General features: G+C 45.0%; 6 protein-coding genes, 1 long non-coding RNA gene and 1 other non-coding gene across 20 annotated transcripts; 4 read left to right on the top strand and 4 right to left on the bottom strand.

Moving 5' to 3' along the window:
- The first annotated feature begins 569 nt into the window (after window positions 1-569).
- Window positions 570-30,443, top strand: LOC111858771 (olfactomedin-like protein 2A). Its single transcript, XM_023840847.2, has 8 exons — window positions 570-851; window positions 18,683-18,946; window positions 20,975-21,082; window positions 21,554-21,736; window positions 22,067-22,325; window positions 26,452-26,718; window positions 26,850-27,035; window positions 27,818-30,443. Exons 1-8 carry the CDS (start codon window positions 783-785, stop codon window positions 28,420-28,422), a joined length of 1,941 nt encoding a protein of 646 aa, XP_023696615.1. The 5' UTR covers window positions 570-782; the 3' UTR covers window positions 28,423-30,443.
- A 30,498-nt stretch (window positions 30,444-60,941) lies between these two features.
- On the top strand, window positions 60,942-61,106 carry LOC111858778 (U1 spliceosomal RNA). Its single transcript, XR_002841676.1, has one exon. It is a non-coding gene; the product is annotated as a U1 spliceosomal RNA (small nuclear RNA).
- A 6,088-nt stretch (window positions 61,107-67,194) lies between these two features.
- On the top strand, window positions 67,195-72,968 carry LOC111858685 (uncharacterized). Of its 2 annotated transcripts, XR_011985653.1 has the most exons (4): window positions 67,195-67,362; window positions 68,138-68,261; window positions 68,986-69,222; window positions 71,285-72,968. It is a non-coding gene; the product is annotated as an uncharacterized lncRNA (long non-coding RNA). The 2 variants fall into 2 exon arrangements; XR_002841652.2 differs by lacking the exon at window positions 71,285-72,968 and having other exon boundaries at window positions 68,986-70,198.
- A 6,921-nt stretch (window positions 72,969-79,889) lies between these two features.
- On the bottom strand, window positions 79,890-84,705 carry rpl35 (ribosomal protein L35). The gene is made up of 4 exons (XM_023840622.2): window positions 84,588-84,705; window positions 83,651-83,787; window positions 81,137-81,218; window positions 79,890-80,085 (listed from the first exon to the last, which is right to left on the bottom strand). The coding sequence occupies exons 1-4, from the start codon at window positions 84,588-84,590 to the stop codon at window positions 79,936-79,938; spliced, it is 372 nt and encodes a 123-aa protein (XP_023696390.1). The 5' UTR covers window positions 84,591-84,705; the 3' UTR covers window positions 79,890-79,935.
- Window positions 84,706-85,918: 1,213 nt separating this feature from the next.
- LOC111858700 (actin-related protein 2/3 complex subunit 5-like protein) lies at window positions 85,919-98,485 on the top strand. 3 transcript variants are annotated; one of them, XR_011985652.1, is made up of 6 exons: window positions 85,919-86,075; window positions 86,167-86,368; window positions 87,521-87,592; window positions 87,816-87,992; window positions 96,205-96,293; window positions 97,344-98,485. XR_011985652.1 is itself a non-coding variant. In XM_072707258.1 (5 exons), the coding sequence occupies exons 2-5, from the start codon at window positions 86,228-86,230 to the stop codon at window positions 96,235-96,237; spliced, it is 423 nt and encodes a 140-aa protein (XP_072563359.1). In that variant the 5' UTR covers window positions 85,919-86,075; window positions 86,167-86,227; the 3' UTR covers window positions 96,238-98,485. The 3 variants fall into 3 exon arrangements, 2 of the variants coding, with proteins under 2 accessions (XP_072563359.1, XP_072563357.1); XM_072707258.1 differs by having other exon boundaries at window positions 96,205-98,485; XM_072707256.1 differs by lacking the exons at window positions 96,205-96,293; window positions 97,344-98,485 and adding an exon at window positions 88,996-89,588.
- Window positions 89,765-110,496, bottom strand: golga1 (golgin A1). Of its 6 annotated transcripts, none has more exons than XM_072707204.1 (24): window positions 110,299-110,496; window positions 108,469-108,780; window positions 106,571-106,661; window positions 105,931-106,005; window positions 104,982-105,079; window positions 104,720-104,752; window positions 104,158-104,364; window positions 103,272-103,441; window positions 102,700-102,811; window positions 102,503-102,589; window positions 101,658-101,783; window positions 101,494-101,589; window positions 101,316-101,411; window positions 99,425-99,520; window positions 98,910-99,041; window positions 98,167-98,262; window positions 97,943-98,032; window positions 97,375-97,477; window positions 96,868-96,995; window positions 96,375-96,533; window positions 95,814-95,873; window positions 95,054-95,305; window positions 94,254-94,340; window positions 89,765-92,120 (listed from the first exon to the last, which is right to left on the bottom strand). In XM_072707204.1, the coding sequence occupies exons 2-24, from the start codon at window positions 108,595-108,597 to the stop codon at window positions 92,040-92,042; spliced, it is 2,604 nt and encodes an 867-aa protein (XP_072563305.1). In that variant the 5' UTR covers window positions 108,598-108,780; window positions 110,299-110,496; the 3' UTR covers window positions 89,765-92,039. The 6 variants fall into 6 exon arrangements, with proteins under 6 accessions (XP_072563305.1, XP_072563322.1, XP_072563325.1 ...); XM_072707221.1 differs by having other exon boundaries at window positions 104,170-104,364; XM_072707224.1 differs by having other exon boundaries at window positions 104,158-104,286.
- A 654-nt stretch (window positions 110,497-111,150) lies between these two features.
- Window positions 111,151-133,450, bottom strand: LOC111858658 (protein SCAI). Of its 4 annotated transcripts, none has more exons than XM_023840596.2 (18): window positions 133,180-133,450; window positions 132,793-132,847; window positions 126,831-126,970; window positions 122,738-122,833; window positions 122,034-122,120; window positions 121,814-121,912; window positions 121,623-121,719; window positions 121,325-121,423; window positions 119,813-119,965; window positions 119,585-119,686; window positions 118,979-119,080; window positions 118,175-118,253; window positions 117,296-117,395; window positions 116,923-117,004; window positions 116,185-116,257; window positions 114,686-114,859; window positions 114,205-114,305; window positions 111,151-113,852 (listed from the first exon to the last, which is right to left on the bottom strand). In XM_023840596.2, the coding sequence occupies exons 3-18, from the start codon at window positions 126,935-126,937 to the stop codon at window positions 113,706-113,708; spliced, it is 1,698 nt and encodes a 565-aa protein (XP_023696364.1). In that variant the 5' UTR covers window positions 126,938-126,970; window positions 132,793-132,847; window positions 133,180-133,450; the 3' UTR covers window positions 111,151-113,705. The 4 variants fall into 4 exon arrangements, with proteins under 4 accessions (XP_023696364.1, XP_072563344.1, XP_023696365.1 ...); XM_072707243.1 differs by having other exon boundaries at window positions 133,208-133,450; XM_023840597.2 differs by lacking the exon at window positions 133,180-133,450 and adding an exon at window positions 132,964-132,988.
- Window positions 133,451-133,729: 279 nt separating this feature from the next.
- Window positions 133,730-137,683, bottom strand: LOC111858773 (serine/threonine-protein phosphatase 6 catalytic subunit). 2 transcript variants are annotated; one of them, XM_023840853.2, is made up of 7 exons: window positions 137,375-137,683; window positions 136,754-136,935; window positions 136,564-136,629; window positions 136,120-136,261; window positions 135,589-135,668; window positions 134,941-135,150; window positions 133,730-134,826 (listed from the first exon to the last, which is right to left on the bottom strand). In XM_023840853.2, exons 2-7 carry the CDS (start codon window positions 136,880-136,882, stop codon window positions 134,578-134,580), a joined length of 876 nt encoding a protein of 291 aa, XP_023696621.1. In that variant the 5' UTR covers window positions 136,883-136,935; window positions 137,375-137,683; the 3' UTR covers window positions 133,730-134,577. The 2 variants fall into 2 exon arrangements, with proteins under 2 accessions (XP_023696621.1, XP_023696620.1); XM_023840852.2 differs by having other exon boundaries at window positions 136,754-136,849; window positions 137,375-137,678.
- Between the last annotated feature and the right edge of the window lie 236 nt (window positions 137,684-137,919).

Below are 137,919 nucleotides of genomic sequence, written 5' to 3'. Positions count from 1 at the left end.
AACCTCCGAAAACCAGTTTAAAGCTTCATAAAGTTTTTCGCAGTCCGTTAGCTAGATGGCCTGTTATTCTTCGCCTCAGTACTTGAGTACACCAGCAGATGGCGGTAGTCCATCGCGGAACATGTGCTACAATTTTGTCCCGTAGCGGAATTTTAAAACTAAGACAAAAACATAATACAATGTGATGACCTAGATGAAATTTTCAATCTTCCGAAAACACGAAACATTGTGCAAATAAGGTCACCAAGTAGAAGTAAACAGCAACTCAGTGTATTTTTTTTGCAGGTTTCTGTGATAGTTGCACCTGCTTATTAATCTAACAAGGACATATCTTTCCAAACCTTATATAAATTGCATCAAAATTATATCAATTTATAATTAGACATTAGAAATGTTCCGAGGGTGACATGCACATTGGTGATAATTTTAAATCAATGATGAAACTGAGGAAATTAAGTAGGCAAATATTTTAGCTATTGATTTGTTTGTTTGTTTATTGTAACCTACATTTGCCACAATAATGACGTACTTAGGATGTCCTTAGTAATGGAGGCGTTTCTTCTTCATCCACACGTGTGAACACGCTAACAGGATAGGGGTGTTTCTCTACAGCCACCGTCCGGACAGGGTGTTACCCGGCTCTTGAGTCGAGGCAGGGTTCACACTGATTCTCTTCCAGGCAATGAATTCTTAGCGTTTCGGACGGCTGCCCCCGTTAATAGGACAAGCGGGAGACCGGGAGACCAAGCTGCAGCCTGTCTGAGTGAGTGAACCCGCCAGAGATGTGGAGATATAGGAGCACCATAGCCTGCGTCTTTCTGCTGTCCCAATATGCCGCTGCGCAGAATAAGGTGAGTCCAGTGTCTCCGCTTTCGAAAACTACCTGAAGCCTCATAATTGAGCGTTTCTTATCGGCAATGCGGGGGTCTTTATAGTAATGGTCGACACTCTACTTTCTAGGTTTAACACGTCTAATTGTTCTATAATAAGACAAAAGTCCAAATTTCAAAATCTCATAAGACTTAAATACAGAACACGTTACTTTCAAATTGTATTTAAATATAAATACGCATAAATTGCTGAGGCGACATTTGTTTGCGCGACGAATCACTGGTAAATTGTACCACAAATATTCGTATTGTTTTCAGTTTCGTTGGTATCCTGCATATGAACTTATTCCTTGATCCCCCCCCCAAATAGCATGCATTGATTTGTGTTGCAAAACAGTCCTTGTGTTGAAATTGACTTATTGGCAATTTGTGCCACTACAAGAGGCCCTGTGTTGAAACAAAATAATTTTAAATGGGGACAGGTCAGAAATCGGGCATGGGCTACACGTCTAAAACTATTCAAGTCAGCAATACTAATACAAAGAGAGCCGAGTACTTGCCATACAGGCTCTTTGAAGTGGCGCCTTGTATTGCATGTGGTCGGTCGGTATAACTGCGCCTCACTTGTTGCCTGCGTCTTGGCAGCTGTACTGTGCGTGAACGCGACCTCTAAATTTTGGTGAAAATGAAATCAAATTAGAGATTGAGACGGCAGCTCTATGCGATCGCACAGCGTATTTCCCTTCGCTTTTCGCTGACGCTCATTTGTTCCGCTCACACCCATCATCTCTGTCGTTAAGTGCTTTCAAGGCGCTGATATTTCAACTGTGCGCAGCTGTCGCTACATAATCTAGTCAGTGTAACGTCGCCAGCTGGAATAATTCAGCCGTAAAAAAAAGCTAGATATTTTTTCAACAGCTCGGTTTAAGGCAGGTACGTCTCCAGATGATGGACGAGCGCCGGATGATCGGGTGCTGGCTAATTGATTCATTTCCCTGGATTCCAGTAAAGCTTAAACTGATTTACCATTATCACAATGTGCAAACAAACATTATTTTTAATTCGCCTTTTACAATTTATTGTATATTTCTCGGCACTGCTAGGGTTTTAAACTAGCCTATAATGTGGCCAGACTTGTTTCTAATATAGAAAGTTAGACTCAAATCCCTAATCGAAGAAGTTCAATGCACATGAGGGATTAATAACTGTTATGTAACTGAAAATGTTCTTCGAAAGCCGATTACACTTCGAGGAGCAGAATATTGCCAAAAAGATAAGAGAACGCCGTTTCCCCCCATGATTTATGTTGTACTTCGCAGAATATTGGGCCTTGATCTCATTATCATACAAATCTCTTACTGTCCATCTCATTTAGAAATAACTGTTTTGTAACTTAATGTAATTATGAGGGGAAAGCCGACTTCCCTGATTTATGACAACATCTCGTTTCCAGTTTAAATGTTATTGTTATTTTTCGCTTTGGTTTTAAATCCCGTTACAATTTTTCAGTCCTCAAATGAAAACACAATGAATGACACTCCTGAGGTGATTTTATCGTGTGGGAGAATAGTTTTTATAACTTGGGTATTTTTTTTATTTAGCCATGTAAATAAATGTAAAGTGCTGTGAGCTAAAGCAGGGCTTGCAGGTTGTATATTATCTAACTGTTGCCCACAGGGTAATAAGTATTGAGGTTGCTAAGGAACAGCACTAATAAATAAAATCGACAGTCCACGTCCCAGAAGATCTGGTCCAATAGAATAACATCAGCTGTATAAATATGCAGGATGACATGGAGGATCAGTCATCAGTGCTGTAGTCATGCCTCTCTGAGGCGGTGGATTCAGTATCTTCGCGTGAAGTTTGCGTGTTCTCCCCATGATCCTATGCGTTTGTTCCATGTACTGCAGTTTTACCCTGCAGTCCATAAAAGGTGTGCTTTGGCGAGCGGGGCTCTCGGTATTGGCCGTACTGTGTGATTTTGCACGTGCCCTCGGATAGATTGGCATCCTGTGTGTCCCCATCCTTTCTCTGCCACCCTTTTTGAAGGTGAGTAGAAACAGAAATAGAGGCTAATAACTAAAAGATCGAACACGGGATCCACGTGCCTGTTTGGGTGTTGGCGGTTCATCATTTGATGAGGTCATTCTCCCACTGAAGTCCACATTCTGCAGTCCCAGTTTCCTGCACCATTCTGGACAAATTACACCGTAATGGATTTGCCACACACCATGTAACGCACTCCGGGGCACCTCTTGCGGAGGGTAATGTATAGAAATGAATTTAATTTAATTCTGCCATCTGCATCCTGAAGGTAGCGTTAGAATCACTGTATGAGCTCGATTCCACTGGATAAGTGATTTTTCTTGGGTGTCACTAAATCAGGCCCAAAAATGTCCGTAATTACGAAGAGGTTGGGCTTTCCTTTAAAGCAATCTCCATCACAGAAGGACCTCTGCACTCCCTTATATAAATCATTCTGCATGTAACAGAATCCATTCGTGTTCACATTGCAAGCCCTACATGGACATATGGCTTTAGGGATGGAGGCATGAACCAAGGCATATATATATTGAAATAATGGACTGGTGCTGAGCCCCACAAATCAATATCCCCATTCAGCAGCTCTTTTATAAAAGTCCTCAGCAGGCATGTGCTGTCAGTGTATTTTAGTTATACAATAGCTCAGTTTGTCCGCAGATGCTGTCAGAGAGGAGCTACATGCCAGCTCAGAGTGGGGTCAGAGTGCAGATCGCAGTGCGCCACAGCACACATTACCTCTATTAATATGGCCTGAATGGTGCATCGGGGAGCCGTGCATCAAGGCCGGCATTCCTGTCGGCCTGCGTCACCATTAATTTCACCAGTGAGACTGAAAAGCTGCCTTTTAACGTGTTTGAAGGGGTTAGCAAGATGCACGACGCCACTGCTACCATTCAGAGGAGTTCTGCTAATGTTACTACCGATGCTACTTGGCTGTATCACAGTGTGACACGATGACTCAGTGGGTAGTGGTGCTGCTTTGCACCTCTCCAGTCGTGGGTTCGAATCCCCCTCTTTGTGCAGTTTGCATGTTATCTGCTTGATTTGACAGTTTCCTCCAGCAGTCCAAGGACATGCAGGCAGGCTAACTGGTGTCTTCATGTCGCCTGTAGGTGTGAATGTGCTTTGAGATGGACTGGCATTCCATCCAGCCTGCAACAGGCTCTCTGACCTGGTCCAGACCCAGTGGTTGGATGATGAACAGATCGAAATATTTCCACAGCCATTGGCAGTTAGATAAGAGTGAAATGGATAGACAGCAAGGTAGTTGATTCTCCATCATGTATAATGGTGTCCCGGTTTCAGCCTGTGGCTGATCTGTCACTGTCGTTCTTCTCTTTTGGTCCTCAGCTCCTATGCCCACACAGAGCTCCATGTTTATTTCACTCAAAACAGCCTGCATACCTTTAATTGTTGTATATGTGTGATTAATACCAGTAGTGTGGGTGTCTTAGCCACTACTCCCCCTGCTGTTTGGTTATTGGTAGCAATGGAATGGAAAAGTGAGGCACTGGCTTGTCCACACCTGCTGGGAAGCTGACCGCCACTTCTGCATTTCCCGTGGCTCGTGTTTCGGTATCTCATGGCCTGGCTGGTCTGTTCACATGGAGACTGTCCATGACATCAGAGCACGGGGGGCGGGGTGACAGCAGGAGAGGTAATGAGATCACCACAGGCTGCTTGTGTGAGCTTACGCGTTTCGGACAATAGGACTGGTTCTGCATGTGTGTGGGTCAGAGGTCGAATTCGTCATGACGCACTCTTCCTGGTCCGCCCGCATTCTGTTACCCACAATTCCACCTGGCTGAGTTCCGTGTGTGGTGATTGTCCGAGATGCCCGGTGTTATTAGAGAGGAAATCACTCTTCCTATTCTCCTCTATAAAAAGACCACGTGATTCCAGCACATTCCAAGTCTCTGGTCAGTTCATCATCCCTCAGTTTCCAGCCTTCAAGAAGCTGCACTCTCTTGTGAAAAGAATTTTTATTCCACCATTTGGTCAGTGACAGCACCTAGGAGGTTAAAAAGCCACGGCTTTTGTCTGCACCGCCGCCCCCCCCCGTAAGACGTGCTCTTATCCAGCAGACTGCGAACCGCTTACTGTGAAGGATGCCCTTCCCCTCGCCGATAACAGCAAGGGCTCCAGGGCCACTTTGTGTGATGACAACTAGTGCCCCCCCCTAAATAATGGTGCTACAGGCGAGAACAGAGGCTCACAGAGCAGCGAATGAACCTTATCGGGCTTTTAAACCCTTATTGTAGTGCGGTCTGCAACCACACTTCTTCAGCCTTACGCATATTTATTTCTCTGTTGTTGACGATTCAATTGCAATGTGTTTTTTTTTATTTTATTTTTTATTAGTCAGTTTATTTTCTCGGCCCATAAAAGCTGGAAGTAATGGAGCGGAGGGGCCGCATTATTTATCGCAGTAATGAGAGCGTCCCAGCGTGTCTATGGCGTCATGAACAACCACAGAAAAGTGTGTGTGTGTGTGTTTGTGTGTGTGTGTGCGTCTCAGGTCAGCAATAACCCAGAATAAAGCTCAACTTCTGACATTAGCATTATAGCTTCGTGGGGGGGGGGGGGTCCTCAGGGGGCTCTGCTGTCTCTCCGACGTCCGTAGCTGACTGCGTTTGTGATGTGAGGTCGTTGGAACGGAGTGGAGACAGGAGACCAAGGCCGCTCCGCTGATGAGGGGACAGAGGAGCGGGCTGGGTGCCCCTGGCCCTGGTGGATTCGCTCTAAAGGTCAAAGGTCAGGAGATGAGGTAAAGCCCCAAGGTGCCACCCATTTTGCAAAATGAACCGTGGATTTCCTGCAAGTACTGAGTGTGACACAGAAGAAGCTTCTGGAAGCTCTATGCTCACTGTTGACCTGTTTGCTCCAGCCTTAAATGTGCCACAGAAGAAGCTTCTGGAGGTCCTAACCTTGCTGTGTTTTTGATCAGCTTTCTCAGTGGCTAAGCTGATGGGCTCCATTTCTGCATCACTCATTTCCATGGTGACAAACGAAGCAATTAGAGAGTGGAGAACAAATATGCTCCACTACTGTCAGCAATTAGCACCCGCTTGACCAACCTACGCACATCCTGGACAGGAGAAGCGATTGATTAATTGCCATTTTAAATCCCAGGACTCAGTCTGACATGACATCATATAGAAACGCCCATAAGCCATATTGTATCATATTCATGGTTTCTACCACTATCTCATCTCAACTTGGCGTGCTCTTTTGCCTTAACTTTAATTTGAGAATTGCCTCGTCTGTCATAGTTTGTTCTAAATCTGCTTGCTTGTTTCATTGAGGTCACTGTCTCCTGGAAACCTTCATTTGGCCCGCGCTGGAATTCCTGTATAATTACATAAAATAACTTGTGCATGACCCATTTCCTGTCTTTCTCCATGGTGTACATCACTTACACCAAGCTCAGTGACAGAGTTGTAAAAATGTACCGCACTACATTTCTCAAAGAAAAATCACTAGCCCTGATGATAATGAAATTCTTTAGCGTCATCATCATAGTCTTGTTTTAAATTATATAAGTTATATTTTATTTAGCAGATGCTTTTGACTAAAGTGTAGTAGAACTGAGAGAGCAGGGTCACCAGTCCCTGGAGTAACTGGGGGTTAAGGGCCTTGCTGAAGGAGCTTATGGTGACATCACTCAGTCAACCATGGGGTTTGGACTAATGGCCTTCTAATCATAGTCATTAGGTCCCAACCCACATACCGCTGTATGTATGTGTATATACCTGTGTGTATATATATATATATATAGGATTTGCTAGATCTTAGCATGTTTTAAATGGGAGAACCCTATTAAGCACCCCACAATGACATGGGTAGAACATGCAAACCTAGAGGCGTGAAGCGGCAGTTCTAATCACTGTGCCACCACACCATCCCAAAAAAATCATAAAAATTAGCAATTTTAGTACAGTGGTACCTCGGTTCTCGAACTTAATCCGTTCCGGACTCTGGATCAAATCCTAAAAAGTTCGAGTTCCGATTCAATTTTTCCCATAAGAAATAATGGAAAACCAATTAATTGGTTCCCGGCCCCCCATAATTACACCTAAAATATGTTTTGTTTTTTTGTTTTTTTTAGCATTTAAACACAAAATGAAGAGGATAAAACAAGAAGAGCATTTTTTTCTTAATGGCTTCCAAAATGATATAGCTCTTATCCCAACATTACCCCTGTCCTGCCCCGATCGTCCGCTCCTTCCGTGTGCCACGCCCCCTCATTAACCTCGTGTGGGATCCCCATGTGATCAGCTGTTTCTGGTTGTTGTCATTAGTCCTCTGTATTAAGTCCGTGTTTCAGTTTGTTTCCCTAGTCCGGTCATTGGGTGCGTTCGACTTGCTCACAGCGCTGGCTTAAAGCAACGCATTCTGATCCTGACGCAATGCATTGCAGTTAGATGCATTGCGACCTCTCTCCCAGCTGCACAAACTGGAACCGCATCCGTGACGACACACCTTTGCCCTTATTGGCTGAAGAGTTTAGTTACACGCATGATGTTTGTATCCCAGGCAGTTCCGATGCGTAATCTGCTATTTCTCCCGAATATCACGTAAAGCAGTGAGAACTGGTTTTCAGTTAATTTACCTGCTAAAATAAAGTTTAAATAAATGACATAAACGCTCTAATAGTACATGCAAGTTATTGTTAGTTACTGTAATGTTGCGCTGCTTTATTTGTTTAATCGTCCAGTCTGTGAAGAAGGCATTCAAGTAAGAATTGTATTGTAGTATGACTCATTTCCTGGCGCGTACACGGTTCGACTTCTGATATTCAGATCGAGTTCTAGGTCAAACTGGTTTGTTCGACTTTCAAGAAATTCGAGGTCTAGTGAGTTAGAGAACCGAGGTACCACTGTATTAGGTGTCTAAAAATTGGGCAGCTTTTCCTGGTGTGGCAGGCCACACCAAGTGTGAAGCTTCTCATTCCGGCATCAAACACATGTGATCAGAAGAACGATAATTAATTTGGGCCAAATAAGCAAAAGCTTATAGGTTCTCATAGGTCCAGAAATTATTTTTGGTGCATTTGGGGCTCGACTGATGTCCTCAGATGGAGACATATAAGGGCACCTTTTACCACCCTCCTGAAAAACACCAGGTTCTCTATGGACAAAGAATCTGCAGGCTGTGCTTACTTCAGCCTGTGGAGGTGGTGCATCCTTCAGTATGATAGGGCACTGTGTCTGTGATTGGAAGGTCAGTGGTTCAAATCCCATGGTCAGTAGAGTGATGTCACAGTTGGGCCCCTGAGCAAGACCCTTAACTCCTAGAGACTGGACACTGTGTTCCTAAAAATAAAGTGTGTCGCTTTAGATAAAAGCACCTACAGAATACATTATAATGTGTGTTCATGACCCAAATATCAGACACACTGAACAAAAGAGGTTGTGATGGATCGGACGAGACAATGATTGACCACCAACTACTCCACAGAGCACACGGATGGTGCAGGGAGGTGCCACACTTTTGAGCTTTAATGAGAAGTGCTTTGGGGCATTGCTACCTTCTCCCAACTGTCCAGCATGGTGGAGAAGCTGGTTTCTGTCATTGACAGCTGGTTTCTGTCATGTGGCCTGAAACCGAGCAGAAGGTGGGTCTCCACAGCAGGAAGATGATCCTAAATGGCACGGAAATCTCCAGATGAATGGGCACAGATCGACCCGGTCAATGACCAGACATGAATTCCAGTGAAACATTCTGGCAAGACCTGGAGCCAATAGTCAGAAAAATCTTCCTCCTTCATGATTAACATAAGTCTGATCAAGTAAAAAAAAAATGTAAGGAGTTCAGGGAAATCCCCCACAGGATAGTTTGAGATCATCTGAACCTTCATGGCCCTTCGATCTACTGCCCTTGAAGAAACCGTTTGATTACAGCCTCTCGCTGTGGGTTCTTTCACTGACCTCCCCGTTCTCTTCAGAATTGAAACACAGCCAGAACACCTTGTTCCTCCCTAGGTTTGCACTCCAGCTCTGACAGAAACTGAATGTAAATATTCAGGATAGATGGGCGGTCCAGTTAGAAAGGAGACTGTCCTAAGAGGGGGGGGGGGGCTGCCCTGCTGAATGCTGCCATACGGACAGCCGGTCGCCATTTGAGACCGCCATCAGACCGGTGACCCGTATCGGGTTGGCTGCCGCTGGATCATCTCCGCGTGCTGCACTCACATTCCTGTGGGATTACACATGCTCTGATCCGCCACCGCGCATTAAAATGCTTTCTTGACATAAAACTTATTGCGTTTCTACGTGGCTGAGACTTCGATTTCACCTTTTATCACAGCAACATGCTTTGCTAGCTCTCTATGTCACCTTATGTTTCATTTACCGCGAAGGTATAGATGGGCGTGGTAGGTTTTGGACTTTTTTGACTAAATAATGGGATTCTAGAAGTAAAACAAAAAAAAAAAAGGAGCCAACTGTCAGGTGATCACCACAGGTTGAAAGTTCAGGTCCAGAAGGTACAAATCCAGACCAAGGTTTTGTTTCACCCAATCAGTTGAGTACTCTGTGAATGTGATGGCATGAAGCGCAGAGTCTCTAGAAGGTGCCAAGGGAAGATGGACGAGATGGGCATTCTGCACCCAGGCTCAGTGTCTGCATTCTCTGATGCAGAAATACTACGGCCGTTGACATTAGTGAAGCAGCACTTTACTGTGGAGGCAGCCCCACCCACCGGAGCACTATATAAATAGCCTTCCAAGAAGGGGTGGGGGTCTGAGGATGATAATCAGGCGTGTTCCTAATGACATGATTGAATTACCCAGTATATAGGAAGAGAGTGAGCTCCACCACAGCCTGAAGGAAGCGAGAGGGTACAGAATCACCACTGTGCCTTTGGCTCTCACAGAGACACCTGTAAAATCCTGCTTGTGCAGGTGCAAATTGTTGTTTTCCTTGTGATAATATAAGACCAACAAAGCATGGCAATTAAAAGCGCGTCCTGTGGAAGGCACATCTACGCCAAGGCGGCCAGAATGGAGTCAGCGTGTTGGATCGTTTGCTTGTAAATATAGTTAATCGTAAAGCGCTGGGGGCGAAAGAGCCACTCGGGGACATTTTATGTACTGTGGAGGGCGGACAGGCGTCCAGATCTCGCTGATGATTTACAAGCGGGAATTAAAGGAAAGCTCAGGAGATTCATGCTGTCAGGGTTTGCACTGTTTGCATTTGTTCTAGTTTTCTAATTGTGGCCAAGGAAAACTAGCACCAAGTGACAAAACACAGCGCAGGACAAGGAATGTGGGTCAGTTAGGGCTTATGGGGCCCTGCCAAGGGCTTTAACGATTGCTGAGAACTGAGGGTGTTTATTTCAGCTCTCATTAGCCTGTTATTACTGCCAGGCAGTGATCTTATACTGTCTCACAGCAGAAAGGGGTGGGGTTACTCCTCACCAAACATTCTGATTGGTCCATAGGTGGCAAATGAAAGGCAGGGGAGGGGACTGTTGGGCACGAACCAAACCTCACAATCATCTTTCCTCGAGATGATGTTTGTCATTCTGTTTACTCTTTGCCTCTTTGCCTAAGTGAAGTGATCACTTTTAGGTCAGCCGTGTGATTTTCCTCAGCCTTTTACAGCCTCAAATTCTTCCACAAGTTTGCACAAGCTGTTTCTCCGAGAGCCGCATGAAACGGAGGCATGCTGTTTCATAACGATGGGTGCGTTTATTATTGTTAGGGTTAAAATCGACATTATTACACTGGCTCTCTAAAGTCAGATGAGTCACTGGGTCTGATCATTATAATATTGTTAGGGAAACATCCTGACGCTGACATCTGAACCTGGGATTGTACTCCTGAGGATCGACAGTCGATTTCATGTCTCCATCAAAATATCATGGGAAATTGGCAATGAAAGCATGTTCAGTTATGTATTGGCTAATTAAACATTTTTGACATTATGTTCTCCTGTATTGTTCAGTACACTTGGGCAAAGAGTAATTATTTTGCACCCCACACCTTTGGAGCCTCTTAAAACTGTTTTGCTTTAGACTGGCGTGGTTGCAGACAGACTGAAGGGAAAGCGGGCCGGGTCTGAGGAGCTTAAGCACACCAGCGGGCAAAGAGCAACAACCTAGACGTGTGCCTAAGAGACTGTAAATTTCCGGGGGCTGCTTTTGTGCTTTTGAATCAGGCACTTAAAGTGTTTCTGGCTCATAACAAAATGGGATCATTTAAGAGTGAGTAAGAGTATGTTGAAAGTTGCCTTGAATGAAGATACCCATGAAGAGGGTCTTTCGGTTGACATGGCACAGGACCTGCCTCCCGTTCCTCTTGGGGAGCGACGGGGGGGGGAGTGTTGACTTCACAAACTGAAACCACACGGGATGTTAATCTGTAATCCCTGCAATCATGGTGTACATCACTTACACCAAGCTCAGTGACAGAGTTGTAAAAATGTACCGCACTACATTTCACAAAGAAAAATGATGATAATGAAATTCTTTAGCGTCATCATCATAGTCTTGCCTTTAAAAGATCTTAGCATGTTTTAATAGGGAGAATCTGAAGCACCCCACAATGACATGGGTAGAACATATGGTACCGCAAACATGGAACCATAGTGAAGACTGGGACCCCCGTCCTAGAGGCATGAAGCGGCAGTTCTAATCACTGTGCCACCACACCAACCCAAAAAAATCATAAAAATAAACAATTTTATTATTAGTTGTCTAAAAATTGGGCAGCTTTTCCTGGTGTGACAGGCCACACCAAGTGTGAAGCTTCTCATTCCGGCACCAAATGTGATCAGAAGAACGATAATTCATTTGGGCCAAATAAGCAAAAGCTTATAGGTTCTCATAGGTCCAGAAATTATTTTTGGTGCATTTGGGGCTCGACTGATGTCCTCAGATGGAGACATATAAGGGCACCTTTTACCACCCTCCTGAAAAACACCAGGTTCTCTATGGACAAAGAATCTGCAGGCTGTGCTTACTTCAGCCTGTGGAGGTGGTGCATCCTTCAGTATGATAGGGCACTGTGTCTGTGATTGGAAGGTCAGTGGTTCAAATCCCATGGTCAGTAGAGTGATGTCACAGTTGGGCCCCTGAGCAAGACCCTTAACTCCTAGAGACTGGACACTGTGTTCCTAAAAATAAAGTGTGTCGCTTTAGATAAAAGCACCTACAGAATACATTATAGTGTGTGTTCATGACCCAAATATCAGACACACTGAACAAAAGAGGTTGTGATGGATTGGGCGAGACAATGATTGACCACCAACAAACTGAAACCAAACGGGATGTTAATCTGTAATCATGTGTCTTTTCATAGCCCCCCCCCCCCCCCCCCCCCGAAAGCAACTGCATTCCAGCAGTAATGAGCGTCTTGTCACATCGCTGATCTGTTTACCTTGATGGGTAGCCGTGCTTTGAAAGTGGACATGCCTGTCTTGGCTGTTTGCCCAGAGAACACAACACAGACGCTCTGCGGTCTCACGCACCGGCTCACACCGAGCAGCTCCCTCGAGACCTCGCGGCTTCTCCAGAGGCATTTCCACTGACCCAGTTTTCACATCTTGAAGATGCAAACTGAAAGTCCATTAATGGAAACACTCAAATTTTGAGAAAAAAAAATAACCCTCAAATATTGTAAATAAAGTTTTGACTGTTGCTTGAGGTAGTTTTTGTGGTGAGTCGAAAGAAGTAATTCACAAAACGGCAATGGAAACTAAATTAGCAAATTAATAGCTACATGGGACACGACAATAGTTCAAGCGCTACTAACCTGTGGAAAACCTGCCCCACGTAGAAGCACGAGACATGGATCTTAATCTCGCAGGATGATGATGGTAGATTACCTAGATGCAAATAACATTATAAAGGATAGCCAACATGGATTTAGGAGAGGTAGATCCTGCTTAACGAGAGGTAGATCCTGCTTAACGAATCTGCTTGAGTTCTTTGAGGAAGCTACAAGTGAAATTGATCACAAAAAGGCCTATGATGTGATTTACTTAGATTTCCAGAAAGCCTTTGATGTTGTCCCCCACAAACGGCTCTTGTTAAAGCTTAAAGCTGCAGGAATTTTAGGAACTGTGGCAGCTTGGATCAAAAACTGGCTAACTGATAGGAAGCAGCGAGTAGTTATTAGAGGCACTATGTCACAGTGGGCCTCCGTTTATAGTGGGGTACCGCAGGGTTCAATTTTAGGACCACTATTGTTCCTAATTTACATTAATGATATTGACACGAATACATACAGTAAACTGGTTAAATTTGCAGACGACACTAAGGTGGGCGGGGTAGCAGATACTAATCAAGCAGCAGAGAGGCTTCAACGGGATCTGGATTTAATTAGCGAATGGGCTGATACTTGGCAGATGAAATTTAACACAGATAAATGTAAGGTAATCCATGCAGGGAGCAGAAATATACAGTACAGATATTTTATGGGTTCCACTGAAATAAAGGTAGCTGATTACGAGAAAGATCTCGGTATGTATGTTGATGCTTCCATGTCCCACTCTCGCCAATGTGGGGAAGCAATAAAAAAGGCGAACAGAATGTTGGGTTATATCTCTAGATGTGTGGAGTTTAAGTCAAGGGAGGTGATGTTACACTTATATAATTCCTTGGTAAGACCCCACCTAGAATACTGTGTGCAGGTTTGGTCACCATACCTCAAGAAGGACATTGCTGCCTTAGAAAAGGTGCAACGAAGAGCTACGAGAATGATTCCTGGTCTTAGAGGAATGTCTTACGAGGAGAGGTTAGCGGAACTGAATCTGTTCAGCCTTGAGCAAAGGAGACTAAGGGGGGATATGATTCAGGTCTATAAGATTCTAACGGGTCTGGATGCTGTTCAGCCAAATGACTATTTCAATATTAGTCTAAATACTAGAACTCGTGGCCATAAGTGGAAATTAGCGGGAGAACATTTTAAAACAAATTTGAGGAAGCACTTCTTTACACAGCGTGTAGTCAGAGTATGGAATAGTCTTCCTGCTATTGTAGTGGAAGCTAAAACCATGGGTTCCTTTAAATCAGAGCTAGATAAGATTTTAACAACTCTGAGATATTAGCTAAGTTCTCCCCAAACGAGCTTGATGGGCCGAATGGCCTCCTCTCGTTTGTAAATTTCTTATGTTCTTATGTTCTTATAAATGGCAACTATTGTTCACGTGATATCATTAATGGGGAAACCCCCTATTCGCAATTTCACTTTGATTTATTGAAAAGTTGCTCTCAGAATTTGTGCAAAACTTTAACGGAAACACAGCTACTGAAAGGATGCTACTATTTCCTGAAATGTCGCTAAGATCTTTATCATTACACTGCAGCATCAACTCAACTAATTTCTTGACCCTGATCGGTTTCCCCAAGGCGGGACGCTTCACCAGTCTGCTTCCACAGTTAATATATTAGTTTCCCCCCCCCCCCCCACAACACACACACACACACACACACACACACACACACACACACACACACAGGGCAATGGTATTTAGCCCCACAGCAGACTGAGGGTAATTGAGACAGCGGTCAAGCTGTCACAGTCAGTCACCTGAAACGAAACGTGACCCCCCACTCGTGACCTCAAAGCGTGACCTCTTTAGGTTGATCCCCTTCATTTGGGTAATTACACAATAAGGGCTGAAGGTAGGGGAGTACATGGGGGCTGCCCCCATAATCTTAGGGAGGCTCTGTCCTTTCAAGCAAGCCGGCCACTCGTGGACCCCCCTCTGAGCAGGCTATGGTAGTGCTGATCGCCCTCCCACAAAGGTGTTCTTTGACAACAATGTACGGTTGATCCCACAGGAACTGCTACAAGTGACCATTCAAGAGGGCTGCCCAAAAACAAACCCCTAAACTTCCTCAGTAAAACAAACTCAGAAGATCGTTTCGCCATGTTTGTAATAGTGTTTTAATATCTTTTTGGCAGTTTTACTGGATGAGGAGCCAGACCTAAAAGTGAAATCCCAGCCAGATAGAGAGCCAGCCAGGATACTCTTGACTTAATGAACAATAATTGCCACAATAAACACCCAGCGGTGAAAGCAGACAAAGTGTAATGAAAAGATAATAAATATAATGAAAGTGTGGGATGTGTAAATCACTCTGGGCATTCCAAGGGACAGCTGTGTGCAGATGAATTAGCATCTTTGCGTCACAAATCAGATGTTTGTACATTGTGCAAAAATGTGTTTTTAAGCATATTTAAGCTCCAGAGATTGAGAATTATTAGAGTATGATTTAGCAAATGCAGAAAGAGCATGGCAACAACTGCATCAGTCACTGAGGAATTAAATGCAGGCTTCTCACTATAGTAACACACAGTTTGTGAGAAAATGTGATATTTCAGGCTGGGAAACATCCTGGGCAGGATACCAGTGTGTCACAGGGTGCACACATGTGAGAAAGGGTTAATTAGAAATGCTAGTTTGCATAAGTACAGAAAGATAATGATAAATGTATAAGAAATTAGATACACTGTAAATGTTGCTCTTACAGTGTATCTTCCCCCACATTTTTGTTTGTAACATAATGGTGATTGCGTGCTCTTCTGAGTTCAGACTGACCTGGGCTTCATTCCACCGGTCCTGCAAATGGGGGCACACGTGGGCTGGTCTCTAAACTTCCCGTGAGGAGGACGTCAGGGTGAGTGGTACTGTGGGTCTGAGCGGTACATGTTACGGAGGGACATGCTGGGAAGTCGGACGATCCACGGTGCGGCTGCCAGATTGGGGGCTTTATTAGTAAAACAAGAAAACAAGAGACTACAAGGGTCTAAACATGAGTGGCTGGAGAATAAGAACTAAATCAAGGAGTAACACAAGAACAACCACAACATCCGACTGAAGCAAGGGCAGGTACTTAAATCCAGACATGACGAGGACCAACAAGAGACAGGTGTGGGCAGTAATAAGCACTGGGAACAAAAGCACAGGTAAGGGCAATTAACAGATAAGATTCAAACACCAGGGGAGACTAGGATAAAGGTAACTGAACAGTACTGCAACACAGAACAGGGAGCAAAACATGGAACCATAGAGAAATACACCAATGCATAATTAACACAAAAATAACCCAATGCCCATAATGTTGAACGGGAACCCTGAATGAGACAGCTGCCTACTTAGCCCATCAAGTCATTCGGTGGCCTGGAGAACAGGGGAACACACAAGGAGCTAAGGACACGGGATAGCCAGCGACACCTGCTGGCCAAACAGGGAACAGTCATCGGTCAGGGTCTGATCCTGACAGGAACACCTCTGGTTCTGAGCTGTTAAAGTGCACGGACCTTCGTGCTGAAGCTGGGTGCTGTGCCCATGGGCAGAGCCTGACGGATAATCACACAGACCGTTCTGCAGCCTCTTAGGATTTCTTGCAAATGAACAATAAAAAATACAGGCATCAACATATAAATATGTACAGGAAACGCAGAGAATGTGGTGCACAGGGAATTCTGAGTCTTTTGTTGGGGACCGAGTTAAATTGTAAGTTACTTTAATGACAGGTGTCAGCAAGACTGTAAATTACACGGCCTTATTCAGAGTCTGGTTATAGTCATGCCCCATGTGACGCTCCCACCCACGTCTCTGCACCTGCTCTGTGTCGCTTTGATAACCTGAAGCTGAGTGATGACAGGCTGTGTGTGTGTGGTCATGTACATACAGTATCATGTTGTGGGGACCAAATGGCCACACAATGTGATAAAAAAAAAAAAAAAACTTATTTTGTTGCTGTGGAGACCATTTTGTCTGTCCACACAAGGGGAAGCTCAATTTCATAAAACTGTTACTGCAAACAAAAAAATACAATTTATTTTGTCAGGTATACCTATCCATATGGGGCCCGCTCATTTACTTCTATGGGAAAAATGCTAACGCTAACTATGACAACCTTAACCCCCACCCTGCCCTAACCACAACCAAGCAAAATAGAGTTTTTGCATTTTTAGTTTTTTTTCATAGCATTCACCGATTTTTTATAAAATTGAGTTTTCCCTTATGGGGACCAGGAAACCGGTCCCCATAAGGGAAAAAATGGATATTCATCACGTTATGGGGGCATTGTGTCCCCATTAGGATAGGTATACCCGCTCACACACACACACACACACACACACACACACGCTATGGGCTCTTTACAAATACTTGTTTATCTAAGTGCATGCCTTTGGTTGGAAGACATTCAAACCTCAAACCCTGGGCGTGTGATTCTGCAGTGCCCCCACCCCCATGCCAAAAATATTTTGTGGTATTTTTGTTTTCGTTTAATATTTATTTAGGCCACCCCATATCTCCCCGTTTTTGTTAATTTTTATTCTTTGTATCTGGTGACTATAAAAGTTGTAACACCTGTTTCATGTCTCCAGTCTCGGAGGCCCTATCTGCTCTGTTGCTTTTAACGCTCGTGAGCATTTTAGGCACCGTGCTGTGTGATGTGTAGCTACGTTCGATAAACACGCTTTTTGCCGTAAAGCCAAACCTTTGTTTCGCTAGATATAGTTAAAAATAACATTAGAAAAAGATCGCCACTCTCAATCTGAAGAAATACGGGAATTTTGCTGAGCGGAGCGGGGCGAGGGGGGGGGGTGGTTAGCGGTTTTCCGACGACAAGATACGCCGAGCACCGGTGGGGGGGAATCGCGAATACGGGACAAATCGCGTCCTGTATTGTTTCAAAACGAGGCACAGCAATTTATTCTTCAGTACGAGTGGATCCCGGCAGAATACGGGACGGGTGGCAGCCGGCTCCGTGCATCATCCTGGCAGCGCTGCGAGCTGACCGCCCGCGAGTCTTACTCCGTGACTTTACTCTGGCACACGTGGGCTCACTTCAAAGGGGGGGGGGACGGTTACAGCGGGAGTTATGATCACACTGAATGCTCCGTTTCTGTTTATGTTAAGCCATTCCTACGGAAACGGAGTTTGCATCCTTGGAACCGCATCTGGTAAAAACGGCGGCCGCGCAGACTTCAGTCCCCCGCTGTAATGGAAACGGCGGCCCGTTTTTGTTCGAATCCGCACCAGGGCGGTCGTGTGGCGCATAATGAGACGGACGCTCCGTTGCCGTGTTTGCGCACAGTCTCGCTTCGGGATTTCGGCTCCCAGCAGATAATCGTAAGCAGAAACTATCTCTGTGGAACATCTAAGAAGGGCTTTTCCCAGCTGTTTGGGAAATCCTCGCCAGAGGCTTTTAATGTCACTTAAACGGAATGATGCTATAAAAAAGACAGTAATTCCCTGGATGTTCTTGATGTTGTTGTCTCGATCACTTAATGGTCCTTTTAGGTTCTTGCTTTGTTTGGTAGATGTTGTGTAGCTCCTGCTCCAGTCCTGCTTACACTTTTACCTGGTCATTCATTGGAAGCTCAGCCAAGCTGCACTTATGCTTCGGCGACTCCTTGACAGCCGTATGTTTGTAATGTGCTGTTTGCGTCACTTGTATGTTGCTTTGCACAAAAATCTTCTGCTAATTAAATGCAATATAAAACACAGAACATTACGGAATCACTTCAGGAACAGAACTCAGAGGAGCATAAACCCTCATTTATAGTGAGCATTTATAGTGCTCTGGTAACTCAAATCTATCAGCTGGGACTTCAGCTCCACATAAATGGACTACACAGTATGAAGTATTACAGTAATGTTCCAAAGTAGGGATTTTAAAGAGTCAGGTAGTCGGATTAAGGATATGAACGGGGGGTTACTTCTGCTGAACCACTGATTGATGTGTATGTCTCCTATAAAACATCCAGGAATATAGATAGGTAAGAAAAAGAAGAGTAACACAGGGATGAAAAATTACTAATGAACTCCCTCATCTTCCAGATCTTCGGGGAGACGGAGCCTGTGCGGATGACCTCCGAGGGTTCCGACTGCCGCTGTAAGTGCGTCATGCGGCCCCTAAGCCGGGACGCATGCAGCCGGCTGCGCAGCGGCAGCGCCCGTCCGGAGGACTTCTACGCGGTGGAGACGGTCAGCTCCGGGTCGGACTGCCGGTGCTCCTGCACTGCTCCGCCGTCTTCGCTCAATCCCTGCGAGAATGAGTGGCGGATGGAGAAGCTGAAGAAGCAGGCGCCAGAGCTGCTCAAGGTGATGGGGGGGGAAGCGGCCGGCAGAGAGAGCGCAGTATGGGGGTATAAGAGGGGCCATATTTCATACAGAGGGCACAATCATTAACCAATGATGTGTTTTGAATCGGTGAGTGACAGGGCAGGGAGCACTCCGGAGGCCAGTCAGCTTTCAGCTGGCGCCAGTACCCCTGTAGGCCCCGCCCCTGTATATGCCCCTGGGTCAGTCATGGAAATGTGGGCGAAGTCACAAAAATGCACATGACCATTCTGCGGTTCCAGTGCAGGGCGCAACTGGGATACACCTCTGAAACGCCACAGGTGGTTAAAAGTGTGGTGGACAGATAGACGGATGAGGACGGACCTGATGGAAGACAGGACAATGCAACTGATCCAGACGGTCTGCCCGCTTTATTGCGCTACCCCCAAACATTAATGCTGTCATTGCGCTGGGTTGCAGCCATCTTAGTCGGTTCATCATTGTTGTGCTGTGACGTTACTGTCCTTTGTGGAAATGTGATGACTGCAGATGTACTTGATTTGGCTTTTGGACACAGATTCATACGCAAACATTTGGGCGGCGTGTGAGTATTTGTGAGATGGGGGGGGGGGGGCTGAGGAGACGTCCAGCAGCTGGAGGAAGTGGTTGTTGACTGCAGCCAGTGAATTAACTGTTTCTCAAAAAGGAGGAAGGTTTTCTCATTCAGCATGTGGAATAATCCAGAAAAGTGACCCCGGAATGATGCCGTGTGAAGCGCCTTCCTGTCCTCCTTGGGATGAGTGTTGCACACCAGTCTGCTGCATTATCTTCATATGAAGGTGGTCTGATCGGCTGGCAGATTGTGCTCATCTACACCAAGTCTTTATTAGTACAGTTTTTATTTTTACCACCTTTGATTAAAAGAATCAGGTGATAAAATGATCTATGCATCCGTCTTCCATCAGCTTAGCCTGTAGCTTATCCCAGGGATCACAGAGCACAAGGCAGGGGGCGCCATAGATTGTATTACAGTGCATTACATCACAATTCATTCAATAAACTGAATTTCGATTAAGACCATGGGGCAGTTGAGACGTTGGGCTCTTCTAATTTTGGTTTGGCACATTCTTTGTTTTCAACACGTCTCAATGCATCGCTTTCTCAGCGGTTAAAGGTCGAAGGTCGTGTCTCCTCATAGGTGCAGCATTATTTCAGGAAATGTTGACTCAGGGTTCTTTGACATCGACACTGACTTTAGGTTCACAAACGATGGACCCCGAGGACCTCTGTCGCTAAGGCTCTCAAAAGGCGCCAGAAACTCAGAGCGTGGGAAAGGGAAACGTGCAAATGTCAACTATATGTCCAACATTGACAAATGTACGGATTTGACTATATTTTGATAGCATTCTGATTAGTGATTGTAAGCGGGATTCTGTGGATTTTGGGACGCCGTCGTTTGAAGCAGTGCTTGAGTTTGTGTGATAATATTTTGATGGCAGTTGATCGACCGGACAGATTCTTGGGAAAGGAGGGAACCACGAGATGACTGAGGTAACGATCTGAAGCGGCAGTTGGAGCTGGAACTGATGGTGCTTATTCACCCACGACGCTGCTATCGGATCTGCTGCGGATTAGAAACACACCGAGCGAAACAGGATACCAGCAAACCATGAAAATCACTGACACGCATTCAGCGTGCCTGTTTGAGCGTATGAAACTGGCAGGAAAATGAATCCTGTGCAAATGAATGCTGCTTTATGCTGCCTATGGATATATAAATTTCGTTTTACATATATATGGTGTGTGTGTGTATGTGTGTGTGTATGTGTATATGTATGTGTATATATATATATATATATATATATATATATATATATGAATGAACAGGTGGATGTGATTTGTGAATTTGTCATGTGTAGCTAATGTCTCATAGATGGATGATAGCAATGACCCACATTTATAAATCTTGATGTTTTCCGGTCTGTCCAAATGTTGCCATGAAAGACTTTGTACAACAGCAGGAGACTCTGTTGGCTGACTAACGCCTGCACTGCCTGCTTCTCCTTGCAGCTTCAGTCCATGGTGGATCTGCTGGAGGGGACACTGTACAGCATGGACCTCCTGAAGGTACACGCCTACATGAACAAGGTGGTCTCTCGGATGAACGACTTGGAGGAGGTAAGGCGGGAGAAATTATCTCTGGCTACTGAGCGCAGAGGTCGTGGTTCTGTCTTGATTTCCTGTCGCTCGATATTGCATGGCCTTTCCAAATTTTGTGGCTCGCTGCGGTTGTGCAACTGATTTAATCCTCATTGAGTCCAAAGCTCTTGCTGCTAATTGAAATGAAAAGTTAATTACGGCAAAGAAACCAGAGTAGTTTTCTCTGCCAAGTCACGAGGAAGGAGAACAGATGGTTCACGAACCACTGTTGCTGGAAGACTGTGGGGTTTATCATGCAAATCCACTTCAGTAGTCAAATTAATTCACTAAACTATAAAATGTGCAAACTGCCGGGTTTCACTTTGGGGTTAAATCTGGTGGAATTCCTGCCACTTGATTATGGGAAGGTCAGAGGACAAGTAAAGCCTTGTTTATTTTCCCCATGTTGAAACAGAAATTTCCTCTCAATGTCTGGCCTCCTCCTTCCAGACCATCAAGACCAACCTGACCAGAGAGAATGACTTTGTGAAGGACAGTGTCATCAACCTGACCAATCAACTGAAGCGCTATGAGAACTACTCAGACATCATGATAAGTATCAAGAAGGAGATCTCCAGTTTGGGCTTGCAGCTACTGCAAAAGGACACTGCAGGCCATGACGGCAAGTCCCAGGTACCACAGAGGAACACTGCTATAGTTGTTTCATTGACCTGCAAATATTTGAACCAATTAAAGGCAAAGAGCCAACTTCATTTAGAGCTCTTGGAGCCTGAATTACTGTTTGTGTATAGTCCTTAACTTCAAAGAGCAAATTTAAGTTTATAACCACTTAAAGTACATTCTTTGTAGAGCAGAGTCTGTTTACACAACAAAGATGAGCCCAATTATCATTCCAACATCTGATGAACATGCAAAATGAGGCAATCAAATTTTGGGTTTAGCACAGGCACTGGGTACATGACAGCACTGTGTTGGAGTTTCATCATACTCTCCTTCCTGCAGGAGACCACAGCGGGGAACTCCAAGGAGGCCGGAAAGTTCTCGAGCAAAAAGGTCCCAGGGGCCAATCCGCCTCCCAAGCCCGCAAAGGAGAAGTCCACAAAACCCAAGAAGGAGCCCGCAAAGGCGGTCAAGCCCATTAAGCCAGCCGACCCTACGAACAAGACCAAGGTGGCAGGTCATCAGCCAGGAGTCATCAGAGGCATTACCTACTACAAGGCTGGCAGTGTGGGGGATGTCAAACACAGCTCCAGCACCAAAGGTAAGGTGGACCTCTGGGTTGCCATCAGAATGAAAGTCATTTTTCCCAGACATTTCATGCATATTTTGGAATTTTGAAGATATGTCCCAGAATTTGGCAAGGACTACAAACACATTCAAGGTGGAAAGGGCAGATGGTCAACTGGATCACTCAAAACTGGAGACCCGGGAAGAGAGACCAGTCTCATCCCAGACTAAACTAATGTGGCAGTGGGAGAAGGAAGAGTCTCTGTTAGTTAGCACTTGTCTGGGGTTTGATAATGCACCCACTGCCCCACTCTGCCTGTGCTGGCGATACTAGAATCTCTAAAAGCACACAGACGTCTTTGTAGACGCCCCACTATGTGTGTGATACTGTTTCTTTCATTGAATATTTTGTTCCTGTTAAAAAAAGGAATTCTGTACCTCTACCCAATGTAACACTCCAGACAGTCTTAACAGCTCATTTATCTTGTAGGAACATGAAGCCAAGTTTGTCGTGGTACCTAAAATCCTAGGGTGAGCTTCACACCTCCAAGGCCGTCAGCTTGGTTCCTATTGGTTCCGTGTGTGTGTGGACTTTGCATGTTCATCCTATGGTTATCTCCGTTTCCTCCAGGCACTCTGGTTTCCAAGTAACTTGTACAGCGTGTCCTCATGACTTTCGTCCTGCCATATCTGGCACAGACATCTAGGCTTACAGAGACCATGCACTGGGTATATGATTATGGAAACTAGATGGATACAACTCCATCCCAAAAACAATTCCCACAACATCCTGTGATTCAGTATCTCCTTGGCTCATGCCAACCTTCTCATGCACTTTCAGTGCCCCCACACCCACTGCCGTATTTGCTTTGGCCTCCCTGAACTTCCCTGAACATGTCCCACTGTCAACACCTTGCAAGGAACTCTGTCACCATGGTAGCATGACTTTGGGAAGTACACTCGGCCATGCGGGTCCCTTGTGGTTTGGATGATACTGAATGACTAGAGACACTGGATGCTTTTCAAAGTCCTGGGCTATAGCCTAAATCCAGCAGCGCATGAGACATCGGGAAAGAATCTCAATCTATGGAAAAACAGGGTGGATTTCGATGCTCTTTAGAAGGTAAAATGAATGTAAAAAAGAAATTGTGTTTTTAGAAGACAACAATGTCAAAGTACTGCTCATAACAATAGTACTGAAACTTATTGAATAGGAGTTTAAGACACTGTTCTTGAAAACAAAACATTTGGCGGGGTGAAGATTATGCAGTCTCATATTTTCATACGAAGACTTCCAGTGACTTCCTGTGTTCGCCTTAAGGCAGCTCTTTGTGGACACGAATAGAATGTCAACTTTGTTTTCAAAGCTTCACAAGAGTAGCCCCCCCCCCCCCATTCTGAAAGATGCACAGTTTCCTGTCTGTTCTGAGAGAACATTCCAGCAAATGAAGGGCCAGTCCTAACACTGTTCTGCAGTGGGAAGCGGACACTTACAAATTAGTCATGTTTCCCCAGCTACTTTTAAACAGACATTTTTATAATTTTTGTTGCATGGTCATCCTTTTGCAATATAGACTAAATCAATTATTACGGTTTTAATTTAAAACAAAATTCCAGTTAAAAAACTTCTGGTCAAGGCAGTGAAAATGGCGTGATTAGCATTTAGTGGGAATCCAACTTATCATACCCAGACACATGACAGGCTGGGTGCTAAACCCCGAATGAATCAGAACGAGCTCCGGATTATTTGTTTAGCTCAGATGTTCTAACTACCGTGTTTTCAGCTGGAGAATTTCATACATCCTGGGCTGATACCTAAAGACTTTTTAGTGCTGTTGTCATCGTAACTTCAGAGAGAGTGAGTGCGAGGCACATACGATGACCCTCAGACAGATTAGGTCTCTGGACTGAGTCCCCGATGTCTTAAAACCCCAGCGACGGCCCTGATCTTTACCTGTGATTCAGTTCAACCTTTTGAAACAGCATCCAACTCATCATCACAGAGTAAAGTGACATTATTCAAAAAATAAATGCAATCAGTAGGAACATCTGCTGGGCAGCCAGTCTCTGATTACAAATAAGGCGAGCAAGAGAGACCCACTGTAAAGTAAAGAACCACCCATTACCCACAAGTCCATCACCCTATTGTCACATGGTGTGGCGGCTGATTTGTATGTTTCTTTCACATATTTTAAATGAGCACCTTCTCCATAAAGTAACTATAGTGAACATCTTTAATCACAGTAACAGTAAAGCAGAGAGTTAATTGAGGCGGCTCCAAAACACACGCCGAGGTCTTTATGCCATATCAGTTTTTCTTCACTCAATGCAAAATAACTATCTAGTAGGACTGGCCAATATACCGAGTCCTGCGATATGAATCATATTTTTAAATGCATCATTTGGAAAGGAAATTATTGCGATATAATAATTTCTTTGGTTCCGTAGCTGCTCATCTTAAATAAACTCCTCATTGTGATAAGCCCCGCCTATTTAACTTGACCACAGACATAATGGCAGAGAAAGAGGAAGACGCGAGTAGCGTTGTCTGAGATTATTGAATCCCAAAAAAAGGCTGCAAACGTGACATCCGCTGCTTGGGAATGGTTTGACTTTGGAGAGGGTGATACAGGGTAAAACCAAGCTCTGCATGACGGAAGTAGGAATGTAAACCAGCAATAGGACAAACCTATTCAATCATTGGCAAACAAAACGCGTGACAAAGTACAAGGAGTGTATTAAACTCTGCAATGTTTCTTTGCAACCTGCTTAACAGTGAATGTGCTTATCCCTACAATACCTAAGTGCAGGAAGAAAACTTTATTTTATTTTCTTTGTCTGCTATTGTAATCTAATTTTAAAGTTGTTACTGTGAAATTAAACACATGAACAGCATAAAGATACAACTTCTTTTTGAGAGAATTGGATTAGAAAACTAGCACCCAGTCCTACTACCTCGCTTCTTTCTCATGAGTGATAGGCTGCACCACAACAGTTAGCATGCATGCTACACAGGAGGTTTTGTACTCTTTACCAAACTCCCACATGGCCAGAAATGGCTTGATCTCAGAATGGAGCCATGGATGGATTGGTTTCATTTCCATAAATTTCCAGAAAAATTAAGTTTGCTTTTATTTAGTAGAGTTAATAACCTCCCTTCACTAGATTTTGTTTGTGGACATTCTGGAATGAACGGTGTCTGGGTGACTCGGCAACCAGGGCAAATTAGCTCTGGCTGTTATGTAAGATGGGAGCCATGAACTTTGGGTTCCCTCAAAAACTTTTGCCTTCACTGGAGGTCACTATAGCCAATAAATATATGGACAAATATTGTCAAGGACAATGATTCTATGGACCATCAGATTTGAAGAAGACATCATTACTAGACATACAGGATAATCAGTTTGTGTCTCATTGTACTATTTGTACTTTGGACTGTGATCAGAAGGTCATTGTTTCAAATTCCAGGGTCCGCAGACTGATTTCACTCTTGGGGTCTTGATCCCCAATTCCTCCATGAACTATCTGACCCTTTTTTTAACAACTATATGACACGTTGGATAAAAGTATCTGTTAAATAAAATGTAAAATGTACAATTGCTAGGAGATATCTTCATTTGATGGCAGTATCATATGGGACTTAGACAGGATGGTCCTTCAAGCACTCGCTGTGTTTGCAGTTCTCTTCCTTTCCTTGTTGTCCTGAGCTGTTCCATTCACGTTTCAAGTTTCATGGCAGCACACTGTAGGGCGAAGACTGGAGGAGGTGTGGCCTGGACTGTGAGGGGTCGGGTTAGGCGCGGCCAGCTTTACCGTGCTTTTCTCAGATCTCGAAACAGGTAGACAGAGGACAGGAATGAAGGAGCCCACTGGCTTTTCTCCCAGGATCTGTCCATTGTCCATGGAGAAATATTCAGAACTTTCTGGAAGCATCCCAGGAAGCCATGGAATGCTGAGCACAAACAGAATGAGGCTATGCTGGGTTACTGGGCGGGGGGGAGAGTGTAGGCACAAGGTGGAAGTCAGCTTCATTAATTCTAGATTTCGTTTGATGCCATGGCTGGAGAATCGAGGCTGTAATCTCTGAAAACGTTGTGGCTTGGCAGAGGGAAATACCAAAGGAAAGATTTACTGATGTAGCCCCTCTGTCTGTCCCACAGAAGCCCCTGCCAGAGCCCATGTGGCCCACGACTCCAGAGAGGCTCACTCCGGCGAAAGGAGCTCCGAGGCCACTGTGGAGACCACTGAAGCCAGTAAGGCGGTGCCAACGACCACCACCACCACAACCCTAGCCACACCGACAACCAGCAGCACCACTGAGTCCCCCACCACGACCACCACGGCCCGGCCCGAGAGACCAGCGCCAACCATAGTATTGGTGCTGGACAACTCTGATAACAGCAGTCGGGTCGTTCCTAACCGCTCAGGTATGCCACCTAGCTGGGGCGCTCTCTGCTTTACTGTTACTGTGAGCTCATGTTCCATGAATGCTTCAATGAAAAGTTCACCTACCCTCGAACCGCTAATGCTGTGTATCTGCGGTGCTGGCCAATGACAGTGAAGGACTTGGACTGCGAGGGCACGATAGCCTCTGTGGAGCTGCCAGAGAAACAGCACAGCTACGGGCGCAATGAAGGAGCCTGGATGAAGGACCCTGTCGCCAAGGACTCCAAGATCTATGTCACCAACTATTACTATGGTAACAACCTCGTTGAATTCCGAAACCTGGAGAATTTCCAGCAAGGTGAGCCATTCTTCTGAGGATGCAAAAACGCATTTATATAGTTTAGTTTCTGTATGGCAAGAAAACCATGTATTGATATCAAAATGTAGACTATATAACCAAATATTATTTTTGAAATAACTCGCAATGTCCTTCTCATTGTTTTTCAATGAATGCAAAAATTACACATTTTGAAAGCATGTCTCTTTTACAAAGATTAGTTTGACTAGTGGGAAAAAAAAAGCGATTTTCAGATGAATAAGCCACAGCAGATTGTATATTATAACTGAAGACTACACAGGGACTTTTGTCTAAATATGGGAAGGGGGTTAATGCGGAAACGACCTTGTGAGGACACACTCCTATGAGCTGCGGTCATGCGCTTAGAGCAGACACTGGCCCCGCTCGTCCTCAGTGAATCAGACAGCATTAATCTAGGCCCTTGACTTTTAAATCACCCTACATCTTACACCGAGAGGGATTCATGTGCTTCTGCTTATGTCTCCCACTCTATCATTTCTCCATTCCTTGGCTTAACTGGATTCCTTTAAGTCTTCAGTTCTCCGCTCATTTTATTCCAATAACCCATTAATACAGCTGGGATAAAAAAAAAGGCTATTTGTTTAATAAGGTAAAATATATTTTATGAAGATTAATTTTCAAGTGTACCTTTTACATGACAGGAGGTTAAGGAATGCTGAACACAAGTCGAGTCGGGCCACACTGGGTTATCTTTCAGAGCATTTATATGGTATCAGGAATAGCCCGATTCTGACAGTAACGCTCTGGTTCTGTGTCTTCAGGCCGATGGAGTAACTTGTACAAGCTTCCATATAACTGGATTGGCACTGGTCACGTGGTCTACAACGGTGCTTTCTACTACAACCGGGCCTTCACCAAGAACGTCATCAAGTACGACCTGAGGATGCGCTACGTGGCGGCTTGGACTCTGCTGCACGACGTGGTCTATGAAGACACCACGCCCTGGAAGTGGCGCGGCCACTCGGACATCGACTTCGCGGTGGACGAGAGCGGCCTGTGGGTCATCTACCCAAGCACCGATGACGACTACTCTGAACAGGAGGTCATCGTCATTAGCAAGCTGGACCCGGGGGACCTGTCGGTGCGGAAGGAGACCACCTGGCGGACGGGCCTGAAGCGAAACTCCTTCGGCAACTGTTTCATCGTCTGCGGCGTGCTATACGCCATCAATGTCTACAATCAGAAGGAGGGGGTGGTGTCCTACGCGTACGACACGCACACTGACACCGAGGCGGAGCCTGGGCTGGCCTTCACCAATGAGTACTCTTTCACCACACAAATCGACTACAACCCCAAGGAGAAGGTCCTGTACGCATGGGACAACGGGCACCAGCTAACCTATCGCATCATCTTTGTGGGCCACTGACCGCCTCATGGCTTCCTGTGCCGCTACTCAAATCCGTCTGTTCACCAAGCACTTTTTTTATTCTCTGACTAGTTTTCATTTATATGTCTTTAAATACTGTTGGGTCCTTTTTTTGTGGGTGAAAGCAGTAAGAAGAGCTGTTTGAACTATGCTATAGAATGTAACATGTTCTTGAATTAATGTCTTTTTAAAGAGTTTGGTGCTTTGGATTTGTTATTTCTTCAGAAAGGCCCTACACTGTTATATGTTGATATGTAACCAGGAGCGGTATCAACCTAAGCAATCAAGAAACGTCGACAACAATGGATCAATTGAACAAATGCTACGGCACGCTTGCACAATGCCAAGCGAGTTACTATGAGTGAAACAGCCTTAATGCTTTCATTTTGTAGATGAAGTCTACAACAAACTCATTGCTTTCGAGTTAAATCAGTTTGGTTAAAATGTTTACAAACTGTGGATCATGTTTTCATCACAACAGCTCTTTTGGCTTTGGAAAAACAGCAGCTTTGTATTAACAACAACACATGTGCCTTTAGCTATTTGCATCAACTGTAAATGTCCTCAGATGCTCAGTGCTACATCTGGGTGACAAATATTTGTACTCTAGCAGACAGATAAGTAGAGGCATTATAGTTGAGTGAGTGGAGAATCCTGTACACATACATACTCAGTGACCACTTTATCAGGTACACTTAGCTAGTACTAAGTAGAACCCACTTTATCAGGTATACCTAACTAGTACCGGGTAGGACCCACTTTATTAGACACACCTAGCTAGTACCGGGTAGGACCCACTTTATTAGACACCTAGCTAGTACCGGGTAGAACCCACTTTATTAGACACACCTAGCTAGTACCGGGTAGGACCCACTTTATTAGACACACCTAGCTAGTACCGGGTAGGACCCACTTTATTAGACACACCTAGCTAGTACCGGGTAGGACCCACTTTATTAGACACCTAGCTAGTACCGGGTAGGACCCACTTTATTAGACACACCTAGCTAGTACCGGGTAGGACCCACTTTATTAGACACCTAGCTAGTACTGTAAAGGGTACATGAGTTGTGGGTTCAGAGATGGCTTTGCCTGGCACCGCTGTTGTACTGAGCTGCTCTTCATGCACTTGTTTCCTTCATATTAGCTTTAAGGGGTCTGGCCGCTCTCCTCTGAGGTCTCTCTTTAACTAGGTGTTCTCATCCAAAGAACTTCCCCTGCCTGGATCGTTCTCTGTAAACTCTAGGCATTGTAATGTGTAAGAAAAAAAAAACCAGGAGGTTGGCTGTTTCTGAGGTGCTGGAACCACCATGTCTAACAGAAACAATAATACCATGTTCGAAATGGCATGCATCTCAGTCATTCTAATGCTTAGTCGCAGTTCATGGTAAGCAGCTGGTATACCTAATCATCTGGCCACCAAAAGTATGTAAGCATATTTTTATGAAATTGTTCACATATGTTGCTTCAGAATTGGTTAGCAGTACTGAAACATACATGTCATGGCAGACATGGTAATTATTATATATATGGTTGCACATTACAATCAATTTCTGGCAAATTATATTTTATTCTCAAAATGTCTTATTTTGTAAAATAGTGTCTCTGTAAATAACTTGTTGGTATGGTTTTTACTAAAACATGTATAAGACTAACAATTTCTAAAACTCCCAGATGTCCTATATTGAATTGTTTCATTCAGCAATTAACTGACAATAAGTTCTCAGCACCAGATATTACCTGAAGCTATTCGTTACATATTTTCTACACATAACTGACAGAAATAATGTATATTTTACTTCTTGTTTTTACAAGATATTGAATTTTACTACAATTGAGAATATTTCATGTTTTTTCCAAGGTTCTTATTCTCTATTGTGTGTTTTTTGTAAAATATCTGGCCTGTAGGTCCCTAAAGACACTTTGGATGTCTTGAGAATAAATGTAAACATTAAAGATAATTTGTCCAGTCATAATCACTGCATCACATGCAAGCACCGAATAAAGCTGATTTCTAGGAATATGCAGACGTGTTATTTGCTAGCAGACATCCAGCAGATAAAATGCAGAGAACACAGAAGATCATACACATCTGAAACAGCGTGGGAACCTGAAATCAATTTGTGCACAAGCCTTCAATTTATGTCTTATGAAACAATTAATCCTCTAACTCTCACTTAGTACAGACAGGTTGCTTAACCAATAGAGAGTGAGTGTCAGAGTGAAAGCCAGGCAAGGCTGTGATTAAGCAGACTACAGAGGGGGACTTTCCTTAGGCTTGATTTGAAAAGGCTTTTTCTGACTTAATTGTCTAGTGTCAGGACCAGAGGGATGTTTATAACGTTATTTCCCTTCTTTTTGGATCCTTTTCAGCCCAGCTTAAAGAGCCTCTCCCTCACAGGCCGAACATTCGTGGCTTTTATTCATAAATCTCAAAAGACTCAAACTTGGCCCCATTTCTGCTGGCTTCGTAGTGCAGCTTTTAAACCTTATGACAATCTTATTTGTTTTTTAGTAAACAGAGTGACTGTAAAACTGCACCAAAATATGTATATTTAGCATGTCACAGTTGCTTATTTGATTCTTTGGACATGTATTGAACCTCTTCCCTGGAAACAGTATTGCATAAGGAGTAGGTCTTCTGTCAGACTATCCCATATTCCATGGTCTTTTACTAACTAATTGAGATCAAGCATTGACGTATTTCTGCTCCAGCAGTGCAAGAAGTTCAGGCCTCCCCACCAAGGCAAACCCTGTGATGTCACAGTCCCCCTGCCCACAACAAACCTGGAAAGACTCCTCTGTTCTGCACACTGACAGAGGTTGGGTATAACTGTCTTTCACAGGAGGATCACTGCGTTTTACCTTGCCTTACATTTTGGAGAGCTCCATTTTTTGGCTCTAGAGTCTCGTAGATGTCCAGGCCGTCTTCTTGCGATCAGTTTCCCTCGCCGCCTCATATGCAAACGAGAAATCATTAGTCCCCAGGTCCACATGCACCATCCAAAACAATCCTCAGCTGCCACACGTTCACCCATCAAAACTCTGATATCAGGTTTGCACGCCATTTTCCCCCTGGTTGCTCTACAGGTCACAAATCAATAAGCATAAGAAACTGTGAGGTAAACAGTTACCCATAAGTCATCATTCAGAATTCAGTCCAATCAAACAGTGCAATATGACAATGCTGTGATACACGGAGGTACAAGTGTCTTTGACCAAAATGTTAATGCTTAGCCACAATCGTACAAAATGCCTTGTCTCTCACTGACTTTCTACCTCCCATGCATTGTTACCTACTGTTTTACCATTTTGATACTTACTTCCAGCCCTTACTAATTTCCTCTACATCGGCACAAATCACCTATTTATTACTGCTAACCAAATCTGGCTACACAGACAAAAACTGAACCCAGAATCTCACTGTGGAAAATCTGGCTGTGAGAAGATGGACTCAACAAGACAATGGGACCACCATGAGCTTTGGCCGGCTTTGACTCATGGAAACTTCACCTCTTTAAATGCCACAAACAAGGTTGTTTGTCTTAATAAATGCTCCCACATCCCCAGGTTACACTAATGGTTTGTTTTGCTCTTAAACACCATCTTAATACGTGTGTTCTTGGGCAGTTTTATATAGAGACTCGCTGAATGAATCATTAATTCTGGTAGTATCTTAATTTAAAGTTGTCATGGAACCCAGTGCTTGAGGGTGCTGGCGAAGTTCTGCGTTTTCCGCCCACTGTGGCCCACTAAGTGATATTTGACTAGGAACTCAAATTGTTTAGAAGGGGCAAGCCCATCTGTATGTGAATACCAGGGAAAAATTCAAAGGGGGGGAGGTGGAGTTCAGTGGCACGTCTGTTTGTAATTCAAAGGCTAGAGCTTTCATGCAGTGATCTTATAGGGGCTGCAGACCTATTGGAAGGGTGCGGTCAATCTCTCACGGCCCTCTTTTATGTAGTGGTATCCATTGTATCCCATGATACTTCATCAAACTTCCCACGTAACACGGAAAAAATACAACATCCACAGGCACAAAGCACTTAATTATCCACAGATCCTCTGCCGATAAGCATATTGCATTATGGGAAAAGTTACTGCAAAATGATTGCCTTGCACACTTCCAAGTTTTTTTCAGCATGAAAGAAACTTGGCTAAATGACGACTTTAAATTAGCCCCACATATGACATTGAAGGCCATCTGAGAGGAATTGTGCTTATTCCTGGTGAGGTAATGCCCTAACTTCATCGTTAACCTTGACCTGACCTTTGACCTCAGAACAGGGGCGTTCTGATCCATCATCCCCAGGGCTTTGCATGTGGTATTCAGCCACAACCCTTAAGCTTCAACACATTGGTCCCCTTACATGCCTCCATTGTAGGTATGGGGCACGTTAAGAACATTTCTAATGGTTAGTTTTAAGGTAAGTTTTGTTTTTAAGCCAGATTAATAATTAAGTCTGTAGCCTTTACTTTTCAAATGACTCTCAATTAGTCTAATAAAGGGTCAACACTATAAAAAGCTTATTTCATTCATTTACCCAGGAATTTATATCCACTGGAAGGATGCGGAGCCTACCCCAGAAAACCTATCCCACTAAGCCTATCCCAGTCTGGAGCCTATTCCAGTTAGTCTATCCCAGCCTGGAGCCTGTTCCACTTAGCCTATCCCAGTCTGGAACCCCTCCCAGGCAGTACAGGAGACACAACCAATGGCCAATAAATCATATGTGGCCAGTCACACTCACCCACGCAAAGAGCATAATATGATTGTTATTAATGTATATTAAAGCTGTCATGTTTTGTTCATTGAAAGTATTATGAATGCAATGCTTTAAGGCATGTTAAGGTGCTTACATGCTGTTTAAGAATGATATATGAATGCATTATGAAGGTACAGTTAATGTATTACCATTTGTTTTAGTATTAAAGCATTACTGTTTGTTACTGTTTATTACATTTGTTAGGGAATTTGAAAAGGGATGGATATGAAGGTCATCCTGCTTCTCTCCCAGCCCCAGAAAACCCTCATTTCCTATAAAACCCTTTAAAAGAAATATAAACCCACCAGGCTCCATCGCTGTGGGGAGTTTTGTCCATGCAAAGTAAACATGCACCTCGCTTCTGCCAAAACATAATGCATTTAAACTAAAATCAGAATTAGGTACCACACTAGCAACTTCAAATAAGACTCTATTGTTTCTCTTGGTGTTTCAGCCCCACAGACTGCTCAGGTATCCGCTTGATGAGCCCCCATGTGCTTACAGACCAGGCTGTGCGTCTCACCAGGAGACAGCCCCGTGTGCCTAAGACCAGGCTGTGCGTCTCACCAGGAGACAGCCCCGTGTGCCTAAGACCAGGCTGTGCGTCTCACCAGGAGACAGCCCCGTGTGCCTAAGACCAGGCTGTGCGTCTGACCAGGAGACAGACCCGTGTGCCTAAGACCAGGCTGTGCGTCTGACCAGGAGACAGACCCGTGTGCCTAAGGCCAGGCTGTGCATCTCACCAGGAGACAGCCCCGTGTGCCTAAGACCAGGCTGTGCGTCTCAGCAGGAGACAGCCCCGTGTGCCTAAGACCAGGCTGTGCGTCTCACCAGGAGACAGCCCCGTGTGCCTAAGACCAGGCCATGTGTGTCGCATCTCCCTCACTGCTACTCTCCAGAGACCTAGTCCAGCAGCTAAGACTCGGTTACATGGGGGGACAGCAGATTACAATGCTGTACCTGTGATCAGAAGGTCGCTGGTTTGAGTCCCATGCATGGTCGGCAGAATGAACTCACCATTAAACAAGATCACCAATTGCTTCAGGGACTGCCTGACCCTACTTTCTTAAAACATATATATGTACACATTTTTTTGGGTAAAAGTGTCAGCACAATGTAATGTAAGCATTTTCATACCTGAAATTAGCCAGCAAGGGAAGGTGGGTGGCCATTAAATAAGGCTTAAGGCTCAGAATCGAGAAACAGAAGCTAGTAATTATTAGTTAGTCGGAAGGCAGGTGCTGGAGTAATAGGGTTTGGAGGGACTCGGCTGCCGTAAATGATTCCCCGTAAAGGTTCCCCTGCAGTGCTCTTCCTCCCTGACCTGTACCACACTGGTTCCTCACCGAGTGCCAGTAAAGGCTGCAGGACAATACCAGCAGCAAGCGGTTTCACAGCTCTGAGGCGGAACGGCGTAAAAAATGCAAGATGCTCAGAGTGTCCAAGTGGAAACAGCTACAGCTGAGACTCTTACATCTAAAAAACTTCCCATGAGCCATAGCGAAGGAGCGGGTTGACATGCCAAAGCACTCACGTGCCCCTCAGATATTAAGCACTGCATTCATTACATCATGCTGTCGGGAAAAAATGAAGGCTCTGTTCTCTGGAGGTAAACTCTATATCGTCATTCATTAAAAGGCCCCACCATCCTGGCTCTGTCATATTCGTTCAGCCTGGTCAGGATTACTGGGGTTTCCTTCCTTACACGCATAAAGGAAACCAACACACTTAACCTTTATTAAGCACAACAGTCTAGCACAACCTGAAAGTTGAACAACGTTTCCAGCTATTGCCTCATCCATCAAACAATTACACACTAAATTCCCTTTATCTGATCGCCATCCCACCCAGTCCCAAAGTATATTGAGAACCATATGGTTCCATCGCGGCCTATTTGCCCACCCTCTTTACTGTAATATTGAGCAGAGAAACATTCTTCATTTTTTGGATAGATACTGCAAAAACCCAAGACAGAAGGCAAAACCAGTCATGCTGTTGGTTTGTGGCCAACTGTGGTCTCATGATGTCTCGGTCCAGAGTGTCTTTGTAAAAGTCTGTCAGCAAGCACCAGAGTAGTAAATCCATCCATGTATTCTCTATAAGTGCTTTTCCTGGGCCGTGTGATAAGTGAGCTTATCAACAAAGACGCAAGGAAGACACCTGGGGGGCACTGAAGATGTGACACAGGACACACACAGCATGATTTATTTAGGGATTCCCCTAAGCAGGTGTTTTGGGACTATGGGGGGGGGAAACCAGAATACCACGAGAGAACCCGCACAAACACAGGGAGAACATTACAAGCACAGGGGGCCAGGAATGGAACCCACAGCCCGGGAGCCGTGGAGTTACAGCGCTAACCATTAAACATCGCACCACCCAGGCCACTGAGTGTGTTTCACTGGGTTCCCGACAGATGCGGGACACAGCTGGTCACAAGAACGGCACGTTTGATATTTTATGTCTGAATCACAGAACCATTATACAAGCATCAGAGATGAGGCCTAATTGCATTTCATGCTTCATTTCATGTATAAGTATGAATAGACCCTGAAAACACACTTATAAACAAGATTTTGAGAAGGTAAGTGGAAGGATTTATCAAAGTTCATGATATTAATGTAAAATGCCACCTAGAAGATCCTGTCCACCTCAGCACCTTCCTGATGCAAAACACATGTGCAGAGGCGGAAATTTCCAGTCCAGAAAGTAAAAATCCAGACCAAGATTTTGTTCCATCCAACCAGTTGAGCACTCTGTAACTGTGACTCGGTATGCTCAACTGGGTGGCTGGAACAAAATCATGGTCTGGATTTTTACTTTCTGGACCTGAATTATTTTCTAAATAATTAATATAGCTAAAATACCATTAACATTCTCCTGGCACAGTAAGGACTGCAATCATTCAGCGTTCAAAGATCTCGTGTGATGCGTGGACCCCGTCAGCTACATTCCCCCCAAAGGCGATAGTTCACTTTTCATTTTTAATAGCCCTCCTAGTGCAGCTTAATTGCAAACATTGACACGGCTTTCTCAAATTCCCCCATCTGCCACCCCAGATGTGTTCCAGCTGTCCGCCCCGGTTCCTCCTCCATGTTTGGTGTTCTAATTCAGTCCCACAAGATCTCCACGTTCGGTGACTGTCTGTGAGCGAACAAATGAAAGGATGAAACACACAGCTGATACTTAATATACCTGCGCTGCTGGGATCCCCAGTGATGTCAATCCTACATACTGTAATATGTCATTTAAAAACAGCACTCAGCTCCGCAAGGACTCCAAACCACAAAGCCAGTGTGTCGGTAACACTTCACTTGATGATGGGGCACAAATATTTAGTAATAACTCAGTTACTACTGAAGTACAAATTCCAAAAATATCATAAACAAATATAGTTACTACTTGATAAGACGCATCACGATTCATGAATGATGAACAATCATGAGATCAGTATTTCACTTGTGTTATTCATGACTTGTACTTTCAGTAGTTCCTTCAGTAGTTCACAAAGGTTTGCATAATTCACAGATATAGTAACAAATAAAGTAACAGCTTGAGATGAGAAAACATTAGTCATGATTCATTAATGATGAATTAACATGAGATCAGTATGTATATAAGACTTGGTTTGTGGTTAATTAACACATAAGTAATAGTATAATACTATATGATTTGTTCCACTTCAAGTGGGCAGTGGTGGCCTAACAGGTCGGGAATGGCCCTGAACAGCAAGGTACCCCCCCGCAAGCACTGCTCCATGGGCGCTGAATTAGCTGCCCCCTGCTATGTCACATTGTCACATATTGGTTAAATGCAGAGGACACATTTCATTCATTCATTCTACTCACCAAATTCTAAAGCGTTACCAATTTGTCCAATTTGCATGGCCTGGTGCAGTAACATAATGTGTACTGAGAGGAAGCTATCATTATGTGCAAGGAGGTGGATTGTTTAGTGATTAAGCAAATCGTGTGACACATGCAGACATGACTGGATAAAAGCATCACCAAACCTACATGTTGTCACAAAATTGCCTATAGTGTGAACCCTGTGCTGGACATGTGGTTATGGGAGCCAGACGGATACATTTATATATGCAAATACAGCACCGATGTGATTAAGTGTCACTCTTATCTTTGCCCATGAAAACAGAGGCCATAGTCTACGCAACCAGGAAGCATGTTTACATTTTAATCACGAATTCTGATTAAAAAGAATGGACACAACATAATTAGTGACTAATTAATGCAAAGGTTAAAGGACAGCAGTCCTGTCCTCTTTTACGTGATGCTGATACACGTCCATCACAAAGCTTCCGGCCCTCCTGGCCAAGTCAGAAGTTTGGAGAAAGAGTCGGCAAGAAAACCAGCCTCTTGCCACAGGGAAGGACTTACTGCCAACCAAGAGGACATGGAACGAAAAGCACTGACAGGTAGCGGGCGTGGCGAGTTATGATAGCTACGTTATTCACGCACAGCACAGGAAAAGGGTGTCCCCTGATTTTGGGAACTGAGATAGCTTTGTTTTTTCTTGGAATAACCAGGAATGCTGACGTGTAGAAAAAGAACAAGCATTCCGATTGTGGGAAGAGGTTTTTCCTGGAGTCTAGACGCCAAGTCTGTGCCAGGCAAAACTCAAAAGACTCCTTTGCAATGATGGACAAAGGATCTCAGTGTTTGTGACGTACTTGCATGACACAGTGGGACAGACAGACGCAACTGAGTGTGCTGGACCGTGCACTACACACGGTCACACTGATTCAGGATGCACTCACCATCAACAGAGGAAGAAAATCAGCACTGTACTGAAGGAAAAAAACAACTTTCAAAGGGATTCACTCCATTGGTTCATTTCAAGATTCAAGAGCTCATTATCATAAGCAAAGTAAACAGTCAGTTACACTATGCAACGAAAATCTTACTCTGCATTTTCCTCCAGCCACTGGAAATCACACACAGATAACCAGGAACCTAGCTTTAATGACAGACAACCAGGAACCTCGTGATTATGATAAACCACCAGGAACCTAGCATTAATGAGACAACCAGGAACCTAGCAATAATTATAGACAACCAGGAACCTAGCAGTAAAGATAAACACCTAGCAGTAAATATAAACAACCAGGAACCTGGCGGTAATGATAGATAACCAGGAATCTAGCGGTAATGATAGACAACCAGGAACCTAGCAGTCATGAGATAAACAGGAACCTAGCGGTAATGATAGATAACCAGAAACCTAGTGATAATGATAGACAACCAGGAACCTAGCATTAATGAGACAACCAGGAACCTAGCGGTAATGATAGACAACCAGGAACGTAGCAGTAATGAGACAACCAGGAACTTAGAGGTAATGATAGACAACCAGGAACCTAGCAGTAATGAGACAACCAGGAACCTAGCGGTAATGATAGAGAATGATGTGGAGAAAAGACCTTGGCCACCCCTCTGAGGCCAACATGGATAACAGACTCATTGATGGACTTTGTCTTCATCCTTAATCCCAGCATATACCCCCCTTTTAGCAAGCATGTCCACTCTTTTCTGTTCTCAGTAATGTTAGTGCCCAGGGGGGGTTGGGTAGCCAGGTGACCTTGGACCCCCAGAGGTTTTTTTCTCCCTACTTGGAAGTTTTTTGTTCCTCTCCTCCGTTGTCTTCTGGCTTTCTTTATTCAATTTATTTCTTTCCTATTTTTTCCCCATTCTGTGTCTCCCTCTACTTCTGTTTCATGTATCACAACACAACTCTGTAAAGTGCTTTGGGACAACTCTGTTGTCAAAGGCACTATATAAAAATAAATTGAATTGAATTGAATAATGATAGACAACCAGGAACCTAGCAGTAATGAGACAACCAGGAATCTCACAGTCATGAGACAACCAGGAACCTTGTGATAATGATCGACAACCAGGAACCTAGCGGTAAAGATAAACAACCAGGAACCTGCCGTTAATAATAAATAACCAGGTACCTAGTGATAATGATAGATAACAAGGAACCTAGTGATAATGATAGACAACCAGGAACCTAGCGGTAATGAGACAACCAGGAACCTAGCAGTCATGATAGATAACCAAGAACCTAGTGATAATGATTGACAACCAGGAACCTAGCAGTAATGATAGATAACCAGTAGATGATTCAAAACACAGCAGCAGGTCTGTATTGAGTCAGCCTAAATGTGCGCGTCACATCCCTTCTCATTTCACTGCGTTGAATTCTTTCAGGCACTCGCATCAAGCTCAAGTCCTTGGTGCTGGCTTATAACTCTATTAATGGGCTTTTTAACGGATTAAAGGCACCAATCTCCACCCGTCTCCCTCAAGATGTCCTATCTCGCCCCCTTCAGTCAGCAAACCAATGCCATTAGAGATTCTGCCGCCATGTGAGAAGTCTCACGGCAGACGGTTCCCATGTGTGGTTCCCCGATGATGGAACGAGCTGCTGAACCACATCTGGTCATCAGATTCTCTCTCCACTTTCAAGAAACACCTCAAGACCCACCTGTTTCAGGAATTCCTCTACTAACCTGATCCCTTTCCATGTACCCTGAATGTTCGTAATGTCGCGATGAAGATGTTGTGTAGCTCCTGCTCTGACACTGCATACACTGGTACCTGGTCACTCACTGGAAGCTCAGTTTAGCTGCACTAATGCCCAGCTGCCTCCATGACAGCCGTATGTTTGTAATGTGCTGTTTGCCTCACTTGTATGCAACTTTGGATAAAAGCATATGTAAAGCATAGGTAAATTAAACCCAAATATAAATTAAGGAGCTAAAACCAGAGTAAACAGTAAGTCAATAAGACAAATATGAAAACAGTTAATGTCAATAAATGTGGATTTTTGCATTGTGAGCTTTTGCAGCTCTAAAACAAAGTCTGATTTTTGTTAGCAGCTAAGAGGATGTTGCTAATGTGTAGATTGTTCATCAATCTACGCATTGGCTACCGCATAAAGAAAAGACTCTGTGTTTATTTTGGGCTGGCGGGACAGGGAGACAAAACCAGCAAACACGATTCTCTGTCAGCTTGAGATCTTTAAAACAGCAACAAAGGAAAACTTCTACTACTTAAACCGCACCAGCAAGCAGAGTAAGGAACCAGCACATCCCGCCAGGCAAGGTTTTGATGCATCTTTGAAAACAGACGATTTTGGCCCCAGATAGGGACTATCCAGCATGGCCCTTCGAGGTCAACACAACACTCTGCCAGCCACAACGTTTGCATGGGACTCCTGTGGTTTACCCCCCTGTTGGTCACAAACAGTCACTACACTAAATATTTGGTAAATGCATTCCTTATTTAGATGCTAAAGCAGCATGTTCTGCTAATCAGCTAGCTAGCTATGATCTTCTGACGCTACACACCAGCTATTTATTTAGATTTTGAAACATCTGAGGAGCACCAGGGGAGGTAGAGTGACTTTTTGAGTTGGGCAAAACAACAGTCTCCCAGCATGGCTCCGGTTATGCTCTAAAAAGGCGAGGCAGCAAGGCAGTGAGGCAGTGAGGCCCTGAGCAAGTAATCCAGCGGTCAATCATACATGCTGCAGACTCCAAATGCTAATCCAGGTCTCTGCGCCACTCCTGTCTTTGCATGGACTCCCGCCAGAAGTGTCAAAAAAGTTTCAGCACCCTATGATGAATACCAAATTCTGGTCAGTAAAACGTCCATCCTTTTTTCATAGCTGCTTATCCAGCAGAGGCTTGTATTGCTTATTAAAACACCAAGTTATATGGGAGGTGGGTTATAAGCCATTACGCCAGATTTGAGAACAAGTGGGAATAAGAATGAGTGACGCAACTGGCAGAGGATCATACAATATGCAAGTAATCCTCGATTTACAAGCTAATCCCTGGCCTGGCCGCGTCCATCATTTGTTAAGTGAAGGCTTCCTCTTAAACAGGAAAACATCTGACTTTCCAGGCAACATCCCTCTAAATGTCTACCTTCGTGTTAAGATGCTGTCAAATTATTGTGCAGGCCAGCAGACACTGCTCTCCATCTTGGTCCAGTTGCTTCAGCAGAAAAAGAGGCAGTGATGTATTTGATCAGAACAGCAGGTAACGGTTCGGGGTTTGGCTTCCAGCCAAGCAAGAACATTTTGAGCAGGCTTAGGGAAATTGCCTTTAGGAATTCAAACACTTAGTTCACTTTAAAAGACCTATCTCATCATTGTTGTTTTTTAACGCCTGAGGATTACCTCATTAGCACCTCTGTGGAATCACATTCTTGCCTTGAGGAGAAGCGTAGTAAGCTTCTGGTAACACCATGCCAACCCTGTAACGATCTACTGGGAAAAGTACCTTTGCTCACTACTAATCCAACCAAGTTAGTTTTCATTTAAGCTCAACAAAACGTCTCATTCCAGAAGATCATATTTCTGATCTCAATATGTGTCAGGTTTTAATTTTAGAATTTAATCATTTATAAGAGTACCAATTTTGCAGACATGAATAAATAATCATGTTCATTATTTTTAATCATCACTAATATTGTTGATTTCAGATTGGCTCAGTTGTAGTTTGTGACATGGCAATATATGTCCAAAATATTTTGATATGAAAGACAGACTGAAAAAGTACAGGAAGTATTTAGGAAATGCCAAGGGATTTGAGCATTTACTCTTACAATGTAGGTACTTATAAAACATTTTCAGTCAACTTCGTCACTTTGAAAGAAATATTCATGTTTGAGTAGGAGAACAAAGAGCCAAGACCATTCTTGGCTGATGAATTGAAAATAAATACAGGTTCTGTGGGTCTTACTTCCTCACAGTTAGGTGACATTTTCCAAATACATATTTCCCTGCTGTTTAAAAAGGAATTCCACAAAGAGATTTTAAACCAAAACACGTGCAGAAATCAACAAACAAAGTGTCTTGGAAATTCTGCGCCACGAAAACCTTCGAACATAGAGCTGGACGCTGCAAATTGATTCTGAGAGTAATGAAGCACATCAAAGTGAGCTTGTGCAGCCAAGATCCTATTACATCAACACTAAGGTCTACTGTATAATCAGACTTATTTATTTGGCCCTTTTGTCCAAAGCAGCTTACAAATGATTCACCAAAGGCAGGCAGCTGTCAAGGAGCCAACTTGGGTACAAGAGCTGGTAGAATAAGTTTCCAGCGAGTGACCAGAATCCAGGGCAAGATAGTCATGGGGAATGTAGGTATACAAACACTGCGTTAAAAGGGTCAGTATTTTTGAAATGCTATGAACTTCTAATTGCGCAGGCAAATACAAATAAAAGACACAACTTCCCAAGTGACAACTTATATCCTTATTAAGTTTAAGTGCAATTTACAAAAACTCATCTAGGTGCACCAAGCAAACCAATTCACAGTGTAAAAAGTCAATGGTAGATAGTGAGGCAGTATGGGTCAGTGCTAGGGGTTAAAATGGCATCTCCTCTGTATAATAGAAAAACAGAAGGCTTAAGGACAGGGAGTTCCAGGTCATCACTCGTGACGGAAAGCTCTTCCATGTTAAATGCACGTCTTGCCTATGATCTTCCAGGTGTCCTCCGTGTTACAGGCAGCCGCATCATTCAGTGGCTGCGGACAGACTGCTGCCGCATTGCGTTACGGACAGGCTTAATCCAAGCCCATGAAGGAGGCCTAGAACTATTTCTCCCGGGGACTTGTGCAAACGAGCAGATGGAAGCTTGTCAGATGGAGGAGTGGTTGTAAAACAAATACACTGAGAAGATCAGACACCAGGAGGAAAAAAGAAGTTTCCTCAGCTGGTTTGGGGATGAGGTCCGTCCAACCGTTCCCTCAGAGCTTAATCCAGTTTACAGTATTGGGACCCCTTGGAGTGCTGTAGCTGCTTCGCCATTGTTCAGGACCTCCCTGGGAAGACCTGCCTATACACAGCTTCAGCGTATCCAGCCAGGACACCCCTTGAGCCACTGCCACCCCCCTTACTTTGAAGAGATCTGAAGTGCTCCCTCTTGTTGCATAATGGCACCTCTTTGTTTTTACAGTTTTAATGCACTGAAATGTTGGGGTTTTTTCCCCGCACAGGCCTCTGAGATCAATGGTCCCATTCAAAGTCACGTAAAGCGTTTCACGGGCAGATGGTTCACGCTGAGGACCTTGGTCCTTCAGAGAAAGGAAATATAAAGATTTTATCAAACCCTGATCCACGGCCTGTCCAAGAATCTGCTCTACTGGCCAATTTCTGCCCACAACATTAAAGCATAAAGACCATTTCAGGAGCATTCCTATAACTCACAGTGGGACACTCTGCTCTTTGACCCTGATCCTAAAACCAACTTGAGATCAGAATGACATCTCAGCAGAGGCATGTACAGGGGCGGGGCCTCAGGGGCACTGGTCCCAGCTGAAAGCTGATTGGCCCACCAGAGTGCCCCCGCTATTGTCACTCACCAATTCAAAACATATCATTGGTTAATAAGGTTGGGTGCTCTGTATGAGTTGAGGCCCCCCGCCTCCAAAATTCCTAGAATCACCCCTGCATTTCAGATGCAGAACTTGGGGTTCCAAGTACTCCTTTGTGGTCCCAGAATCATGATTGCTGTTGTTTCACACACAATCCTGTTTACCATGTTCATGTGAAGCCTGAGACATACACAGTCATGAACACAACCAAATGCTGCCCCACCCTGTAACATGCACCCCCCCAGGGTCAGCTAATCACCATAAAAATACCATCAAGATAAAATTAAAATAAGTCAGCAGATCTCTTCCAGACCAGACCAGAATCTAAAAATAATAATATTGTTCTGGGCCAGGCTTGAGAAGGGGCAGAATCACATGAGATTTACAAGGCTGGGGGGAATCACGACGCAGAGACCACGAAAATCAGTCCCACAAGCCACAGTCGGCACATGGCTCTTTAAACCTACGGTGTCTCTCTCACACTGAACGGCTCTCACAGTCTGCTTGGATCTGCCCTATGATTGGGTCAACAATCGCCATGGCAATGACTCTGTGGCCAATATGCCACGCAAGTAATCATCATTGGCAGGAAGATGATAGGTACCCAGTGAGCAACACAACAGGTCATTACAGCAAACCACTTTCGAGGAACTGTATGGATTGCAGATCACTGTTCTAGACCCCAGTGCCTGTATTCAGATGGTCGCCAGTTCCAATCCCACGTTCAGAATAGGTCCACACTGCCATAGCGCCCGCAGGCAAAGCTGTAAACCCCCTGAAAGATACTCCAGCGCTGCCAAACAACCCCGAGCTTGTCCTCCTCAGTAGGAGAGCATGACGGAATATGCAAAAAAACTAAAATAACTCATGTTTCTGTACATATAGCAAATAAGCATCATTTCTCCCCCCCCCATTTCAGAATTTGCACCAGACAATTAAATTGCAGTCCTGGCCGTGGATGTGCAAACGCATCGGGCTGTGTCCCACATTCTGCCATTAATGAAGGGGACTGAGATAAAGAGCATCAGGAGATGAAAGCATTTCCCCGCAGACAAAGCGCAGGCACACTATCAAACGCTACGCAGCGGCAGCCAGGGCTGGCCAACAAATGCTGAAACCCTTTTTAATAAGCATGAACACCTGTGAATAACTAGCACTCATTAGGGTTTAACTAGCACTCATTACAAACTGCCACAGGCCTTGGCAGTACTCCACACAGCCAGAATAACACCATTACAAAACTAAGACAATTCATAAATTATGAATGCATGGCAATTAATCACTGCAACTCCATTAAAGTGGTAGAAACAATGAGAATTATCCCAGCATGGAGTACAGTTGTACTAGAGAGTGATGCTAACTGGGATCTCCACAGCCATCTGATCTTCATGAAAATTCAAGGGCTTAGATATAAAGGAACGAGGTGAGTCACTTCCTTTAGAATCAGACATCCGAAATCATGATATTGCTTCTCCTTCTCCACCAATCAGAATTTTCCTTGACTCCTCTGCTTCAACCCATTGGCTGCTTGCTGGCCTCGGGCCCCGGTCTAATATTCAGAAATAGAGGTTAATACACTGAGCACCCTTACCCTTGTTTCCATTGCACTAGAGAAACTGAAAGACGTAGCAGTGCTGCCAGTGTGCTGCTTGTGTTCATTATTCATAAAAGTCAGGAGTCGAAGGTCACCCACTGATAAACGCTAATATTGTTTTTACCACTAATGGAACATTCAGAGACAAATAATTATCAAACAAACTATTTATGGCTGCTAAGCAACCACACACGCTTCCTCACAAGTGCACATTCCTGCATTTAACATGGGAAACAGCTGCCCAGCTAACAGGGAACATTCCCAGAACTTTAACTAATGTCATTTCAAGGTCTTCTCAAAGCTGGCAGAGAACATTCTTACTGTAACGTTGGTGGAACATAATTTCCACGTTTTACATGTTAACAGAGGTTCTATCAATGTTAATGCAGTAGCATTGTTACCTGAACATCTTAACATAATTAATATTGAAAAATATTGTTTTGTAATTGTTTTATATGTGTAAATGCACCACGCAGCCTTGAACCCCGGACTCCTGAGGTGTAAAGTGACAGTTATCCCCTGCCCTAGCCGACCCCACGCTCACTTTTATATTATCATTCTCAGTTGTAAGAGTAGCTGTAGTAGTAGGATAATGTTCTGGGAGCATCAGGAAAGCGGGACACTTTAAGCATTTCCATACCATAATCGTAATGTTCGGTAAATGTTCCTAGAAATAAAAGCTACTTAGATAATTGGTACAACAGTAGCTGATTATGCTACTAGCAGGTCCTTCAAAAGGCAGGACATTCTGTAGAAATGCAGCCAGGAGTCACCACTGACTAGGCAGCGGCTTAGAGAGCAGGATCCAGCAGCATCCATGGGGCAATTTGGGGTTAAAGGCCGACAGTGACATCACTCAGCCGACCCTGGGATTTGAACTGATGAGCTTCCAATCACAGGCACTGAGCCACACACCACCCAGCCGTGTACATAATTAAAGATCGTATGCATCAAATTCATCAATGGGAATTCTGGGAATATGTTACAGTGACATCAGGAGCCCTAATGGGTGCCGGAAGGCACAGGCACACTTACGTGTGGCTGTAAAGCTGGATTGGCCCTTGCATGGCAGGTACATTTCTTCTGGATTAGCTCTTCCTCCCTGATTTTACACCCTGTCAGCAGTGCTGTGGTACAGCACCCGGGGGAGTAATTCACTTGCAACAACAAGGCCATGGGTTCACAGCTTGGGTCTCTCAGATTTCCTTGCACAGCGCGTTCAATATCATCGTAATTCCTTCCAGCCTCAGCCGGGTTGTTCCCATTCCCTTGAATTTGGGCCTGAGTGACAGTTCCTAGATCCACCACAGTTACTTCCTGGTCCTCCTGCTGGAGCTCCTCAAGCTTCCATGCCCTCTTCATTATGGTGGAATCACCCACATGACCTGAAGGAGTCTCCCCAGCTGGCCAACAAGATCTTTAGCACGATGAGCTAATCCTTGGTCTCTCTGAGAAACTGTGCAAGTTGGACTTGGGTTTCAGCCTTGATGGTGCTGGACCTGTTGCGGATGGTCAGTGATGAAAGGGCTTGAATGGGATGAGGGGCCCGTCTTTGGGTCATCGCTCAACGCTCTGAACCACTTTAACTTAAACTGGTCCACCGGGGAACAGCTGTTGTCTGGGGGCTTATCCTCGGCCAAGCATTCCGTTACGGTGGGGCACATCTACACTGGAATGTCTGACTGCAGAAAATCTGTCACTTGGACCTCCAGCGAAGATCGGCGCCATGGGGAGACAGACTCACGCGAAAGAGAGATGCAGACCGCCATTCCCCTCAATGCCAATTTCATGCTGGTGTGTTGGCTGGATGCTGCTTAGTTGCACGGTTGCTCACAATAACACAAGTTCAACATCATGCTTTCAAACGTCATTTACTGTAACTGAATCCCTCCATGCTTAAAACCATCGCAAATTAACAACCATTTAACATAGACTCAATCTGGCGTGAACCTAGGTGAAATTTTCCCACCCCAAGACTGCTTCTCCAATGATGCCTGGCATACAACTGGCCAGTAGGTGGCATAGTGCTTAAGGACATGGAGCTGTAACTTAGAAGTTATTGAAGTGTCAAGAGGCTTTGCAGTTGTATCCTGTTTAAACTGGTAAAAGTAACACCTAAGACGACTAAATATAACTAGTTAATCTGGTTTAAATATACCATTTTAAATACTGCATGCGTACTGATATGACCTGATTCAAATTTGATAGCTCTTTTCTTTTTTTCTGTACCCTGGATAAAATCTATATTTGGACTGAATGTTTTTTGTAGAGCTCGTGAATTTTCAGCTCCTCTGCAGAAACTGACACTATTAATTTCTGAATTTTATTTAAAAACCATAAATTACTTGAAAAAAAACACGATTCAACCATTCAACCATCAATGAGAATTTACATCCATGCTTTACAATATCTCTAATATCAAGAGTCATTTGGCTACCGATGATATCATGTGTCAAGGAATTTTGGCAATAATTCATAAGATTTTTTTTTTTCCTGGAGGTGCAGGGTTAAAGGGTCACGCGAACATTAAATGAGAGAGCTCCGTGGCCAGAAGCTGAACATGTGCGCTCCAAACGCAAGCACTGACTCCTGGATGCATAGCAAATACTGTGCATGATTCTTGTAATTTTCCATTTTCTCTATATATTCTGATCATACTTTGACATTGCAAATCTCTATACATTTCTGTGTGTGTATGTGTGTGTATGTGTGCGTGTGTACCCTGCAACAGACCATAATAATCTGTTGATGAGGTCCCCCCTGAGTGTGCAGCACGTGGACCTATGTCTATATCTATACTGGATAAGCACTTGGAAGATGGATGGATGGATGGATGGACATTATACACACACACACACCATGGGATATATAACATAAAATGTGTCTCTCTTCAGCTTCCATACTTCTACAGGAAATAATGTGTCCATTCAATAGGGATGTGCAGCATCCTGCTCTTATGAAAAACAGATATACCGCAAGATATCAACAAAATAATGTGACTGGCACAATTATGCTCACTGTAATCCTATTATACACGATACAATGGCCAAAGCTTCATTTAATTACTTGATTACTCCTTATCTGTCCTCACAGAGTGTGACATAAGAGATAGACTTCATGACTGGGAAGAGGAATGCTGATGTTCATCACAAAGTCAGGTGAACACTGCATGAAGCTCCAGATTGGAACTGAAGGAAGAACTCTGCCAAAATGTCATAATTTCGGTTCTAATCAGTTCTTTTATATGTAGAATCTTCCCTTTGTTGGCTCAGAACGAGAAACAAAAATGTAGGTTATATAGCGATTCGAATCTTATCAGTGAAAATTTCAAGGCCAGCTGGCTGCAACCTCTCAGGCAGACATACCTTTTATAGTTATATAGCTAAAATTCAGATGTTCGCCATATTTTTTACAAAATCACACCGCTAGGACAGCACGTTATATGCGTGTTGTATTAGTAAATTAAACTAAATATTTTTTCTCATCCTTTTATTTCTTGTCATGCCATCCGGATCTTTTTCTTGTATATAATCTTATGACCAAATCACACATTTTTTTCTTTGTTTATTATTATTTTCTGATTTCAAGGCGGCGTTTGTATTGTGTTTCAGAGGCAGACTATTTGCATAACCAAGTCCCACCTCAAAGTACCAAAGAAGTAACCCAGCTGGTTTGGCATTTTGAGTACTAGAATTTTTGGTACTGGTACTCGACCGGAAGGCAATGGAAAAGCGAAAGTACCGAAAGTACCATACTTGGTACGGTGGTAATCGCTCTTGCACTAGGCACTTAATCTAAACAGTACCCCTCATTTCTGTAAGCAGTGAAATATGCATTTTTCTGTTTTGCAGTCATTTTGAATGTATTACCACCCGACATTGGAGTTGCATGTAGTTCGCATTCAGAGTTTCATATTAATCTCTCCACTCCATAATCATACTGACTCAAAGGTAGTAAGGGACCCTGTATCTGAATTTGTGCAACGCGATACGTCAAATGCTGTTTTTAAAAGGCAAACTCAGTGGTGAAAACAAGACATTCAGGAACACATCCAGCAGAGATCAGGAAACAAAACAATTTACAGATGACGACTGTCAATTTACAGAGAACTCTAAATAAATTTGAGCAGAGCCGAATATTGCTGACATTTTTCAGGAAATTGAGTTTCAATATGCCATTTAAGGTGCTTACAAAAAATCTCCCTTAGGTGCTCTGAACAATTTCAGGTGATTGGCAAACCGACCATAATGCTATTTTTCAGTGCAATATCCCTTTAAGTGATCACTTACTGAACACCCAGCTCCCAACCTTGGACTAACTAACATGCTGTCATAAAGCCCATCCTGGCTTATGGAGCCCCAGTCCTGGTTAGATCAGTTCCTCAGGGGACCATTCCCATCGAACCCCTCCTACATACATGCAACACTTTGGATTAGCTGTGAATATTCAGTTTCACCCGGAGACATGTGGGGAATCTTTGTTTTAACAACTGGCTCACATGACTCCAGGGGCAGAGAATTATGGGTAATTACATTCCACACTCTTCAAACTGCAAGGCCGTGGAATGCTAAGAAAATGTGTCCTCCTAGAGAGAGAGAGCAACAGGTGATTAACGACCGACGTGTGAAAAAAGGAGCATCAGGGGTGCATCACATGAACAGGGATGTCCACAGTTTTTAATCCGTGAGGCTGGATGATTAACTTGTTTATCTAAGTAATGCGATTCCAGTCCAAACTAAGAGACACCAGTCTGAGCTGATAAGCAAAGGCTTTGGTCATCAAACCAAAATAAAACATTTCATGATGCAATGATACCACGTGACTGTAGTTCTGTAGCAGAGAATTTCCCTAATGTAGCAGGACTAGAGCAAAGAGGAGAGGGTAGGCCAACTGTTAAAATGAATCTGGAGCACAACATTAAGCTGGTGAAGAACACCAGCCATTTGTAAATATTAAGACAGATTTGAGATATTTGAGACCATTATCATCCAGATGATGGAGGGATTACATCAAAGCCATTTGTTGATGCTACTTGGAGATGCATTCATATTTTAAGTTCACAGTATAAAGTATAGCACCAAGTAAAGATTCGTCATAAAATGTCTGATCCCTGCTAAATCTGCGCGGTGGGATCCAGGCGGCTTCCCATATTTGTGCATAGTGAGTGGATGAGCGTAAGCTACAGACTGAGGGTCACGGTACGCTTCCCCAGTCCCGTCGCATAGTGAGTGGATGAGCGTAAGCTACAGACTGAGGGTCACGGTACGCTTCCCCAGTCCCGTCGCATAGTGAGTGGATGAGCGTAAGCTACAGACTGAGGGTCACGGTACGCTTCCCCAGTCCCGTCGCATAGTGAGTGGATGAGCGTAAGCTACAGACTGAGGGTCACGGTACGCTTCCCCAGTCCCGTCGCATAGTGAGTGGATGAGCGTAAGCTACAGACTGAGGGTCACGCTACGCTTCCCCAGTCCCGTCGCATAGTGAGTGGATGAGCGTAAGCTACAGACTGAGGGTCACGGTACGCTTCCCCAGTCCCGTCGCATAGTGAGTGGATGAGCGTAAGCTACAGACTGAGGGTCACGGTACGCTTCCCCAGTCCCGTCGCATAGTGAGTGGATGAGCGTAAGCTACAGACTGAGGGTCACGCTACGCTTCCCCAGTCCCGTCGCATAGTGAGTGGATGAGCGTAAGCTACAGACTGAGGGTCACGCTACGCTTCCCCAGTCCCGTCATGTTCTATCATCAGGATTCTTACTAAACAGGTCACTGACACCGTTGCTCAGTGGTTCAACATACGAGCCTATTACTGTGCGTAAGGCTGTCATGAAGAAAAATCCATTCCTTTGTAAGACAGCAGCTTTACCCGGAACCTCCCTAACCTCCTCCAGGACCTCTCTGTATGTTACAAGGGGGATTCTCTGCCATGGTCACCTTCATCATGGTCAGTCTGGTCAACTGCCCCCCCAACTAAGAGAAGGGCACAAAGGGTGACAGTGACTAGTTGTCATTATTGACACCCCACAACAAACTGTGTCCTCTGCATTTATCCCATAACATGACATAGCAGGGGGCGGCTAACTCAGCACCCCAGGGTGCTTAGGGGCTGTACTGTGCCCAGCTTACCTGTGGGGTACCTTGCTGGTCAGGGATTCAAACCAGCAACCATTCAATTACAAGCACACTTCCCTAACCATTAGGCCACCACCCTGGATGCATGCTAAGGTGAAATGTGGCAGTAAGGACGTGAAGTGTAGCAGTATGGATGTGAAGTGTGGCAGTACGGACCTAAAATGTGGCAGTAAGGACGTGAAGTGTGGCAGTATGGATGTGAAGTGTGGCAGTACGGACCTAAAGTGTGGCAGTAAGGACGTGAAGTGTGGCAGTACGGACCTAAAGTGTGGCAGTAAGGACGTGAAGTGTAGCAGTATGGATGTGAAGTGTAGCAGTATGGATGTGAAGTGTGGCAGTATGGACGAAGTAAGGGACACCATAGTGCTCGTATCCTTTCTTTCCTTCTGCTCAGACATTACTCTCTATGCATATGAACAAGAGAAAAACAAAAGTACCTTTTTAGTACTTAATGGCCTTAGAACATATGAATGAGGAATCTAGGAATCTGGATAGTTCTACAAATGACTGTGGCACGTCACTGTCGATGGCCTGAAGTCAAACAAAGAGACTAGCAGCAGTGTTTCATCTTACATCCCAGCATCCTGTCCACTTCAGAAGCCGGCCAACACATGTCCCAGCAGTATTCACTGAACGGCACACAAAAAGGTATTCCTGGCCAGATGTTAGCAGATCTGTGTCTTATTTCACTTGTTAAACAGCGGGAAAAAGCAGCTGCACATGAATAATTCCATAGAATATGTAGTAGTATTGTTTTTATTGTTTTTGCATGTAGATGGGTCATGTTTTTGAGTCTGACCTGTTTTCATATTAATTAAGGCGCTGGGAATCACAATGGAAGCTAGTTTAAAATTCATTATCCCACTGCAATGAGACTCTTTGATTTATTGTTCGTCACTCTAAAGCCAGGGGAAGCTTTCCAGGGGGCAGGAGAAAGGCTTGGTTTAAGTTAATTTTCTTGATATTTCAGCAACACTGTATTTATAACACTATAAATGTAAGGCATTGCTGAAACAGAACAAGGTGTGTGGAGATGGTGGTGACTGGTGGTATCATACGAGAACCCATCTGTACAGACGCCGCATTAGATGCCTGCAAGAGAGGACGTTTGGTGGACGACAGGACCCAGCGAGACGGCAGCTGGTAGGGGGCAACAGCCACAGGACATTGGATACTTTTCAAGGCTGAAAACGAGGAGGATGTCTAACTCGAGGGACCCATCTCGAGGAGACATCTGGACTGGGTTTAACGTTAATGGGTATCAAAAGACATCAAGGGCCAGCCTCCCCCTCTATCCATAATGTTTCAGTTAACCAGTAAAGACCCTTCCTCATTCTCCTCTGGCACCACTTAACATCTGCCGCCTCCAGTCTCAGCAGGACCCAGCATCTCCACACACCAGCCTCACAGCTCAACTTGTTTGCACTTAGACATAATGGTAGCCTGTCCAATTATCGCTCCCAAATCAGGGCGCCTTAACCCAGTCTGCACATTAAAGTAATAAGATAAATATCAAATATTCTTAACAGCAGGGTGATTCTATGATTTTTTAAGGTGGGGGAGTGAGAGGGGACATAATTCTTACTGAGAGGGCAACCTTATCATTATCCAAAGATATGTTCTAAACAAATGAGTGACAGGAGAGGAGGCACTCCGGGAGCCAATCAGCTTTCAGCTGGGGCCAGTGCCCCTGTGGCCCCGCCCCATTATACACCCCTGCTGAACAAGCTCTTCTCAATAATTAGTATATATAAATTGTCATGATTAAAGGCTACAGACATTCCCTCCCTTCAGAAAGAGAATAATGCATTTGATATATTATAAATTTAACTATTTCAAATGCAAACTTGCCTAAAAACCTACACTTAAATACTAAAAAATTCATCAAATGATATGAAGTCTGGATAATTACTAGAGATATCATTACTAGAGATATCACAATATCATTTCTATCAGTGCAGTCCGACCTCAATTTTGAGTATCTGTTAATACGGAAACCAATGTTTTTTCCCCTTTATCAACTACTAAACACTAAATGACATATTTGTGTCAACACAGGTAATGCCTGCTTTACAAAAGTATAGTGTTCCTATGAAACCTTTCATAAGCCAAAATAGTGTAATAGTGTAATGGGAATTAATTTATATAGGAAACATTTTCAGCGTTCCCAGAATGAAAAAAAAAATACCTACCTAAAATAACAGCAACATATAGTGAAAGCAGGAATGATACAATAAATACAGCCTATATAGAGTAGAAATAATGTTTGTACTGTGTAGTTTCACGTACCAGAATCAATACAGTCATGTGTCTCTTGATGACAGGGATACGTCCTGAGAAATGCGTCATTAGGAGATTTCGCCATTATAAGAACATCATGGAGTGTACTTACGCTAACATAGATGGTAATATGTACTGTACATAATTGTATATGCTATACTTTTATACTAGTGGCAGTGCAGTAGGTTTCTTTACGGCAACATCACCACAAACACGTGAGCGATGTGTTGCACTATGACATTACGACAGATGTCACTAGGTGAATTTTTCAGCTCTATTTACAATGGAACTACCGTCGTACATGCAGTCCCTCGTTAACCGAAAAGTCATCATGCCTAATCCTAACATGTCCAAAGGTACACTCCTTCTTTTGTTTATGCATGATTTTCCAGTGCTCTTTTTCCTTCATATTTAACTGACAATTTGGTTGAACATAGAACACGAGTGGTGGAGAACAGGGAGGGGGCCATTCCACAAACTGTTTCATTAGCCAAATGCCTGCTTTACAATATAATTGTATGGACTGCCCAATACAAATGTCGCTTACGTCTCGTCCTGGACCGTTTTCACGTTTGGCTAACTTTATCGAGCTAACTACTAAATTCAGCTTTGAGGGAAACCCCTCAAGTCACCTTGGTTGTGCCTTACCTGTTCAGCAAAGTTTTCTCGTTTCGCCTACTGTTGCTACGAAGTTGTACGTCATAAATCACTTTTTCTTTGACGCTGGTTGTAGCTATTCGATTGAATTATCAAAGCAGCCCAAGGACTGGTAATTCATAAAAGAGGGGCTTTGTTTTTATGAATTCACCATAAGAACTAAAGGAAAGAAAATAAGTAATAATAAAAAGTTAAATAAATACATTCCTGCAACTTCCATGTGCTAATGCGTATAAACATTAATGAGCTCCTTTTAGATTCTGCTGCTACACAACTTCACAATAAAATAAACACTCTACCTTTCTCACCCTTTCAACCAGCCACGAAGATCCTTCACTGCAAAAACTGTCAATACCCTTCGGCTTCAATACCTACACCTGGTGTGCATTCGTCAAAATAAGAGTCCTTAGAGGATCGTGATTTTATTTCTCAATGGTAGTGGTCAACCGGTTTAACCAGAGACACGCAGGAACCACACTGGGAGCAAGCCACCGGGTGATGGGTCAAAGCAAAGGCTGCCAATGGGTATGGGCATGGGGTTCTGTGTGCATTTAAGGGAGGCGAGAGAAAACATTCAGTACAGTTATGTGGCATCTGTAATTTGCCTATAGTGTGTGTGTGTGCACTCACTGGAACAAAATCTGATTTCCTACTTCTTTATTATTTCTCTATGTTTTGACCTGACCTGACGGCCCCATGCCTGTTCTAAACATGGTCCTGCTTGTTTTTGCATTTACTACAATCAGTTAGTGTTTTATGCCACATAAATTGTACTACGCAGAAGTGCCAGAAGGCTAATAAAGCTGGTAACATGGGAACCAAAACATGGTAATACATTCAAAATGGCCGCAAAACAGAAAAATGCATATTTCACTGCTTACAGAAATGAGGGGTACTGTTTAGATTAAGTGCCTAGTGCAAGAGTGATTACCACCGCACCAAGTATGGTACTTTTGGTACGGTACTTTCGCTTTTCCATTGCCTTCCGGTCGAGTACCAGTACCAAAAATTCTAGTACCCAAAATGCCAAACCAGCTGGGTTACTTCTTTGGTACTTTGAGGTGGGACTTGGTTATGCAAATAGTCTGCCTCTGAAACACAATACAAAATCAGAAAATAATGATAAACAAAGAAAAAAATGTGTGATTTGGTCATAAGATTATATACAAGAAAAAGATCCGGATGGCATGACTAGAAAAAAAAGGATGAGAAAAAATATTTAGTTTAATTTACTAATACAACACGCATATAGCGTGCTGTCCTAGCGGTGTGATTTTGTAAAAAATATGGCGAACATCTGAATTTTAGCTATATAACTATAAAAGGTATGTCTGCCTGAGAGGTTGCAGCCAGCTGGCCTTGAAATTTTCACTGATAAGATTCGAATCGCTATATAACCTACATTTTTGTTTCTCGTTCTGAGCCAACAAAGGGAAGATTCTACATATAAAAGAACTGATTAGAACCGAAATTATGACATTTTGGCAGAGTTCTTCCTTCAGTTCCAATCTGGAGCTTCATGCAGTGTTCACCTGACTTTGTGATGAACATCAGCATTCCTCTTCCCAGCCATGAAGTCTATCTCTTATGTCACACTCTGTGAGGACAGATAAGGAGTAATCAAGTAATTAAATGAAGCTTTGGCCATTGTATCGTGTATAATAGGATTACAGTGAGCATAATTGTGCCAGTCACATTATTTTGTTGATATCTTGCGGTATATCTGTTTTTCATAAGAGCAGGATGCTGCACATCCCTATTGAATGGACACATTATTTCCTGTAGAAGTATGGAAGCTGAAGAGAGACACATTTTATGTTATATATCCCATGGTGTGTGTGTGTGTATAATGTCCATCCATCCATCCATCCATCTTCCAAGTGCTTATCCAGTATAGATAGCAGGGCACCTGAAGCCTGTCCACGTGCTGCACACTCAGGGGGGACCTCATCAAAAAATTATTATGGTCTGTTGCAGGGTACACACACACACACACACACATACACACACAGAAATGTATAGAGATTTGCAATGTCAAAGTATGATCAGAATATATAGAGAAAATGGAAAATGACAAGAATCATGCACAGTATTTGCTATGCATCCAGGAGTCAGTGCTTGCGTTTGGAGCGCACATGTTCAGCTTCTGGCCACGGAGCTCTCTCATTTAATGTTCGCGTGACCCTTTAACCCTGCACCTCCAGGAAAAAAAGAATCTTATGAATTATTGCCAAAATTCCTTGACACATGATATCATCGGTAGCCAAATGACTCTTGATATTAGAGATATTGTAAAGCATGGATGTACATTCTCATTGATGATTGAATGGTTGAATCGTGTTTTTTTTTTTCAAGTAATTTATGGTTTTTAAATAAAATTCAGAAATTAATAGTGTCAGTTTCTGCAGAGGAACTGAAAATTCACGAGCTCTACAAAAAACATTCAGTCCAAATATAGATTTGTCCCAGGGTAAAAAAGAAAAGAGCTATCAAATTTGAATCAGGTCATATCAGTACGTATACAGTATTTAAAATGGTATATTTAAACCAGATTAACTAGTTATATTTAGTCGCCTTAGGTGTTACTTTTACCGGTTTAAACAGGATACAACTGCAGAGTCTCTTCACACTTCAATAACTTCTAAGTTACAGCTCCATGTCCTTAAGCACTATGCCACCTACTGGCCAGTTGTATGCCAGGCATCATTGGAGAAACAGTATTGGGGTGGGAAAATTTCACCTAGGTTCACGCCAGGTTTAGAAAAAAAAGTCAGAATTCTGAGATTAAAGTCAGAATTCTGAGAAAAAAAAAGTCAGAATTCTGAGAAAAAAAGTCAGAATTCTGACATTAAAGCCAGAATTCTGACATTAAAGCCAGAATTCTGACATTAAAGTCAGAATTCAAATAATATTTTCATGGTGGCCATTAAACTACCCCTAATCTGTCCTTCATGTTGCTGTTGGGCAGTTATAAAGGTAGAGGAGTGTAACTGGGTTGATTGTTTTATTTATTTTTTATTTGAGGAAGTTGCATCTACAGCAATTCCACAGTCTGCCTGCTGCATGCATATGCATGAATGTACAGCCACACTGGCAGAGCTGTCTCAGAATACTACCAAGCTGTTGGGTGTAGATGGGGTGTCTATTCTATAGGTCATACAAGCAAGTCAGTGCATTCAGAAGCTCTCACATTAGCTTCCGTAAATGCTGTGTGGCAGCAATACAATGATGCGATAATGTACTTTTGAATAATTAAGTATTTTTAATATTAAGTACTCCTGAATTAACTTTAAGTTAAAGTAAAAATTTGACTGAATTGAACAACTCTTATATTGGAGTAATATTTCACCAGGAGTATCTTTATCTTTGACTCGAGTTCTGTTCTTTGCCCACCTCTGCATAATACTGCAGAGCAAGCAGTGGCAGGTGCAGAAAATTTCAATTGTGGTGGTGATTGTGAGCAGTTATATTTAGGGCCAATCCACATTTTTTCAGTTCCAAATCGATTCCGATACAAGAGCTCTTTTTACTTTGTTATACCTTTATATTAATTTTTTAAAGCTAGTAAATACAGTGAGAAAAAAATATGACAAAAAATATTTATAGGCTACTAGAAGCATACCTAACGTACTGCTCCACCTCGTTTGTTTGTCTTGTTTTAAGTGTTTTTGAGGCATTTGCAGTTCAATATGAATATCTTCAAAACAAGTATACACAAGTGGCGAATGCTTAAAAGTTTAACACAGTTTTTCTCCCCTTGGCGCCAGCGCAGTTACACTTTGTTGTGACGGCAGCCACTCTTGTATCACAAGCTGCAGCGAGTTCGCAGGACAGTCCAGGTTAGCGACTCCCAAATCATCCATTGATTTTTTTTGTCTCGCACAGTTGCGTGCGCTTTTTAAAGTGGGATTGTCCATTAAATGCTATTCCCACCTCTCAAAACTTTATTTTACAAACATTGCAAATCGCTGTGCTACTTGGTTCCAGTACTGTCACATATGATGCGGAAGCCTGAGTTTAGGTCATTGGTGGTCTTACCTCAAAAAATGACTTTTGGATATTTGCTCTTTCATTGATTTAGAAGTTTCAGTCTGCGTGATCAGAACTTTTCAGAAGACCTTGGGCTAAGCAAACTCAAGGTTAACCAGGATCCCTCCAAACTAAACTGAAAAGGTCTTTCACACGGTTGGAATGATTTTATTCATCCAAAACACTTAGCAACATTGGTGAGGGAATCTTTGGATAGCATGGATGTGATTCTTGACTTCGATTATGGCTGATCCCACGGCTCTGGGTGGATCTCAGACATTCATCAGCGTTAGCGTAGGCATGCTGGGTCATAGCCCCCACCATCCATCTGTTCTGGACTCGCTTAAATGGTCTGATTCCTTGTTCGGCAGTGGCTCTTCTCGTTTGGCAAAGATGAATCACTTCAGATGTGACCTCAATGCTTCTGTTGGGAACACCAGGAGTGATGGGGGCACGCCCCGAAAAAAAGAAACAACAAAAGACAGATCTCTCTCCCTCTCCAACGGCATATTTAAAACAGATGCAGGGACCTAATTACTTCTGCATTGCACAGTATTGTTGGCTGACAGATTTACACTTTTGAAGCTGTTAGGAGAGAAAGATTTTCCATGCAGAGGATCCTCTGGCAGAACTTAACTCTTCGATCCAGTTTTGGTGATAAACCTTCCCATGAAAATACTATACTAAGTAAAATTCATTTGACCAATTGGTTGAAACAGTGATATGTTTTGTGCAAAAACACAATGCAAAGGTCTCATTATACTACTCCTATATTATTTTCCCCTGAAATAACTGCTTGAGGGCTGGTTCTAGGGCTTTGCTATCGAGCAAATTCAAACCATATCAAACACTCTCCATCCTGCCTTTGTTTTGATTTCCAGGACAGTGTTATTCCAGTCCAGGGGCCCTCCCATATGTACCCGGAAGCATGTTTACACAGAGGGATAAAACTGTGTGTTTGCACAGAGCGTGACCCAGCACCAAAGGAGAGGCTGTAATTAGCATGCTAAGCATCCTAGCAAAGGTCTGTTTGATGTGACCTGGCTAAACGTAGCATGTTAGCCTTCAAAAAGCATCCTTTCGCGAAGCATATGCAGATGGAAGCTTCATCTTCCCCCAAACCTGTTGCGATGCATATTTCATTGCATCCTCTGCAGTTCACGTCACAGCGCTAGTTTAGATTAGCGTACGAGAAGGCAGCTGCGGCACCAGCACATGTGCACTGGGTATTACCTCTCAGAATAATCCAGCAGGACTGAAAGGCCCGTGGTTCTGAGAGGCACAGGCCCTGCCAGACACTGACAACAAATCATGTCAGCAGTAAATCCAGGTGCCAGGCCGCTTTTCGGCAGAAACGGCGCTTTGTGGCACGATGCCAGGACTATGACCGGCCGTGACCTCTTCAGTGGGGTTGGGGGGGGCTTGAATCCCACTTTAGCAGCTTCCCATCTGCTTTACCAGGAACCATGTAAGTGCACCAACTGCCCTGTAACTCCACACCTGTTTTGCATGAGGGTGTGAAAAGAAGGTTCTGGAATCACACCGGGAAGTGCTAAAGGCCTCTTAGAAGGAGATTGATTCCGTTATCATCTCATTCTTCTTAACTTACTTTTATTTGCCATTTATACGAGTGCACATACAGGTGCATATGAATTCTTTGGTTTTCATGTATCAAATGATGCTCTGCTGTGAGACGCACACATATACAGGTGAGAGGAGAACCTTACTCAAGGGTCCGACGGTGAAATGATCACCCTGCTGGCCATGGGTCATCATACCGGTGACCTCCAGCACACAGACACAGAATCCTCACCCTTTTGGAATCAAGGACACTATAAAAGTACTCCGCAGTAATGGTGCGTTTGATTATCTCCCGGAAGTCGGAAATTCCAAGGTGAGTGACATCACGTCCGACAATCTCCCGTTCGAGCTGCCACATCTCGGAACAAACATGGCTGCCTCCATGAACACGCTGCTGTGTGTAGTTGCTTTATATTTTAGCAGATTTGGAGTGAGATTATTTTTTTCCGAGAGACATACAAACAAGAAACACGAAAGAGTCAAACCACATTAAAAGTTTTATAATATTTTTCTAGATCGATAGCGATATTCTTTTTTCGGGAGGCAAACAAACTACAAACAAATAAAGGACAATAACTGGTAAAAATCTGACATTGCATGCTAGGATACGGTTTACGGTCATGATATGGTATTCTCTAAATCGACCATGTGCAATTACATTTATAACTATTAATACATTTAACAAAAGAAACATTTTTAAATATTTATTAAATAGAATTACTGTTGACTGTAAGCTGCCATGTTGAAATGACGTCACAGGGTGATCTCAGACAAGAAAATTCTGTCCGACATCAACGTCAGAAAGTAGGCGTGTTTCCAAGGGGAAGTGACATTTTTCGTGACGTTTTTATCCGAGTTCCGACTCGGAGAGAGATAATTGAACGCAAGATAATTATATAAAATTGTTCTGGATGCTGATCATTATGTTTTCTTTTTCAATAATAGAGGGAAGTGAACAGGTTAAACCCTGTGTGAATGAAAGTACCATGTGAGCCTAAGAAAACCAGGGAGTACTGAAGAGGCATGGCAGGAATCCACAGTGACACAGTTACATCTGGAATTCAACCTTAATACTTACCTGGCAGAGGAGATACCATGATCACGAAGGTGCTTCACCCAGGGTGAGGCTCAGCCATTGCGCTGCAGCTGTGCTAACCCCTGCGAATTCCTCAAATGTGGGAATCTCCACTGCATAATTTCTGGTAGTGGGTGGACTGCATTTGTGCTCTCCCCTCATTTTTTTTTTGTGGGCAGTGGTGGCTTAATGGTTAGGGAAGCGCACTTATACTTGAAAGATTGCTGGTTTGAATCCCCGACCAGCAAGGCACCACTGAGATACCCTGAGCAAGGCACTGCTCCCCGGGCACTGAATTAGCTGCCCCCTGCTATGTCACGATGTCACATATGGGTTAAATGCAGAGGACACATTTCGTTGTTGTGCACTGTGTACTGTGGTGTGTCAACAATGACCACTAAAATTCTCTTTTTTTAAGCAACATTTGTACATTAAAGGCTGCAATAATCCCTGGATCCATTAAGTCAATATCTACTCAATCTGCCCAAGCTCACCGTCAGTCCCACAGCTTCGAGGAATCACTGCGAAGAAAATTTGACTTTATTTCCTAATTATTTTTGCACCCGAACCCAGCCTGGTACTCTCCAGATGTGTTTCTGTGCGTCCTATAGTATGGACACACACGGGGTTTGCAGTGTCCAAAGTGAGCTTTGGGTTTGGCCCCTAATGTGACATGTCCCTGCTTTCTCCGGGGGTGGGGGTTTCAGTGTTCAGCAGTTTAGTTAAATTGCTGTGTTCGACCTTTGCTGACATATTTCTGGAGTTTCTAAATCAACACTTGATCACTGACTATATAAAACCAATTACCCCTGAAAGGAGAGATTATTAAGGGATTTGGGTTGGCGATCAAAAAGGGAGCGATGCAGTCGAATTCCTTCAAGCAAATAACTGCACAACAGGTGTACATAATCACCTAGAAACAGGTGATTATTAGCAGCACATAAAGCCAGGTGGATGGAAGCCTTCCAGAACCAGGCCTGAAAACTTCATTACAGTATCTACTGCTAAGCTGATGATTCACCAAAATAAAGCCACTATTCAGTCCTCATTTGGACTTACACAAAACGAGTCATTGTAATTCAATGATTAGCAATTAGCAACATAACGAACACGTAAATTCATAAAACAAATGCTAATAAGTTCAGTAGCCCGTCGATGGTACGGTCAGCCTCACAGCCTTCGATGTTTAAGATTAAGACTTTACTGCCTGCAGCTGACCTGGTCCACGTTGCGTGCAAAAGCAGTACCCCCAGCTGCAAAGTGTGGCTTTCTGAATGTAAACAAAGTTTAATTCCTTGTGTACTAAAGCCTGTACGTTTCATCAAGGGATCAGGTTGCAGACGTCATTCTGGTGTCAGAGAAAGGGTAAATGTCAAGCAGATTCAACTAAAGGCAGTCGACACGCTCCGCTGCCCCAAGAATCTCAGTCCTGTGCCAGATCAGCCATAAATCTTCTTAACTTGAAGTGTAATGGATGCTTTGCAGACAACCTTATCTAATTACCAGATTTCATTTGGATTTTTTTTAAGTCATGCAGTGTTAGTTCGAGTGAAGCTCTTCGAATTCCCTTTCCTAAGTCGCAGGTACAGGTCCAGATATCACTGACTACACATGACAGCACAAAGAAGGTGAATCACAAGTCCGGCATCATACTGCGGGGCTCATTAAGCTCCAGGAAGCCTGCACCAGTTATCTGCAGGCCTTATCAAGATATCTTTCAGTGAGGAAACACCCAAAGGTTCAAACTGTCATAGCACAGGTCAGATGACAGGATAAGCGATGTTAAAATTGTCAGTTGCTTCTCAGTGAGCTCTCTCCAGCAGCACGGACGTTACATTTTATTTACATAGCAGGTGTTGTTATCCAAAGTGATATTTGTTATTTTTTTTGAGAAAACAGAATCCCTGGAGCAATCGGGGATTCAGGACCTTTGTCAGGGACCCAACAGTGACATCACTCTCACTCAGAGATTTGAACCAGCAACCTACCCCACAGAGCCGCACGCAGAACAAATGGTCCAACGGGGAACAGTTGTTGTATCCCAGTCATGGCCTGTCACGCTGAGCGTCACACCGCGGTCCGCAGCACTCCTGGGCAGAGCACAGTTCTCCCCTGCGGAGAAACACTTAAACGACCCCAGCCGTTTCACTGACTGTACTGCTCTCCTTTGCACAATGTCACAAAGTTATTGATGAAGCTGAGATCTGAGGCAGGAGCGAGGTTTAACTTTCATACTGTTCTTATAAAACACATATGGGTCAAAAAGAGGGCGAGAAAACAGTAAATTTTCCATACTGTGTTATAACTATTAGCAAAATATCATACATGTTGGGCTCCTTCATCAAAGACAGATGAATTCAATGTGGGTCGTATTAAGCAATCGGCACAGGCTAACGTGTCAGCATTTTGTCATTATTTCAGGATGTTGACAAACTCAGTATGCTCTCCTGACACAGCAGTTTGGTAAAACCTGTTTAATCTCAAGTAAGAAACATACATCGCTTATACTTAAGGATTCGCTGGGGTAAGTCCAGGGCATGCGGAATAGATCTGAGAAGAATGAAGGGTAACACGGGAGACTTTAACACATTTATCTCGAAGAGTGGGATGCATGAGGCTGATTTTCCAGAACAGGGGATGTTCATGGTCATGCAGGCCATTGGCTCTGCAGCTGGATCTGCATGATATATTTTGTTTTTTAAATGTCCGCCTTGCAGAATAAGGCTTGCTGAACCTCAGCCGTGCCTGTACCAGATGAGTGGGTCTGAGATGGACGACATGCGTGTCTACAAAGCCCCTCTGGGATGCCTGAGCCTCTTCACATTCAGATGATGCTCCAAAGCCCCAAAAGCCAATCAGCAGCTGAGGAAATACACCAGTGAATTATGGGAAAAATGCCTGGCTGCAATCGGTGTGGAAATCTGGAGGCGCGATACCACAGTGTACATAAGAGCAACAGTATGTTAATGTAAACAGCAGAAGTGTGAGCTAATATACGGCTAAATTTAAGGTGCAGCCTGTGCTCCAGTCACACATTCTCTCCCATGTGACAAAGGGGAAGGGAGGACAGATTGGCAGGATGGAAAAGGGGTATCGACCAGAGATCGGGTCTGGGGAAGAACTGCAGCTGAGTTAGGATCAGGACAGAAGGTCAGGGCATGTAGTCTGGGTCCGACAGACAAACAGAAACTCATCTTTTATCACATATACATTTATTTAGCAGGTGATTTAGTCCAAAGCGACGTTGAAGTGAGACGAATAGCATGTTATTATGGGTAAATGGGCACAGGTGAGAGAACAGGCTCATCCCATGACTGCCCCCCCCCAACCCCCCCTAAGTCTGAGCCAGAACCCTAACATGTGAGCCGCAGATGTCCCCGCAGATGCAGGCTTGGCTGTCCCGCACTGGAAAGCATATTTTCGTCTCATAGAACCCAAAAGCCATATTTCAGCCGAGTACAGTATGCCAGACAGACAAGCGGCCATCACGGGCGTCACTGGGTGGGGGGGGGAGGCTGATTTATCACAGAGGAGCTCAGCTCGGCCTGGACTGTGTCAGCAGAGGCGGGGGGGGGGGGGCGTTTACACATCCTGAGCAGGCGCTTCCATCTCGTGTGATGTCTGCAGATGGACGAGGCGATCGGCTGCAGAGGGAAGCTCTCTGTTGTTGTGAGCCACCCAGGGACTAAGCAGCAATCCCAGCCCGCGCCGCAGCGTAAACAGGTTCGGGTTTTTATTAGTCTCATACATAAAAGTATACTGTACATATGCTGTAGTTCAGTTTCTCAACTCACACCCAAGGACCCCAGCAACCTGCATCCTTGTTCCCTCCCGGCTCCCGGCTCCCGGCTCCCCATACACCTGTAGCAGGTACTCTGTGTTCTTGATTTCTTGATTGTTCCATTCAGACGTTTTGGGAGCGGGTAGCGAGCAAAAATGTGGACTGTCTAGGGGTCCAATGAAATGCTTTTCCACCTGCTTCCAGGTTTGTGCCAGAAAGGACACAACGTAAGAAAAAAGTAATTTAAGTGAACAATAAAGGAGGAGAATAAAATAGCAATAAACTAAGACAGCATGCGTGCTGGTAAGATGGAGATGCGCAGTAGCAGTGCTGGATGGGGCGTAGAGTGGAATGGCCTGCCAACCACAGGAAGCCCCATTCAAGGGGGGGGGGGGGGTAAAAGCTTATTAACACGTCTCTCTTTCACAGGTAGCAAGGGAAACACGCGTCCCCTCCCTGCCACGGCCTGCATCTTTTTATCTTTTGCTCATTTTATTTTTCTTTCTTTATGTTTGAATTCCTTATCTTATATTTGGTGTTTTAACCTCTGTTTGTTGTTTTGATTTTGCAGTATGAGAGCTCTGCCTGGCCACAATAATTTCCCTTGGAATGACTAAAGTTTTAATTAATCAAATCTAATCACACTAATCTAAAACACCGGGATTTTAGTTCTGGCTTTAGTGAAAATTTGGAGATGAAAGAAACACAATAAACCTCAACACGATATTACCACCAGCCCTGCTATTTTAATGAAATCACATCTAGCTATATTAAATTAGCTTTATTTACAAACAGAATGACTAGTAAATTCAGTAATGCTTGTCAGAGTATTTATCAGCAGTTTATACATTCTTGGGCTACGTAATGAATCACACTTGTAGTGAATGCACCATCGGTTGTGCATTTGAGATTATTCTCAGTATCAGATGGTATCCAGGCCTTGAATCTACTCCATAGTCCCTTCCTGAACCTGCTTGACAAAGACTATCCTGAAATAAACCTCAGGATTTCCCCAATCATTTATGTTGATCCACTTTTTGGTTGCATAAATACTGGACGATAAGCATATTCTGGAGCTTGAGTCTCATGAAGCTAATCTTTTATTGCAGAAAAGTTTGCAATTGGTTTCATAACAGGACAAGTAGCACACCAGTTATGAACACTTGAAATGAGGCCAAATTTAGCTTTAACAAGGGTGGGCAATCTTATCTGCAAAGGGCCAGTGTATTTTGGGATAACCTTTAGGTTACCTGTTCAAAGCCAGGTGTGAGGACTCCTCATCCAATCAGTCCTCTAATTAGTAATCTAATTAGGAAGTTGCAGGGAAAACCTGCACACACTATGGCCCTTGGTGGATAAGATTGCCCATCCCTGAACTACAAGGAGTATTAATATAGTACAGTGTAGTTATTGATAACAGTAGTAAGTATCAGTGGACGTCCATAAGCCCTTGGGAAGGGGTTACATTTAAGACTATGCATTCATTCCAAGACAGTCTGAAAGTGTGAGATTTTCCAGTTTGAATGATCCTATTGGCCTTCAATTTCAGAGTTAAGCGGGACACGGGGTTTGGACCCCCGAGGGAGCCCTTTGATCAGCGCCGAGCCCCTTTGGTGAGAGCTGCGCGCACAAGTCACCTAACTGGAACCCAGTGAGTAACTGTCCTCTAACTGGATAAGGATGTCAGGGTAGACCAGTGTGTGTTCCTCCAGGTGAGATCAGACATCTCATAACCAACATTTCCAAGTTTGCAAGTTGAACTTCCAGTATATTGTGCTTTATTTTTGCACAAGTACATTGGAATGCTTCTTTTCACTTATTCCATCTCACTTTCCTCTATATATATACATATTTAGAGAGAGAGAGAGAGAGAGAGAGAGAAACACGGGATCTGCACTGGATCAGCCATTTATCTGGTGCCCCTGGAAAATTCTTTGTGGGTTAAGGGCCTTGCTCAGGCACTCAATGCACAGGATTCAAACCAGCGACCTTCCAATCACAGGCACAGACCCCAAACCCTCCGAGCCGCATACAGCAGTGAGTAACTTAACTCTTATCACTAAAATATCCTGCGGCTAATAACTTACTGATGAGAGTATAATTTCGCTGTCGCCAAATGTGCATTGTTCTCCTCTCAAGCTTTCTGTCAGAGCGGAGCAGGTGGGGTATCTGGGCCGTGTGCCCAGGGATATGTTGACAAACCTTTTTTACAAGCACCAGTTTTATTAGAAGCTCTTGGAACTTATTAGATTTGGCCAGAATGGCACAACTTTCATCTTCATTTGTTAAAAAAAAATTTGACTTGAGTTTCTCAGTTTTTCCAATTCACAGCTGACAGGCCAAACTGGTTACGCCGCAATTGTTATTTTAATGAATTACTGAAGTAACCGGACATGTAGAAAAAACACAAGCCGGGGTTTCCTTTAACTCAAGCAGGCAGGCATCTTTGTTCCCATGACAAAATAAACGCTCGCCTTGTGGAGTCTTCGCGGTGGAAGCACACAGGCTCAGGGTTCCCTTGGATACAGTAACAACACTCACCCTGGAAGACCAGCGCGGCTCGCTGTAGCGAGACATCCCTCCCAGGTCCCAGGGGAGAGAGGCCTCCAAACGCTTGAATCTGAAGATAAGGCAGGTAGGCATTGTTTTCATTGGACTTCCTGCAAACGAGTGCCAGCTTACTTACGGACAGAGTGACCCGTCTGAAGGCACACGTGTAGCCGCTGTGAAGTTCCTGCTGGGTTTCAGGCAATGAAATCGTATTGCCAGCTGGTTTGTGGCGCATTGACAGGTGACGCCATGCAGACCGATGTCAGGCAGCCTCTTATCGCCGCAATGCATGGAGCAGAATGAGGATCAGGACCAAAGGCAGTTCAAGCTGCCTTAGAATAAGGCATAATTTAGCAGGTTTTCTCCGTAATGCAATAACCAGGCATCCTGAGTTGGCCTTACATGGAAATCTTTGCGGTCTCACAGAGGCTTGAGCTCGGGACTGTTTTAGGTGGGAAGGGAGGAATTTCCAGGTATAGGGGACAGCATTGCTTAATACACAACCAAAGACTATTTACTGTTACTCTTTGAAGGTGCGTCTGAAGCAGTCCTTTAACTCCAAAATATTACTCTGAACGATATTCTGAGAAGAGAATTAATTAGGCACAACCCTGAGGGCTCAAGGGGTGTAAAGAGTTGAGTGAAAAATCCACCATTTTACTAGCCAGCCTAAACTAGATAAGGGGCACTAATGAGTCCAAAAAATTGAACATCCTATTTTCTAATTTCACTTCAGAGATGTGTGAGTTGTATCACCACTGTTATTGTACCTGTCAGACAAAGGAGGAAATAAATGAAGATGTTTTGTTTTCAAATAGACGTTTTCTGGTATCAGAGTCCCAGTTGTGTCTTAATTCCAGGTCGGTGAGCATTGGTGACCTTTCTCACGCCAACCGGTTTCTCTCAGGATGCTACAGAGAGGGAATATCCAAAAATCACCGGAGGAGCATTCTCTTCACTCTGGCGACCACGGACCCATCTCTGGTGACCAGAACACTTTTTCTTGGGGAAGCAACAGCAGTTAATGCAAGGCCAATTATTGAGAAACAGAAACATTGTTATCGTGGCTGGTGACCATTAGGTGTCACTGGACATAAACATGAGGAGCCATTCCCCCAATCAAAATGTAGATTAGCAGTAGTACTAATGAAAATGGTGCTCTGGCAACTGCTATGTTGTACTTCCAGTGTTTTTTGTCCTATTGTGAATCTAATATGAGTCCAGTGATATCCAGTGTCCAGCAAGAACCAGTGTGAGTCCAGTGTGAGTCTAGTGTGAGTCCAATAGTATCCAGTATGAATCCAGTGTGAGAGTCCCGGCAGTGTGTGGCTCAGTGGCTGAGGAAACTGTATGTGTAACTGGAAGGTTGCGGATTAAAATCCCAGGGTTGGCTGAGCGATTTCACCTTTGGGTGAGGCCCTTAATGTCCGTTTGCTCCAGCCTGACCCTCAGGAGATGTATGTCACTTTGGATGAAGGTGTCTCCTAAATAATGTAAATACAGTAATGTCCTGTGTGTCGCTCAGGGCAGACTGGAGCCTGTCCCTTTTGCCTCAGTGCCCCTGAGGGTGGGTTTCCCACGCTTTCAAAGCCAGCTGCTATGTTGTGTCAGGACCGTGCTTTTGGAAGCACCACGGTGGTTTGGGATAAAGCACGGGAGTGTGGTGGTGGCATCAGGGGCTTCTGTGTGACTCACGCCTGTCTCTCAGCACAGGGCTTCCGATGCTGTTTACTGGAGAGGTCTGGTTCTGCTGGTGGTCACGAGTCTCCAAGGAGCCTCCAGAGGTCTGCTGGGGAGGATGGGAAATCTGACGGTCGTCGGCAGAGGGGGAACGCAAAAGGAAGAGTAGAGCCACACCGAAAGCTAAGCAGATCATCTGCTCTCGGTGGTCAGAGGGGCAGAGTGCAGAGAGAACAAGATGACTTCACTGCAAGCGACAGCCAAGGTAGAAGAGGGCCACCTGTACCCATGCCTTCACACATCACCACACTATCTCCTTCCAAGCTTGTCCTGTTCATATCCATCCTATTCTCTCCAAATGATCAAAAGGCTGGTGGGGAGTAAATTGACACAGTTCCTGTAAACGCTGTAGTAAATGGAGTGCCAAATGTCCTTGGTTACTTGGAAGATACCACCTAGGAGCGGGAAGGGGGGGGCACATGGACCTCAGCTGTCTTACACGGGGGTGGTTCAATGCATTGACTCATCCCACCTGTCTTTTTCCTCACAAAGCATCTGTGGGAGACTTTGTGGCTCAGGCGACATAAAATTATAACAGAGGGTTTAAAGCGTCAGACTGAGCTTTTACACGAAGCTGCCTCAGACCGAGCTTTTACACGAGGGTGCCTCAGACTGAGCTTTTACACGAGACTGCCTCAGACTGAGCTTTTACACGAGGCTGCCTCAGATTGAGCTTTTACATGAGGCTGTCTCCAGGTATTTTTAGCTCTTCCATTCACTCTCTTCGCTCTGGTCTGACATACCACTAAACACACCATAAACGCACCATGAACATTAAGTTCAAAGCAAGTTACGGGGGTTAGAAATTGAACTGAACTGTGGCCTTGGTCTGACTCAGGCTCCCGTGACGGACAGCCACCCCCCACCTGTTCATAATTGGCGTGACCTGCTGACTCCCTGTGCCCAGTAACCCAGACCACACCCTCCAAGTGGCTCCAACAGCACTTTCAGGCCGACGTCTCTTATTAGTCCTTTTTCCCAGACTCAGTGCCAGAGTTTCTTCTTTTTTGACCTCTGAAACCGACCCCCCCCACCCCCATGTAAGACCTTAAAAGGAAAACCCCATCTCCAAATATTCATTCCCCGTGTCTACTCAATCTGCCAGTCATGCCGACTGGCATGATTCTCATACCTGGGTACGTCTGTAAGGGCACTGCCTTTGCAGGAGGCTGCAGGAGGGGGCGCTGAGCCTTTTGAAAGGGCCACTTAACCAGAGAGCTTTCCTATGTAAGATGGGCTTGTCCACAGTTATACAGAATAACTGGTATAAGTGTGCCGAGAGCTGGGAGGGAGCAGAACTGTGGACAGTCCTGGAGGACTGGCTTGAGAAACACTGGGCTAAAAGATACAAGCTTTCCCAGCAAGAGCTTTTTATCTGAGGGATTCTGCAGGTTGGCGCCCCCTGCAGGCATTTCCCCATTGAGCTGAAGTCCAGCTTCACCGGTTACAGGCCTTGTGGTGGAGCTGAGCAGCTGCTGGGACGTTACCCACAGATACCCCACCGTGTAAAAGCCCTCAGCGTGGCCAGGCTTTGGTCCTAGTGCTGTGTGTCTATTCATAAAACACGAGTCCTTCATATGTAAGCATTTATCAGCTAATCTGACTATTCCCACGTGCAGACCAGCTTACATATTACATGTTGACTGTTTACTTGCAGTGTATATGACAATATTACATCTTGAATCTATTACTGGCCTGAGTGATATAGCATACTACTTTATCCATCCATTTTCTGTAACCGCTTGTCCTGTTCAAGGTTGCGGGGGGTGTGGAGCCTATAGGCATAAGGCAGGGAACAGCCCAGGACGGGGTGCCAACCCATGGCAGGATGCCAACCCATGGCAGGGCACACTTACACAGCACTCACTCACACAGCACTCACTCACACAGGCTCACCTACGGGAAATTTGGGAACTCCAATTAGCCACAGCATGTCTTTGCACTGTGGAGGGAAACCGGAGCACCCAGAGGAAACCCCACGAAGACACAGGGAGAACCCTAACCCTAACCCTAACCCTAACCCTAACTCCACACACACGGAACCCAGGTGTCCCAGTGGTGTGAGGCCATAGTGCTAACCACTGCACCACCCACAGTATATTCTTTTTTTGTTCACTATTGAAGTAATTATTTATGTGTTTAAGGGAGTTTCTTCTGTGGTTTTCTGGTTCGCTTTCCGAAATCCAGTCCGAGAATCTCAGCTCTCAAACATTAACTGGTCTTTGAGTCCTATGACAGAATCAGACATTAACGCTGATTAACACCAGGCACCATGGAGGTGTCACGTCTCTCCACAGACCACAGCAGAGCCGTCAACTCTGGCAGAGAGCAGCAGGAGGAAGGAGTCTTGGCGGGATACGGAGGACGTGGGGTTTACTGCCTGAGGTCCTCCTCCCAGGCGATCCTGCACCTTTATCTGCCTACACTGCCTCACGATGAAGAGGAGACCATGACAGTCAAGGAACAGGAAAGGGATCCCTCATCCGGTCAGGTCAGACAGAGACTGAGCATAGGCAGTGAGCAGAACAGCACGCACATGGAAATCGGTGAGTTACAAGAGTGTTAATAAATCAGTAACAGTACAAACATCCCCAAGAGAAGAAGGTTAAGGCACACAGTTAAAAAAACATGCCAAAGGCACAGATCAGCGATGCTGAGCAAACACTGAGTGCGGAGCAGGTGGCCGTTATCAGCTACTTGAGGAACCAGGAAGTTCAGTCAGATAGGGCAAGGGCATCAGCAAGCTGTGATTGGCCGACAACAGAGCATCACATGGACAGACATCTAACTCCAGACACCCTTGGATTTCTGGCCGATATCTGAAACTCATTTGAATGGCTGAAGTTATCTACCTCTCTGGGGTAGGGGTTTGGAGCATTAAAGGCAATTAAATGAAAATCAAAACCAAATGTCTCAGAGACAGTCAGCCCGAAGAGGAAGAGACCACGGAAGTAATCTTTCATTTGTGAATTTTTCCTCAAACCAAGTCAGGCGAGCGTTCAGAAAGGAACGCATCCTGTGATATGCAGCTCGTCGCGCTTCCCTCCATTCTGCTGTCATCGGAGAGATGAGATCTCAAAAGCAATTTCACGCATCAGATTCATTTGACTCGCACCGTAGGCAAGAGAAGGGCTTCAGCATTGTTTTCTTAACACCCATGGCTTTGTTTTGGTTACATAAACGCATCACAGCACCTGCCCAGCGGGGAAAAAGCTGCAAGAATGCGTTCAACATGCAGCATGCTCCAAGTCACATTTGTGGTTTCCACAGTCCTTCCAGAAAACACAAATGGCCCCTGAACACAAGCCTCCGGGGTGGGGGCCATCGCTGCTGGGAGAGTTTTCTCCAGATCAGCCTAGAGAAGTTCCGTTGTTTATGTCTTTGTAGCCTGTCCTTACCGGTGGTACAGGACAGATTTGATGTGTCCTGCTGCAGAGTAGTGCATTCGGCTGTCCCCACGTCAACAGGGCCGCTCCTGGCACCCTGTGACGATAAAGTCAAGTGAGGTATCACCTCCTTCCCCATGGACTGAAACTCCCCAGGAGGAGGAAGCCCCATGGGGGCCATGGCAGGGGACAGGGGGCCACCAATGGGATGGAGGACAGTTTTCAGACAAAGAGCACCAAGAACACTGATAGGAGTCTTCTCCCGCAGTCCAACAGGAACGGACCAAGGCCTTCACTATGGGTCAGCCGTGGCCTGAACACCAGGTCCTCTGGGATCTGTGAGAGGCTTGTAATACAAAAGCAAGCAACATTTTATTGGGTCGTGCAGAAGATGATAGAGGAATGAAGAGTCACGGATGGCCTATAGACAGTTGCTGGCTTCTCATGAAGTCAGAAAATCTCCGAACATCATGGCCTGGGAAACACGTGCATCCCAAGAGCTGATGGGAACCTCCCTGAGATCAGATGACATGAGATGAGAAGAGATTAGATGAGATGAGATTCGGTTGATCCCATATGATCCCAGGTTGATCCCATATGATCCCTGGTGTATAGAGTCCATCGGTGTAAACTGAACCATTTCAAGAACTCCTTTGTTCCTTTATTTATCAGTTTTTGGAACAATAGCCTTAAGTGACAAAAGAAATAATGGGCATGTTTTTTCCTTCAATTTTTTATGTATTATAACTATTTTTAATTCACTCAATCATTCATTCATTTGTCTATCTATCAACCTATCTATCTATCCATCCATCCATCTATCCTAAATTCCTGTGCATACAGTACCAAGGTCCGTAAAGAGCACGGAGCAAAAATACAGCACAATACAAGACAAGGTCTTATCTGTCTTTCTTTCTTTGTTTTGAATGATGCTGCAGGCTATTGCTGTTCTGAATTTAGTTTATGGTATTATCCATGGTAACATGGTCTCTAGGAAAATATGGAGTTGTGTGTGAAGGAACTGTAAAGGGAACACCGGGAAAGCTGGGGGCGAAAGGCGGGGGCTCGGGATTTCCAGCAGGTGTCTCGCGTACCACACCCAGCTCAGTGATAGCTTCATTGGGCCCGCGGAGTCGCCCCAAGATGGAGTATAAATAAATCATTTCTATAAGAGCTGACAGGACGGCCCCCAGCTGATATTCCTTACACAGATTTTCCTGTCTGGTAGCTTTTCACACAGCATCGTCCAGCCTGCTCTCGAAAAACATTTCCGTAAAACAAAACCGTCACTCCGTCTCCCCTACCCTGGGGCATCATTTAATTAGGAGCACACAGACAAAAAACAGCAGTCAAGCCCCACGCGGGAATAACAAGGGTCGCACGACTGATCCAGGAAATAATGAGCCATGTACAGTTTGGAAATGGAGATGGCCGCACGCCTGTGGTGCTGTTACAGCACTTTACACCGTGAACGAGGAATGCAGCCGGGACCATTCAGTCATCCTTCTGGCACTCTGGAAGCTTACAGGGCTTCATTTCAAGGCAAAGTATCGTCCTGGTCTCAGCTGTAACCATGCAGCCTCCTGGGCAACACTGGGACTGGAATATGCTGTAATCTCACTGAAGAGAGCTGCCAACTTTGGTCAGCTGGCTGGAGTGAGATTTTCAGTTCGAGATGAGTCTGCACACATATGCACACGTAATTACATGTATGTAAGAGTTCTATTAGTATGTAAATAGGCTGTAAGGTTTGCAAACTGCCCCAACGCTTTTGATGTCACTTATTTTAGGTTGATAATGGAATAATATAGAGTTGCCGTAAGATTTCTTACGTGAACGTGAGAGTCTGAAAGCGTGTCACGCCAGATGCGTGAGAGTCTGAAAGCGTGTCACGCCAGATGCGTGAGAGCTGGCGACCCTGCGTTTAATGTCCATGGCAGCTGTCAGAGGATAACTGGACGGCTTGCTGGGGAGGAAATCCTTTATTTTTATCGTTAAAGTAATTTAGGATATTTCCAGAGGCGTGGCCAGAGCAGGCCGATGGGACCGGTGTGTTACAGAAAACTGCCCTGGGTGGAGCCTAAACAGAATTACAACAGGCAAAAGTGGGCCAGCTGGTTCTGACCGGGCCCTGGATCTGCTGCAGAGGTTATTGCTGTGTGCAGCAGCTAACAAGACCCACAAGGATGTGTGGCAAGAGTTAGATCAACTTATCAAATTGCACAAGACATCAAACTCTCCCAGCGCTCCAGACCACACCAGACCCCCGCGATCACTAATCAAGTCCCTCCATCTCGTCACACCATCTCCCTTGTTTTCGGTGAGGAACACCCGCTTTACCTGGCCCGTGTCCAAGGCCTGGGCCTTCTCTGAACTGCGCTGTGTGCTCTGGGACTGCCTCTAACCCAGATCAGGCTCGTTACAGCACAAACAAAACCCAGCCTGAGTGAATCATCTCATTTTCACAGGGGAAACACTGCAAATTATTGAGCATTTATTCTGAGAATAAAACTATCAGTGACAAGCAACCCTTATTCAAAATGTCAATGCGCTAGTTTTGATTGAACAAAACCCATAATAATAATAAGAAGAAATAATATTAATTATTTAATTCTGTGATGGGAGGTGAGGAATCAATAGGGGGCTTTTTGTGGGGGTGTGGAGACAGGCTTAGCAGAATGGTGGAAAAAGAAACAAATTTGTAAAAAAAAGTCATGTAAAAGACAAGGGAAACACGGGAAAATGCAGCAAGCAGGAAAATGCAAGCAAACGTGAGCTGAACACAGGAGGTGGTTTTGTAAAAACAGTCACATAACGCGAATGACTGAGCTTTTCAGCGACTCGGCCTTGTCCAGCTGTGCTGCCCCCCCACCCTGGCTGCTGAGATACATGGACTAACCCAGACTGGAGCCCAGGGGTCTGCACTAAAAAGGGCCCTCAACTACTTGTACTGATGCGCCCCCCCACCCCACCTCCCCCCCGGTGACTCAGTGTGCCCTCTATGATTAGCACACGTTCCGCACTCATACACGGCATGTGGATGGGCTTCAGGTCTCATTTTCACGGAGGGTCACTATAACCAAAACACAAGCACAAGGTTGACAGATACTCCACAGGCTCCAAAGACTCTTAATGTGAAATCCTACCGCATTTTGCGAGAAATGCAATATTAAAAGAACATCTGATATTTATTTCCAGGGACAATCATTATTAGCTGCAGTTATCCTTGAAATGTGCGTGCCTCATTTATCGTTATCTGTTTATTTATTATTTAGATACATCTTTAAATCATTATGCCATGAATGTTAGCATTGTTTTCCAAGTCTGTTTCAGCGAGCAAATTAGGCCTTTCGTTAGCTTCGTTTGAAATGATTCAGCCACGGCGCGTACATTGTCCCCATTATTTATAATTTCTCTCCCACCGAGCAGGAGCTTCCCATCATAGCCAATTTCCTGCCAAGGAGCCTCATGTTTTCCGCAGTGTGTGTGTCACTTTGCATCATTTTTCTATGAAAAAATGTGTAATTGCATAAAACAGAATTTCACTTCCAGGCAGAACATGCTGAGTGCAGTTAACGTGGGGTAATCCTCGACAGACGAAAGCCAAACAGTTTTGTTAATATCCAGCTACTACTGACTACAGCATTTGCCAGACAATAAACAGAAATCTGATTTGCAGATTCACGTACGCATACACACAACGCACCCAATATCATATCATTTGTATTTTATATTCCCTGATAGATCAGACGTTAATCTTGCTCAGTCCCAGTCTACCAGAAGAATCCTAACATTTAGCACAGGAGAAGCAGAGGACCAAGACACCATAAAGGACTCTGTAAGATGAGAAGGTGTCACCATCCAGACTCCATGTGATTATGGACGACCGTCATGCCAGAATGACTTTTAATCGTGATTAACATTTCCAGGCGAGCACACAAAGCGACGGATTGCCTTTTTTGTGCTGGAGCGTCATACAAATTACAAGCAGAGATACCATTAAGCAATACAATAAACCGAGGTCACGCTAGCTCACACAGGGATCAACATCGTCCACTAAATGTACTGTGAGAATTTCATCACATGCACAAATAAATCTCTAAAGCCTAGTCATTTGGCTAATCATTATTTTTAATGAAGCAAAACTATATATATATTTTTAAAAGAAACTTTTAATTCGTGTTTTGCAACAAATCAACTGTAGCAAACGACTCAAAATTATTAATCGGTTAAATACTGCCCCCTACTGTTGCTACAGAGATACTTAGCGCCCACAGTCTTAAGGTACTGGTGTTTACTTCCACAAAGACTAATGCGAAGTAGCTCGTCGTTTTTACATGAACTGTAGGAGAATGTGTGATTGTTGAAATCATACCTCCCAATTATGTCATCCAAATAGAAACATCCTGTTTTGATAATGCAAACCTCCTTTCAGACATTAGATGTATTTTCAGTTTAATTTTCAGTTTTGCAGTGATGGTGCAAATAGAGCCATCCCTGACCCCATGATGCGTTAAACTGTTAATTGCACTCATCTCACACATTATTCTACACCGTAATACCACATAGTGACTTCTTTACTTTTGCCTGATATTCATTGTCTTGTTTTGTCCTCAACTACATCACCTAATGCAGTAGAAAACATGAAATATGACTTTGGTTAAGCTTCCACACCGCCTTTACAAAACAAGGAAGCCTTTTTGAAAGTTCAAAAACTATAAAATAATAGAATGATATAAATCAAGATTCCTGATTGCATTCCCGTACTGAATGGGGACTGAAGCTGGAGTTGCTGTGTTCGATCGATCTTAGACTCCACACTCTCCTACATGCAAAACCAGGTTCCATTAAGTGCTTCAAGCGTTCCATTGCCCCTTGTGCTCATTGATGGGCAGCCCTGCTGTTGTTCCCATCACCAAGGTAACCTCAGGCAGACCCTTCTGACCCTTCAATAATCCATCATATTCCCGACAACAACCAGATTGGAACTTGCAATCAAAATTCCATTTTCACGCAAGTGGAATCGATTCCTTTGCACTTCATTGTCGGCCACGGTGCACTTGTACACACGCAGTCAGAGAGTCGGTTGCAATTTGTGCATAGGACCGTTTCTATTATACACAGGACACCCTAAACCGTCCTGTTAGCAACAAGCAGTCTATCTTGGTCTTCGTTGGACAGCTGGCAGAATGCATTCTTCTAGGGTTTTATAGTTGCCAAGCTAAAATATAAATTGTGAGAAAAAAGGGAAAGAATTTAAAGAAAGACTAATTATTCTTGCGAAAGGTCAGACCATAATCTACATTTAGGGGCCATTTTATTAGGTAGCCCCATGTACTAGCAACTTGGACCTACTTTGTCTCCAGGACTGCTTCAAGCGAGGGTGAGTTATGCGTTGGGAGATGCCGTTCTGTGTACCACTGTTGTGCTGAGCTGTGATCTTTGCACTCAAGGCCTTCCTGTTAGCTCCGGCCACTCCTCTCCATCACACCATTCTCTGTAAAAACGCTAGTGTGTGCAAATCCCAGGACAGTGGCTGTTTGAGATGCTGAGGCCACCATTTTTAAGCATCACTCATCTCACACATTCAGCTGTTCTGTTTGGCCACGCAGTAAGCGAAGCTCTTGAGCCTGTCTGTGTGCTGTGTGTATACGGCTGCAGCCTCAGCATTGGCTGTTTGCCTTAATGATCAGGTGTACCTTATAAACTGGCCAGTGTTAACCTGTTTGGCGTTCTGGAGGTCATGGAAAGTTCCATTCTTTCACCCAGGTATTTGTTCTGGTTCTAGTTAGTGCAGGTCACATTGCTCAGCCGTGGTAACACTGAAAGCAATGAGTGCGTTTAACAAACAATGTGTTAATTGGGCCTTTAAACTGCAGTTTTTTTGTTCAGTTTTCAGTGTTTTATTAGTTTTCATTTCAAAGATCTATTTATGTTCAGTTTTATGCATTTTAAGTTTCAGTAATTCTGTTTCTAGGCACTGAAATATACCATTTGTGTGATCGTTAGGTAATCCTACAGTGCACCTTCCAGGCATTACTGAAGGCAATATACCAGGTCATGGTTCCTCAAATGATCTCCATCATGAAGTAAAGGTACATCATTACTTTAGCTAAATTAGAAGTATTAAAATTAACTTGATTTTAGTTAGTTTCCAAAGCAGTCCATGGTTTTCATTTAATTTTCAACTTTCGCTGCACGGCACACAGCTGTACAGAACCTAAACTGTTCATGGCTGAAAGTCTTTGTTACACCTCTACATTCAGTTGTTCACTTGAAGCTTCTGTCAAAACTTGGTTTTATCTATTAGATTGCCACTATTTTTTACTGTAGTCCATTATCTATTGTGGATTCCCTTCTAGGGCTTGAACCTACAGACTTCAGGTTGTAAGTTCACATCTTTAATGAAAAACCTTCCCAACCTCACATGCACATACTATATTTGTGTGCATATATGTAATGTTCTACCAACTGCTGGTGGCCAGTTGTCAATCACTGAATTACAGCCAGACAAATTGCAAGACAAACTGGAACACCTTGCATATCGGACCAATTAAACTGCATCTCCGAGGAAACCAGACCCACTTGTTACATCCCTTCTATCGCTCCACCAGTGGTGACAGAAAAACAAGACAGATCCAGAGAGAGACACAAACCGGCCATTGTGAAAGGCTACTGCAGACTGTCCAGTCTGGGCCAGATCAGATAACCAACTGCTGGGAGACAGAAAATAAATGTCCATCTCCTGCTTCTCCGTTTCCTGCACAGACATGGACTGGGTTACCATGCCGTGCAGAATCACCATTTACATGTGCACCTAAAACAAAAAAAAGGGCAGAACACCCTACAAAATAATTCTCACCTAACGTGATGCAGTGTTAAGGAATCTTGCACTGAATTAAAAGGAGAACCAAATGGATGGTTCTCACAGACACAGAAATGAATGTGGATTTCTAACCAGCCAGCATTCAGCAACTCTTATTTTATGTGAGAATTGAAGAGGTTAAGTATCTTATAGTGTGGTTAAGGTCACCTGCCTATACCCACCATAACATGTTCCTACCAAAATTAGACGATAAATGGCAAGATTAGTGCAAAGACTAACCGGAGACATTTTGGTATTTTGTAAACCCTCTAAAACGAGCATTTGAAAGCAGAGCTCAAGGGCTACGTACAAATCCACAGAGGAATAAGGTCAGACGGTCAAAGAAAGGCCCGTAGACTTTATGGGAAGCAGACACCTGACCCGGGAACCTCAACCTGCAGGTCAGACTGACCTCAAACGGACACGTGCACAGTTTCGCGCGACGACAACAGGAGCTCCTCACTGCAGGAGCGATATGACAAATGGAAAGAGCTTTAGGGCCAAAGGGTTGGGCTTCCTCAGGTGAGCAGCCTGAATACCTCACAGCTGAACAGCAAGGATGTTTCCAGGATGGCAGAGTGTTTCCACAGGCCCGGCGTGACAGAGCAAACACACTCCATGTTCTTCACACTTTACTTTATTATACTGCACTTGACACGGGACAGCCTCACGCCTTGACGGCGAACTTGCGGATGGAGTACAACCGCTCTTTCCTCTGCATCTTCTTTGTCCTCAGGTTCTCCTCGTGCTTGTTCAGGCGCCGGCGCAGGGCTCGTGTCTTCTTGGGCCTCAGGTCCAGGGGCTTGTACTTCTTGCCCTGGAAACAAATTCCACACACAGGAGCTAAACACAACGGCACAAAACGACCAGCTCCGCAGTCTCTGTTCCGGATTTAAAAGAAGCGTTTATATAAAGCATGTCCACGATTATGACCATAGTCATTTTCCATCAGATTAGACAAATGCAAAGTCACTAGTACAGTTTAAGGACACTGAAGTCCATCTTCACCAAGTACACACAGACCTAGTAAGACACATGGCAGCTGATTTGCTTTTCACATTTAGACAAACAACCATATGAACTCCAGCAGGTCCAAACCCTCTGGTTGACATGTCACATATGAAGCTGAGTTACATACAAGGCAGCCAGATTACCCTGAATTTAAAATAAATGCTCGGCACATTTTAGCTAGCAGTTCTCAGATTGCTGTCCTGGAAGGCCAGTCTGCATCCAGCAGATTTCACTGCTCAAACACCTTACTCCGCTCACCAGACAGCTTCCAGGTTTATGAGGCGTGTTTGAACAGGGAAACCTGCAAACTGTGCTGCAGACTTTGAGATTCCTGGTTAACCGAAGGATCAATGTGGTCAGTTTTGTATATAGACAACATAATAGAAGAATGCTGTGAATTACTGCCAGGAGGCTCAGACTGGAGTCTTTCCTGAACTCCTGCTGCTGTACAAGTCAGACTTCAACAGACTAATAACAGGGACACACACACACACACACACACACACACACAATATAGCCTCCGTCATCACAAAAAATGCCTTCTGAAGTACTTATGAACATTGAGATCAAAAACATAAGCCTATCTGCAGCAAATAGCTATTGACTCTCCTTCTTGGGCCCCAGCATAATTTTGCTTTCTTTGGTGACAAAACCAGTGTGATGTGAATTTTTTGTAACCAAAATAAACACGTTAAAGACAAAGACCTAGAGTGTTATCACAGTAAGGAGAGAAACCACCGTAAGCAGAGAAGCTTTTTAAAGAGAACATGCTATCTGCACGTCCTCCACAAGAGGCACATTCATAGTTACAACACGGTATTCTGCACCCTGGTGTAACGTCCGGACGACGGTGTTACCTTGTAGAATTTCCGCAGGTTCTCTTTCTGGGTCTGGTTAATGACAGTCAGGACTCTGGCGATGGACTTCCGGACCACGCGGCTGGAGACACAGGAAGGACACCAGAACCACCATCAGCTCATCATTCTTACAACAGAGAGGAGCTCAAGACCCAATGCTCAGAAGCAACCAGGGAACCATCATTCAACCTAACAGCCATAACAGAACACTATTAGCCTTATTAAAAAAATAAAAAAACCCACTTCACTATGAGGACATTATGAAGTCTAGTAGGTTAAGAAAAAAATAAAAAGACTGATTCTCTCACACTAGAGTCAAGATGATACTTTAATAGATATTTTGAAATGTTAGCATTTCGGAAGCCAATTTAACTTTCACATTGAATTTATTTAGCAGCTGATCCAATCCAAAGCGACTGAAAAAGCAGGGTCAGACTGTCCCTGGAGTAGCTGGGGGTTGCAGGCCTTGCTCAAGGGTCCAACAGTGACATCACTCTGGCAATCCCAGGCTTTAAACCAGCAAACCTCCGATTTGGTGCATGGCTAAAGGCCCATCCACTTTTTGCTTAAGCCCAACCAATCAAATAGCTGCCTTTTTTGTAAAAAATCTAATATTGGGTGCTTTCCCACCGCAGGAACTTTTTTCTGGAACTACACCTCAGAAAGTCAGTCTGGCTGTAGTTCTTCGGAGGCAGTTCCGGAACCCTGCTTACTCCCCACGTTTTGTTTGAACGTGAACTACTGGGGAGGCTCTTATAGCGATACCTTGCTGACTGGTTGACGACAAGCAACAGAATGGAACAAAACTACATTTTTAATGCATTAACAAATACAGTTTTGCTTGCATCATTAATTTCAGAATCTGAAAAAGACTAACATTTAACCTTTGTCTAATATTGCCAGAGCTGGCAGAGGAACTTGCCAGTGTTCATTAGCAGAATAATCATATTGTTTTTTTTTTTAATCTGTGCAAAACTAAACATCGATCTGCTGGCCAAATTTAATAATGAATTCTAAACATGTCACAGGTTGTATAAATAAAGGCTGTATCCCATTTTGATCGCAATCGATCCCAATAACATCCTCAATTGTTTCGAGGTGGCAGTGTAGTTTTACATGAAATATACAGCTGTCTTGACTGATTAAACTCAATTACTCAAATATTAAAAAGCATCAGTTAAAATTTCCCTAATTGATTACTCTGCAATATGGCGGAAGGATGATGGCGCATAGTGGTTGAGGGTCCAAATAAAGAGCGAAAGCATCATCTGTGTGGAAGCACTAAACATTAAAAGTGAATGAGAATGTAGTCTGTCAGTTTCGCAAAGCACAACTTAAACATCACCTCAGCGCAACTGCAAAGCAAATATATCCTAAAAGACATTCAGGTTTGACACTCATCCAATAATGCAACGTTAGCTACAGATAAGTGCCAATCAGAGTAGCCTAGACAGACTCATCACGTGGACTTTATACGCTCCCTTTATGTCAAAACAATCGCTTCCAAAACAAAGGTTAGCTCTCATTTTACATAATACGGTACATATAACCAATTACTACTAATTATTTGTGAACATACTGTGTTAGGACTGAACGATACTGGAAAAGTTCACATTGTGATATTTGAAGTTTTCACTGCCACTGTGTGTGTGTGGGATTTGCACGTTCACCGTACGTGACACTCAGCGGATTCTCCAGTTTCCTTACACTGTCCAGGAAAAGGAAATTTAAGTGAACCGAAGTGCCTAAACTGATCATATGTGTAACAGTGTGCACGAGCCGCAATATATAAAAAATAATATACGTTATAAATGATTGATGAATCGTTAGATTATTTATCGATATAATCGATGGTGACAGCCCTACTGAAATTACATGTGAAGTTTAGCCTATTAAAGCGACGCATGAAAGTGGCTGAGAAGCTACAGAAGCGTCCGGTCGAGAGCCAAGACCCAGACGCCTGGATTTCAGTGGGAAATCTAATGTTAGCTAGTATTTTTTAAATTATGGATTAATATGGCTTCAGAAAGATTAATATGCCTTGTTCTTGTTGTCCCTACATCTGCTGTGAGGCGTTTGTGTAGACTGTGTATATAGCGTCTTACAGTAACTGAACAGAACGGACTGGTTTGATTTTTATGGCTGTTCAGGGATGTCAGTAAATGACAGCAGGCCATCACATAGCAGAACACTTTCGCATATGTAATGTACTGGAAATGCTGTTGAGCTGTACTGGTTCGTGTGGCCCACTCATTTTTAATTTACCTCACCAGCAATCTTACTTCCGGCTAGGCCACTGCTTCCAATCACAGGCACGGCATCCTAAATTGCTGAGCCACACAAAGCTTCAGTTTTAATGCTGCAAACAATGCTGCCTAACACGTAAAAATAGGGTGTTCTGGACTACATACTAGCAGGGCCTGCGTGCTCAGGACCCTAAAAACCCTGCCTAAGGAACCCTGCTCTCTGCCCAAGCAGCTGCCTGCATCATCACACTGCATTCTCTGTACTCACATCTTCGAGAGCTTGGATGCAGCCCCGCCGGTAACCTTGGCGACCCGCAGCTGAGACAGCTCCACCTTCAGGTCCTCCAGCTGCTTCAGCAGCTCCTCCTTCTTCTTACCACGCAGATCTCGGGCCTTGATCTTCGCCTGAGTGTGCAGAGAGGAGGGTCAAGGCAGGTGAGCATCAGGCATTCAGGACAGACACCTAAGCGGCAGGTTATCATGCCAGGCGGTCCACAGTAAGGTTTCAAACTGATGGTCTGAAGTGGGGAAAATACGTAACTATACATAATCCCCTACAAATAAATCCCATTAACAGCTCAGATAGTAGTACACCGAGCTCACACGATGGTGTTATTCATTTCCATCTTTAAAGTTACACCGCAGTATTAGACTAAACCGTAATTTATTGCGTTTACCTGAAGGCCTACTTTATATATACACTTTCATTTGCGCTACACGTATGTGTTAAGTCTCTACACTAGGAAGCCCATAATTTCTCATAAAGGGGCAACACGGTTAACGAGTATTTTTAAGCTCGGTTACCTGTGGTATCAGGATCAACACGGCGGCTAACCTCTTTCGGTAGGGCCGCACACGGAACTAGCACTGAGAGGCCGAATGGCAACACACATTAAATCTGGCCATACAACCTGAATAACATTACATTTGCACACTAGAAGAAAATTACGTATAATAAAAGGAACCTATTTTCCTCTCATGAAGATTTCCTTTAGGACAAGGAGCCCGGCTACCGTAAGCTCGGCTCAGTGGAGACGGAAAAAAACTTTATACATTTCAGTTAAAACCGATCAACTGATGCATCTAATAATTTATTAGGTCCTTAGATCTACATCTTTTTCGACTTCGTTACCACTTTGCGTAAAATATTAAGCTCTGGAACATCGAGGATTGAATTAGATTGAAAGGAGGAAAAAAGGTCTCACCATATTCTGGGCTGGGTGACACGGGAAAGGGAAGCGCGAGGGACAAGAGGAGATATCTACCGGGTTACGGGCGACACCATCTGTACGGCAGGGGGGACCAAACAACTACCGCGTTACGGGCGATACCATCGTCATAGCAGGGGGTCAAAATGCCTACCATCTGTACAGTAAGGGTGGGCCGGAATGAACCATTGCATTTTAAACATAAAAGCATTTTAAGAGTAAGCATGTGGTTAACTAATAGAAACGTGTATTAAAATATGTACCTGAGAAGGACGTTACTATATTAATCAAAATGATCTAAAGAACATTAACATTATAGACGGTGCTATATATAATCATCTGAATACATAGTTAAAATTAAAATTGGTCATATACATGCTCAGCAATTATCTGAGTAACACATTTTGCTATTAACACCCAACGTGTTACTTCGCAAAACACGTGCTCTCCAAGCAGGACATGGATGTTTCCTGCCATTCCATGCAATGCAACGACTCTTTGCAATTACTCTTGAGATTATGCAGAACCACCTGTTGTGACGGTTGTTTGATGGAATGGAGCGGAGGACACGTTTCATGAGGTTGAGTTTGACACCAAAACAGATTCACAGCACACATTTAAAGGGTTTGAAGTTATATATGGGACTTAAAAGCACATGTCTAATCTGCCACCTTGACAAGTGACTTTAGAGCGTTTTGGAGTTTTGTACTGGAAGACAACTGCAGTACAGTTCATCTGATTATCAGTACTTCAAAGTGACACCGACCAGTATGACGGTCGTAAAAATGTAACAAGTTTTTTTATTATCTGGAGCAGATTACGAAAAACATTCAAAGCACTTTATCTGGCAGTTTTATCTATCTGCTCTCTAATATCGGGTACTGCCTAAAGTTTATTTAGAAAGGGTATGCTTATTAGATTATTGCATTGTAGGTTAATATTTGAATTTACTTCAACAGTCATCATAAGACACACGTGGATCCTTCATGCAGTTTTTGACGAATTGTAGCTAATTTACATTTCTGATTACCAGTACCATCTATACAATTTCCCACCCTCCGTGCTTATATATCATATAGTTTAGTGAACTGTGTAAAAAGTTCATTGTGTAACTGTGTCCAATAGGAAAATCCTAGAGAGGTAACAGCTGCCAAATTAATATCTACAGTACAATCCCTAATATTTAAAGAACGGATCACACTAGGCTGTCCCGAGTGGGGAGACCCCCCGCCAGCCTCAGCATGGGACCAGGGTCAACAACACCCCAGGAGTGACTGTCACCTTGTCCAATGAGAAACGACCTGAGATGACTCCTTTTTATGAATGAAGGAGTTCCGCTTCCGGTGCCGTATTTTACTATTTCATCGTGGGCTTGTGCTGCGGTAAGAGTGTACAGCACTGATCTGTACCTTCACTCGGGCTCACTGAGGCCCGCCTGCACGCCGCTGTGTCTGCGTTGCTTTCTTGGCGTTTGTCTTCACCGAGGTACCGGAGCATATTTACGGCACTCCATCATACGCAGAATTATTGATATATTCTAAAATCATTTTTATTTGTCTACTTTCGCCTGACACAGCGCCAGGACGACAAGGCGTGAATAACCTTCTCCCCCCACCCCTCCCCCGGAACCGGCTCCGATGGCGAGAAACACGCTTTCATCGCGGTTCCGACGAGTCGACATCGACGAATATGACGAAAACAAGTTCGTGGACGATCAGGAGGAGGCGGCGGAGAACCAAGGGCCGGACGCCGCCGAGGTCGACGACCTTATTCGACAATATCCTTTGCGGGTGTAGAGTGAAACCTGGCTGGCAGGTCGCTCAGTGGACCAGGGGGGTAAACTTGTACAAGGTGTTTACCTATGGGGTAGATGTGCGCCTGCCTGCATGTTAGGCTAAGTTGTTATATTTGAGTACTGTGTGTGTGTGTGTGTGTGTGTGTGTGTGTGTATGTATGTATGTATGTATATATATATGTGTGTGTGTGTGTGTGTGTGTGTGTGTGTGTATGTATATATGTATATGTATATATATATATATATATATATATATATATATATATATATATATATATATATATATATACACACACACACAATACACACACACACACAAACAATGAAAGTGTGTTTTTTAAAGTACGGTTGATTATTATTCGGAAGCAGAGCCGATTTCTTGATCAGTACCTAATCACACTTCGTCTTCTCGTAATTTTCCAAAGTCATATGAGCGCATGATTTACTCACATTTGCAGGTATTCCGAATTAACGCCATTAAGGCATGCTGTCTACTCCAGACTTTAATTTCTCGTTCGCGTAACTATTTGAAATTAATCATTCGGCAGCGAAAAACTGTCTGTCCTGACTGTTTATAGAGATGCGGACTTTGGTATACTTTTGTTTAGGCACTAACTTGGAAACAGAGCTGTTAAGCAGGTCTATGTTTTGAATGACTTTTCTCAATATTACCGTATCCCTGGACAACTAATTGTAATGTCATAATTTCTAGTACTGATGCTGTCTGTTTTGTTGCCCTATAGGTGGAGTTAATTTTGGGCACTTCCCAGTGCAACGAGACCTCGTAATACATTTTTAAAATGTATTTCTTAATTTTTTTTCTTTAAAAAAAGATAGATGGATGGAAAATGATTATAGAAAGTAACATAGCAGTGGCTGAAATGCAGTTTTTGCAGTGAGAAATGTTTGTCATTGGTTTTTGTGTTGCATTTTTTTAAAGCCTGCATAAGGCTGCCACATCTACATAAAATATATAGTGTGCATGCATTTTCTTGAAAACCAGAAATCAGTTCTGTCTGACATTGTGTGCAATTTATTTTTTTAGAGTAACTGCGGTACTTTAGTAGCTTTTCGTCCATTTGCCGTATTTTGTTCTGTGTTTCTGCTCATATGGACCTTGACTGCTCATCGCACAGGAGACATGATGACTGCATTTCACACTGCACTAAGGAACCCGCCCATCAACACCAAGAATGCCGCTGTGAAGGTGACTAAGTCTGTGCGGTGACATTTTGAAAGATACTTAGGGAAATGGAGGGTTATCTCTGGGCCCGAGTGCATTTTTTAATTTCGTATAATTTTTGGAAGTTCACTTTTCCAGTATCAGGAGCGTGACTGACCTGTTTTGTGGATTTGCCTGGAGCGTAACAGAAAACTTTCATTCCAACTAATGCAAAGGCCTTACTGCGCCCCCGATCCTCTGTGCTCAGGAGAAGGCTCAGGCGACGGTGCTCAGGGTCCTCACCTCGTTCAGGAGCAGCGAGATCGAGACAGCTGTCCGCTCCTTGGACAGGAACGGCGTGGACTTATTGATGAAGTACATCTACAGGGGATTCGAGAAGCCCACGGAAAACAGCAGCGTCATGCTGCTGCAGTGGCATGAAAAGGTCAGTCTTAGTGCTGGGATTGGTGACGGTTTGAGAACCGTCCACTAATCTGAGGGGAGGGGGGGGGGGGTGATTTGGTTCCCCTGATTATATGCATAATTAAAATCAAGTTGAATTGGATTTTTCTATTTATCAAATGCATCTATCTGAGAAATAAAAATGCAGGTGGTCATTCCATGGAGCAATTGAGGGTTAAGGGCCTTGATCAGGGGCCCAGCGGTGACATGACTTAGCATCAATTCACCAAACCTGGGATTCGAACCCACAACATTCAGATCACAGACACAGTGGCTCAAAAACTGGATCACGTAAGGCCTTGTAAATTGCTCTTCAGACTTGTTAAATGATGTATAATATTCTTTCAGGAGTACCGTTAATAGTGAAATGGAGAACAACTCATAGTTTCTGCTTTAAAAGAAAAGGAAAAAAAAAAACTTCACTCTTACTCAAATCCAATCCCAGATAATTTAAATGAAAAATGACTTGCGTTAATTGTTTAGTAGCTAAGAGCAATTGAACTGCAGATTTAAAACCAAAGAGATTTTATTTATGATGGATGCATGGATATATTTTTTGACCCTGGAGACAAATTTACTAAACCCAAGATTGGAAGCTCGTCCAACGATCCATACGAGGGCTCGTCCCAGGGGAGATTGCCTGCATTTTTGGCGAGATTAATAAGAATTACCATTATAATGTATTTCTCAAAAATAAGTTTTAATTATAGCTGTAATTAACTACTTTGACTTTGACACTACTGTGAAAGGGCTATATAAAAATAATTTGAATTGCGTAGAATATGAGTATGAGAAATCACGACAAACTGCCCTCCTTTTTTAATCTACTATGATTGACATCTGTAATCCACATATTATATTCTGCTGTGATCTGTAATAAACCATCATACTTGTGCAGTATGAAATGGAAGCATTTCAGGAAATTTGCATAGAATATCCGTTATGAATGCCTTGATTAAAATATTACCACCACCCCACCCCCCCAGGCTTTTGCAGTGGGTGGCTTAGGATCCATCGTGCGAGTTCTCACTGCACGAAAGACCGTTTAAAAGACTGTCCCTCACCAAAGAAGAGGATGAAGGCAAGCAGCCTGTGGACGGACTTTTCCCCAGACAGTTACTGACGATCTTAGGAACACTAAAACAAACAAGTGTTATTTTAAGTGTTGGGGTCGCATTGTGCCTGTTACCAAGTTTGTGAGGGGCATTTATTCTTCTATTTAATATACATGACTTTATAACATATGTTGTCTTGCATATATTCACATTCCTGTTCAGTTTGTTTTTTAATTTGGAAGACCTTGAATTTCAAAAATTGAAAAAGGGTTTATCTATAAAAATGAGATGTTCCGTAGTACAGGAGGAAATATATACGGTTTGGTGTGATGAGTGGTGCCCTGTTCTCACTCAGCTAGCCCTCTATTGAGGTTTTACTCATTTCCCTCATGTTTGTACAGAAAGCAGACATTTAATATAAAGCAGTGATGGTTTGGGGTCTTCCATGCTGGGGTCAAAGGCGTCTTTGTAAAGTGCCTGTTGAAATAAAGCTTATGGAGCACAACTTTTTTAATGTTACAGAAGCCTGTTGTTTCGGATTCTTTGGTTGGGGGGTTGTAGTTTAGACTGCAAATGGTTAGTTTGCCTAAAATGAATATTTTAAGTTTTTAGTGCTCTTTAATGTTGATTTGTGTTATTCCACAAGCTGTGGCTGGTGCAATTAAAATCCTCAGGAGAAATGAAGACCACACCATGCAGAGGTGTTTCAATTCTCAGTTTTAATTAAAACCCAAATTAACATACACATCTACAAAGGAGTTCCCCAGGCAGAAAGAAAAAAAATTCCATGACATACAATCCCAAGAACAGGAATTAGTGGACATCGTAGTGGTATTTCAGGCTTAAAATCTAAGATCTGATTGGAGAGACTGCGATGGCGGTGTGGATGGTCCGGAGGCATTGTGACTCGCTGTGTCCATGGCGATCTTGTAGCCACACATTTCTGGCAGGGCTGCCTTGAGATGGAGACGAACCCAACCAGACCTGTCCTTCAACGTTCTCAGAAAAAAGGCTAAAAATTTGTACCATTGCTTGTCACAGAGTCCATACCCTCAAGGGTCTGCAAATACTACCCTTATCTGTAGGTAACTTTAAAAGTACAGAAATTGACTCTGAGGAACACTTCCGTACCACTGATTAATGCTGTTTGTACCTTTGGAATGTTCCTCAGTCAATTTCTGTACATTAAAAAGGTACAATTACAGGGGTACAGCCTCAGTGGCAAGCAAAGGTACAATTTTTTTACCCTTTTGTTTTCCTGAGTGTAAACGGACAGCCATCACCATCTCCTCAATGCTATTCAACCTTTAAAAACCCTCACAGCTGGTGGCAGAGACCACAGACAGCAGCACCTGAATCTTGCAGCCCAGATGCTCTGCCTTACATTTCCTACAGCAGCAACGTTCAAACCTGTCTGTCCAAAACATATTCAAAATGCAGTGTTCTGTGAAATCTTAGCCATGATTTTCTTTCATACATCATTACTTATATCACTAGATTTTCAGATGAATCCAGATTAGTGTCATTTTGCTATCGAACCCTGGACACAAAACATCATTTATATATGATTTAAGAGTCTGATCGTTTTGCTTTGCATAGAGGCCACTGATGCAAGAACTGCCTCATAATGTTAAAATGACATACTGACCTCCACAGAGCCACTGTCATTAAATCTAATGCGAAATTCTCCCCATAAAGCTGAACAATACCTTCTCAATGAAGTTTAAGGGAGACATTTGCCAATGGAGCAAAATTCATAATTTAGTCAAGGCCCAAGCCAGATTAAGCATTGAATCATTATAACATAATACTGTAAGATCTGACAAAAAGTAACATATACCCCAGTGATTTATAAATTTAATGCTTATATACAGTTACTGATATATAAATAGTCATATGGAATGTATTTTACACAAACACAAGGCAGGTAAAGGCAATCATTTCCAACGTAGTTGCTTCAATATGATTTTCTTTACATTAAAAAGTTCATCTGTCTTTTGTGGACAAAGGTATCCCTGACCTGTTAGGGCTTCCAAACAGGAATGGGGCATGGGGGAGGGGTGGGTGCTCAATTAGCAACAGGTAGCTTTACAAATTTAGACAGTTATTTAAAAAAAAAAATAAAAAGCTGTAGTGGGGGGAGGATGAGAATTTAATGAAGCGTGTAGCTTGGTTAAAATAACTCAGACATGGTTGAACCACACGTCTGACCTCACAATGCCCAGACGGGGAGGGAGGTGTAGAAGCAGGTGTAGATGTAGGGGCACACACAGGGACAAGCTGTGGTCCCCCTTGAGGGAAGGTGGAGTTTGACTCCAAGCAGATAGCGGAGGCAATCGTGGAAACGGAACTGGTATCTGCGAGAACTCACAGTCCCAGTGAGCCGACCGTACCACCTGTGTGTGCTCTAGGGGCAGATGGGGAAGTGCAAGGAAGCGTCTTCTCCCCAGAGACATCAGGTGGTTTCACACCCCCCCCACCCGCCTTCAAATGGTAGCCAAAATGGAGAAGTAGAGAATGGGGCGAAGGAAACATCTGCCAGCCAAACGTTTACAGCGCGATCAGGAGGTTCGCAAATTAGTGGAAACCAAAGAAAACACACAGCTCAAGCCCCATTTAAAACAGATCTGTCCCTCACGCAGCTAGAAAGCTCTCCCTATCCACAGGCACAGTCCTCTGTCACCTTCAAAAAAGAAAAAAAGGGAAAATAGGAGGGAGAGGAAGGGAAAAAGGAAAACCCAGCACTGATCTTCAAAAGGAGAGAACAAGCTACACCAGTTAGCAGTAGAAAGTATTTAAAATCAGTACCCTTTTAAAAAGTATTTCAGTTTTTGTTTAAAAAGGAAATATGTATTCTGTTGCCACAGTGATGAGGTGACGTCCTGGATGTGGGCACGGGAGTGAGGGGTGAGGAGGGGGTGGGAGGTGATGGGGTCTCATCAACGCTATCTGGGGTCTAACCCCCGACCCTCAACTCAGCTCCAGTGTGCAGATGATCCTGAAATTGATGGCCGAACAATACCTCTCGGAGATGGCTTTGATCCAAACCATGACATCTGCAAAGAAACAGTTAAAAACAATAATGAAAACAAAAGGTGATGGAATGATGTTCAAGACCTAGTAGGAAACTCATAGCACTAAAGAATGAAATACTCAGCCTTTGATTAATGCATCTAAAATCAATACTCTAAATAAGCCAGGTTTCATATGGCTCTGAAGTTTACTGTGCTACACTAATACAAAGAACAAAAATTCCACCTGAACTTGATCATTTCCTATGATGATTGTTATTACTTGTGAAATGAGCCTACGTCTAATCACGTTTAATCACGAGAAAAATCGTTTTAAAAAGCTATGCCGGCCTCCCCTGGTGGAAACTAAAGTAAGATGTTGGGTTCGACTCCAGGTGTGGCACATGGCTAACAGCATGGCCTGCATCCCCCTAGGAGGGCAGAGATGGGCACCTCTCCCCCTCAGCACTGCAAACCGGGCCCTTCAAGGGCACCCCGCCGCCCCATGACGCCATGAGCAGAGCGCGGCATACCCGCCACCCCATGACGCCATGAGCAGAGCGCGGCATACCCGCCACCCCATGACGCCGCGGCGCGGAGCACGGCATACCCGCCGCCCCATGACGCCGCGGCGCGGAGCACGGCATACCCGCCACCCCATGACGCCATGAGCAGAGCGCGGCATACCCGCCACCCCATGACGCCATGAGCAGAGCGCGGCACACCCGCCACCCCATGACGCCGCGGCGCGGAGCACGGCACACCCGCCGCCCCATGACGCCATGAGCAGAGCGCGGCACACCCGCCACCCCATGACGCCGCGGCGCGGAGCACGGCATACCCGCCGCCCCATGACGCCGCGGCGCGGAGCACGGCATACCCGCCGCCCCATGACGCCGCGGCGCGGAGCACGGCATACCCGCCACCCCATGACGCCATGAGCAGAGCGCGGCATACCCGCCACCCCATGACGCCATGAGCAGAGCGCGGCACACCCGCCACCCCATGACGCCGCGGCGCGGAGCACGGCACACCCGCCGCCCCATGACGCCGCGGCGCGGAGCACGGCACACCCGCCACCCCATGACGCCGCGGCGCGGAGCACGGCACACCCGCCGCCCCATGACGCCATGAGCAGAGCGCGGCACACCCGCCACCCCATGACGCCGCGGCGCGGAGCACGGCACACCCGCCGCCCCATGACGCCGCGGCGCGGAGCACGGCACACCCGCCGCCCCATGACGCCGCGGCGCGGAGCACGGCACACCCGCCGCCCCATGACGCCGCGGCGCGGAGCACGGCACACCCGCCACCCCATGACGCCGCGGCGCGGAGCACGGCACACCCGCCGCCCCATGACGCCATGAGCGGAGCGCGGCACACCCGCCACCCCATGACGCCGCGGCGCGGAGCACGGCATACCCGCCGCCCCATGACGCCGCGGCGCGGAGCACGGCATACCCGCCGCCCCATGACGCCGCGGCGCGGAGCACGGCATACCCGCCACCCCATGACGGCGCGGAGCACGGCATACCCGCCGCCCCATGACGCCACTGTGCAGAGCGCGGCATACCCGCCGCCCCATGACGCCACTGTGCAGAGCGCGGCACACCCGCCGCCCCATGACGCCGCGGCGCGGAGCACGGCATACCCGCCGCCCCATGACGCCGCGGCGCGGAGCACGGCATACCCGCCACCCCATGACGCCGCGGCGCGGAGCACGGCATACCCGCCGCCCACATTACAGCTGCTAGTCTGCAGCTGCACTTGAGATACTGGGTGGGGGAGAAGTAAGCATGCTAGACACTGACAGAAAGATGAAATGTACAGCAAGACAAATGATTTTACTCTATAGAGCTAGCAGCAGTGGGAGTTCAGCATACAGGGTATTCTCTGCACGCCCTGGTAGACTGAAGTCCTCAGTGTGCTTTTTATAATAAAAATTATATAAAATTAATGTGTTAAAATGTGACAATTGTAAACTCTAAGTTATTTTCTCTCTAATTTCATTTTCTTACATTTTTTGCCTGACCCGTTTGACTAAGAGAGACGCCTCCTTTGTATGATGTCTTGTAGGGTGATATTGGAATTTCTCTTAAGCAAACCAGATTACTGGGATGTTCCGTTTACATCTGAAAGTGGTCTTTGGAGCTACATGGTGGGCGACAGGGAGCAGACCTTATACTCCAGGCTTTCCTTCAGCATAGCCTCTTCTTCACGGGTGAAGTTTAGCAGCACAGAAACAGCTCTTATCAGTTGGTATGCCTGAGAGAGAGGGAGAGCGAGCGAGCGAGCGGGAGAGCGAGCGAGCGAGAGGGAGAGAGGGAGAGCGAGCGAGCGAGAGGGAGAGAGGGAGAGCGAGAGGGAGGGAGAGCGAGCGAGAGGGAGGGAGAGCGAGCGAGAGAGAGGGAGAGCGAGCGAGAGAGAGGGAGAGCGAGAGGGAGGGAGAGCGAGCGAGAGGGAGGGAGAGCGAGCGAGAGGGAGGGAGAGCGAGCGAGAGAGAGGGAGAGCGAGCGAGAGAGGGAGAGAGAGCGAGCGAGAGGGAGGGAGAGCGAGCGAGAGGGAGGGAGAGCGAGCGAGAGAGAGGGAGAGCGAGCGAGAGAGAGGGAGAGCGAGCGAGAGAGAGGGAGAGCGAGAGAGAGAGGGAGAGAGAGAGGGAGGGAGAGCGAGCGAGAGGGAGGGAGAGCGAGCGAGAGGGAGGGAGGGAGAGCGAGAGGGAGGGAGGGAGAGCGAGCGAGAGGGAGGGAGAGAGAGGGAGAGGGAGGGAGAGAGAGGGAGAGGGAGGGAGAGAGAGGGAGAGGGAGGGAGAGAGAGGGAGAGGGAGGGAGAGAGAGCGTGTCAGACTAAATGGTCAGACCAGCATCCACAATGACAAACACGAGCACTGGTGCCTCATGGGACAAGACGAAACTGACACCTCCTCCTAGAAGCAGAAAAATGAGCTGACAGAATCTAGGAGACCAGTGCAAAGGGCTCACCTCAGCTTCCCTGGAGGACATGAACTTGAGCACCACGTGCTTGAGGTACTCGAAGTTGATCTCGTGCGCGTTGCTGAGGTTGGCGTTGTTTGTGACGGTGGAGGAGGTGCTGGATGTGGTGCCCAGGGTAGGGACGCCGGACAGGCCCGGGGCAGATGCCTCTGGGCTGGGCCTCTCGCTCTTTTCCTGCCTGTCTGCCTTGGCTTCCTGTCGCTTCTCCTTCCCCTCGGCCTCCGGTTCCGGCTTCAGCTTCTGTACCCGGGACAGACACAGAGCATAGTGAAGCTCCATTCATTGCCCTGGGGAAATTCTCTTTTTGCCTGCACCATCTTGCTCTCCATGACACAGAGACAATCATACAAGTGACAGGGAGTTTGGGGCCCACAGCACAGGGTCAGCCAGTTTGCAGTGCCCCTGGAGCTGGGGGTTAAGGGCCTTGAACTGGGGCCCAGTGGTGGCATCAGTCTGCTGGCTTGTGAACAGCAAATGATGATGATGATAAAGATAAAAATACATAAATCAAATGACAACAGCCCAACCATAAAATTTGGATGGAAGATTCTTTATTTGCTTTTCTGGGATACCAGACATGAACTGGCACTCAAGGTAAAAACAAAATGTATTCAAAATTTGGGCAGAAATGAAGCCTTCACAAATGTGGGGTATATCTACTGAAGCCTTCAGAAATACGGGGTATATCTACTGAAGCAGCACAGCACAGTTCTCAGCCGTGACACGGCAAGCGGCTGGCCGGACTCACCAGCTCCTTCTGCAAGGTCCTCTTCAGCTCCGCCAGCCTCTGCTGCAGCTGCTTGATCGTCTGCAAGATGTCAGAAAGTCAGACAACACAGAGAATAATAAAGTTAGCACCTTCCTAAAGCTATGGAGAATAGAGAGTCATTGGGAAACTCTGGGGTCTGTGGCTCTGAGTCACTGGAGGCTACAGTGAAATTCCTGCAGAAGTAAATGAATCCATAAAATGACTTTGCAGCAGTCAAATCAAAATCAGCATGGATTCAGGTCTCTAACAGCCTATAACTATCACAGCATTGTTACAGCTAAATAGTTCATCAAGATTGGATACAGGAAAGCTTGGAGCTTGTGTCTAGCTCGGACACACCCAGGATCACGGTTCTAATGTCTCATTACAGGACTACAGCAAAAGGAAAGGGGAGCCGACCTGATCACAGGCTCCCTGGAGAACATGAACCTGAACCCACGTCTGAGGTTCTCACGGGAGGTCAGTACGGTTGCGATTGGGATTCGCCAAGGTGTGAATTTCGGATCAGCAGCTTGCCCCGCTGAGGTGACCCCTACACACCTTGTTCTTCTCGCCGAGCTGCTGCTCCAGCTCTCGGTTAGTCCTCTGCACAAGCTCCAGGTCATCCACGGTCACCACCCCGTTCTGCTCCACTTGGCACACGGCCTGGGCATGCGGCTGCTTCATCAGGGTCTCCACCTCTCCCCCGGGGTTACACACCTGCAAAAACACAGTCGGGGAAGGGGGGGGGGGGTGCCATTAAAGGCCACTGCCCTTCCCTGGGAACTCATCCACCCTCCCGACCTAATGCACGCACCCGGAGTGCAGGGTTTTACACTCATTCTGCTGGCTTGTTCCAGAATTTCTCAAACTACTCAGAGCTAAAAAGGAATTCCTCAAAAATACAGTCACTACACTAGTCACCACATTTGCCACAGTAACCCAAACCAAACCTGTCAATCCCTGACACAAAGCAGTGTTTGTCTCTGTTAGGTGGCTTATCTGTGGTTTATCCGTCTCCCTTGGTTCTGACCCGAGACTGCTGGGTATCTACCTGCTGATTCTGGGCCAGCGCCTCCTGCTGCAGGACCCCCAGCTGGGCCTCCCGCTCCTCCTCCCGCCGCCTCTGGAGCTCCACTTCCGCCCGCAGCTCCTCCAGGCTAGAACCAGAGGCTCGCAACTCTGAGGAGCGCAAAGCACCACCACAGCAGTCAAGGGGACTGACAAGCCCAATCTTGGGAGGCTTTAACATATGCAAAGATACAGTTTACAGGCATCTTTAAACAGGGCCGCACCAACAAGCCCCTTAGAAGGACGTGAAAGAAGCTATTTGTAATTTCAAATGATACCTCGGTACCTTGAAATGTAAAGAGTTTTTAAAAATAAAAGGCAGAGAACTTGAAAGTTAAAACTGCCAAACTGATACATGTTGAGATTATCTGCAGGAGTGACGAGGCAGAATGAAAGACATGGGTCAGCGATTTAGAGGAAAAACTCTCGAAATAACCCTCTCGTTTGTTTATACTGCAGGTCATGAAGCTATGGCTTGATTGGCTCTCACCTTCCTGGAGGGCGTGCAGCTCTGCTTCCCTCTTGACCAGCTGCTCAGTGACCCTGACCAGGTCGTCCTCCTTGGCCTTCAGAGTTGACTCTGTCTCTCCCACCTGCCAGGACAGCAATGGAAGCCCAGATAAGAGACACTGAGGCTCATCTCTTCTGCTGAGCGAATCCAAGTGATTATCAGGCTCTTATTTAGAGAGACTGAATTTACATTTAAATTTAAAAACACTTTTAACCAAAGTGATACACAACTGAAAATGTAGGGTCAGAGAATACCTAGAGTAACTAGGGATAAAGGTCTTACTGTGCTCACTGGCTTTGAACCAAGAACCGTCTGCTCACTGACAGACTCCTAATTCTATTCTGTTATTAAGCTACAGGTTGCTGAACTCGCACAACAGTTATACCATAACCTGACTTAAACAAAACAATAGGTTACTGATATTTTAGTTATCCAGCTACAAGAGTAATGTTGAGGAACCTAAGAGAACCTTAGAACAGGGCCCCTGTGCCGGGATGTGAACAGACAACCTTCCAGTGTGTCTGCTGCTGCACTCCCCCACCCCTACCTGTTGCTGCAGCTCTTCTTTCTGGGTCCTCATCACCTCCAGATCCTTGACGATCTCCACGCTGACCGCCTGCCGGCTCGCCAGCTCTGCCTGGGGGGCGGAGTGGGGGTATGAACCACTTCATCAACCATTTTATAAAAACAGCAGCTCCCCACCTCGGGCGTGAAGCTTTAACCCACTGGCCATAATCCCAGACTCTCAGGAACCCAGCCTTGCTTACTCACCCTGGCCAGCTCTAGTTCTTCAGCCTGCCTGCTGAGCTCCACCTCCACCTCGGCCCGACCCCGCAGCAGTACCTCCTGCTCCAGTTCCATCTCACTCTGGGGGGGAACGGGGGCGGAGATTTCAGGAAGGGGAAGATGGAGGACAGCACAGGGTCTGTGCAATATTCTCCATGACATTCTTTGCACTGTGGCTGCATATTATTGTGTATTTTTTGCTACTGCCAGTTAATGCCTAAATACTTTTTTACTCTAAATGTGTGGGTTGTGCTACTATAAACCTGTAATTTCCTTTAGGATTAATAAAGTTTCAATCAGTCTAGCTGGACAACAGTCTGTCAAGTGATACAAACTCAGATGGAACATGAACAATAAAAAAAAAGCACATATACAGGCAGACACGCGCAGGAGCAGCGCCACGCAGATGCACAGGGGCACACAGGCACAGGAGCACAGCCACACACGTGCACAGGGGCACAAACACACAGGTGTTACTACCTTCACGGTCACTGTAGTTTATATAAGAACTTGTGTTTCAATTTACACTTTCCGTTTTTACAGTATTGTTTTCACACCAAACTTTCTTGTGACCTGCCTATGAGTGTGTATAAGAATCTCTGACTTCATACAGCCCCGGCATTAATCAGATTAATCTTTTTTTATCCTCCTTCCAAGGGGGAAAAGCTAATTAGCGGATCAAGTCTGCATGCTTAACGCCAAAAGCGAGAGCTAGCGGTGATACCCACAATCCTGTGCTGGGCGGCAGTGCGGTCCACGTCCCGCGCCGTCTCCAGAGCAGCCACCTGCGTCCCCAGCCGGACAAGAGCCTCCTGGTCCTTCTGCCGCAGGCGCTCGCTGCTCAGGCTCCACTCCGCCTGCTATGGGGGGGGGGTCACACAGCCCGACTCACTGGTGTACACTGCTCACAAAATCTTATTAAAATAGAGCCCAGAGACTCAGAGAACAGAGATGAACTGCCTGTTATTAGGAGATGATAAACAAACAAACCTCACACATGAATTAATGAGCAACACCAGTCACACTGTGGGATATCTCACATATAGCATTGCTGTAGGTTATTGACCATAATCAGTGATTATTACAAGAAAACTGAGGCCCATTTACCTCCTACAGTGTGACAACCTCCCCTTCAATGACAGAAAAAGCAGCCGTTTCCTACACACAGGCTTAATTAAAAACACTTTTCTTCACAAGTTCCCCCTCGAGCTAATCGTACACAACGCCCCCTTGTGGGCCTTACCAGCTTCTGCATGTGTGCTTCTCTCTCGCCCTCTTGCTGCTCATTGCTCTTCAGCATCTCCTGGTACTCTTGCACCTGGTGCTCAAGGGCATTGATCTGTAGGGGGCGCCAAAAGCCCAAGTTAGGAGCTTGCCAGCAGAGCGCTGTACCATGTGGGTTTAGTGACAGAATACAGAGAATATCAAATCTTGGGAAACAAGAACATTTATAACCAGTTTCTATGAAATAATCATTTTGCAACTTGAATTTCTATTGAGGTGACATTTGATAGTGTTTTGCGGGTCAAAATATATTTCAATTTAAGGTTGTCACTATCGATTATATAAATGATTACTTGATTATTGATATTTAATAATATACTATATACACACGGCAATTGGCACGAGGCAGGAAGCAACATAATACTGCAGGGTGCACGCTCAGTCACACAGACACTCAATTTAGGAACTCTAGCTGAATTAAGTTACATATTTCTGGACAACGGAAGGAAACCGGAGAATTCGCAACCACACGGGGTGAACACACAAACTCTACACACAATCAGCAGGGGTGTGCAGCAACAGCGATACCCATTGCGACACCGTGCACAATGCATGATGTTAATATTAACATGGCATTTCATGCACACGCAACTCACATCGCAAGGACCGCGACAGTCAGCTGGGTTCACGTCAAACCAGACAGTGCAACGCTTTCATAAGAAATTAAACAAAAATGGGTGGAGAGGAGAAAAGCAAACAAGAACTGGTCACAAAGACACATTTATCTTCTGATATATAGAAATATTTTGTACTACATAGAGACAACATTGAGATAGAGAGATTTGTCAACGCTGCTTTGTGTCTGTTGTCGTTAGTTGTTCCAATACCACCAACTTACGGCAGACTCTGCTGGTTCCATTTGGCTATATAATTGACTATTAATTTTAAACAGTATAGTTCAGCCCCAACACACAATATGCTCACAAAAAATACTGTATGGTTATGAACAGTTTTATGCAAGCTGATGTGGCCGAGTGACGTGTGATGTGGCCGAGTGACGTGTGATGTGGCCGAGTGACGTGTGATGTGGCCGAGTGACGGGTGATGTGGCCGAGTGACGGGTGATGTGGCCGAGTGACGGGTGATGTGGCCGAGTGACGGGTGATGTGGCCGAGTGACGGGTGATGTGGCCGAGTGACGGGTGATGTGGCCGAGTGACGGGGCTAACCTTTGTTTTAGCAGGAATTATTTTGACATACAGGAATAATGGAAAGTAAATTAAGCAAAATAATTTAAGCCAATCTGATGACAAAGACAGGCTACTCTGCGAGTCTAAATGGCACATATTTATGGCTAATCTCGCATTATTGAGTGAGTCCATTGTACCTGAATGTCTTCCTTTAAGATATATTTACATTGCAGTCGTTCTGTGGTGATATTTAAGTTCTGCTTTGCAACACTGACAGACGACTGCATTTTCATTCACTTAATGTTTAGTGCTTCCACATAAAAATTATGCTTTTGCTCATTATTGTGACCCACTATGCACGTCTTCCTTCTGCCATACTGGCGAGTAATCGAGAAAGAATATTAAAAAGAGCATCAATTTAAAATTATCGGGACACCCTGGACTGGATGCCAGTCCAGCCCAGGACACGCAGTGACTGAGTGCAGTTTCAGGATGGCAATTCACCTCATGTGTTCTGACTATGGGAGCCAAGCAAATAACCCAAAGGAAACACACAAACGCAGGGGGAAAAGATCAGACACTGGCATTAACCGAACCCACAACCTTGCCGAACCACCAAGCGAATACATATAGCATGAAACTAACTCCAAGCAGTACAGGTACCAGGTAACAGGTACCACCTAAACAGAGACATGGTGGACTGAGGGGCTGTGACCCTCACCTGTGCCTCTGAGCTCTCTCTGAGGGACCTCAAACTGTCATCTTTGGTTCCCAGCACCACCTGCAGTTCCGCCAACGAGCCATTGAGCCTGGATATCTGGGGAAACGCACCAGTCAGTCTCCCACCAGGCAGGAGGTATCCGCATTTGACTGGGAGGTGCTGTGCCGCACACGCTCACCTGCGCCTCCAGGGTGCTGACCGCTGCGCCGTGGCTCGTCCGTGCCTCCAGCAGCTCCGCCCGCGTCTCCTCCACCTTCTGCTCCAGCACCCCCTTCTGCGAGGTGACACAGCTCATGAGCGTGGCCCCGGCTTTGGGAGAGGGCACGCGTCTCGTGCAGTTACCTCCTTCAGCATCTCCTCCAGGTGCTCGTCCTCCGTGAGGTTGCCCTGCAAGCGTCTCTCCAGCGAGCAGACCTTCCCCTGCAGGTCCCACACCAGCCGGTCTTTCTCCTCCTCAGCCACGGCCACCTGGATAAGGTTAGAGCTCGACTGTCAGAAACACATACATCAAGACACAAACATCTCAGTCAAGATGCCACAGATGAGGTTCCTCACACTCCCCATGATCATAATAGTATCAGAAGGTTGCTGCGATTGGACACACATGAGCAAATAACATTAAATCAAACCCACAACCTTGCGGAGGTCCTTAACCCGAACTGGCCCAGGAGTGCTGACCCCAAGATTGCTCTCACCTGTATGTGTGTTTATATCTTTCATGGAGAGTAATGACGCTTATCCCCTGCCATCAAGAACGAAGCTGTACTCGAGCCGTACCGCTAACTGGTGGATTTCCATTGTAAATTATGCTATGCAAATTATGCCCACACTGACATGACCCTGCTTACTGGCAGTGAGCCCAAACCGAGCGGGTTGCATCACCACCATCCCATTGGTTGAAATTCATGGAGTTCTGCATCAATATACATGGACTATTTGAAGGAAAAAGGGCATATTCTATGTTATTCATTATTAGTAGTATCGCTCATCATGATGTATTGATGTATTCCAGAAAATTTGGAACTGGAAAATTTTCAACCACCTAACTAAAAAAAATACTGCAGAGTGGCTGAACGGAATGGATACACAATCACTTATTACAATGGCTTCATGAGGGTCGCCAGTCCCATCTGACAGGGCGGGCAGGTATAAAGCGGCAGGGGGTGGCGGCTGATCTGGGCTCCCACCTTCTGCTTGTGCTGCTCATGTTGAAGCTTCAAGGCCTCGTGTTCAGCCTGCGTCGAGCTGAGAGCCTGCCCAGCGCTGCTCAGTGACTGGAATCATGCACACAGACACACAGTTACTGACAAGGCAGCCAGCTGACACAACAGGCCATCAGCACCGGAGGACTTTGCGGTTTGTCCCGAAACATGGGAGACCCCACCTTCTGGAAGTCCTCGGTGACCCGCTGGAGGGCATCTTGGAGCTCCTCGCTCCTCCCTTCCAGCTCGGAGATCTTTTTCTCTGCTTCCTCCCTCAGGCCGAGGAATTTCTCCCTGTGACGCCGGAGCACAACTCAGATTAGCGCTGCTGACGTGTCGCTGAATTCTCCACGCTCTGCCCCATCATTTTGCACAAAGGGTCTTTTCACTCTAACCACGCTCCCCAGGGGTGATCCTCATCTAATTAGCAGGAATAAACAGGTAACTATATGCTTCCCATAGAGCCCTGCAGGGACTCTGAGGGGCAGGAGCTCAGCCAGTAAAATTTGCTAGGTCTCCCTCGGTAAAATTTGTGATCATTGTACATTGTGTACTGAGGACTCAGAAGGGAGGTACCTTCAATTGTTCATGCAAAAGGGGGAGATGCTCAGGACCCCCCCCCCCCCCCTATAATGCCCTCTAGGGTCTCGATTCAAATCAGATGAGAAAGAATTTGAGTAAAAAAAAAAACATGAGCTTGAGCATGACTGCGCCACACGCTGCCTGTACCCCTCCCACACCCAGAGTGCCTCACCTCTCGGCCTGCAGATCCTGGTTGAGTCTCAGGCTTTCCTGCTGCTCCTCCTCCAGCAGGTGCACTCTGTCCTGGGCCTCAGCCAGTGCCCTGCGCGCCTCCTGCAGGTCGCCAGACTGCTGCCGTATCTCCTCTTCCCTCTGACCCATCTGCTCCTCCTTCCTCAAGAGCTGGACAGGAAGAGACATGGGTATTTTTTTTTTTGGGGGGGGGGGGGGGGGGGGTGGTTAAGGAATGGGGATTACCTGACTGTTCCAAAGAGTCTCCTCCACACTTTAAAGTTCATTTACGTCAATGCTAAATTGCTTTACCTTTATGTAATACTTGCACACAATTAAATAGACATGAACAGATGCTGGTATTTCAGCATTAAATTTGGATCTTGCACAGACTACTGCCCATAATTTTTTTTATTTTTTTAATTATGCTGGTTTGTCAGAATCACAAGTGTCAGAATATTATGAATCCAAAGCTGCCAGTGGCTTGGGGACAGAGTGAAGTCTCCATCTTTTACAATGATAATTATGGGTGATGGGGTGTGGATCAGTGGGTTTGGACTCCACGCCTGTGATCAGATGGTTGCTGGTTCAAATCCCATGGTCGGCAGAGCTATTTTTCCACTAGGCCATTGAGCAAAGCCTTAACCTCCCACCTACCCATTACTCCAGGGACTGTCTGAACCTGCTTTCTCAAAAATGTATGATGCTTCTACTGAATAAATAATAAAAACAAATGACTGCTAAAAGTCCCGATTATTCTCAACACGCAAGTAACTTACTCAAGGGCAAAAGCAGTGCCGAGTCTGGGGCTCCCAGCCCTGAAGCTGGAGTTCAGTCCAAAACTATCCCAAAATAGCAGGCAGGGGCCCGACCCGTATCAGACGTACCATGTGCTTCACCTTGGCCAGTTCCTGCTGCTGGAAGCCCTCCAGCTCGTCCAGGTCGTCCCTCTTCCGGAACAGGCTGAGGCTCTGCTCGGTCAGGTCGCCCAGCTGCGCGGACAGCTCACCCTTCTCCTGCGGCCCGCACGGGTGGGAGGAGGGGCAGGGGGGGGGGCTGGTGAGGCCCGGCACGTCGCCTCTACAGACATTCCACTAAAACCAATAAGGAATATTTCACCAAATCATATCGCATTTCGGCTTTCGGGACGTTCCCACTGGGAACGGGAACGATCCCTCCAAGTAAGTTTACCGTCTATCCTGGAAAACTCCTGTAATCTCGTTTCATAGTGCGTCAATGCTGAGGGGTGACTCACTAATCACCCACAGAGCGTGTCCGTGGGTAATCGGCCCTGCGACGGATGGGCATACCCGGCCGTGTGCCTTATGCTACCTGGGACTGGCTCCAGGCCCCTCCCATGACTAAGGTAAGTGACTGTAAGATGGATGGATGGATGAATGGTTGGATGGATTCTAAGGGATTAAAAAAAAAAAACATTAGAAGACTTACCTTCTCCAAAGCAGCAATCTTCTCCATCCACTCCTACAAAGAAAGACCTGGATCAGATAGCACCAGAACACCATAAACAGCACAGACACAGTGAGCACCCTGAATATCTGACTGAGAGCTCTCCCCCCAGCTTAGTTACAGCGTACACATGCTTGCTAGAAAAACCAAACATGCTCCATGTGGACCGCCCGCACGCATGGAGGACAAAGCCGAGCAGATGCAAGCAGTAAGGGAACTAGATCCGAGTGTGTGGCAGCGTCACCTGATCCTTCTTCGCCAGCGCCAGGGCCATGCCCTCGGCCATTTTGGCTCTGCTGGCCTGGTAGCTCTCGTTCTGCTCCTGTAGCTTCCTCATGGATGCTGTGGAGAAGCAGGGAGATACGGAGGGGGATTATCGCATACGGCCATGTGTGCGGCCAAAGACTGTATTCTGTTTTTTATTGGAGGTAATGTGATGGGTTTTGCCCACACGGCCTTTTTGAGGAAAAATAGCCTTATAGCCTTATTTACACATCCGATGCTAATGGCTTATTAGCACTCCTATAGCCAGCATTAGCCCAAAAGCTGCAGCGGGGTATTTCCAGTGGTCCGGGAGGGGGGGAGTCAGGGGACAGGCTGGGTCATGATCCCTCATGTAGCTTTCAAATAAGTGTCTGCCTTTATCACCAAATCACATTGGGAGTTTCTCTTCCCTGCACGCAGATTTGTCGGAATTTTTAAGTCAGGAGTCAAGTGGATCCAAGAGGTGGCATCGACAACATGCACCCCCCCACCCCCCATTGAGAAAAATGATGGATGCGGTCGGGAAATTAATCTCAGCGGTCAAAGGTCAGGTTTCAAATGGCTGCCATTTTGTCGGAAAGCACAGGACATGGCAGCCAATGAATAATTAAGGTCGGCATCGCCTTTCATGGCGCCGTCGCATCCCCAAGGTGCCGTCGGTCAACTGTGGGGAGAAGCAGGCCAGCCAAGATGCCACTGCATCCTTACCTCAGGCTGCTGTCACACGGCACAGGATGCTCACCCTTTCCACTGACTCAAGGAAAACACCCGTCATGTGTCAGAGGATGCTGGCATCGGCCGCCACGATTAGCTTTTATTTCCGTTCTTTTTGCTTGCCAAGCACCAGCAAGCAGAAAGTATTGTTAACGGACGACAAATGAGGAGAGGGACAAAAACAAACAAACACAATGAAAAGTAAGGGTACGTACAATCCTGGTGTTTTTCTAACGCGATTTCGAGCTTCTCTTTAGTCTTCTGCAGAACTCGAAGCTGCTCAGCATAGTCTGGGGGCAAGAGGTGGGCGAATAAGGGAACCACGCACACACACACGCGCACACACACACGCGCGCACACACACACACAAACACAAACACAAAACAGGAGGGGGTGGGTGGGTGGGGGATGGGGGTCCAAAAGCAAAAAAAAAAAAAAAAAAAAAAAAGACAACAGAAAGAATAAACATGAGTGAGCACAAAATAAAATGAACAGAGAAACAAAAGGTTTTTCCCTAATGAGAAGCTAGGAGGTTATGTGAGGCCAGGCCTTAACTGGGAGGGGGGCACACAGACAGGTATCTGAGGGACCACAATGGGGTATTTTGGGGGAAGGGGCTGGGGAGGGATATGGTCCTAGCAGGAGAGGTTTAAGTCTTTTAAACACTGCAGATGGGAAGCCACTTTCAGGGATGGATCCCAAGCCTTCAGCAAAGGTAACTGGTCTCTCAGTCACCACATAAGCATCCTGCCTTGTGACTAAGAGGTCACTGGCAGATGGGCAGCAATCCACGGGCCCGCCACACCTCTGCCGAGGCCCCGCCCCCACACCTCTGCCGAGGCCCCGCCCCCACACCTGATAGCTTGGCCTCCAGCCTGCGGATCTGGCCATTCCGTCTGAGCAGCTGGGAGGAGAGGTCATCCCTGGAGCTGCTGCCATCAGAGGCCTACGAAAGGAGGACGACATACAGGAGGCATAAAGTCACAACACTGCTCTCATTCATGCCTGTTCTCACCCGTTTATAAGTGTTACAAGAGCAAGACATGGTTCATGGCTTTTAGACAGGTACTATGACCATACAGAACCAAACCTGAGACCCTCATACTTCATCTTAATTTGGATGACTGCTGAAAAACACATTTTCCTGAAGAAGAAATCTCTGTAAATATGCAAAATGCACAATATCGATTTGACGGCTTTACTGATATAACATTCCACTTGGAGTCGACAGGAATGAAAAATAAAGAGCTTATAAAATGTCATGCTAATCTTTTTCTTAGCTTCAGATCAGTAATGCAATAACGACTCTGCGGGCACAGAAGATAAGCACATGCGGATTAGATTATACAGCGAAATGACAGCGGCCTGAGATAAAAGACAATGCAGGCCATAAATCAGGGTTGGACGGGCAGCAGAAAGGGCAGCCCAGGGCTAAAGGAGCGGGTCCATGGCTGGGAACAGGGAGGAAAACCGGGAGACGAGGAGCAAAGAACTATGGAGGCGAATGGCTTTGGGTAACGCTGGGCTTTCAGGACAGGATGCCTCACAGGGATAAACTCAGGCAGCCAGGGAAGCATTGAAAATCCCTCCTATTTATTAACATAAATGGCAGGAGGGGGGCAGCTTACATCAGTCATGACTCAGAGGCAGACGGTGGGAAGGATGCTGGCATATCGACCCTGGATACAAGCATCACACCCACAAGCTCTGAAGTGATCACTGAGTTCCATCCATCCATCTTCTGACCACTTAACCTGGTAACAGGGGCGCCTGTAGCACAAGGAGCCAGGGAGGGATTAGACCCCCCCCCAAACCCTGAAGGCACAAAGCAACAGTGCCACCCACTAAGCCACACCACGCCTCTGCTGCCTCTCCTCCGATTCTGATCCCAGCACCACGTGGAGCTGCATTATGGAGGGAGACTGGAAGGGGTAACAGGAATGGCCGTGATGGATAATGGCGCAGATTAATGGAAGAGTCATGGCTGGATGGAGATGGATGGATCCCAGCAACACTGAAATACTGTGGATGTTCACAAACAGGGACACAGTTCAGTGGAACAAGGCCGAACAGGCAGCAGTGTGACACTACAAACACAGGGCCATGGGGGGGACATGCTCTCATTTCCCTTCAAATCTGCAACTCAGGGACTGGGAAGTTGGAATCACATCAGCAAACTTTTCTGAGGTTTTAATGGTCCGTGCCTGCAGAGCTGTAAGCCTCAAAATGAAAACAGGAACCTCAAACCGCCAGTCTTCTGAGAAAGACCCACACAGACAAAATCAGGACTTAGGGGCACTGTGTAGCTCAATCAGTGCCCTTGGTTGGTGGTTTCAGTCCCGAGAACAGGACAGTAAGAGTATCAACACTGGGCCCTTGAGCCAGTATGCAGGACAGAGGATGTTGGTATACCTTATTCTCTGACTCAAAACTTTCCTTACTCTGGACAAATGCATCAGCTAAATGAATAAAATCACTGAAGCAGTAGAATAAACTCAAAGCGCAGCTGACAGAGGAAACATACACTGGAAGCTCACAAATTCGAAACAACAGATCAAAGTTCAAAATCACCCACCACCCCTCAGTTTTTTTGCATCTTTCACATTGTTTTTAAGACTGGGAAGTAAATGCTGTAGCACCATGGATTAAAGGCACCCAGCCCGAACACATTCAGTAAGCGCGCACCTGCAAACAGCTGGAGGTGTATAACAGCATCCGGACTAAGAGTCATGTGGGAACTCGGCGATACTCACAAAGTCATCGCCAGAGTCGGCACCGGCGGAGGTGATGGACTCCTTGCTGACGGAGCGGGGGATGCGGCCAGCCGACCGGGGGGCTGTGGCCGCCTCCTCGGCGATCTTCTTCTTCAGCTTAGCAAACATAATGAGGTCACAGCCTTCCAGCCCCCGCGGGCTGCCCAACTGCCCGTCGCCTCACGATTCAAACAGATCTGTTTCTGAGGGCGGAGCGGGGCAGGTGGGGCAGTTATCGTTCACAGCTTGGCCTGCAGTTATGGTTCCATCCACAGAACAAGAAATCCTTCATCTTCATCACCTCTTAGTTCTCTACAACAGATCAAAACACCACTTAGAGTCAACCATAACACTTTAGTCTAAAAGGAGTATCTCAGAATGGCCAGGATGGAAGCTATACGTTACGTGAATCAAAAAGTTTTCATTCCACATATTAATATTTTGTCTGTCAAAGGTAATCCATGTGGAAGGTAAACTGACTAACCGCACACAGCTAATGACACCCATTGACACAGAGGGGAAGCGTATAATGAGGAGCAACATTACTACGCAGAGAATTAGAACAGTCGATTATCTACCAGAAATACATCTAATGTTTATCTGCTACGACTGCTGTTATGATTATTTTTGGGGGGAAAAGTATTACCTTGCACCTCATTCACATAAACCTTACAGTGCAATAGTAAATCAAGATAACAGTACAACTGCAAAAGGAAACTGTAGAATAATTAGACTACAATAGGAACGACATTTCCTGTAAAATATAACCAAAGAAAATCAACAAATATTCGTTTTGTTTATTGTTAATTGTTTATTCTAAAAGATGGACTTCAATACTTGACGATGTCCACGTTGTGTATAATGCATTGTAAACACAATAGGGCAATCTGAAGTAAACCAGTTTCACATGACCATTTACGAACTTTTAACAATGTAGTCGCTATTTTTATCAATGCTTCCACCTGTCACGTCGCGACGGTGTACCGAATTCCCGGAAGCGCAGCGCCGCTGAAATGACTGACTGCTTAACTGGGCTCCGGTTACCAATCGCCGGTTTCACATACAATGAGATGATTTTCTGTTTTTTTTAGGAGGCGGGCCGTAAAAGACCAGTATCCCAGCTTAAGGCCTTGACACAACTCGACCTCCCCAGCTTCAACACAATACTAGTACTGGAAAAAGAATCTCGTCCCGATTTTAAGTTCCAGCTCTAACACGGAACCGTGACACAAACCGCAGAATATTACCCTTATAGTGAGATGTACGTGGAGTCCAACATTATTCCAGCCGGGCAGTGTCTTCGTGTAGGACAGAACACGTCTAGCCGGCAGATAAGGGGATATATATTTTAAACTCGGTGGAATCGGTCAGACTTATAGTTAGCACTGGCAGCTAAAACGGACAGGGCCACTCTTTACACTAACCGGTCTTCATTTCAGCCCACTAAGCATTTCAGCACAACAATGCGTGTCCATTATATGATGCGGCTGCGTATTGACGAATAAATTCGCTCAAAACTTAACGGCTTCCGAATCCTAACGCCAGGTTGTCTGTCACCCCATCGATAATTTCTATTATTAAGCACGGCTTTAAGAATGGTACATTCTTCTAGCACTCCCATACACTATCGCTTTCTAACTTTGTGAGCCGCAACGTTTCAAAACACATTCAGTCAAGGAAACTGGCTTCGATTCACAGCGTCATGACTTAAACGATGGCAAGGACTGCTACATTAATCGCCACATTTATCGGAATTAAAAACTGTAGCGCCCGGCTGAATAATTAATGGATACTTAGCTAACGGGTAAAGGTAGCTACAAGAACGCTTACCACACGAACTCCGAAAAGAAAGTGAAAAACTGAAAACGTAATCCATTGCGTTGCTAAATGTCGTCGAAAGTAAAAAACATTGCTTGTCAGTTTACTCCATAAGCACGAATAATCACCGAATTTATTATTTCCTTCCAACTTCTTTACGCATCTCCAAAGCCCACATACGCGACAGTGCTGACGTTTCCGAAACGGCCTTGTAACTGAAGTCGCTGCTCATTGGTCCGTGCGTGAGTTGGGGGCGGTGCAAAATGCGATTCGTTCATCTTCTTGTCAATTAAAAAGAGTAGTTTAACTATTTACATGCCTGCGCTTGCGCGTGTTCAATGATTTGTGTGTTACTATAGACCAGATGTAATAAATTGTATGAAAACTGATGTTCCAAACAGTCACTTTGGAATAGTATTAATGCCATTGAAAGCGTCTCCTTGTTTTACAGCTCTCATCACCAGGAATGCACAATCCTATCGTGTGGATTGTGTCGACCAATTTATTATGTAACCCGTTGTTTCAGAAAATATTGCAAAGCTACTTGTTCTGAACCGGAACATTATCTAGCCCATTGGTTCCTGCCTGCGCCCATTGTTCCCGGGATAGGCTCCGGTCCCCCACGCGATCCCAGTTGGGATTCAGCTTTTACGGTGATGGATGGTGATTATCTAGCCCCAGGTAATAATGAATGTATCGGAAGTTAAATGAAAACCTAATTGATTATTCATATTGTAATTTAATGATCTCCAGCTAACAATTACGTGTTTGTTGTTCAGTAAAAATTTCCCAAATTTTTCGTATTATTTGCAAATTACGTAAGTCTTACGTGTAGGATACATCTTAAAACACGGATACAATAACTTTCTTAAGCAATATTAAATGTTTATTTTTAAAAGCATTCAGTGAAAACATTTTATGAAAAAAACATTACAGATATTCTTATTTTGATCCTTCATATTATTACATCATTACAAGAAATAAACAACAATAACAACATCAATTTGGTGACAGTTAAGACAATATTGTTCTGAAGGCAGACAACAGAGCGATCTAAGATGACGAACTACAAGCTCTAGAATCCCTTAGCTTATAAAGAAAGAGTATTCTGACATTTTAGCTTCTGTTTTACACCTTCAGCAAAACACCCTTACTAACCAATTAACAAGATTCGGCTTTGACCAACACGTGTACAAAGACAACTTAACTTACAACATGCCTCTGATATTGACAAAGCAATTACATTAGGTCCTGGCTAAATCGTGTTTTAACCATGTTCTTAATATAGAAAAAAAGATACCGGTATAATATACACTTAAGCATTCTAAGTGTACAGTAAAATGTGTTAAACCTAAGTTAAACCGGTGATAATTGTCAATCCGGAGGTGTATTTTGTAACGACCGACCTCCAACTCATTTGTTTGTAGACAAGACGGGCATTTACAGTCTTCCCACACAGTGGCTCCAGTGCCAGTCAGTATCAGTGCACTGGCATCGACAGAAAGAAGGGACACGCGTCCCTTTTATTGACATTCAATGGTTATAGCTAAAGAAGCTTCATGAACCATTTTCTCTTTTTGACCCCACTAGATGGCGCTCTTGGTTTGCTTTGGCCCATGAATTTTTTTAATAGAGTGCACCATCTAGTGGTGTCAGACAATACAGCAATTGGTTCATGAAGCTTCATTTGGCCATCACTAGTGTTTAGCTAGACCGCCATGTTGGGTCACAGTGTGCATTTTTCTGCCCTCTGCTGCAAATATTTTAGCCACAGCTGTTCTGGAACCCTAATATTTGTTCTATTAACTGTGTCATCTCCTATTTTACAATCAAACGTCAAAGGAATGTTTTGTCTGGCAGTGATTATTATTGTGGGAATGAGGAATATCGCTTTTTAAAAACTTAAAAACATCTATTGCAACAGGTTTTAAATAAATGAAAGGACTTCAGCTGTCGCAATTATATAAAAGCATATGTCCCCAAAAGTAAGCAGAGATGGACTTGATTAGCTTTGTGGAGGTTAAAGACTGCAGGTGTATATAAAATGAATCCACACTTTTTCCCAATATACTCGCCCCGTGAGTGTTTCCTTAGCATGTCATTGGGTCAGCCTGTGCTATCACTGTAGCAAAGCCTAAAGCGCACCCAAAGAAGAAAGGCGCAATCTGTACGCGCTGCCTGTCCTTAAATCTCAAAACGTGCAAACCACTCATTGTTCATCGTTTACTATTGGACAAGATATATGAAGTTTTGTGTGTGTAGCACTGTCAATGCAAATGAGCAAATAAGTGACGGGGGGGATGTCTGGAGCGCACCACTGGAAGCGGTATTTTTTAGCTAGAGCGTCAAAGTCGGACTTCACAAAAACAGCGCCATAGACACTTGTGCTAGATTCTGTCACAGTTAAGACACCCACATATATAGAAATATATATATTATCTACATATACACATATTTTTTGTATTCACCTGTGAACTGTACTGCTACCCGGGCTAAAAAACAGCCTGTCTACATCACACGTGACAAATGTGAGAAGCTTGGCACACCGTAAACGCTGGACTGTACCTAATTCACAAACATGCAGGAGAGAGGGTGGTACTTCTAACCGACAGCCAGGAACATTTAAAAGTGCATTTTCTAAGTAAATGGCCTCCTGCATGTCCTGTAAGTCTGGCAGGAAGTGACACATGACCTCTTCTGAATTGCCAGCATCCCTAATGCAGTTACCCATATTCACAAAACCAGACAGTTAACAAATCACTGTGAAGAACTTCAAAGATTAATCTTGCTTCCCCTGCAGAAAGGCTAACTTCTGGCAGGGGGGGGGGGGGGGGTTCAAAACTTCTTCTGTAAATACAACAGGTTCATTAACAAAGGAGATGAAATAATTCTGGGGAAAAAAACCCCTAAAGCGATGAGCAGATTTCAGCTACCATAATGAGTATTTTTAAAACCATAATGTAAGAATGGGATAAAGGTGGGTAACTCCTGACTGCAGCACACACGTGCAGATGGGTTACAACATATTCTCTCAAAGGAAATGTTACTACCCAGCACAGCTGAACACCGTGCGAAATCCGACACCCATGATCTGAGAGTGCGTGTGGAGTACACCTCTGCCCCATGACAATCCAATGTTAGTCGCTATGCTGACAGAACACGATACAGCTACTTGTTTTCTAGTATCTGCCAACAAAAGTGTATTTTTATGTACATTTAGAACCAAATTCTAAGAAGGTGCAATATAAAACTGTTTGACCATGTTTTAAAAAAATAGATGATCAGCTCTTTTTAAAAGTAGAAAAATGTACGTCTAGTGAGAAAATGATCAAATAAACTGGACGTTCTTGTCTAGGAATGTTCGATACCATCAACACCCCTTCGGAGAGCGTTTGAGGGAACTGGCGGGGGGAGGGCTGTCAGAAGCCATCTAGGGTGTTGCTGTAGAAGAGGGACTGCACATCCAACATGGCTGCCAGCTCTAGCACACGCTTCTGCAGCAAACTGTTCTCAACCGTGTCCGGCTTGGGAAGCTGGGGGTAGGACTCAGGGTAACTCCGGGAATCCTGCATTGGGCAGAGGGAAAGACAAGCATAAAGCATACAGGACTTCTGGGGGGTATCTGTAATCCATACAACCTCAAACAAGTAATACAAACAATAAGGTAGGACAACACCTGCTAAGATAGGACAACTACCCAAAAGATCTTGTGTACACTAATGCGCTATCATGCTAACATACCCGAAAAACCTTGTGTACACCGATGCGCTAACATGCTAACATACCTGAAAGAGCTTGTGTATGCTAACGTGTTAACATGCTAACGTACCTGAAAGAGCTTGTGTACGTTAATGCGCTAGTATGCTAACCTACCAAAAAAAAGCACGTGTATGCTAATGCGCTAACATGCTAACGTACCCGGAAGAGCTTGTGCAGCCTCAGGACGGCTGAACAGAAGACAAAGCGGATGAGGAGAAGTCGCAGGAATTCATCCCCATAGAACTGCAGAAAGGCCTGGTCTGAAAGAGAATTAAGAGAATGAAATAGTGTGTTGGGAAAGTTACTCACAAAAGTAATCCATTACAGAGAGAGGTAGAAAGTTTAGGTCCTGAAAGAACAAATCCATACGACGGTATTGTTTTAACCAACCAGTTGAGTACTCTGTGACTGTGACTCTTTATACTCAACTGGTTGGTTGAAACAAAACCTTGGTCTGGGTTTGTACTTTCTGGACCTGAACTTTCCACCTCTGTCTGTAATGAATTACTTTCATGAGTAACTTCCCCAACACTGTGAACTAGATGTTCTTTCTTAGATTAAACACTAAGTGGCCACTAAGTGGCAATTTATGAGAGCTACTCAGGATGGGGCCCCGAGGACCTACAACCTGGGAAGGTACCTATGCTGCGAGAGCGGGTGATCATCTGGCCCACTTCACGGTACACAAGGTGCAGGAACTCCTGGGCCTTTTCCCACAGGCCCTGCCTTAGGCTACTGAGGCCGCACACAGAGACGAAGGCCACTATGGGGCTGTACAGGAAGAGCGTGAAGAGGCTGCCACGCTGTGATTGGTCTATAGAAAGAAGGGGGCGGGGTTAATAGACTATACATATTACAATATCTACCAGTAAGTCGTATGGAACTGACAACAGTTTTCAAGATTACTTAGTTTGTTTTTTTGTAAGGTGGAAACTGCACATTTGTAGTATGAGTTGTGTTGAATATTGATATTATTTTGGGGTGACAAGCAAGCAAAACAATTTTCTACAAATATATGTGGAAATCTACAGAAACAGTTCATGATAATACTTCAAGGGCCAGGGGCCAGAACTAAGTGCAGGTTTACAATGTAAAAAATCAGGAAGCAAACAAAGATTTTGCTTAGAGGAAAAGTTTATCCTTAAAATGAAATCGAACGAGAACACCTAGGTACCTTAAAACAATGTCACAGTCTACAGACTTCACCACTCCACTGACTAGTCTATGTCACCCCTAAAAAATATGAAGCAGCTGTACTGGGGACTGAATCGCTGGTTTTTCACACCCAAAGCAGTGAAGTGACTCACACACCTTTCCACTGCATTCCTTACACTGCTACACTGCTTCCTCACCTGCCGGTCCTGACATCAGCTGCACTTTCCGCATTTATACATGGACTATACACAGTTTTACTTTATAAATTGTGACTTTGCTATTTTGGACTTCCTCTGCCGGCCCCTGGAGGATGGGCTCATTTGAGTGTGGTTCCTCCCAAGGTTTCTTCCTCCTAGGGAGTTTTTTCCTTGCCACTGTCGCCTCTGGTTTGCTCACTGTGGGCTTTCGGCAGGGACAAGGTAAAGTGCTTTGAGACAATGTAATGTGAAATTGTGCTATACATATAAAATTCAATTAAATTTAATGTTAAATAACTGCTGTAAGAAGCCACACATACAGAGAAGCACAATGCTGTCCTTCACTCCCACTTGCAGGGTTGCCAGACTCTAGGTCTTATCCCACATCTGCACAATGCAGTAAGACCTGCATTCTTCCACAATGAAAGTAGTGGCTCTGACCATACCATCAGCTATACAGTGGCTGGTAGGACTGCCAAAATAATTTTCTATACTATGGGTGCAGGGTAGGGAAAAACTCAAAATGGGGCACCACGTCACCGCAGGGCACACACACACCATTCAGCAACTCCACTGCACCATAGCATATTTTTGGACAGTTGGGGGGAAACTGTATGCCAACCCCAAACACTTAGATTCTGGGTACATTCCATAAGTATGAAGCAACTGCTCTAACCACTGCACCACCAGGAGGCGCCACTGTGCTGCACCACAAAACGGTACTAAAATTCATACCCTGCACTCCAGAAAAATAAAACAGTTAAAAGTGCATGAACACTACAGTCACCTTGCAGACTCTTGGGATAGACTGTGGGTGACAGCAGGCACACCAGTGGCTGTCCGAAAAGATTCAAGAAATTCTGGTGAAAGAAAACACACAAAAAGTAGTGAGTAACTGCACAGATGGTCCTGTCCCATTCAGTAACTTCTGCACATAATAACAGAATAGGAGGACAGACTGCACTCCTTATGTGCTGGATTTTAATATGTGCTTGTTAGATAGTATGTACAGGCATTGTCTTTTGGAATGATACCGGAATTTGTTGCTAAACTTACTAATGGGTAAATAGATTTCATACCCTGGACTTAAACTGATGGGTTAAAACACATCAGCTATGGGTAGCTAGGGGTCTTGCCTCTGTAAGGCACATAATATCAAAATATCAATTAGAAAATGCTTTATACGAAAAGGTGATATATTGATATATAAAACCAGGATATATCCAGATTGCAATACTTAATGCTGAACACAAGGTGGCGTCTGGACAAATCGTTCATTAGTCACAATTCATAGTTGGGATGATGTTATTTTGAAAAACACTACAGCTACCAAAGGTTTTTTTTTTTTTTTTTTTTTAAGTTTCATGACATTAATTGATCCAGTTAAATATCCACTAAAGTTGCTTTGAAAAGATATCCCCTAAGCAACTAAATATAAATAAAACAATTATTATAAATTAAGATCTGATAAAAGTGTTTCTTTGGTAAGACATACACATTGGTTAATAGCTCGTGTCCCCCTCACCTTGTAGGCCATGCTGTTGGATGAGTCCACAATAACAAAGAGGGGCTTCCTGGTGAAAGGATACAGGTCACCTGGATGGAGACTGAGATAGACAAGGGAGACGTGTCACCAGGGTACTGGGGGAACCGGCTGCTGTACCCCCAACCAGAGCAGCCTGAGCAAAAATATTCAGCTTTCTGTACAGGTTCAACGACCAGCATGCTTTGCAAGTCACAGATAAAAACAGTCCCTAAACAATGGACACAGGGAAGGGAAGCATTATTTCCCATGATTCAATGCTGCTTTTCTATACCACACCATGCTTTGCCCGAGGCAAAGGTGCAGGTGCTCTGTTTGGGTCTGCTGTGGCTGATTCCATGCCTCGTTCTCTCACCAGTGCATCTCTTTCTCTGCCTGGTTTCTCCGCTGGACCGTCTCCCCGTTGACCAGGTCACGGTTGTTGCTGGTGAGGACACCCCCTAGGTCGTAGGGCCCTGCCAAGAGGGACGCACATACTTGAACATCTTGTATAGATAGACACTGCAGGTATCCCTCCTACTCAAATCCACACCAGTGGAACAAATGGTCTCACAGAGGGAAAAGTATGTCAGGCTACATCAACTAAGGATAAAAACAACTGATGTATTCAGTTAAAGACGCCAGAAATTCCACCAGGCAGCAGGGCTGCCCATAAGGGGGGAGACTTTCAGGGGCCCAGACTCTAGGGGGCGCCCATGAGCGTGTGAGCATGGATAATTGGAGCTTTGTCTTGGAGAAGGGGGGTAGAATTTTGGTAGAATTTCTCACGGGCCCGCGTTTGCATGGTCCTGCCAGACAGTCCCTGAGGAAGACCATGGGGAAGAAGGACTTTTTTCTGACTACCAGAGAAGGAACTGAAGAAAAATAACAGTGAGGCCTAGATGAGCCATGTAGAGAAGCTTGTGAACCTAAGCCAGGGAGGAAAAGGGCAGGGGGGATCAGCGGGTGACAGCTCACATGCTGCGGCTAATTAGCACCACCGCTAACGATCAGCCACATGGCCGGCAGGCCGCAGGAGTCCATCATCTGAGGCTGTGGCCCAGGAGTAGTGGGTGGAGGCTTCACTCCTGCACCACACAGTGCCATACCAGTGCCAAAGAATGACCGAACAAACACGCACTGCAGTGGAAATCTGACAGAAAATGAGGATTGTGGGACTAGCTTGAGTCCTGGTCTTCCACAGCCTGGGGTGGGTGCAGGACAGCTGAAATGGCCGGAATGTGCTACAGCATACCGTCATATTCGCCGCGTCCATTGGGGAAGACTCCAGTGGCAGAAAGGTAGAGAAGCAGCACGCTATTCGCTGGCAGCTCCTGAAACAGCAAACATCGCCCAATCACAGACCAGGTTACAAAGACGTTGCGCATACGTGTGGCTGTATAAAAAGGTAGAATCAGGCTCAATCACAGATCAGGATACAGATTCTACATGTACATGTGAGTGTCTGAAGAGGTAGAATCAGGCTCATTTTTATCACCTAGTTTTGGCAGTAAAACTGCTAAAAAATTACAGCATACAATTAAAATGAAGTATTTCACCAGCGGACCCTATAAATTTGTCCAGAAAGTGTTTAAGATCCAGAGAGCAAGAGAATATATATTAAAGAGGAGAGACGGGAACAGGAACACTATGGCAACAGAGCAGGAGCCCATTTATATGCTACAACTCCGGTGACAGGAAGGTTCCCCGGGGAGAGAAGAGAGAGAAGCGGATTCTCCAGTAATGGAGACGTTGCTCTTTCGACTGTCTTCTTTCATAACGGCCCAATGTCCGGGCAACTGCCTACACTGTTGTAGGCAGCTAAAAACCTGAATACTCTTTTCTGTTGTAGCAGTGTGGATGCCTTATAATTGCCTTTATAAGTATCATTATATCTGGAACTTTAATTGTCATTGTAGTCAACAGTGTAATTGTAATTGACATGAAATAACATCGCAATTGGAACTGACACAATAGACCTAATTGCTACTGCAATTGTAATTGGCATGATAAGTGAATAGTAATTGGCACTGTAAACTGCATGTTAGCTGGTACTGACCTTGAAGGATGCAGATAAGAAGGTGTACACCTGGCTGAAGGTGGGTTTGTACAGCAGGTACTTGTGAGGGTTCTCCCGCTTAGGTGGTTTCTCACTGGGTTCCTGCAGGACATCAGGAGAGCTCACGGTTATGATTGTGGTCTACGATTGAATCCGGATAGTGTCTGGATAGTGAGTGTGGTGTAGAGTTTATGCATCTATAGATTGTGTGTGTCTGTATAATATGTGTTTGTAGAATATGTGTGTGTCTATGTCTGTGTGTGTGTGTTTGCATAGAACACATTTGAGGACCAAATTGTCCCCAAAGTGTAACCTGAAACTGAAATTTCTCTACTTTTGGGGACATCTTTTGAGGTATAAAAAATCAGCTTTATAAAAAATCTGTGAATGCAATCAAAAAAGTAAAAATGCCAAAAGTCTGGTATTTGGGTTGGTTACTTATGGTTAAGGTTAGGGATGGGTAGAGGTTAAGGGTGTTGTGATTGGGATTAGGGTTTTTCCCATAGAAATGACTAGTCTCCATTTAGATAGGTACATCAACTTGTGTGTCTGTGTGTCTATGTCTCTGTGTGTGTGTGTGTGTGTGTGTACATGTGCTGTGCTCACCAGGGTGCCGGTCTTGTTTGACTGTGTTGCCAGGGTCACCGGCTCCCTCTCCAAGGCTTGCAGCATCCGGAACATGTCGATGGTCAGCTCGCTGAACTTCACCTGGTGAAGGGAAAGGTCTTCTGCTCCAGTGCTGCCCACATGTTTCTGCAGGACTTCACTGTGCACAGCTTCTGAGAAAAGGCCCCACTCACAATCACAACGAACCTCCCTGCCTTGGTGGGATACCTGATTGTTGCAGTTGCCGATGATGAGCGCGTCAGCCAGGGCGAGCTGACCAACCACCATGCCCGGCTCCAGCTGGGGCACGCCCCCTTCATGCAGCCGGTTGGATGTGATCACGACCGCGTTGTCATTGGTCAGTATCATCACTGGGTCCGCCTGGGTTCACACAAATTCACGCACACCCAGACACACACAGATCCAACCATTCAGACACAGGCACACAGACATGCGGTAAAGATGGTCTAAATTCAAATAAAAACCAGTTCTCTTACAGATGCAACTCTCACTAAATCCAAGGGCCTAACTGTCAGCCAGAACTAAACTGTAAATCCCTACACTGAGATCCATCCACAAGTGGGGAATCAGTGTCTGGGAGAGTCAGTGTCTGGATGAAATAAGTGTCTGGATGAGTCAGGGTCTGGGAGAGTCAATGTCTGTGTGAGTTGGTGTCTGAGTGAGTCCAAATTGTGTCAGTCAGTGTCTGGATAAGTCAGTGCCTGGGAGATTCATTGTCTGTGTGAGTCAGTGACTGGAAGAGTCAGTGTCATGGAAAGTCAATGTCTGGAAGAGTGAGTATCTGGGGGAGTTAGTGTCCAGGAGAGTCTGTGTCTGGGAGAGTCCGTGTTGGTGTGTTTTGTTATCTGGGACAGTCAGTGTCTGGATCAATCAATGTCAGGGAGAGTCAATATCTGTATAAGTCAGTGTCTGTGTGAGTCAGTGTGTGGGAATGTCAGTGTCTGTGTGAGTCAGTGTATAGGAGAGTCAGTGTTGGTGTGGGTTGGTATCTGGGACAGTCAGTGTCTGGATGAATTAGTGTCAGGGAGAGTCAATGTCTGTATAAGTCAGTGTCTGTATGAGGCATTGTCTGTATGGGAGTGTCTGTGTGAGTCAGTGTCTAAGTGAGTCAGTGTCTGTGAGTCAGTGTATGGGAGAGTCAGTGTCTGTGTGAGTCAGTATATGGGAGTGTTAGTGTCTGTGTGAGTCAGTGTATGGGAGTGTCAGTGTCTGTGTGAGTCAGTGTCTAAGTGAGTCAGTGTCTATGAGTCAGTGTATGGGAGTGTCAGTGTCTGTGTGAGTCAGTGTATGGGAGAGTCAGTGTCTGTGTGAGTCAGTGTATGAGAATGTCAGTGTCTGTGTGAGTCAGTGTATGGGAGTGTCAGTGTCCGTGTGAGTCAGTGTATGGGAGTGTCAGTGTCTGTGTGAGTCAGTGTATGGGAGTGTCAGTGTCTGTGTGAGTCAGTGTCTAAGTGAGTCAGTGTCTATGAGTCAGTGTATGGGAGTGTCAGTGTCTGTGTGAGTCAGTGTATGGGAGAGTCAGTGTCTGTGTGAGTCAGTATATGGGAGTGTCAGTGTCTGTGTGAGTCAGTGTATGGGAGTGTCAGTGTCTGTGTGAGTCAGTGTATGAGAATGTCAGTGTCTGTGTGAGTCAGTGTATGGGAGTGTCAGTGTCCGTGTGAGTCAGTGTATGGGAGAGTCAATCTCTAGGACTGTATGACTTTGATTTTACTGCAGTACCTCCACAAAGGCGGTCACCTCTTGAAGCACCAGGTTCCACTCCAGCTGGTCCTCCGTGCTAAAGCGCTGGGTGTACTCCTCTATCTCCTCTGACAGCTCCTGCATGCAGGCGCAGCCGAGCACACCTCAGGGTAGCTCGTAATTAACAGCCGTACAGTACAAGGAGCCCAGGGCGCACAGTGAATTCCAAGTAGACATAAAAAAGGTCTCCTCAACAGCAGACATATGTAATGCTTTTCCACTATGGATCACGAGGGGAGCATACAGACTATGCAATCTACTGAGCCCCACCTCTTACCTTCACAAGCATCTTTACCAGGTCCATTTTGTTCAGCAGGAGGCAGACCACAATGTAGCGGGCATAGTAACGCAGTTTCTTCACCACCAGCTCCGGCCTAGGAGAAGACAGAGTGACGGAGAAGTAGGGAGTTGTGCTGGGAACAGAGAACAATCGCAGGAATTCACTGCATGGTTCCGAAGGGGACCCACCTGTCCTCCTTGTTGACCTGATAATAGTAGGATCTCTGCCGGATGGCCGAGTAGAAGGAAAAGGCCTCATTCAGATAGCTGGTTTCAGACGTGCGTAAACTAGAACCAATCACATGACCAGAACACTTTATAAGATGAACAGATTCATCTCGTTATAGACAGTCTACCTCTTTGGTTACTATAACATTAACTGTGAGTTTGAGAGTAACAAGTTTCTTACTAGTAGTGGTAGTACAGCTGGCCAATCTTGGATGCCACCTCCCCAATCTGCCACCTCTTCAACCCATAACGAGTGTCAAGCACCTGCCTGGAGGTGAAAGGATTTGACATGTTTTCTGTGAAACATGCAGAGAGGTCATGACATCCAGGGCAGCATCAGCGACCTCATGTAGGGGATGAACTTACTCTCTGGTTGTTGAGCATACATTTATCCAGACAGACATTTTTAGTAATTTATAAGGAAGTTCAGGTCTCCTGATCAAGGCCAGATAATGGCAAAATAGCGCCAGTCAGGATTAGTGACCTTCAGGGCTGCATCCTTAACCAAGCTCCACAGATGTTTAAAAGGTATAGCTTTTGTTCATCAGTGCATCAGTGCAGCTTTTGTGCAACAGACGCTGTTATACACAAATCCCCCAAAAACCCCCTCAAATAAAGGGAGGTTGACATCACCCCTAGACCACTTTCCTTCTCCCGCTGCCAGTTACACATCACCATACAGGAGAGCTAGACGCGAGCCGGAAGGGGGACAGAAACACCATTCAGTTCACAGTCAACGTAGTAACGGGACTGAAGGGTTTACGACATGACTGACCGAGATACCCAGGCCAATTTACCAAACCTCCATTTACAGAACAAAATCAGTTCATAAATCCTGAACACAGTACACTCAACCCCCTGTCGGTCATCTCTGGGGTGTCATACCTGTGCTGTTGCTGAAACTTCCACAGCTTAGTGTAGACGTCAAAGGTGCGGCCAAAGTAGGACTGCCACTGCTTGTGTCCGTACTGAGGAAGGTCTCTGGGAGAGGAGGAGGAGTAGGAAGCTTAAAGCATTTAGAGCATTTAGAGACCACCAAAGAGTGCACCATAATCTCTCTATATGGCCATGTGCTGGTAACAAGGCTCACGAGGAGACCTTTGTTCTGTGACTTTAATGACAATGACACTTTAGTCTTTCTCAAAGTCGTGTGAAATGGCAGCCGGGCTTTGCTGAAATACAGTGAGCTTCTATCCCACTTTCCCAATCCACTTTTGGATGCCTTAATACAGCATGGCCGTTGCCATGACTACACATCTGGAGGCTAGTGAGGAGAACAGCAGCTGAAAGATTACGCTGACACATGTGTGAGCGGATACACACACACACGTTTCTATTTATATCTTTGTGGGGACTCTCCATTTATTTCTATGGGCATGACCCTAATCCCATCAATGAATCTTAATCCCTACCTAGCCCTAACCTTAACCATAAGTAAGCAATCAAAATACAATACGGTTTTAGTTTTTTTGATTGCATTCAGAAATCTTTATAAAATTTGAGTTGAGGGATCAAAAGGGTGTCAAAATACAGGTTTTTATCACAATGTGGGGACAACCGGTCCCCACAATGTGATATATACATGTGCTCAGGGGCGCCGTAAGGGGGAGGAAAGCTAGGACGATTCCAAGGGCCCCTGAGCGACAGGGGCCCTAAAAAATTAGGAAAATAACTGGATTGGTTTGGACTGGGGGGCCTAATATTATATGCTTTCATGGGGCCCAAAATCTCTAGCCATGCCCCTGCATGTGCTACACACACAGACACGCACACACGCACGCACGCACACACACACACACACATACGCATACACACACACACACACACACACACACACAAACATAGGAATAACCCCCCCTTTGCCACATCTGCCACTGGGCCTCAGTAGTGGCAGCCTACTGTCTGAGGTCGGCTAAGGCCATCCTGGCAGGAGCAGACTCTTATCTCTGAGAAACATTCCCGGGGATGGCGGACTCCCTCGAAGCGGCAGACGGACATGTTGATGAGTCACACGGGTCGGAGTTAAAAGACTCGCCCATGTCTGAGGCTGCAGCTAAAGCTAAAGCTAACAATGGAACTCACCACAACAAAGCCGGGTCTATGTGCATAAGACTGGTGGGGTTCCCTCTGATACAGCCATGGAAAAAATTAAGAGACCACAGCACAATGTTTTGTTTCACTCATTTCTCAGTCTATGGGTGTGCATCTGTGAATAATATGTAATTTATATGTAAACTGCAGCCCAATTCCTCTCTGTGTCTCATTAATGAAGGGCTTCTTCCTTGCTTTATAGGACTTCAGTCCTGCTTCTAGGAGTCTGATACGAACTGTCCTAGCACACCTGCACTTAATGTTTCCCATTCCTTTTGAAGGTCACTTGAAGTCATCCTCCGATTTATGAGGCACTGCCCAATAAGTTGATGGTCATTAGAAAGTGGCTTCTGCCCTCTGCCTGGCTGGTTTTTAGTTATTGCCAATGTCTCCTGTTTCACCTTGTTCTTCTGTCCTGCTGTCTTAGAAACTTTGAGCCTGGAAGCAGCCTGATGCTCAGTGTAACCTTCTGCCAGCAGAACCAGGATTAAACAAGGATTTAAGAATGCGGATTTAAAAAAATATATAGTGTTTTTTGTATAATGTGTCCCCGCATCTGATTATTTATTTTTTATGTCTTTAAAGCATTAATGAGTTGACCAGCAAGTGGAAACTTTCATTATATCCCACTGGTATTATTGTGTAGTGGTACTCAGTGACTTAGCATGCTGAGTCTGTGAGTAGAAGGCTGGTGATTTAAATCTGGGGATGGCAGAGAGATTTCAGCGTTAGGCCCGTGAACCGAGGCCTTGTGTTGCTTTGTTTAAAAGTGTCTGCTAAATGTAATGCAGAGTATGTACCTTTGCTTAGCACTGCTCTTCGTGTGCTTTTATCTAAAGCCAATTCCCTTTCTCGGGTGATGTCTCTCTCCACAGAACTCTGCAGAAAACAAGCTGTCGTGAACCGAAGCCCCCCTCCCCCAGCAAACTAGGCGTAGGCGCTGTCCTGGAGGCCGGCAGATCGCGCTGCGTCTGGCAGCGGACCCGGCCAAGCCCCCGGCTGACCCTCTGCGTTTGGCGTTCGCCCGCACTCCCAGCCGTCTGTGTTTGCACAGTGATCTGGAAGCGAGATCGGCTCGCATTCCTAACTCAAATAGAGATGTGCTTTAGGGGGGCTTTAGTGCTATCCATCTAGGTTGTTCTGCTGAGTGTTGGCTAGTTTTGAGCAGAAGATACGAGTATGAGCAGCCCAGGTATGTCTTCTGTGCAGTGATATGATTGGTGTGTGGAATTCGGTAGAAGAAAATAGTTCCAAAATTAAACTGCTCACTACAAAGTCTGTGGAATATCTTGAGTAACTGAATCCTAATTTTTGCTAATAGACATTGCTGTTGTATTTTTCTAATGTATTGTCCTGGCAGGTTTAATCACCACAGAAAGAATGCCATTCACTCCCATTATATTTCACAGAAGATGGACGGGGGGGCTTGGGGCTCTTTTTCTTCCTGTTTTCTCTCATTCAGATGGAGCACAAGCAGCAGCTTGAAGTGACTGGATTAAAGCTCATTTCGTTTTTCACTTGCTGAGCCTCATTCCAGCTGTAGTCAGTCAGCACCCTGAGCTCACTGTCCATTTAATTACATGCCTTTATGTGCAACAATAAAGGCAATTACACAATGAGTGGTGACGAGCGGCTCAGTGGGATAGCAGGCGGCGTCTGCGATCAAAAGGTCAATGGTTCAAATCAGAGGGTCAGCGCAGTCGTTTCACTGTTCACTAGAGCAAGACCTTTAGCCCTTGATGGCTTCAGAGACTTTCTGACCTTGCTTTCTCAAAAAAAAAAAAAATATTACAGTTACAGGGACTAGATGGTACTTGTACATAATCTGAGGGACAGTAGAGGACAGCTGTGGTACGGAGCAGAGGAAAGTCTAGCTGGTCTCCCTTGACATTGGCAGGCCACGCACCCGAGGCTGACGCCAGCTTTCAGGGAAGCCAGTGTCTCTACTGAACCAAGTGGACTCAGTAAATCCACTTCATGTTAACGGGGCTTATGTCGACTGCTGGAAAACTGACTCCCCACGGTCAGCAAATTCCGTAGTGGTTAAAGAGCCGATTCAGATCCTTCGAAAGATAAACCAACTCTATAGTAAGTTAAAGAAAGCAGCTTTACTGTGTACAGCTTTTGCAACCAGATACTGGATCGTCAGGGTCGTATGAAAACATCACCACAGTGAAGGACACAGAAGCCTCATTTTGTTACTGCTTCTGTTTGCCTAAGATAAACTTTCCTTTCATTTCTTCTCCTGTTGGATGTCAGCATTTTTGCTAAAGCATTTCAGTTTTTCAAAGGGTTTATTAATAATATTACTAATCTTCTCTTGGATACACATGGACGCCAGCAGTAGCAGATGGATTCACACTCATCACCGCACACAGAAACAAGGGCCCAACGAAGCCGCCAATATGAAACAGCAGCTTTACAGTGACTCATCCAGTCAATCACTGTAGGCGCAGAATCATACTTGGCATCTTAGCATAAACAGCGACCCCCCCCCCCCCCCCCGCCCTACTCCTCACGTCAGATTCCCAAAATAGCCCAGTCGGATATCATAGAATAAAATTCTCCCCAATGTCACTGTCCCCACCAAAGGGGTGAGTGAACCATAAAATACATGCAGAGGAGAAAAACACCAAGATACAGACACAACTAGGTAGAAGCAAGCCATAAAAGGGAAAGATAAAGTGAAGGGCGGAGAGGGAAAGGCGAGAATTATCAGAGAAAAGACACAAGCACAGGAAAGAAGATATCCACACATACAAGAGAAATCTCTGGGTCATACTCACCAATGGATGTTACTACTCTGTCATACAAAGGTCAACGTCCCTATCCCTCACCCCTGTCCCCAAATCAGTATCTTCCAACATCTCCACCGTCTGAGTCTCACCTCAGGCCATTGAAGAGCTGCTTCGACTTGTCCAGCAGATAGCAGAAGTCGGTGATGGTCTTCCTCTCGCAGAGCGGGACGTCATCCTCTGCTCCGATGCCGGTCATGGCGTCCACTTGCGTCCGCTAGGCCCCTCGCTCCTGGAAGGCAAGTCAAGCCGAAGCCGGTGAGCAGACAGCGTTAGTGTTTACCACGGATCATACGAACCGCAGCAGGAATAGTAACCAATTGCGTCAGCCTCACAAAGATTATCTTTTATCACCATCTATTATTTGCTTTGCCCCGTCAGCAAACACGCAGCTTTGACTGTTTACCGAGAGCAGACGTGAACACGAGGGGGTGGGGGCGGCTATGTTTGTGTAGTGCTTAGCAGGACACTTGACAATCCTTGGCAGGTGTCATGTTGCTAGTCGCTAGGCTAGCAAATACCATCACTGCAACGTGGCTCCAAGTCAACAATGAGGTGGGAACATGCAACAGAGTTCTCTAGTTTGGGAAGATCTATGTTTATATCACATTTCAGCTGGATTCAAGGTGATGTGCACAACTTTGAGAAAAAAAAAAACATCTAATTTGTGCCGGACTCCGAGGCTCCAAAAACTTCTCTAATTTTCATCTGGCAGGACTGTATCTCCAAAGCTGGGGGTTCGAACCTTGTGTGTGTGTTTGTGCACATTAGCCCATGTCTGAGACAGTTTGCTCTGAATACTCCTGCACTCCATTGACATGGAGTTCAGTGAATTATTGTCTCTGTATTGTCCACAGTGAATGATTTTGCTTGTGCCCTGTGATGGACTGGCATCCCATTAAGAGAGTCCCCTGCCTCGTGCCGTATGCTGCCTGGGACAGGCTCCAGGCTTGGAACAGCAGTCAGAAGATTGATGGAACATTTTCCTTATCCAAAGTGCTCAGCTTGCATGTTCATGACTGTGTAACACAGCTTATGATTTACGCCCCTCTCGTTTATTCAGCGGGATGCTGAATGGGGATGACTGATTAAACCCCAAAACCTCATGGGTACGACAGTCAGTCCCTTTCTAGGACTTTTGCAAATGGCAGCCACGCATTAGCCACTATGGGTTAGCCACCACGCATTAGCCACTATGGGTTAGCCACCACGCATTAGCCACTATGGGTTAGCCACCACGCATTAGCCACTATGGGTTAGCCACCACGCATTAGCCACTATGGGTTAGCCACCACGCATTAGCCACTATGGGTTAGCCACCACGCATTAGCCACTATGGGTTAGCCACCACGCATTAGCCATCATGATGCTCTAGTCTCGCCTGGCAGATGAACGGGAGTCGCATTGCTCAGTGGGACATGAATTCTTTCACACCTCTGATGTCTTTCCATAGATTTCTGTCACAGCCCCAAAAATGACACTACACGGCTGCACAATTAACTAGTACAACAGAATATGCATGCACAGTACGCACGAGTTTGTGTTTGTCTGCCGGTTGCTAAATGTCATACACAGTAGAGTCTGACAGGCATTCCTCTCAAAGGTGGGTAGATTAGACGAAAATAACTTTGGCAAGGGTATTGCTCTCATTTGTGTACTTCATTAACCGCATCATTTACATTTAAGGGAAAAAAAATACTTGAGTAACACAAGTATTTTGGCATCAGCTCAAGAAAACACGTTTCAGTGACGGTGGAAATAAAGAACATTTAACAGGGCCAGTTCAACCAGCTGGAATGAGATGAAAAGGCATAGATTATGGACAGCCACAGGGTCCGACACCCCGGGACAGCCACATGTTCCGACATCCCGAGACAGCCACATGTTCCAACACCCCGGGACAGCCACAGGTAGACTTCTGACACCCCAGGACAGCCACAGGGTCCGACACCCCGGGACAGCCACAGGGTCTGACACCCCAGGACAGCCAAAGGGTCCGACACCCCGGGACAGCCACAGGGTCCGACACCCCGGGACAGCCACATGTTCCAACACCCCGGGACAGCCACATGTTCCAACACCCTGGGACAGCCACAGGTAGACTTCTGACACCCCGGGACAGCCAAAGGGTCCGACACCCCGGGACAGCCAAAGGGTCCGACACCCTGGGACAGCCACAGGTAGACTTCTGACACCCCGGGACAGCCAAAGGGTCCGACACCCCGGGACAGCCAAAGGGTCCGACACCCCGGGACAGCCAAAGGGTCCGACACCCTGGGACAGCTATGGCCAACCCAACACATCTGAACACTGTGCATTCTACAACCATCCACTGATGTTCAGGCATTTCTCACAGAGCTGTTCCTACACTGGGCCTTGGTACTGCAGCTCCAAACACTGCACCTGCCATGTGCTGAATCCTGAGTTGAATTAAAAATGATAAAAATCCCTCTCATGTTACCTCCCTGCCCCCCCACCACCACAAGTTCACTACCCATCATGCTCCAGTCCTTCTATACAGTTTTTCACTGGAAAGACCCCTGATTCTTTTTGGATCAGATGGACAAATGACAAACATACAATTTTGGATCTTAGGCTGTGTTGAAGGGAGACAGTCCAAAAATGCAGGGGGAGGAGGGAGCTGGACCATCAGCCAGCCAGCAGCACAGGATGAACTTCCAGGCCTCTGTGGAGGTACAGGCTGTCCTATGTGGCCTTGTCTGTGGAGGCCCAGGACCACAATGTGGTGTGATGTACTCAGTACCACACCACACATATCCAGGAATCAGTGCCCTCTGCGGAAGAGTCTCCCTTACTGCACTGGGCTGTTGGTGTTTTATTTTCTCCAGAGGGAAGAGTGCCCCCTACTGGCAGAAATAACAGAAACTTGGTTTTTCACACCCAAATACATGCAAGCTCTAAACAAATCCGATCTAGATTAGCTTCAGGAGTCTAGTAGGCATGTGTGTCAGGATGCTACATCTGCTGGCTGATGGTCACGATCCACCCCAAAATATGGGTAGCTTGATGGAGACTGATTGGCCGTAAGGGAATCGTGAGCTGAGAATTATGGGAGATCAGGAATATCAGTCACAACAGTGTGTGCCTGTGTGAGGTGGTGGGGGAACGGCAGAGAGCTATGTGGGGATGACAGCGGAGCCAAAGGCAGCTGGTAAATCATCACAGCAGGGGGGGCAGACAGAAGGTAGCTGGAAGTGACTTACAATGACATGAATAAAGACACAGTGCAAAGAAAGCGAGTCTTACAGACAGCTGAGGAATAAAGTGAGACACAGATACTCCATCCCAACTAACTGAAGTACATCAGCCAATTGAGCCTCTTTCATATAAAGAGTGATAAACAGGCCTGTGCAAAACATAGAACTAAGGAAGCTACCCCCCCCCCCCATTTTAGGGCATACCACTGTACGGTGTATGGTACCTAGACACTGATCTTACAAAACTAATTTACACTGATGGATTTAGAGAGATTTACAGTTGGGGCCAGAACTCTCAGGTCAGGCTGCTCATTTTGAAAAATAAAACTTATTTTGATGGTTCTGTTCATTTCATCCCTCAGACGCATCCACCCCAAGCATAAACCCGACATAACAGAGACCCAATCACTTCCTGTCAAAACAAAGCCTCTTCAGCTAGCTGGCGTGTTGCTACGATGGGCTCCATGGTTACCGCATCACCTCTGTGGAAGGGGACTGCCTTTCTGCAAACAAAGTCCCCATTCAAAGGACAGCCTTCATTACCCTGCTGGTCCTGACTTCATCCTAATACTTCCCATCCCACTTGGGAATGCTTTCCTCGGGTCACCTACACAAAAATTTAATTATGTGAAAATGTATTACTCCAGAAAAGCATAAACTGTTGGGGAAAAAATACATTTTAATTTTATTTTATTTTTACCTGATGCTAAACATAAGAAATGAAGCAACATGCGATGTTTTTTAAGGCGTGAACAGACGGAGCATTTCTTGTTTACCTTCTTCTGTAGCAGTGGAGAAACAAAGCTGGTTGCTAAGCGATGAAGGTACTGGTGCCCCCTGTTAACCCCCCCCCCCCCCTGCACCCTGCCCCCAGAATCCCCATACATCCCACTGTCGCGTCACAGCCACCTGGATTAGCCATGTGATGCCATGGTCACTGACTAAGCTAACGAACAGATCTGACGGAGTTACCAAACCAGAGAGAGTCGCCATACTCCATACCAGAGAAAGACGAGTATGCAGAGGAGGGAACGTCAAATCCCACCCGAAGCTTTCATTATGCTGAGCTTGTGCCATCCAATGTAGAACACATATATCCTATTCACTGACGACAACAAACAAACAAACAAACAGGTACACATACTCGTGATTTCAGTTAAACATATATCAGTTATGCACATCTTAGTAAGCTCATAAAAATCCCTGTGTCTTATCCCTTCTAGATTTAATTGTAATTGAATTCGGTGTTTTAGCAAGATGTTAATGTGAGGAAATGTCCCTACTTGCACTGGTGAGGTAGCCACGAATGAAAACATTTGGAATAATATGGAAGTTGAGCGGACCCTCATTATGGGAGACGAGACTTAAAAACGCCAGACAAAACTCACTATTTACAATTACAAACACATAACCAAACACTAAGACAACAAATCCGAGCCCTGACAGATGAAGAGGGCTTTTATAACCGTCGCAGGGAAATAGGATCCAGCCACTTCGAACTAGGTTTTGCTAGGAGGGTGTGAACGGCTGCACGCCTGAATTCATGTCATGAATGTGTGCAACATGCTTTAATGATAAATTTGTGTGTGGAATACTGTAAATCGCATGCACTGTGTGAAAGGCGATAGATTAAGTGTGAAATGCTGTAAATTCGAAGAGGACAGAGAAGTGATAAATCTTTCATTAAAACGCTATGGACCACATGTTTACTATATAACCGCGGCTCCAAAATGCAAGTAGATCCGGGGAAATTTATTACACATCTGCACTGAAACGCTGTTCTGCAGCTTCTTTATGAAAGGAACGAAGTGACAAAACGGGCTGGGTGCTGCCTGATCGCCTTCGGATATTCGCGCGATTCTGTTTCGTGCACATGTCGGAAAAACAAGCCCAGATTCATTCATAAAGTTTTTTCAAGAGCGACCTTTTGAAATCGCATCTACCGAGTAGGAAGGGACATGATGGAGCATGTGCCTCCATTGGCAAGGCAGCAGACGTTTTCTTAAATGAAGAAAAACGAGCGGTGGTGGATATTTCGCTTTCACGTCTCGTTGCATCATCACTGGCTCCTGCAAACACTTGGTATCAGTAACACAAAAAAGACGTGAAGGGCTGTGATATATTTAAATAAGTGCAACGGAGTCTGGCGGGCTGAGCTAAATCTGTCCCGAATATATTACATTTTGGTGCTTTTGCCTCCACTGCATCCTCTACCACACTTTCAACAAGGAAAAAACAGCCGAGATAAAACAAGATTTTAAAAAGAAATTCTGGTTTCGATTACAATACCACAGCATACGAACTGATATCAGCAAAAGGGAGGCATTTGTCTACAACAGAAATACAAAAGAAAGAATGTAAGCGTTTCCCGAAGCTGTCTCCCATTCAGTTTTCAGGGATATGATTTTAATCTCTTTGCCTACATAAGCCACGAACGATCGTTTGCTTCAAGTGCATATGTTGGTTCTCGTATATCCAACGAGGCGCATTTAACTTCCAAAGCTGCGATCGCGTATAAAATAAGCATTGCGAGAGAGCATCCCTGCAAACCGTCATGCAAACATGAATCTTTTGCAGGACTAGGCGAGCGCGATGCCCTCCATGAACTACAGCGTTTCAGCGGAGTCCACGTAATACAAGAGATCGAGCCATTTTTTAGCATGTTGAATTTGCTTTGTATAAAACTAAGGGAAGATACTACACATGACCGCGTCTTGAGCATAGTCACACCAACGAGAATCAAACACTAACAGTACTGAAAAATGCACACAGCACAGTTCATGCATAATGTAGAGAAAAGGTCATGCAAGAAAAAGACGGAAATTAATCCACATACCGCTTTTAGGAGAGATTAAGAGCGGCAGTCAAATTAGCTGGCAGCCCTCTGGATACTGTAGGACAAAAAAACGGTCGGGCAGTGTAAACGCAGAACAGGACTGGATAAGCCCAGCAAACCACAGTTTATAGCCAGTTAGCGGTGTCTAATGATGCCATTACCGTGACGTACAGACTACGATTATCTTACGGTCAGGAACACAGCATGTCCCTGCAAACATGCGCCGCCGACGTTAATAAGCCTAAAGGTGCATGCTTTGCGTCTGAGATATTTGCATAAATATCTGCGGCGCATCAATGTAAATAAAATCTCACGTTTTGATCACTGTTCTAAGGAATCTAGCGAAAGAGCATCTCTCACAAAACTACAAACTTCCCATTCACGTACCTACTCTTAATGAAAACAACGTATTTACCAAAAATGCAGTATACACATATGGGAGATTTTTTTTAAATTTAGTGTTCGGTAAAAGCAGCAAACTATATATATTTTCGCATCGTACTTTTCACGTTGAAATAAAGACAGTAGCCCATGAACTATAGGGCTACAGCCTATGATCCATAACTATAGTAGCCCATGAACTGTCTATGGGCAACCTTGGTGCCAACTGATGCAGTTCCGTCCAGCTGCGGCGAGTGGCTGGATGTTTCTCGTCCGTTTATCGTATCCGCCCTTCGTTTTCTGTTTGAACCAGGATTATGTCTATAAAGTTTGGCAGCTTCTCATTGGCTGTCAAACTTGTCTGTCAAGCCAATAAGAGACAGCGCTGTGTACCTTCTGCACATCTGGCAAGTTTAGTAGCGATAAATGACGCCGCAACACCGTTCAATGGCCGCTACGTTGCTAAAAACATAATGCTGTTGTATGTCATTGACCCTTTAGCAAGAGTTTATACATACCGACTCCGCGACCTCCAACAAAAAACTCAGGCAGCAAATTTATTATAAAGGTGTTTAATTTTCAATATGCAAGCACTACTTTTGCAGTGTCACTGTTATAAAGCTGCAATAACTATTACAATATTTTTTCCTGTACAAATACAATATGCCTCACCTGCACCTCTCAGCCATTAGTAAGCATTTTTAATATGACTGAATGAATTCTGTCTGCAAACTTTGGCTGGAGCACAATAATCCTGCCACACAAAACAGCACACAATATTTCCTGTAGTAGCTTACCTCATAGTAGGCCTATATCTGCACTGGAGACTATATTTATATGTATACTTACAAATTATATCATCAGAGCTGCATTTTTTTTAAATGAACCATAAGCGCTCACATATCATTTTGTTCAGAGCAAAGCTACGATGTCACCAGACCAAGTCCCACATCCTGCATCTCTCATTTTCTCCTCAAGTCATGTCCGCTTTCAAAGCAGACACTTAACATCCTCTTGGAACGTAAGCCAGATTCATTTCATGGCTGCACCACCAACTTCTGGATTCGAGCAAAACAACCGAGTGCGATGAAGTACCATAGCAACAAGTGTGACTGTGTCACAATGGTAGTAAGAATAACAAAAGAACACCTAACCTCCACATGGTTAAGGACCGATTTATCGTAGAGCGACATAATGAGAGGCCTGCATAGCAAGGAGAAAAACATGAACGAGGAAAAAAGAAACATTTCCACGTTTACTGGGTGATACCAGAGACAGTAAATTCTGCGATTAAAAACAGCACAATTTAATAACATCAAACCTTAAACATTCAGTGGAGAACAGAAAAATGGTAATATCTACATCAGCGGCCTGGGAGAGAGGGTGCGTTAATAACTCTCAAACTTAGAGGAAGTATGGTGTCGTCGTCCTGGGTGGGATGACACGCTCAGAGTCCGGCACGGCACGGAACAGCTTAGGCTCCCGCGTGCTGGCGTCCTTGAACACCATGATGGAGGCGATGTTCCCGCAGCGGTAGCAGTAGTTGGGCGCCGACCACACCGTCACCAGCTTCTCGTCAAACATGAACTTGTAACCCTCATGGACGAGCTGGTGGGCGCGGCAGATGAGCTTCAGGTTGTTGATGTGGACAAACTGTAACATGGGGGGGGGGGTTAAAAAATAATGACACAAAATGAAGGATCACATGACAAATACAAGCCATGACCACAAGAGCTTTTAGCTTTCTGAATGGGGTTTGCATCTAACCTCATTTGTGACCTTAGCTCCAAAGAGCCAACCAGCTCCCCTTGGGCTAATAGCCCATGTGTCCACATCCTCCGGGTCTGACCACACCAGATCGCAAAAGGCCCCTTTGTGCGGGATCTCCTGGTTGCGCTCAATAGTACGGATCTGATCCAGGGTCTTGATGTCGGGCGACAGGCCACCGTGCACACACAGGATCTGCTCGTCCAGAAGCTGTACCAGGAGACCATCACCATCAAACGACCAGAGCAAGAGGAGGACAGGTCTCAAATCTACCAGTTATGGAGCCAAACTCACATCAAAGACAATTTACTGCAAGGAACAAAAATTCTTAATGAATCTTAATCTTTTTGGTGATGCTGGTGTTTCAGATTCAGATTCAGATGCTTTATTGTCATTGTTGATTCCACAGCAACAAAATTTTTAGAGGTGCATCCTCTCCAGTGTCCCTTAGTGCATCCCTTAGCGTAGCCAAATTAGCCCCTCCCCTTTGCATTATAGCTGGTTTAAAGTCGCGAAACCTGCACCTTTTTTCCTGTGCTGCCTGGGATGGGTTCCAACCTGAAGTACAGCTCTGTAGACTTCAGACTGTACACACCTGAAGCACCAAAAAGTCACTGCATCATAACATTAATAAACTGCTATACTCACGGCTGCCACTGTAAGCATGTCAAACACTTTCGTACAGTATCGCCAAGCATTTGCGTTTCCATATTTGGTTTGGCACTCATCTAGAAGACAAGAAGGCAGATTTCAGGATAACACAAGAATCTATCCACACCTAAACACTTTTACTGGACTCAAACCACATCGGGACATGCACGCTATACCTAAATGCCAGCCAATCAAGGGCAAGTGCCAATAACATTTAAAGCATCAGAAAAGAGACTGAACACCATTAAAGCTATTTTGCCACAATATGTAGACTATAAGCTTGCTTTCCCGATGCATTATCAAGAATGTTTTATTTGCTTTCATAGGAAAATCACATTTAAAAATGATACTCTCCTCCAGTTGATACATCAGAATCAAATTGACGGCTGTCAGCTGCAGTTAAGGCTGCAAGCGTGGATTCTCTGTGTTTTGCACCTTTCACTCTCATCTCTTCAGGGATAATTGGGATGATTTGTGGTGGCAGCTCCCCATGTACCGTGACACTGAGAAGCGGCAAATCAACCTCACCGTAGAAGCCGTAGACCTGTGTAATCTGCCGGCTCTCGTGGTTTCCCCGCAGCAGAGTGATGCGGTCGGGCCACTTGGCTTTCAGCGCCAGCAGGTAGGTGAAGGTTTCCAGACTGTAGTATCCCCGGTCAACAAAGTCACCCTACGAGCAGAACATCATGATCCGGAGAATCTGGTCATGCAAAATGCTCCAGAACAATCTGCGGTCGTTACATTAACAGGCAATAAAAAAATGACAAGAAATAGCATTTCAACAGAATCCATGAATGAGGTAAAAAAATCTTTTTTATAGACAGGTGCTGGCATGGTATAACTGTCTTCTGCCATGTTCAGAATAACGAAGTTCGGTCAAAAGTGATGTCAAAATGTAGAAAGACAGCACAGAGCCATCTTCAGACAACACAATAACCCACACAGGCCAGCCCAACAAATTTCAATACTCACCATAAAAATATAGTTTGTGTCTGGAACCTGCCCCCCAGTTCTGAAAAGTTCACACAGGTCATAAAACTAAAAGCAGTAGGGCAGAAGGTTAAGAAAACAGGGAACAACGTCAGTCCAGCTGATACTGTTAATTAATCGTGCAAAAAATAAACATTAAATCATTATCTTGTATTAGAAGGCCATCACCTACCTGTCCATGTATGTCTCCACAGACTGTGACCGGAGTGGAGACGGGCTGCACATTGGACTCCTCCAGAAGAAGGTCACACACGTAGTCGCAGAGTCTCTGCAAAGGATGGGCCATCCAGGGCTCAGTCATGTCGCAGTATTGCCGATTTTAACACGTCCGCCCCCAGAAGTACCCATCCGGATCTAGATCACACACACCAGCACATATACCAGCCACGAAACACGCGTAAAGCACACACACGAAGTACTTGCAAGGTCTTGCAGGTCGTCGTCTTGAATGCATAACGAGATAAAGCATAATAACATTTGCATGGCAAATAAACCCACTGCATCATGACCACCCTGTTTCTACACAGCCAAGTGCCATCGTAGCAAAACTACAATTTGACAGTAAAACAGCGGCACATAACCCATGGATTTCCATCGACCCTGATAACCGATCACACTAGTTTCAGGGAGTTATCCTTCCAAAGCAGTAGGCTGCGGTGCGTATACACAGCTGTCATTTCTAAGTATCTGTTACGCCATGTACGTCCGCTTCACAATGCAATGCGTGCCAGCGCAACCGAGGAGCTGCCTTTACGTAATTATTTTCGCGAAACGAGAAGAGCTCTTTGCTCACCTTTAAATCATTCTCGGGTAGGTATTTGCATTCCCTCGCTATCTCCACGTATTTATCCAAGTCTAACGGCGCCATCGCGTCCACCGTTGAAGATGCGGGCGACGGTGACCTTTGTACGTCACATCCGCTTTCTTATCCCCCCTTCAATCCGTCGAAAAAGGATTTTACTGCAAGCGATGCTTGTGTTGTTCGGGTATCTAGCCTAAATTAAAGCCATCCTGTCACGTGCGTTTCAATGCTAAATCCAACACAAAAGCGAGGATGTCAAGCTTGCTTAAGTGAAACACACACACTGACACACATACATGTACAATATGAAAAAGCAAATGGTGATGCTTATTGACCAGGAAGCGGCGCAGGCATAACCCATCGTCATAACTAAGTATACCTCGTCTTTATGGTGTCGGTTTCCTGGTGGGTGTTTACTTTTATATATCGTGTTTCTTATACTCATTTGACACTATCATCGGGCTTTTGCACAGCCCCAGACTAAATGTCACAAAATTCATATTTCCCTGGGTACTCTGTTCTCTCCCTAAAACATT

Source organism: Paramormyrops kingsleyae, chromosome 2, assembly GCF_048594095.1.
Source record: "Paramormyrops kingsleyae isolate MSU_618 chromosome 2, PKINGS_0.4, whole genome shotgun sequence".
Classification (NCBI taxonomy): domain Eukaryota; kingdom Metazoa; phylum Chordata; class Actinopteri; order Osteoglossiformes; family Mormyridae; genus Paramormyrops; species Paramormyrops kingsleyae.
Note: the sequence above shows the minus strand (reverse complement) of the source record. Positions and strands in the feature narration are given on the sequence as shown.

Bases quoted from the DNA above. Each gene is read 5' to 3' on its own strand.
- LOC111858658 (XM_023840596.2), bottom strand. From the start codon at position 126,937: ATGACCGGCATCGGAGCAGAGGATGACGTCCCGCTCTGCGAGAGGAAG. The intron at 122,121-122,737 runs GTATGACACCCC...TTTCACCTCCAG, and splicing joins AAGTTTCAGCAACAGCACAG to GCAGGTGCTTGACACTCGTT. The intron at 113,853-114,204 runs GTACGTTAGCAT...TGCCCAATGCAG, and splicing joins GGCTGCACAAGCTCTTCCGG to GATTCCCGGAGTTACCCTGA.
- golga1 (XM_072707204.1), bottom strand. From the start codon at position 108,597: ATGTTTGCTAAGCTGAAGAAGAAGATCGCCGAGGAGGCGGCCACAGCC. The intron at 102,812-103,271 runs GTGAGGCACTCT...CCGGCGTCACAG, and splicing joins CAGGATCTGCAGGCCGAGAG to GGAGAAATTCCTCGGCCTGA. The intron at 98,033-98,166 runs GTGAGTAAGCAA...TCCGCCCCCCAG, and splicing joins AAGAACTAGAGCTGGCCAGG to GCAGAGCTGGCGAGCCGGCA.
- LOC111858773 (XM_023840852.2), bottom strand. From the start codon at position 137,449: ATGGCGCCGTTAGACTTGGATAAATACGTGGAGATAGCGAGGGAATGC. The intron at 136,630-136,753 runs GTAGGTGATGGC...TACTGCTTTTAG, and splicing joins GTGGAGACATACATGGACAG to TTTTATGACCTGTGTGAACT. The intron at 134,827-134,940 runs GTTAGATGCAAA...CCCATGTTACAG, and splicing joins GAGCTAAGGTCACAAATGAG to TTTGTCCACATCAACAACCT.
- LOC111858771 (XM_023840847.2), top strand. From the start codon at position 783: ATGTGGAGATATAGGAGCACCATAGCCTGCGTCTTTCTGCTGTCCCAA. The intron at 852-18,682 runs GTGAGTCCAGTG...CTCATCTTCCAG, and splicing joins ATGCCGCTGCGCAGAATAAG to ATCTTCGGGGAGACGGAGCC. The intron at 18,947-20,974 runs GTGATGGGGGGG...TTCTCCTTGCAG, and splicing joins AGGCGCCAGAGCTGCTCAAG to CTTCAGTCCATGGTGGATCT.
- rpl35 (XM_023840622.2), bottom strand. The intron at 81,219-83,650 runs GTGAGTACAGAG...CTGTGTCTCCAG, and splicing joins GCATCCAAGCTCTCGAAGAT to CCGCGTGGTCCGGAAGTCCA. The intron at 80,086-81,136 runs GTAACACCGTCG...ATTTGTTTCCAG, and splicing joins ACCTGCGGAAATTCTACAAG to GGCAAGAAGTACAAGCCCCT.
- LOC111858700 (XM_072707256.1), top strand. From the start codon at position 86,228: ATGGCGAGAAACACGCTTTCATCGCGGTTCCGACGAGTCGACATCGAC. The intron at 87,593-87,815 runs GTGACTAAGTCT...CTCTGTGCTCAG, and splicing joins CCAAGAATGCCGCTGTGAAG to GAGAAGGCTCAGGCGACGGT. The intron at 87,993-88,995 runs GTCAGTCTTAGT...CCACCCCCCCAG, and splicing joins TGCTGCAGTGGCATGAAAAG to GCTTTTGCAGTGGGTGGCTT.